This window comes from Juglans microcarpa x Juglans regia, chromosome 4S (genome assembly GCF_004785595.1).
Source record: "Juglans microcarpa x Juglans regia isolate MS1-56 chromosome 4S, Jm3101_v1.0, whole genome shotgun sequence".
Taxonomy (NCBI): Eukaryota; Viridiplantae; Streptophyta; class Magnoliopsida; order Fagales; family Juglandaceae; genus Juglans; species Juglans microcarpa x Juglans regia.
Window position 1 is genome coordinate 2,501,853 of NC_054601.1, and position 144,179 is coordinate 2,646,031.

Consider the following 144,179-nt stretch of genomic DNA (forward strand, 5'->3'; position numbering starts at 1 on the left):
TGAATCTTCCAGATTTTTGTTGATAATTTTTCCGCAACGCTTTTAATATATGGTTGATGTTCCTACAAAAAAAAAAAAAAAATTGAATAGATTTACATAATTAATTAAAACCCAATTTCGCTTTTAATTAACTCATTATAACCAAACTCAATTTTTGAATAAAATTTTTAAAAGATACCTCTCCAGAATGTTCTATCAACTCAACTGCTGAATAACCAAATGCCTCTTCTGCTACTTCACCAAACATAATAGCAGCTATCTTCCCAGTATTATCGTCCAGTTCAACATATGCCCTAACACTTTAAATGCATTGAATATATTATTTTAAATTTGAATATTGTTAAATTCTAAATTAAATTAGATATTGATTGTAAATTTAAATTGTAAGATACATACCGTGGTTTGCAAACCCCTTGGCTTTTGCAATATATACAAACGAAGCTTTCATTATACTTATATCCAGTTCCTTTATTACAACCAACACATGACATGTAACAAAATACTTGGTCCAAGTCAATCACTTTTATCTTCGCCTCTATCCAGAATTTTAATTTCTACATTAAATCATAATCAATTTTTAGAATGAATGTTTGTGTAAATATTTTAATTTATTACTAATAAAATAATATTTACCTCCATAGGTTGCAAACCCTTCATCAACTTTGCAATATCGCAATTCTTCACACTTTCTCGAATACCAACAGATGACAGAGGGGGATATGGGTATGTCAAGTTTCTTGCAATGATACTCTTAATGATCAAATCATTATCATCCGACCTTAACATACAGAAATGAAGAATAATATAAGCAAATGAAATATTTAGATAAATTACATAAATCGCATAATTAACTCTAATATAAATGCATTAATATGTAATATTTAATTTTTGAGAATTACCATTTCTTCATTGTAGCTGCCTCAGGAAGAAGAGAATTGATTGTAAAGGTACTTGACGGACGTGATGATAGAGACAATCCTTTGTTGAAATTGAGATCAACATTAATGCAGACATATATAATATGGAAAAATAACTAAGCTGCTTAATTATTACAAATACCATTTTTTGATCGAACAGATATTTTTATTCCAAGTATTATTGGTTTATCTTCAATAATTTCTGATATTTTCTGACATTCGTCTTGGACAAATCGACCCCACATAGTCAAACATATGGGATCAAGCTACAAAATTGAAATAATTAAAAGAATTAATAGAATTTTTCAAAATTAATATTGGAATTCAATTTTAAAAGAAATGAGAAGTTATAAGAATTTTTTACCTTTCATCAATAACATATATCTCTTGGATTGTTGCTGGTCCAAATGTTGTCGTTACCTCTTTAGTTGGCTTAATTTTGATTGAAACAACTAAAATATCTAAATATTCAAATAGAAATGTTAATTTATTGGTTATTATTTATAATAAAATTAAAATTAAATTACTTATTTCTCCATTCGTCTCTTTGTAGGCCTTTATGTCCTTGAATGAGACGATCTCATATTTTGGTGTCTCTATTTGCTCTTCATTTTGTAGAACATCTTCTATTATTGTTCTTGAGTTCAGAGTCCATTGATATTGATATTCTCCAATTTTGTACTTCGGATCTACTGGTTTGACATGTGCATTGCTGATATAATATAACTGAAAAATATTTAAAGTCTCGTCCCTGTGGTCAATATCAGTTCCAAACATTACTGTCTGCACTCGATTTCTCTAGAACAACAATTGAAATAATTGTGATTAATAGTGTATTATATAAAATTATGAGGATTATTTTACTAAAATATTTTCTTTAATAACTTTTGTATTTTATATTTCTTTTAAACAAAATATGTTGTAAAAAGATAAATAAATAAGTGCAACATCATTAATATTTTTATATAATATATGATAGAATTTAAGAACCTCCAATTTCAAATAATATTAAAAATTTGAAACGTAATATATGCTAAGAAATATTATACCTCTTCATCAAATAATGTCAGATTTTGATACTTCACAGTTGTGCGTTGGCTTATTCACTTAGGTGACTTCTCTGCAACGATCATCTTAATTTTTCAATTTCTTGTATTTGGAGTGATATCATTTATTGATATATACACCGTCCGCATTTTTTTCCCTTTTTAGATACAAAAATTTCAGACGTATAAGTATAACAAGTGTTGATTTAAATTCATGACCTACCAGAGTAATTGACGAAGACATTTAATTAATTGATTGAATATTAGTCATATAGAGATTAATATTATAATAGACAGTAAATCGAAACTATACAATTTAATCTAGTTACCTGTATAACATTAATTTGAACATGATAATGTTAGTAATTCCGTGAACACAATATTTTTTGTGCAGTTATTTTCACGTTATTCAGTGGACACTGATCCTATTAGAATCCTCACTGTAGATGCTGTATTCGCCCTTGATAAAACCATATATAATTAACCATGTGAAAAAACTGGTTGAGGTAAATAAATCCCAACATAATCCAATGTCTAGCCTTGTGACTTATTTATAGTCATTGCGAAACTTAATCTTATAAGGAACTGAGTTCTTTTAAATGGAAAATCACTATTTTCATCAACATTTGGTAAGAATGGTATCCTTGGAATGGACACCCTTTTTTCCGATATGGTGTCCAACTGCAATTTCTCCATCTATGATATTTCGATCGAAAGCTCGACAAATTAAACGGGTTCCATTGCATAGCCCTTCTGAAGGATTAATGTTTCTAAGCAACATGATGAGACAGTTTTTCTTGAGTAATAATCCATGAGGTGGAAGTCCATTCGGAGTTAGAGTATTTAAGAAATCTTCCATAATTGATTGTTCAGATGCATCTATTGTCTCATCAAAACTGTAATATCGCTGAACTTCACCTGGGAACCTATGAATTAACAATGCATTTATTTCATCAACAGAACCGTTCTTTGATGTTAATATGGCCCGATTCCTCATAGTTGAAATATTTGCTGAATATTCTTGAATATTGTGAAAAACATCTTCTATTAAATGATCTAAATAAGTGTTGTCATCATCATTGGGAACAAGCATCCCATTCAGAATTTTTATGGTTTCATCAATTATGTTCGGTGGCATTCCGTTGCCTACTTCTAACACATAATCTGAAAAAACTGGATCCAATCTTGCTCCCATATTTTCAGTTAAAAGGAACTTGGTCAGTGTAGGCCACAAATAGAAATAAACCAAACTGGAATTGACATGTTCTTGTTTCGTTCCTTTACGAACCACGAGTAAAACCTGTCGAAAATCTCCGCCGAAAACAACAACCTTTCCACTGAATGTTACATCCGAATCATTGATATCTCGTAGCATTTTATCTAATGCTTCTATGTGTTGTTTTCTTGTCATTGGAGCCTCATCTCATATTATTAATTTTGCTGCACGACGTAGGTTTGCCAGGGCACTTTGTTTGCTGACAAAACACGTGCTTCTTTTGTCAGTATCAAGTGGAAGATTGAAACGTGAGCGTGCCATTCGACCTCCCGGAAGAATAGAGGCGGCAACGCCTGATGAAGCAGTTGCAAGTGCAACCAATTTTCTTGATCGTACTGTTGCGAGAAGTGCCTTGTATAAGAATGTTTTCCCTGTCCCACCCAGGCCATCTACAAAGAATGCAGCATTTTGGTTGGCAAATATTTTTTCCAGCACTGCATTATAGATATGTTTTTGTTCACTGTTAAGAGATTCTGATGCGGCAATATCTTCTTCTGGAATTTCAACAGCCAATTCATCATCGATTTCTCTAGATTGAAATTCTTCTTCATCAAAACAGATGTCATCATCAAGAAGATTGTAGGAATTAATGTCTTTACCCATTGATTCAATTGTGAAAGAGATTGACTTCAATACTTAGGTTCTTACATTTGATATAGAATCTTCTGTTGATTTGAAATCAACTGACATGTCTTGCTCAAAACGTTCCCATAGTTCCCTCGGATTGGTTGGATTACAATAAACTAATATTGTTGCAAATAATCGTCTTAAACTGGACGACATTTGATATAGAGATGCTTCTTGTAAACAATCTTCTAGGCTATTGTCTCTCTGTAGCAAACTATGCATCGTTGCAGCTTCGCGAAATGTAAGGAACACAACACCATCAACTGTTCTAAGATTTTCAAAGGACAAAGGTCCTCTTGCATGGTTTAGTAATATCCGCAGATAATACCTCTCGCCTTCAAATGGATTTGCTGTAACAATACGGCCTAAATGGTTTTCTTTTTCCGAGGAGTCCACTCTTTGTATTGTTGGCTCCAAACATAATATTCTGTAAATCTTTAAACAGTAATCTCTTTGCATTATCATCTACTCAATCTACTGCAAAGAATTATGTTAACATTGATTTTCTGGAACGACCTAAACTGACAACGTTAATTAGATCGTCATTTGCTCAGAAAGTCACTAGGTGTGGATCCTCCAGATGTAAATGTAAACTATACACTGCTGGATACATTTCATTAATAACAAATCCATATATTCTCCACAAAGCTTCGGGGGGAGCAATCCATCGGGCCGATTGGAATTATTGGATTTCATCAACTTGTTGATTGTTTTGTTCAGAAACCAGGTTGAAAGCAACACGATCATGCCCTTTATAAATATACTTATAAAGATATTTGACTGCTTATATTGTAGAACAAATCATGACATTAATGTGATAGTCAAATGTTGCAAGCAGATATGGATTATATGGCACAACCCAACGATTGTCTAAATTTTTGCCTCTGACTTTGACATTTATTCCATTGTTCTTACGTCTATATATTGAGAAGGAATCATTTCCAACAGTCGTAGCAGCTGCATAATTCTTTAGATAATTACTTTTGTAATAACCATTTCTTTTCATGCAAACATTTGATGGGTTCAAGGCTCCACATGGGCCGTGCATCATATGCTTGACAACAACGTTATGCAAGTGCAGGTTTGTATTTTTATCAGGTATCTCTGCTGATACACGATCTCATCAAAAGATTCAGGCGCATAGACTTTTCAATCCTTCTGTAAGATAATTAAAAAATGCGCATGTGGAAGACCTCTTTTTTGGTGCTCGATAAAGTAGACATATGCTGAGACTTTACCAAAAATCTGTCTCTTGAATAATTGATCCTTTAATTCTTCTAATTTTGCATGAAAAACCCGAGCAACCAAATCAGGTCGATTCTGACTTTCCTCATGCAAACTTAATTCGTTTGTAATTTCTTGCCAGCTTGAATTGCACCTCATTGTTAAAAAAAATGTCTGGTTTGCCATAACGCTGAACTAAAGCCATTGCTTCCATATATCTTTTCCTCATGTCTCTTGGACCTCCAATAAATGACAAAGATAGTATAATCCGTTTCCCGACATTAGAAGCGTTTGTTTCCCCAAGCGTAATGGTATCAACAATACCTTGATATACCTCTGATCGAATATGTTGTTGGTTATTTCTAAAATAATCTAATCTTGACGTCTCGATTTTAACATACATATCTACTACAAATTGTTGCAGTAGTCGACCAGAAAGTAGCAAAATTGATCTGACATTTTCTATTATTTGCAATTTGTAGCAATAATATTCACGGCATGAAATAATTGGATCATTCCTTTCTCTGTTTAACGTTACAAAAGTAGAATGTGAATGAAATGTTATTAAATTGGACGTACATACTAAATGAAATTTTTGAATATTAATATCGCAATCTAACCTCGATATTCTCTTGCAAGTAATTCTTCTGCAGTCCCTAATTGTTAAGGATTTATTGATCGGCTTGTTTCGTTATATGTAGATCTTCTTCCTCTACTGACCCTTTCAATTCCTTGATGCCAACCAATATCGCCAAAAGGAAATAATAATGGATATTGCAGCGGATCATAACATCCAAAATAGTACTGAACTATATGACTTCCACCAGAATGATTAAAGACAAAAATGTCGCGTCCTTTTAGTTGACCTCTATCATCATTTTCTACCCATATTGCTGCAACTTGTGAGGATGTAGGGGCATTGAATACACGTTGATCTAGGCCAGCATCTGATTTTATACGAATTTTTTGATTTTCCAACTCTGGCAAATCACCAAAAGAATGGAAAAAATGGAATATGGATTGATGTGAAGAATATCGATGAGTTGAACTACAATTGATGGATTCATTCTATTTGAATCAGAAATGCGATTTTCTAATTCATGCTCTGTATCATAGAAATACAACTGGAGATAAAAAGGACGGCCATTGGAAGGAAGCAAATTGTTGATATAGTGATAGATCTGTCCCTAAGTTCTAAAAGTATAAATTCTCCTATTTCTCCTACATAAATCTTTATCAAATTTCACTCCGAATGATGTAAAAGTGAACTTGTTGTTATAAGTTTGAATGTATGTCCTAAAATGTGTAGATTCATCCGTGTTGGAGGTGAACAATGCATAAAGCTGATTAGGAACATCATTTGTGGCTAAAGAAATTTTTCCATCAGCACAGCAAAAGCCAGTTGTTTCATGGCAGAATCGCTTTACTTTATAATGTATGCAGCTGGGTACTAATGGCAGAGAATATGCTTCAGATGGTACTACATTCAACAATTGTCTAAATCCAATAGAACTGTGATGCGACTAACCTATTTTGTTGAAAAATGAAAATAAGACAACAGACGCGAACTCGTCATATTGATTTAATGACTGAATTAAAATAATCAACTAATTTTATATAAGTTTCTTACCCCTATAAGGTGTCGATATATTTGTTTCGTAGCTTGACTCCTTTCGAATAACATATGGATCCTATTCGTATAATATATTTCGAAATCTCAGAGAAAAAGAACAGAATGATGGCTGAATAAGAAATTTCAAAAAATGATTAGAGGAGAACCTGTTGGATAAAGAGTTGATTAGAAGATTCGGAGACATTGTTTATAGATGAATGTGTCTCTGAATTAATGACACAGACATCAACACCAGGAAGTACACATGATTCATGAGACGAATCATCTTCAGTGATATCAATATGAATATCAAAATTTCGTTGTCTCTTTGATACTCTTTGAACAAGACTAAAGTCCTGAATGTTGTCTGTATATTGGACATCATTGTTTGAATATCGAGCAATCGACGTAGTCATTTGATCATCAACAGATCTATTAGAATCATCATCACCAAATGAGGTCGAATCATTTATACGAATCGAGTTGCTTCTGGATGCTCTTTGTTTAGCATATCTTTCTCTTTGTTTACTACGGATCTCTTCCTTTTTCCCTTCTGGTAAATCTTTATACAAGATTCTTTTTGTAGGTTGTTTTCTATGATCTTCAAGAAATCGTTTACAGACTTAAATTTTACACAAATTTATAATTTCGTTGTTAATTTTTTTTAAAAAAAATTATTTACAGAATCTTACCATTTCTCATTATGTTAATGAAGAAAATGATTATTTCAACTGTTCGATACTATTTTACACAAGCAAGATGAAAGAAATAAATAACAATTATTTCCAATGCTCAATTAAATAAATAATCAAATGATAAAATACTATGAAACTGAAATCTAACAAAAGCATATTTCAATATCACATATAAAAAATGTTTTAGAAAATATTTGTCAAACTTAATTCCCTATTCCAAGCAACTACCAACTATTTCTCTAATAATTATTTAAAATATTTCTCTATTAATTTCTTATTTTGGAAGTTATGACTTTTTATTTATTTTAATTGATTGAAATATTTTAATACATATAATTTATCCTAAAATTTTTAAAACTAAAAAAATTCGTAGGTTAAAAGTCTTTCTTCCTTCTATTTCTCGGTTTCAAGAGGTCAATTTACTCTTTATAACTTGATGTTGTGGGAGGGATATTTTCCCTAAATCAGTTTTTTGCCACACAAATCCCTCTCTTCTCTTCGATGCTCCTTTCATTTTTTTGTCTCTGTGTCTCAACGTTTGTCTCTCGATCTGTCTCTCAATCCTCTGTTATTCTCCCCTTCAGACATACTCTCTCTCAGCTCTTTCTGTTTTTCGTCAATTCTCTCTAACCCTCGACCTTCATCTGCTTCTCTAAGTCTCACACCCTCAGACCTACTCTCTCTCACTCTCGACCCTCCTCAAACTCACTCTCTCACACCTACCTATTTTGTAATCTATTTTTTGTGAAAAACCACAGGTCTCTCTCTCTCTGTACTCACGATTCTTCAATTGTGTCTCTCAAATCTCCTCTCTATTGACGTTTCACGTGTTTGGTCTCAAAGAAAATGAAGATTATGATTATGTAAAGATTTAGATTTATTACTAAGAATCAAATTATCTATAATTTAAATAAAAAAGGAAACGAACATAACAAAATAACATATCAAATAAAAAAATACCAGGGAAAGAAAAACTATAAAAGAATAGATCAATATCACAAATGAGAATTCTTAAATAAAATATTTACCAAAATTTATTTGTTCTTCAAATCAAGTAGTAAACCAAAATTATAAGCAGGGACAAGCATATTATATTTTTTAGCATATTTTTTAATATTTTTTAGCAATTACAATAACAATACTTATTGTAATATTAGAGTAGCTGACATTTCTGAATTTTAGAGTTATGCTAATAATTAACTAATTTTTATTTAAATATTCTCAGGTACTGTATGAGCTTTTTTATTGGATAAAGACTTTTATGAAATCATATTCTTATCATTCTGAAATCAGTTTGGTTATTTCATTCTCATCATTTTTTCCTAGATGTTTGTTTTCTTTTTCTTTCTTATGTTTTTTTTTTTTTTTTTTTTTTTTTGCATGTTTGTTTTTTGGGAAAAATGTATGGGTTTTTTTTGAATGTACATATCAAATAAAAAAATACCAAGAAAAGAAAAACTATAAAAGAATAGATCAATATCACATATGAAAATTCTTAAATAAAACATTTACCAAAATTTCTTTGTTCTTCAAATCAAGTAGTGAATAAAAATTATAAGAAGGGACCAGCTTATTATATTGTTAGCATATTTTTTAATATTTTTTTAGCAATTACAATAACAATACTTATTGTAATATTTGATTAGCTGACATTTCTGAATTTTAAAGTTATGCTAATAATTAACTAATTTTTATTTAAGTATTCACAGGTACTGCATGAGCTTTTTTGGATAAAGACTTTTATGAAATCATATTCTCCTCATTCTGAAATCAGTTTGGTTCTTTAATTCTCATCATTTTTTCTTGGATGTTTGTTTTCTATTTTTTTTTATTGTTTGTTTTCTTGGAAAAATGTATGGGTTTATTTTTGGATGTTTGTTTTCAAGTTTTTTTTTTATTTTTATTTTTTTTTTACATGCAGTCATTGTTCTTTTACTTTATTCATTTCTAGTTACTATCTTTATTCAAATGCTTTTCCTGGACACAAACTTTTGTTGAGTAAAAATGACTTACAAAACTTTATTTTTTTAATACATGGTAGTGCTTGGAAACTAAAGTGTGTTTCTTTTTCTGAAGGTTCTTATAGAGAATCCTCACTGAAAGGGCGAATGTTTTTTTTTTCCTTTCTTTTTCTCTTTTTTTTCAATCATTTTTTTAAACATTTTAAATATTTTTAAAAAATATATAAAATTCATAAATTCATTTAAAAACACTTACTTAATCATTAAGTAAAAAAAAATTTAAAAATGCAATTCGGTGGAAATTTTTGGTAAGAAATTCATGTAGGAATAGTATTTTACTTTTTTTTTTTAAAAAAAAATAATCATTAAGTAAACACTTACTTAATCATTAAGTAAAAAAAATTTAAAAAAAAAATACAATTCGGTGGAAATATTCAGTAAGAAAATTATTTTTTAATATTGTTAGAATATTATTTTTTAATATTATTAATATTTTAAAATTTGAAAATATTGAATTGTTTATTATATTTTGTGTTGAAATTTCAAAAAATTGTAATGATGAATTGAGATGAGTAGAGTTGCGTTTACGTTCCATCACGATCCGCGTCACCACTCGACAATCACATCCTGGTCATTCACTCCAACCGAGAAAACACAACTTATGGCCGCATCCACCGTTCGGTTTCCCACAGAGAAAACACACGGATAGTGAATTCTATCCGTCCGATACTCTACTCGCAACATATGTATAAAAGCTGACCTCTCTCTCTCTCTCTCTCTCTCTCTCTCTCTCTCTCTTTAGATTTCTCATCCCTCCCGATCTCCTCAGCCACGGCAACACCTCCCAAGCCTCACGACTAGCCGCGCCGTTGCAAGCCACCTCCTCACCCACAACCACACCCATAGAACCCAGAGTCGAGAACCACCGTAACCCTCCTCCAAATAGCTGCTGCTCAGCCCAGCTCAGCCACCGTGAGGCCATCCCCTTGTCAGCACCACCTCTTCCAGCACCGCTAGATGAAACTCCAAACCACCTCTTACAATGAAGAACACGGATGTTCTTCACGGGAAAGGTGGAGTTTTTTTTTTTTTATTTTCTTCTTCTAATCTTTTTTCTTTTTTTTTTTTCAGTTTTTGCTTCTTTAAATCTGAATGTATGATTCTTTGAGATCTAAATTTTTTATTTTTTATTTTTTTAAGGCAGCCAATTCCTCATGCTTATAGAAAAGCAAAACCCATTACTTTCAATCTGTACAATAGATCAGGGTATTATTTTGTTTAGAAATAATATCCACTTTCTAAATAAGCCTTTACCTCATTGATATGAACCATCTTGGGGAAGAATTATTCGCACACATGTGAAGCAGAATGAAATTAATTTTGGGCGTCTTCCCTCTTCCCCACTCTCTCTCCACGTTTATGTATTTATGTATTATTTTGTTTATGTATTTATGTATTATTTTGTTTATGGATTTGTTTGTGTATTTATGTATTATTTTGTTTATGGATTTGTACGTGGCTATGGTGTCTCGAGGGTCACGGTGGTGGCAGTGAGGTTTTGGCTGGGTGGATTGGACTTTCGTGGAGTGACTCTCGATGGAGAGAAATCCTCTGGTTTTAGGAACATGAAGCCTCATCTTTCAGATGTAAGATTTTTTTATTTATTTATTTTTTGCCTGATGGGTGTTGGTTTGTCTTTTTTCCTTATCAGTGAAATTCAACAACTCTGTTTTTTTATTTTATATTTTTCTGATTTTCTAAAAGGAATTTTTAAATCTAACAAATCTGAAGGCTCATCCTTCAGATATGTTTTTCATTTTCCAGCGAATGCATGTTTTTTTATCTTCTTTGGTTTTAGAAAACTCATTTTTCAAATATGTTTTTTTTCCCCGCCTCATGTATGTTGGTTTGCGATTCTTTGTAAATTATTTTTTTTGTCAATACATACAGATTATATTTATGACATATGGCATTGGTTAAACCATAGCTTAGGGTATGTGTCGGAACATTAATACCTTTGTATTAGGACATGTATTATGTGTTGTTTTACTATGAATATTGATTACCTCTGTGTGCTCGTTTCAAAATATTTTATGACATTACACACAAATCTAAGATCTGTTGCAGGACCTTGTGGTTGAGAGTTTTGACCCAAAACAATGAGTATGGATTGTGGATACTTTTACGGAATGATCTTCTCATTCTATAATGATGGTGTTTAATCCTATGGTTAGTTAGCACTTTATGATCATTCAAAATTTTAAATTAGAAGCGGCATATTATATGTAAATAACTCTAGAATTGTTTGTTACAATTAAATAATTATAGAATTTTGAATCTTGTGCTGTTAGAATTTTCGATAAATTTATTTGTCTATTTGTCTATACAGATCCCGCATTTATATACTTGTCAACAACAAAAAACACAAGTTATGTCTTACAGAGAACATATCTGGGTCGTGTTTGTTGTGATTTTCTTTTCTTAAATGTCTTTGAAATCACAAGCATACTACTCACGGTATGCACATGATTTTCCTCTTTTCTGGGTTCATATCTGGTTGTCGGTATACTTTATATGAATTATAAACACAAAATATAGCTAGACTATAGATATACTATAAACACAAAAGCTAGTTAGACTGAAACTATAAACGTAAAACATAGATAGACTATAGATATACTATAAACACACAAAAGGTGGTTAGACTGACCTTTTCAATGTTTCCTTCAAACTTTAGCACCACTGCACTTCTTTCAAACACCTGATTTGAGAGAAACAGAGCATAGAAGAAAGATAAACTGAATATGCAGTTGTAGATCTTGAGGTCAGAACATGATTTTTTTCTTTCAAATAGTTGACATAAGATTGATAAAGATACGGAAGATTACCTCAAATCCAGCAAAATTTGAATATATAAATCTCTAGTATCTTCCAACAGCACAAAGATGAATACAAACTCAAAGAGAAACAGGGGGAATTTCTTTGGCTGAGGAGTATTTTATACGTTGTGTTATTCTTTAAATTTTATGTATTTGTATTTTTTTTAATATGTAATTATTAATTAGAGATTTGTATCGGCAGATGTAAATACAATGAATCTCAGAATGATGTGCATGCAGATGTAACGTCACGACCTGATAAATAAAGATAATTTCAATGAGTGAGTGAAAAAACAACTGTTTAATATTCTCATTTCTCATTATTTAACAATTAATAAATGGGCGTAAAAGATCCAATAAATGGGCATCATCAAATTTGAAATACGGATGGCATAAAAGACCCAATAAATGGGTATCAAATTGAAAATACAGCAATTTAACGGATGAGAATAACTTTTAACGGGAAAACAATGAAAACCGTTAAAATAAGAATTGACATTGAGGCCATTATACATACACACACAGATATATATATATATATATATATATATATATATCTGTGTGTGTATGTATAATGGCCTCAATGTCAATTATGCAGTTGGAATTTCTGCGGATGGATCGAATTTCTAAGACCGAATAAGGTACTAATTACAACTGCTCTTGATCGGCACGAGCCGCAAAAAGGCCCAAACACCTAACTGCTCATTATATCTGGGCTGTAAACCCCAAGTGGCAACCCTGGGCCTCCTTGGTTAAGTACCCGGTCCCACACTATTCAAATGGACTAGGCCTTTGTGCTTAATGAACTCTAATCAAAATTAAGAGGAATTTAAACCCAATTAGACCCATCCCAAATACAAGTTAAGCAGAAGCTGATCACCCTTTTCACTGCCTAATTAAACCAAAGTTTATGAAAGGAGAGAAATTAAAAGGTAGACCTTTTATGTTTTATCTCTGAAATAAATTGTCATGAGGTTCACCAGGCCACACTTTTCTAACATACTAAGAAACATGTCGACAATGCCTAGCTAGCTTAATTCGTACATGCATGCACACACTTTACACTTCCAATCTGCGTACTCTAGAGGTATAAACATTTTACACTTTGCCACTGCATGCATGCAAACCAATTGCGTAGTCTCTAACCTAAATTCTTTGTCAAAATTAAAAAAAAAAAAAAGAAAAAAAAAAAAACACACACACACACACACATTATGTCTCACTAGGCTACATATAAATAATCAAAAGGCTCGCTCAAATACTTGTGTGTAAATTAATTGGTTCTAGGCTAATAGATCTATGATCGAGTCCGCCTCAGGTGACCACCGTGATTGCTCTGTTTAGTATTTTCTAATAACTGATTGATAAAGCTTAAATTACATATCATGTAGCTAGGGGAAGTACGTACTGTATATGATCGATAAACTACTACGTACTTTCCTCGATCATGTTCCTTTGATATTCGTGATGTTACCCTTTATCACGTATATTATCTATATATTAAAAAAAAGTAACGTAACTAATCACATAAGTGTTCAAAAAATACATAAAAATGATCGCATATAAAATTTTTATATATATATATAAGACAAATCAAAAGAATTACAAAATTGCCATCACAATGGCTTAGGCGATTGTCCTCACATGGAGAGACCCACCACATCACTATTCAACTGAGACTCTCAGAAGAAATTGATATTTCATAGTTTGTGAGCTTTACTGTGAACTTAGCAATTCTCTGTTTTAAATGGAACTTGAAAAAATATTAACTTATCACATGTTTACTGAATATAGCTTAAAACTGATCTGTCCATTACGAAATTGATGTAAAGGGAAAGCACATGCAATATTGCACGGAGCTACTAAATTGATTGCACCCGGCCATGATCTTAACGCCATTCCTTAATTAAGGACAAACCAGTGGGCACAAGAATACTCGAGGCTATCGTAGCTATCATAATTATCGAGTCCATAAAATTTCAACAAGGAAAATACTTGAATGCGTGAAAGATTAGGTTTTGTTTGGATTCAGAAAGTGTTTTATTTCATCTTTTCATTACAAATTTTTTAAATTTTTATATAAAATATAATAAACAATTTAATTTTTTCAAATTTCAATTTAACTTTTTCAAATCTCAAAATAATAAAAATATTAAAAAATAATATTTTAATAATATTTTTTTTAACTTTTATCTTTTATTTAAAACTATCTAATCATCTCATCCCTAAATCCAAACCAGGCCTTGAGAGTAGAAAATTAGGATCCTTCTTGCTTTGATTCCATGATAGCATATATCGACACGTTATAAGAAAGTACCGTCCAAACCCACATCACTTTTGGCTTAGAACTTGGAGTGAACTCCTTCCACTTAATTAATATATTGGATCAAAAGATCAGCAACTGGAGCAAGTTGTTTTTATTGACTTGAAATAGCTTGAAAATAGCACCTTATCAATTAGTAAATACCAAACATGCAATCATCTCATTACAACTTATCAAATTGGGCATCGGCACCGGATAACCACATTTCAACCAAAACTTAATTTGGACCCTCCACTAATTAATTTAATTAAGTGTCACACATTTCACGCTTATGCTTATGACATGCATGACTTGTCTTGAACTCTCTTACTTATCTTATTGACCAACATACTTCACCATATATGCAAGATTGTGCACCAGCCCAACACAACTTGTGGCAACAACAAGAACTGCTAATTGTATAATAAGATACTATGGTGGATTACACTTAGGTTTATGACTTACAAATCTACCCATAAATTGCGTTGGTACCATACATCTGAACGACCGTTTTATTAAATTAATCTTCTTACACTTAATCATAAGTATCTTGTGTGTCCTATACAATGTGCGATGCATTACATAGATGATAACATAACTAAATGTAAAATGTGAAATTGAAACATGATGCAGAATTAATATGATCATATGATGGATGACATGCATGCATATATTATGACATGTATGGTACATAAAATTTGACTATAAAAGAATTGACTTTAATAATAATCTATCTAAACTAACTAATGTATATTAATCCATATTTATGATCAATTTACTTATCTCGTTGCACTGCTTCTTAAATCTACTTCATAGCTCGTTATATATATAAAATATTAAATGTTACAAACGTTTCTAGAAAAATGTGTTCTAACTTTCTATTTAATTAATACAGAAAACTAAAAATCGTACAACAGGCCGAAATGGAGGAAAAAGTCATTTTCGACCCACAGAGGTAGTCCAAGACTCAATGAGGCGGTCTAAAGCCTACGATGGTGGTCCTGAGCGGTAGGGTGAAAACCGAAGTACTCGGTGCAATTTAGGTCCAAAATCGAAACTGCACCGATATATTGAAAAAATGGATATCTTGACCGAAACCGGCTGGTGAAGGGGTCTCGGTTTTCTTCCAGTCAATTCACCAACGTCGTCGGGAGAGAGAGAGAGAGAGAGAGAGAGAGAGAGAGAGAGAGAGAGAGAGGAATGAGAAACACGAAAACAGTTCACAAAGTTACACGTAAACGCGAACTCTATCATCACAGATTCACAAACTTACAAGATTTACAACAAATATCATACTATCACAACCCTATCGATACCCTCTCTAGGAAAAATAAAAGAACCCCGGTCCCTATTAACAAACCTCAACGAATCAGAGATGGTAGCTTGAAACGGCGCAAATGGATGGAGGGAGAGAGGGACGGCATCGGAGAGAGAGAGATGACAGGGAGATGAGAGAATCTGAGAGTGAGAGTTGAGACTGAGAGAACAACGCAGAGAATTGAGAATGAAAAGGGAGAAGGGAGTTCTTAACCTAATCATGAAGCGACGTCGTTTTGGTTGAGACCAAACGACGCCGTGTGCTTTATTTATTTATTTTTTCAACTAAGGGGCTTAAAACGATGTCGTTTCACACATTTAAGTGAAATGGCATCGTTTTCATATGGGTATAAAATGAAAAAAAAAATGGTAGAACTGGTCGGCCGGTTCGTCGGTTTTTCACTAGGTCGAACCGAGAACGAACCAGCAGACTTCGGTTTGAGCAAATATCTGCCGCACGCCGGCCGATTCTTCACTGGTTCCGGCCGTTTCCTAACTTTGGTGACTGGTTCTAGTTGATTGCGGCCGGTTTGGTTGGTTCCTGTACACCCCTACTGAGCGGTGGTACGGTGCTCATACATACATCCATAGAAGTGAATAGAAAATAAATACAGAAAATATAAATACGGAGAGAGACACACATACTTAGATGGTTTGTCATTGGGCCTACGTCTACAGGTCATTGGAGGGAAAATATTTTATAGTATGAGTATTTTACAGTTTTTCATGGTCTCTCATTTCTCTCATTACATTGGAGGTCAGAAACCCCTTTTACTGGAGAGGATAAAATTTCTGGAGCTCTCGTTCTCAAATTTAAGATAATCTGCATGTTCACATAATCCTCGCTCAAAAGTTTGGAAACCCCCTTCCCTCATATCTCAAATACCTTTTATTGTGGCACTGTGAATGGTAGGTAAAGAAATCAATTTTATGTCACTTATTCCTTCCGTGTCTAACTTGTTTTCCTCTTCTTTCTCATTTTTTTCTCTTTTTTATTTGATACTCTGTTTTTCCTTTTTATCTTATCCCCTTCCTCCATTTTCCAACTTGCCTCCCGACAATGGTCATTTGATTGGCTGGCCTGGTATTTTTACCCATCAACACATACCATGAAAAATAAAAAAATAAATATTACGTTTGATACAAAAATCAAAGAATACTAATATCATATTATTACTTAAATACTAATAAGACATTTTTATTTTCAATTTATAATCTAGTAGCGTAATTAGACTTTATTCTATCAAATTAAGTCGCAGAAATCTCAATTCATAAGGCAAGTTAAATTTTTATGATTAACATAATTATTCAATTTTACAATAAATCTAGTAAATACTAATATCTTTTAAATATTCTTAACACATTTATTTATTTCCTATTTATAACTATTATAGAATAATTTTATTAAATTTGACAAAATAAACAGCAAAAATTCGATTTGATGATTAAACTTAATCATATTTAAAGTGTTAAATATAAAATTAATCACTTATTATTTACTACTTAAATTTTTTTATAAAAAAATAATACTTAATAATAAAGTTTCAGTTAAATACTATCTGTATAAAATTATAAATTTCTGACTAAAAATTACCCATGTAAAACATTCCAAATAAAATTGATCCCGATATAAAATAAGAAAAACTCTACTCATCAATTTTATATCACACACCTATTTTTATTTTTTATTTTTATTTTTATTTTTTTCCTTAATAGATATGTGGTATAGGGATGATGTCTAAAATAAATCATAAAATAAACGTGAAAACCGGCGGGAAAGCATATTGCCTTGACTTATAAACTAGGGGTAGTAATTTATTTACACTTTATAAGAATGAAAAGTCTACTCCCATCGAGGATACCCATTGAATTTTTGTACTGAATTTTTTTTTTTAACATGGTAATTAAGGAATTGTTTTTTAATGAGTCAGTCAATTTTTCTTTTTTATTTTTAAAAATATTTCAAGGGGTTTTAAAACGTTTGAAGGAAAATAAAATTTACACTAATCGGTAGACAATTTCAATTGACTCTTTGGTTGCCTTAGAACCACTCTTCAAGTGAATCTTCGAGATGCATTATAGGAAAACTACATAGCAATGGAATAAAATGCATCTTTAAGATAAGAGTAAAGGCTTGTTTGCGATTGCGGTAGGAGTTTTAAAAAGTATGAGTACTGCTACCCGCAAATACGGAGGCGAGGTCGACCCTTTCTAGCACCCCGCCCCCGCATATGCAGGGGGTAGTGTTTCCAACCTTGTGGGGGCGAACATCTCATCCACCCTTCCCCCGACCACTCCAATGGTACTTATGGTCCATTGGGCCAAAAAATTATTTTTGGGTCTAAAAAAATATTTTTAGACCCAAAGTATTATATAATTTAAATTGTAAATATAATTATAATTTAAAAACTAATAACATAATTTTTAATTTTTTTAGACTTGTGAGTCTTACATTGCTCAAGTAAAATTCTTATGCCTTTTATATAAAAGTTGGCCTAGATAGGTCAAAGCAATACATACAATCTTGTGAATGCAAGTCTAACAAATTGTAGTATATACAATTTGTATAATATATATATATACATATATATAACCGGCGGGCGGAGCAGGAAAAATGCAGATCAAGATAAGGCCCAACTTGCTTCCCACCCCACTAGGCTGTCAGATGTCGAGCGAGTGGCCTTACCACCCGCATCTAGCGAACGGGGGTCCGCCCTGAACATGTGGGGGCGAGGAAGCTTGGTGCGGGGCCCTACTGTCCACCCATATTAAAAAGTCCTTAAAGAGCATTAAAAACTCTTTAATGGAAAATTTAAGTTGTTATGGTATTACATATTAAAGCACTTTTAATCTCAAATAAGTTAAAAGTATGTTTGAGGAAAAGCATGTTTTTCTGAATAATGTGGAACATAATTCGAATTTTAAAAATACTATTAATGGATGAAAATACTAATACAACTTTCAAACTTTTAAGAATATAGTCATAATTTTTAAATATTTAAATAATCATCATTTCTATATCAAAAAATATTTTTTTAATTTGTTTCCAAACTAACATAACATCTTTGAAAGTGTTTTAAAAATATAAATATCAAAATGTAAATAACTTTTTAACAGTTGAAATATTACTTAAGTTAAACGCAACAAGCCCTAAAATCATTAACTATATTTTCCACCGCAATCCTTGAACATGCGCTAAGTCAGTATGTTCTTTTGTTGACTACAAACAACAACATTTAGTTCATGTTTGAGATTACGATGATAAATATAACTTACAACTTAAATTATAAGTTCTATTATTAAAAAGTTATTTACTATTTGAGATCATATGTTTAAAATACTTTCAAATATATTACGTTTGTTTGGAAATAAATTTAAAAAATATTTTATGAGGTAGAAATGACTATTATTTAAATTTTTAAAAATTATGATTATATTTTTAAAAAATTAAAAATTATAATTATCTTAAAATTATATAGATATTTTCGTCTGACCCTTTTTTTAAAATTTGAATCGCGTTCTGCCTTATCCTTATCCTGAAAAGCACGTGTCATGCATCAAAATGTCAATTTTCTATTTTTTAACTTATTTATGATTAAAAGTGTTTAACAACCAAATAACCTAATTTTTTATTGAAGAGCTCTTAAAGTCATTTAAATATTTTTCAGGACTCTAGTTCTACCGCAGTCACGAGAGCCCTTGATCGAATATCGAAAACCGGCCGCCTGTCTTGGAAAAGAAAACGATCGAAAGCTAAATGAGAGTTCGGTGCCAAGAGAAAGAAAGTAATTCAGAGAGCATACCGAGAGAAGAGGCACCGTGCGACATCGAGAGAGGAAGGCAGGGACGATGGAGCTGGTGGCTGGCCGGGGACGACGACGGAAAAAGCTTCGAGAGGTAGCAGAGAAAATTTCAGGCTTCGTTAGGCTGAGAGGGCTGAGGAGAAAAGAGAGAGAGAAAGAAAGAAAGAAAGATACCGAGAGTTTACGCATAGATATATAGAGAGAGCTTCACAAAGCTATGGGCGCTGCTTGGCCTGGCACGGGGAGGGAGGTGGCTGTCCAAGGCGGCAAGACGTATGGGAACAAGTGGTTCAATGGTGGTGGACGGTTGTGCAGGGCGGATCTGGGCTGAGGAGCACGAATTTGCTCTGTTTTCGGCATTGTAGAACAGGGGTCGTGGCGGCAACGTGGAGGCTGTTGGTCGTGGCAGTGGGTGGGGTTGGGTCGCGTCGTAGTTGAGGTGGGTGTTTGGTGGTGGACGTAGGGTGCGACGTTGCTCTGTTTCGAGGTGTGAAAACAGGGGTGTGCTTTCTGTATAGGTCGCGGCGTTGCGGTGGGGTGCATCGGTGGTGTAGGCGACCGATAGAAGGGTGCAAGCGGGTGTGTTGCATTGACCATGAGGGTGAGGGGCCTGGTGGCTTCGACCGTGCAGGAGAGAGCTCGGTAAGGTTCGGTGGTGGTTCACGATCTTAACAACCAAGCTAGAGCTCTGTTTGTTTCGTTTTGCGTTGGAGAAACAGAGGAGGGTGGCAGCGGATTGGTGGCTCTCGATTTGGTTTGGCTTTGATGTTGGTGGTTGTTGCTGGCGTGGATTAACGCAGGCTAAGGGGATGACTGCACAGTGCATGGCTTGAAGCTCTGGTGCGGCCACCCTAGTTTTTTATCAAGGGAATGAACGCACATTGCATGGGTCTATATGTGTGCGCGCGCGCGTACACGCACAGTGGCTTGCTGTTTGGGAGGGAACGCACATTTCATGACAGTCCCATGTTGCATGGTCTACCAGTAGGGGGAGGACGTGCGACGTGGGGCTATTATGAAAAATGAAAACCCTAGATTATGATCGAGGCGGAGATGATGAGTGTACGTGCATGATTTTATACACAGGTCTGGGTCATTGGGTTTTGGGTTGGGTTCATATTTTGGACCCTAAAAAAAGAATCGGCCTGTTTAAGGGTCCAGTTAAATTTTAGGATTTGTATATAATTTTAAGGGCTAAATCCACAGGCTAACGGGCCATGTTAAATTTTGAAATAAGTCTAACTTATCCAATAAAAATTTTGGGCTTATAAAATAATTTCTGGGTATAATAGAGATTTAAATGGAGTTCACATGATCCAGAAGTATTAAATGGACTTCAACCTAATTATTAAGCCCCAATGGAAGGATTGGATTATGAGTTAAGATAAAAATTAAAATTAAAATAAAATATTATTATAATATTTTTATTTTAGAATTTGAAAAAAGAGAATTATTTAATATATTTTGTTTAAGAATTTAAAAAATTTATAATAGTTAAATGAGATAAAATGAGTTAAGATGATCTTGGCATTCAAACCTCCCCTTAAAGTTTGTAAGGAAATGGAAAGAAAGGAGAAAGCACTATTGTGCAGAGAGCAGTGTGCACGGTAGGGGCTGAATGTTCAGTACTGTGTTATTACCATACCAAATGAATGTACAGCAGGCCTACAAATACACGATTTCTCTAACAACCTAACAGAATGTTGTTTTCCTAAAATAGAATCCAGCTAATTATTTAAATATATTTACAAAGAATGAAAGTAAAAATAAGTAAGGGATACAAAAGTAATTACAATCATCCCATCTCATTCTTGTGCAAACCATCTGGGCGACTTCCAGTGGTTATAAGTTGAAGGCTAGTTGCAGCTTGAATATGGGCTTTGGTTTCTTGAATCTGGGCTTTTAGAGTTGACGATTGGGCTTTATATGTACTGTCTAATAGTCCCCCGCAAGATGGAGAGTAGAGATTAACTACTCCCATCTTGGACAGGTGCAACTGAAGGATATGAGCAGGCAATGCTTTTGTGAAGATATCTGCCAATTGAGCTTGTGAGGGAACATGAGAGGTGATTATATTGCCATCTTGAATTTTGTCTCGGATGAGATGGCAATCCAACTTTATGTGCTTCGTTCTTTCATGAAATACGGGATTAGCGGCGATGTGTAAAGCCGCTTGATTGTCACAGTACAGCAAAGCACCTTGTGGATGTGAGACCTACAAATTAGTTAGTAAAAATCTGATCCAAGTAAGTTCAGAACAAGTGGATGCCATGGAACGATACTCAGCTTCAGCTGAGGAGCGAGAGACCACTGTTTGTTTCTTTGTTTTCCAAGAAACAAGGGAGTGTCCAAGGAAAATACAATAGCATGTAACGGATCTTCGTGTGTTAGGGCATGAGGCCCAATCGGAATCACAATAGGCTTTAAGCTATAACTGAGAAGTGGAAGGCAGCAATATTCCCTGACCAGGAGCTAATTTGAGATATCGAAGAAGTTTGTGAGCTGTGGACAGGTGTACAGATGTAGGGTGATCCATAAATTGGCTCAAAAGCTAGACAGTGAAGCTTATATCAGGTCTTGTGATTGTGAGATACAACAAACGTCCAATAAGTCTTCGATATGGACTTGGGTCTGAAAGAGGCTGCCCAGAATCTTTACCCAACTTAAAATTTTGTTCAAGGGGCAGTTTGAGTGGCTTACATCCAAGAGAACCCGAATCTGAAAGTATGTCCAATGCATACTTTCGTTGACACAAATGTTTGCCTTTAGAGGATCGTGCAACCTCTAAACCAAGAAAGTAACGCAAGCAACCAAGATCTTTTATTTTAAACTCAGTGTGCAGAAAATTTTTGAGAGAAGCAATGGAATTTGGACAGTGTCCAGCAACAATAATATCATCAACATACACCAATAATGCAGTAAAAGAGGTACTATCAGCTTTAGTGAAGAGACTATAGTCGGCTCTAGATTGCTTGAACCCAAAAGCAATAAGAGAAGAAGAAAACTTTGAATGCCATTGCCTCGAAGCCTGTTTAAGGCCATAAAGGCTCTTAACTAGCTTGCACACTTGTTGAGGTTCACCTTTAGTGTAACCCGGGAGTTTTCTCATGTAAATCTCTTTGTCTAAATCACCATGGAGAAATGCATTATGTACATCAAATTGATGTAAGGACCAGCCTTGGATTGCTGCCACAGAAAGTAGAACCTGGACAGTGACTAGTTTGGCAACGGGAGAGAAAGTTTCTGTCTAGTCTATGCCTTCTTGTTGCGTGAACCCTTTGGCAACAAGTCTAGCTTTTAGCCTCTCAATTGATCCATCAGAGTTGAATTTAATCTTGTATACATACTTGCAATCAATGGTTTGTTTTCTAAGAGGTAAATTAGTGAGAATCCAAGTATGGTTTTGTTCTAAGGCATGTAATTCAGCTTCCATAGCCTGGCACCAGCCAGGGTGTCTTAGTGCTTGTTTGTAAGTGGATGGTTCAGAAATAGTAGAAATGGAGGTGGAAAAAGCACTAAAAGAAGGACTAAATTTCTGATAAGAGAGATATTGAGCTAAAGGGTGAGATGTACCAGTTGTATCTATGCATGAATTGGACAATGATTGATCTGGTTTGTGGAGGGTGGTCTGCTTGCAATGAAAGTCTAGCAAGTATTGAGGTACTCTCCTTTGTCTAGTTGACCTGCAAAGAGGAAGAGTAGGAGTGAAACCAGAATTTTGAGGGGTGGGAAGACGAGGTTGGGCAGTGGATGAGGGAGAGGGATCATGATCTAGATGTAGTGAAGAGTCAGAAAAATTCTGACCTGCATGTGGTGAAGGTTCAAGTGCAATGGATGAGGAATGGAGATCATGATTTGAATGTGGTATAAGATCAGAAACATTGTGACCTGGGTGTGGTGTAGGGTCAGAAATATTGTGACCTGCATGTGGTGAGTGGTTAAGTGAAACTGGAAAATCGAGAGAGTCAGGTAAAGGTTTGGTAAAAACCAAATTTGAAGGGTTAGTGGTGATAGAAGTGAGTGAAGGCATTGAGTGAAAAGGGAAGATGGATTCATGAAACAAAACATCCCTAGAGATAAAAATAGTTTTGGTATCAAGATCGAGAAGTTTATAGCCTTTAATACCAAATGGATACCCAAGAAAAATACATATGCGACCACGCGGATCAAACTTTTTTCTACCATGAGAAAGGGTAGAAGCAAAACATAAGGATCCAAAAATTTTCATATGAGCATAAGTTGGTGGGGAGTTAAATAAAAGCTCATATGGTGTTTTGTTTTGAAGAAGTGGGCTAGGTGTTCTATTTATCAAATAAGTGGCTGTTAAAACACAATCAATCCAATATTCAAGTGGAAGGCCAGCTTGAAGTTTCAAAGCGCGAGCCACATTTAACAAGTGTTGATGTTTCCTTTCTACAATCCCATTTTGTTGGGAGGTGGCAACACAACTTTTCTGGTGGATGAAGCCATTTTTATTAAAAACTTCAGTCATTTGAAATTCACCCCCATTGTCACTTCTTAAAATTTTAATTTTAAGATTAAATTGAGTTTTAACAAGATTGTAGAAAGTCTCAATGCATTTTCTTGTTTCGGATTTATTTTGGAGAAGGTAAAGCCATGTGCATCGAGTATAGTCATCGACTATAGTTAAAAAATATTTGGACCCATCATATGCAGTTTTTGAACAAGGGCCCCATAAATCGCAATGTATTATTTCAAAGGCATGAGATGTTTTATAATGGCTAGAGGGAAAAGAAAGACGATGCATTTTAGCCATTGGACAAATGTAACAAGGTTTACTATTGATGGAAGAGGTACTGTTCTTTACAATAGGATCAGCAATCAAACTAAGACAATGGGAAGATAGATGGCCTAGGCGACAATGCCAAAGGTCAGAGACATCAACATTATTTAAAACAGATGCTGAAACAGTAAAGGCAGTGTTGGAAAGCTGTGAAAGTGTGGTGACTAGACTTGAAGGAGAGACTTCAGTTAGTAGCAAGTGGTATAGGCCATCCCTCACTTCACCCTTCCCAATCGTTGCCCAAGAGAGAAGGTCCTGAATAAAACATAGATCAGAAAAAAAAAAAAAAAAAAAAAAAAAAAAAAAAAAAAGGTAGCAAGTGAGAGAAGTGGCAAGTTTCTTAGCTGAGAGAAGATTAAAAGTGAATGAAGGGATGCATAAAACCTCAGTGAGGCAAATGGATCCTGTGAGCTGAACATTGCCAATGTGTGAGATAGGAACTTCAGTCCCATTTGGTAATTTGACAGATTGGGAAACAAGTGGTGTGGCAGAAGTGAGTAAGAAGGGGCAGCAGACCATGTGGTCTGTTGCACCCGTGTTGATTATCCAAGGAAAAATGTTGGATGACAGTGTACTGTGTGTGTGTGTTGATAAGGAAAGAGATATACCAGAGAAGTTGGAATGAGAAGGTAACTTGGACTAAATCTGGTTAGCCAAATGCTGAGCAGCAATGGGAGACTCCTTTGGCTAAAGCAAGGCCATTAGTTGCTAAAATTGTGCCTTAGTTAAACCTACTTTGTCATCACTGGTTTCCTCATGTTGGGATAGGTTGGATATAGAGGATTGGGTAGCAAAAACTGCATTATTGGTGGGTTTGTTGAAAAATTTATGACCCGGTGGGTAGCCATGCAATTTATAGCATTTTTCTGAAGTATGTCCAGACAAATGACAGTGAGAACACAGAGGTGATTCGGCATTGCCAGCTTTAAAACAAGTATCAAGTGTATGGCCTGTAATTTTGCAGTGAGTGCAAAATGGTCTCTCTCTCTTTTGGTTAGGTCGTGGTTGGGAAGAGAATTTCTGAGGGGAAAAAGGCTTCTTAATGGCTAGGGCCATTGAATCAGGTGATGGAACATGGTGGGTAATTTGGCATTGTCGTTCTTGTTGTTGTATCAGTGAGAAAACCTTAGTAACAGGGGGTATGGGGTCTAAAAGCATGATTTGATCACACACATTAGAATAACTATCATGCAAACCCATTAAGAACTGGAAAACACAGTCACATTGGTAACAATCTAAAAGAGTAGACATAGTACCACAGTTGCAAACGGGAAGAGGGTCATAAATAGAAAGCTCATCCCATAATGTTTTGAGCTTACCATAGTAAACACTTACAGATTCTTGTTCTTGTAGGAGACCAGCAAGAGTTTTCTTGAGTTGAAAGATGCGTGGCCCGTTCTGTTGAGAGAGTCGATCCTGGAGGTCAAGCCATATATCCCGTGCGTCATCAACAAATACAACACTTGATTTAATTGAAGAGCTGATCGAGTTTTGGATCCAAGAAACGACCATGTCATTGCAGCGCTCCCAAAGTTCAAGCAAGGGGTCATCGGGTTCATTGGGTCGTGGTATATCACCAATGATGAAGCCGACCTTATTTTTGGCACGCAAGGCACGACGCATGGCACGCGACCAGGTGGCGTAGTTGTCGGTGGTCAACAGGTCAGTGACGAGAATGACGGCAGGGTTATCGCCGTTGTCAAGGCGGAAGGGGTTGCAAGGTAAAAATAAGTAAGGGATACAAAAGTAATTACAATCAACCCACCTCATTCTTGTGCAAACCATCTGGGTGACTTCCAGTGGTTATAAGTTGAAGGCTAGTTGCAGATTGAACATGGGCTTTGGTTTCTTGAATCTGGGCTTTTAGAGTTGACGATTGGGCTTTATATATATGTCTAATAAAGTTATTCAATAAATTTCAAATTAACCTTGTCTAAGAGAACCATGCCGAGTCGCCGACATTGTGAAATAGAGGTGGCAAGCTAGCTAGCTTTATGTTGCAAACTGCCTCGTGACACCGTCCGTGCTCATATCCTAGTGTCATAGAAAAGAATTTCTTATATTATAAATAAATGTTGGGGTGGGAAATTAAATTAATAGCGGGCAGAATGAAGTTTAATTCGGGAATGGTAGTGATCATAGAAAATAAAATAATATATGCAGAGAGTTAATTTTTGTAAAAAAAAAAGTGTTATCGTTCATGCATGACAATATATATTGCTTATATATGACTTAAAAACGATGAAGCCCCATGATACAGTGACCCTCCCTTCCTCTTCATTGATCAGTCTCTTCATATATAAAGGAGAAATTCTATTTATAAGCCTCATACACCACACATCATCCTTTTTGTAATTTTTTAAAATTTTTTTTTCTTATCAAAAGTATGGTATATGGATGATGAGTATACAAATTCAATTGTTTTAAGAAAAATAAAATAAAAAAGAATTAAAAAAGATAAAAAAAAATTGTGCTGTGTGGTGTGTGGAACTTATGAATAACAATGTTCTATATAAATACACCCACGTACGTGTACTGGACAATGAAGATGGCTATGCAGTCAGATGGTTGTCAATAATTAATGCAATATGATCAAAACGATATCTTACAGTTTGTTGAATAAAAGCTAGGCCAGGGTCAAACTCATGGTCCTGCGATGCCCCGGCCTCCTCACTTAAGTCCCACATTGGGTGTGGAGGAGAATGATAGGCCGTCAGGTGAATATTAATGAATATGATCAAAGTATATCGAGTAAGTCCCACATTAATTTCTTATTTGGCGACGTTGAGTTTTATTATTACGAACCTATAACTAACATAATGTGTGAATTATTGTGTATGTTGTGTATGAGAGAGAGAGAGAGAGACAGATTTAGAGAGAGATTAGGTTTTATAGTGAAGAAATTCAAAATAATTTATAAGGCAATTTATTGGATAAAACAATATAAAGGTTTAAATGGTGCTTTTGGGTGAAGACTTGAATTGATTTATATCTTTATATATAAGAAAATAAATGAAACTTAAAAGTTACAACAGTTCCTAATGAAATATTGTTTTTATAAAGATTACCGCTCTATAAACATAACACTTCAAATTTAATGGGTCGAATGCCTAGTTTTATAGATAGAATGTCACATCGAAGTCATATGACTCCGCTTAAAATACAAAACAATATAAATGTTAAATTAGTATTTTTGGGCAGAATTTTGAATCGGCTTATATATTTATATGTAAGAAAAAAAATGAAACTTAAAAGTCACAATGGTTTATAATGAAAACATTGCTTTTAAAAGATTTACCACTTCATAAATATAACATTTCAAATTTAATGGATAGAATGCATATTTTTATGGGTAGAATGCAACGTCGAAATTATATGACTCTACTTTTATATATAGTAATAGATAACCATTCTAAGAAACCCAAATATAGTCGACTAATCCTTTTGAAGTATGCATCCATCCATACATGATTTTAGCATATCTTAAATAGATGAAACCTAACTTGTTTCATGAGATTAATGTTGATACATACCTTTCAATGTGTAGCTAGGGATGGTAGTCGATGATAAGTTTACTCTAGATTGTGCTGAATGATGTAAGCTAAATGCATATTTTCTACACTTTTAAGGTGGATTTGTATTTTGACATGGTGGCAAAGTCGATGCTGTCCAATATTATTATAAAATAAATTTAATATATTATATAAAATTATATCAATTTACAAATTTATTTTTATAAAATTTATTTGTGATTGTAACAATACTTTAATATATATATATATATATATATGTATCGTAGGCTTCTTGACTATATATTTTTTTGAACTCAATTATGTATAGAAACAATTTTTTTGTTTCCCGAAACATGCAAAACAATGTACATGAATATGATGGTGATTCAGAAACACTTGCATTTACTACATCTAAAACAGTATGTGTTTGAGGTACGTACATATGCATGTAAGGTCCCAGGGATCTAACAGGCTTGAAAACCAGACCAAGTCAGCAGCCGCCAGGCAAGGAATTTCATGACCTTGTCCTGATTGTCCGACAAGTACAGACTTATTCAGTTATTGGGTTTCCAGATTAGGCCTCTCGTTACAGTAAGCCCAGATTAGGATCCTATCTGGGCTAGTTTTTCTCAATTACTTCCATTCAAACACAATATACGTGGACTTATTTGGTAAGAAAATCTTACACCATATATATTTACTTAATTAATATATAATTTATTATTTTTATTATTATATTTGAAATACATATTTAACTATTAAAATAAAAAGATAAAAACGACAAATAACATATTGATTAATTAGGTGAAGTGGTGTAGCGTAAGGCTTTCATTTAGATTAAAAATAGTTAAATCTTCTATTAATACATAAGCTACGCCACATGCTGTATAGTACAACCACATTTTACTCGCACGGTCCGTGTTGATGTGATACTGTTCATGGACTATTGGATCAGCTTTATTTTTAAGATAGTAAATTCAAAAAGTTTATGAAATATAGCACCAAGTCATCATTGTGAAATAGAGGTGGGCAGCTGGCTAGCTAGCTTTCTGCATGTTGCAAACTGCCTCGTGACACCCTCCTTACGCATATCCTAGTGTGACAGTGTCATAGTAAAGAATTTCTTATATTAATAAATGTTGGGAGGGGAAATCAAATTAATAACATGCACAAAGATCTTTCAGTCGGGAATGGCTGTGATAGAAATTAGAAAATAAAATAATGCAATAACTTCGGTGTAAGGGTTTGGGTGTATCAGAAAGTCGCGTTGTTTTGATACTGACTATTTTCCTTTTTTTTTTTTTAAATCCCAAATACCGGGTTTTAAATTCAGACTGTGAGTTTAAAATCTAGTATCCAGCCCGTGTTTATCCGGGTTTCATTATGCGGTTATTGACCTGGATTTGTTATAGGCCAGAATTCATGATCTTAATTGAGTTCCGAATCAGGTTCAAAAAAAATATATAAAAATAAATCCAAATGAAAAGTCCTATAGTGGTGAATGAGGGAAAAAGACTTTAAAAGGTAAATCTTTACCATTATCAATTTTAATTAAATATAAAATATTGATCCTATTTATATGAAAATAACATGGAGATATATAACATAAAATAAACATCTTCATCCTAATCCTAATGAATATCAAATATTATAATTATGAAACTCAAATCATTCATAATTATAAAATCAAATTAGGGTAATAATATAATCAAATTATTTATTTGATATTATTTTAAATAATATTAGGAAAATAATCAAATTAATAATTTGATGTGATATTTTTAAACGGTATCAAGCGGCTTGGATGGTTTCTATCTGCAATGACCACAGAAGTTACATAATGATATGAGGAATCCAAACTTGTGGCCATGAATTTAGCTCATTTTCGGTACCCTTTTGTTTTGCAAGTCTGAAAGCGACAGATGGATTCATAAAACTCTTATAAATTTTGGACTTATCTAATTTGAGTATAGGTCCAAATTCACTTTTCAACAACAGCTCGTTTTTGCAGGTGCAATATCAACATCATCTACAAGTAGTAGTAGTACTACATTATCACTAAAATTAGAAGGTGAGAAAGACATATCCCGGGACTATTTCGTTTTCTGGGACATGAACAGTTACTAAAGAAAAACATGCTTGAGATAAGGCCGCCTAATTAGGATGCCTAGAAGTAGGGCTAAGACTCCCCCTCTAATTCTGCATTGACTCCACTTCGGCTCGGCTCGGCTCGATTCTGATTCCAATAAATCTAAGTCGGAGTCGGGATTTTTTTAAACGAAAAAGTAGGAGTTAGAGTTGGAGTTGAAAGTGGGATGTACCACCTGACTATATTGTATATGTTTCATAAAAATATATATATATTTTTATATAATAATCATATATATTTTATATAATTATAATTTATATAGTTAATTAAATTCAATAATATACTTGTATGAGTACATTATTACAAAATAATATGCTTATGCTATAATATAAATTGACTAATAATAGTTTAGTATATGTAAACATCATACTATTAGCTATTACTGCCATGTAACACTAATTAATAATAACAACTAATGTATAAACACTAATATATAAAAACTAATGTATAATAACGGATAATACTAATGTATTATAAACACATATATATAAATTTATAATAACATGTAATACCAATATATAATAACTAAAGTATAATAACATGTACTAGTAATGTATAATAATCAATGTATAATAACATGTAATACTAATATATAAACATTAACATATAATAACATATAATATTAATGTATAATAACATTAATTTGTACAATGATTTATTTTTTCAATTTTGGTTATGTTTTAATCAAATTGAAATTGATAAAATATTTTTTGAAAAAAAAAAACTGAAATCTAGAAGTCCAAATTCGAATAGTGAGAGTTCAAGATTGTCAAATTAAAATTTCAACTAGGTTAAGAAAAAAAACCCAATAAAAAAGCACAAATCCGACTCCGCTCAAACTCCACTTCTACAAGTTAGAGTCGAAGTCGGAGTCGGATCGGAGGTAATGCAAATTCAAGTCGGAGTTAGAGGTAGGATTTGACCTTTGACAAAGTCGAAGTCGAAGTCGGAGGTAGGTCACTCCACCTCCGACATTGTCGGTGCTCAGCCCTACCCAGAAGGCTTGGTTTTTTCCCCCTCTTGGCAAGAAGATTACAAGAAAGACGAATCTAGAAGTTGGCAAAACGTGAGACACTTTGGTCTCTAACCTAATCTCACAAGTCATGGATGCAAAGTTTCTTTTCATTTGGTTAAGCGCATTAGCATTAGATTGATTATCACATTAGATAAATTTTACCTAATATCACACTTTTTGTTTTTATCTATGATATTCAAAACTTAGGTGTCGTTTGGATTCGAAGATGAGTTGAGATGAGTTGTGAATAGTAGTGAGATTTGTGAGTTAAAGTTGATGAATAGTAATGAATAATAATGAGATGAGTTGAGATGGATTGAGATGGATTGCGAATACAAACAGGACTTTAATGATCTCTTCATTTTCCATCTTTTTTTATTGTAAATTAGTTTTCTATTATTATATATTTTTGTTGATTTAGAGCACAAACGAGAAAAAAAGAAGATAACTTAACCAAAACCAAACAAAAAGAAACTTAGAAAAATAAAAGTAAGTTAAATACATATCCTAAACTAATGATATACAGAGAATGCATGAACATGCACATGTTCCTATCAACCAATGTCACACACACCTACGACTTGTTGTACATCATCACAACTTTTTGTGGTTTTCACCTTGTTGCCAAGACAAAATTCAGATAACTCACCCAGCTTCAAGTTTATGGTGTTTATTTGTTGGATTAACTTTTGGACTTGGTTTCCAAGGGACTTTACCTTCTTCTTTAATTTCCTTTCAGCTATGTTTGGCAAGTGAGAGTACTTGAGGTACTCTCACTACTATTCTTTACTTTATTATAATTTTTTACCTACTTTTCTACTATTCATTACTTTTCACCTACTTTTTAATATTTTATTATTACTTTTTTATTACTTTTTTACTACTATTCACAAACATTCTCAACACTTCTCAGGTATTCTCACTATCCAAACGTAGCCTTAAATCTTTCAACATATTTATCAGATTCAAGTAATATGGTCTTATATGACCAAAAATACCACAATAATGACAAATAAGCACAAACATATCTTTGTTCGACTTCTTTGAAATTGATCTTACATTGGGCTTGTCAGGTTGGTTTGACTTTGGAAAAGCTTCAATCAGAGCATCTACAACTGGACTTCCTTTGACAAAAATAATATTCTTTGAGTTGGTGGCTGCGGATGATGAGGTTTTAGAATCTGTGTCTTGGGAAATTGTATACCCTAAGGCCCTAACCCGGTACGATCACTGTTGAGATTTTGAATGCTTTGCATCTGTTTAAGCTTTTGAGTTGCAGATTTTTGTTGGTTCTCTTAAGAGCTCTTCAACTCCTTTTCTAAGGCATCATTTTGAGTCTTTAATCTTGACATCTCGGCTTCAGAGATTCTTAATGTGTCCGAAAGATTATTTTTTTTGTGTTCCACTATTGTGAATTTGTTGCATAGCTTATTTTTGAGCTTTTTCATATTGACAACTTCTTCACACAAATTATTATAAGCGTCATGTATGCTTAGCACATAATCAGCATCTACAACAACTATGTCCAAGTCATCATTATCAGTTTCACTTTCAGATTCAGCTATCACAACCTCAGGGAATTCTTCAACAATAGTAGTGATGGCCATAAACGAACTTTCTTCATCAGACAATGAAGCAGAATTTTCAGATTTTGAACTATAACAAAATGTGACGTTCAATACTTTTCTCTTATTTTTCTTAAAGTTTAGGCACTTCACTCTAATGTGACCATAGCTAAAGCACTCATAATACTTTACTTTGTCCCTCTTATCTGAGTTTTCTTTATTCTTCTTTTCTGCTTCACCTTTGTTTGTTGAAAATTCAGTCACTTGCTTTTGTTTTCCATTTGATTTCTTAGGAAACAAAAATCTTCTAAACTTCCCAACAATGAAGTCTAGGTCATTATAATTCATATTTTCTTCATCAAAATGGTCATCTTGATCTTCTTTCAAAGTTTTCAGTGCAATGGACTTCCCCTTCTTTGTTAGAGGAAATGAGGACTCGTAAGTTTGTAATGAGCCGACCAGTTTTTCAACTTTGATTGCATCCAAGTCTATGCTTTCCTCGTTTGCTGTGACTTTAGGGCGAAATCTTTTAGGTAAGGATCTTAAGATCTCTCTCCCAACCCTTGAATCTTCTACCTTCTCGTTAAGATTAAACATGAAATTTACAATATCATTAAGTTTAGCATAAAAATCATTAAAGACCTCATCTTTCAGCATTTTAATATCTTCAGATTTCAAGGTTAGTATTTGTAATTTTGAAATTTTGACAATCCTTGTGCCTTTGTACGTAACCTCCAAAATATCTCACGCTTCTTTGGTAATTTCACACTGCATGAAAATTCTTTTAAACTCTTCGGGAGAGACAACCACGAAAATGATATTAAAGTCTTTTGCTATTTTAGTTATAGTTGTTGGTCTCATCTCTATCATCTTAGACATCCAACACTAGCCAAACTCTTAAAATTCACATTTTCACATTTATTTGAATAATGCACCGCGTGCGACATAGCTCGTGGTTGGGACCCAGAAAGAAGGGGGGGGGGGGGGGGGGGGGGGGGGGGGGGGGGGGGGGGGGGGGGGGGGGGGGGGGGGGGGGGGGGGGGGGGGGGTGTAGGTCATGAGGTGCATGCATCGCTGACATGTTGAAATTAAGGAGTCGAGAACAATGCAACCGCTACCAGTCTACTCTATCTATGGAAACCAATATTGTATAAGACGATCAGTCCAACGTGCACTGGACACCAGCAATTTAAAGAAACATCTATTCTTCAAACTGGCTTTCTTATTATCTTGATTAGCTGTATTTCTGCCCTATCTTGTTTTGTTTTGTTTTGTTTTGTTGTAAGATCTCATAATCATTCACGTCATGACATTTATTTCCCGCATGATGATAAAACATTATATACCCTCGGGTCAAGACATCATGCATGACAAATCTTTCTAATTAACCATAATTTAACAATCCATAAAATTATTAAAGTCATTAATTAGTCACATTTGTCAATCACCCATCATTTTTTGTGCCCAAAGCTTTATAATTTCCATTTAGCCCATCACATTTTTAATTTAATTACCTCTCAAACCCCCAATATTACAGTCTAATGAAGGCAAATTATATGATTTCTTTTTTCAATCACGTCCGTACAAGAGACCAAAAAGAGTTTGCGCATCCAATCTTTCTGGTATCTGATTTTTAGTTCTTGGTTTTCTAATTTTATTATTTTGACCCACCTGTTTAATTATAATTTCTTTTTTTTTTTAATTCCACTATGTTAAGATCTTCTTAACAAAAATGTTTGAGAATCTAACATGACATCATGTTACTTGGTTAGAAATCCAAAAAATTGTAACAAATAATTGGGCAATTTTTTACAACCCAAGGTTGCCAATGCTGCAAAACTTAGGCGGTGCATCTATATGTTTTAGCCAGTATTTTTTATGTTAAACTTTTTTGTTTGTTACTTTTACTAATTTGTGTATATTTTGGAAGACGCAAATTACTCCAAAGTGCGGTTAACCCCCCCTAAGTAACAAAATTTTTTTGTGCAGTCATTTTTTTGTACTCCTTGCATACACTATTAATATGATTAGTTGCATCATTTTTTTTAATATAAAATAATTATTTTGACCTATCACATCAATTGAATGCATAAAAAATAATTAAAAATAATTATATGTAACGTAACTCTTAAAGTAAACGCTTAAACCACTCGGTAGAATTAGAGATAAGGACATCTATCATTTTAGGGTTTTTAAATTACTCTCAAGTTTTGATGTTTTTTAGCCACGTGATATGGCATGTCAAATTCTCATTGATTAATTTGCTAGATGGGTTTTGTTGATGCAATTATTTGACGTGGCTAGAGCTGATCAACAATACTGTCGAATGGTTCCTAATGATAGCTGGGGTCCAAAAAACAACTTGTGAACGGGTAAATCGTTTGGTCCGGTATCAGGTTCGGTGTAGTGCATTTGGATATTGATTTAAATTGCATTTAGATAGTGAGGTAATCTTAAATAATATGTGAATAATAGTGAAAATAATAATAATAAAATATAAAATTATAGTGAATAGTAATAAAAATTAGTAAAAATTAATGATAAAATATTAAATAATAGTGAATTAATTTGAATATGAATAACGTACACAACCTTAATAACTCGATGGTCAAATTTAAATACGGAAAATCTACATGATAACCCTTAATTATTATTTTTATAGCATAATAGATAACTTAGTCACTTAGTCAAATTCGTAAGCCCATATGAAATTCAACATTCCCACAAACAAAAAAAGTTCGTAATTAAACCTGTGAGGGGTGTAATCTTTCGAGCCGGGCTAGGAAGTAGGCTCGGTCTGCAAGGCCCGAAGAGTCCCAGGGCTCGAGGACCAAGCCTGGGCTGGACCAGGTCGGGCCATGGGGCCCAGGAAGGGAAGTAGTCGAGCAACGCACGCTAACTAGAGGACGGACGGCAGGACTGTTTGACACCATTACTGGCCAACATTTAGGGACACCCCCTGTCCCTGAACCTTAGCGTCCGGACAGGTCAAAGAGATGGACGTACTTGATCGAAATCACGCAGCTTTTAGTATGACAGAAACGGGCACACCACGACAGTGAGCCACATCGCATTTAATGCGTCTCGGGGCTCGGCTTGGCTCTGGGCTCGACATGCCACGATGTGCCTCTTGGGGTGTTAGTGGTAGCCGGAATCAAGTCTGGTGAGTCTATTGCGTAGCAGAGAGTTGGTAGGGATACCCGACCCAAGTACGGAGCGCCACACCCACCACCTCCACCTTGGGGATCACCCCGGCCAGGTATAAATAGGGGTGTCAAATCGTGTTAACAGGTCGTGTTCTTGTCGTGTCAAGACATGTATATTATACTATATAAGTCAACCCTAACCCGACTCGTTAAGCTTATCGTGTCAAAATCTCAAACCCTAACACGACCCATTAATATAACGGGTCGTGTTGTGTCAACCCATTTATGTTAATGGGTTGAACAAACCCAAAAACAACTCGTTTGATCTAGTTAAGTTTACCATAATTTTATCTAAATATTAAAATCACAATATCTATAAAAAAAATATAAAACTAACTACAAGTTCAAAATTACAATCCAAATAATAAAAATATCGAAATTAAAATCCCAATAATTTTATTTTTTAGGTATAAGGGTATAATTTTAATTTTAACTTTCTTAACAAATAATAATGAGTTATAACGGGTCAAAACAGATTGACACGTTATCAACCCTTTAAGCTATCGTGTCTTAACGGGTTAACCCGAACCCATTAAGGCTAAACACTAACCCACTTTTATCATATCGTATTTCTGTTGAGTTAACAGGTCGTGTCACATATTGCCACCCCTAGGTATAAATACCCTCTCCCTCAACCAAGGGAGGGATTCATACATTTTTACACTTCAGCTCATTATTCTTTCAAAGAACTCACACTGACTTTAGCTTCGGAGGAATCCCCTACCACGTTGGAGTCCTCATTTCTCTGTTGCAGGTAGATGGACTGGGCCTCGTGGAGTTGCTCGGGCTACGTAACACAACATCAATAGTGGCGCCGTTTGTGGGATGTTTGTCTTTCCTAAAGTAGCGTGTTATTCGCATGCTGGAAACAACGCACTCCCAGGCCTCACATCATGAAAAAAAACAACCCGAAGCAATGGAAACAAGAGCCAACGAACAAGGTGAAACGTTACGGAAGCTGATGGAGGAGGTGACGGCACTCCACCAGGAGAATGCCTCCCTGCAGAGAGCCATCGAGGAATTAGAGGGAGGCGAGCTCAGCCACCACTTTGAGTCTCGTTATCTTGTCGAGTCCTTGAGGTAATGGCAACAAAAGAAGAGTGGCGTAGAATGCACCTCGAGCTTTGTGAATTCAGGAAAAATACGCTGAGATGGCCAAACAGATGGGCACGACATCCACGGTGGACCAGTTGATCATCAGCACGAACCTGTCGTATAATGTTGAGGTTATGGCGGTCCGTCTTTCCCCAAGATTCAAAGTTCCGCAGATAGATGCGAACGATGGGTCCAAGGACCCCCTGAAACATCTGGAAATATTCAAAGCCCATATGACCTTGCACGAGTTCCCAGGAGAAGTTGCGTGCAAGGCATTTCCTCTCACTTTAAGGGGGACGGCGAGAGCATGGTTCGGGTCCCTGCCGCTCGGTACCATCAACAGCTTCGCCGAACTGGCCTGTCTCTTCTTGACGTAGTTCATGGCAAGCAGGAAAATGAGTCTTGATGGTGAAGCGATGGGACGACAAAAGTCTGAAGTTATACCTCTCTCGGTTCAACAAGGGGCGCATGACAACGGATGACCAGGATGAAAAATCACTCTGGCAGTTCTGCTAGGGGTCTAGCCCTATAACCCCTTTATGATCGAGATCACACGAAAAACACCCACTTCGTTAAGGCAATTCATGGACCAAGTCGATGGTTTCAACAATGCTGAAGATACACCTTAGGCGTTGATGACTCCCTGGAAGACCGAGTTGGAACGGGCAGACAAGAGAGCCATTGTGCAGAGCAACAGTGCGAGCCAAGAATGTAACAAGAAGAAGGCACGTGGGACCAAGCATAAGGAAGAGTAGCCTGCACGCGGGCAGGTCAGACCACGCACACACTCCAGCATGGCCGTGGAGGCCGAGAGAAACCTAAACCCAAGGGAAGAACAGCAACAAGGCCCAACCCACCCTAAATACTGCACCTACCACCATTGCAAAACAAGACATCAACAAATCCCATAACTATTTTCAGAAATGGCCAGAAACAAGATGTACGTTTCTATTAGAAACTTGATTTTCCCGATGGGCATCGCTACAACCATTGAGATTCCTCAGAGAGAATTCTTTCAACAACGTAATTTTTTTATCATATATTTTTTTAATCTCTTTAAATATTTTAAAATCATAAAATTATTAAAAATGTACTTCATTAACTATTAAGTTAAAAAAAAAAAACAGCTCTTACATTTTTGCTTACAATATTCATTCTACTAGTTTTCTTTTAAAATTTAAATTTTGAATTTCAAATTTTATGATTTTCAACTTAATTGACATGTGGATAAGTAAATTTTTTAAAAACTTTTCTTAAATATATTTAAAAAAAAAAACTAGTTGAGACCTATTCTCGATAAGATGTTTAGATAAAAAGAATAATGATAGACTTACTACACTCTTATCACATTTTTATAACTCTATGGTCTAGTGTATTTCATTTTTTTTATTATTTTTTTAAAGTATTTTTTTAACATCTTTAGTCATTAAAAAAAATTAAAAAAGTATACAATTTCATTAATAGTGATTTTTTTAAACATTAAGTAAAAAAATAAAATAATAAATAATAAAATAATAAATAGATGATAAAAAGTAATAAACCTATTTATTGAGTAAAAATATAGTATTTTCCTTTCCCGACGGCCGACAGTTAAAAAATTAGGAGTTGTGAAATTGGAGAGAGGTAATTGATTCTCCTTTTGAGATATTATATGCGTCATTGGTGACGGCTCAAGAGGTGATCTGGTTCTGAGTCAGGACCAAATGAATATAGGCCTCACGTTCTTGACCATAGTGACGTTTTATTGTTCTGAACTTGACCAAGGTAACAATATTGCTAACCGTAGTTAAGTACCTCAAAATATCAACCATCATTAGAATATGAATCCTCAATAACGACAAAATGACGAAAAATAAAGGAATTTTCAATTGAATAATTCAGACTTAGGATTACATAAAAGGCATATAAAGTGGGCGCGACTGTGAAACCTAGTATTTATGTAGCCCCATCTCATCGTTACAATATTTTTGACTCTTTTAAATATTTTATCCTATATTATCTTATTATTATAATTTTTTTAAATTTTTACATAAAATATAAGAAATAATTCAACTTTTTTAAAATTTTAAAATATTAATAATAATATTAAAAATTAATATTATATCAATATTTTATTTAACTTTCATCTCAATTCATCTTATCTCAACTCAATATTCAAACGGTACCTAAACCAGAAGCACAATTGCAACAATCTATCTAACAAAAAAAAAAAAAGTGTTACGATTATAAAAAAAAAAAAAAAAAAAAAAAACTCACAATCGGATTTTATTTGATATCATATATTAGATCTATTTTACAAAAAAATACAGTCGAATGTATCATATCAAATAACAAAAGTTTTTAAATTTTATGGAACATCTTTGTAGATTTATCTTAAGAAAAACTGTCATAAGATACGTTAAATAATAATAAATATTAAAATGAAGTACATTTTATCTTATTGTTATTATATATTATTTATTTCTATACTTTTTACTCTTTATTCATTTCTTTATCTACTTTTTACTTTACTTGAAATGAATAAAATATATTAAAAAGTATAATATTTAAATGATATAAATAAAAAAATAGATAAGTTAATGTATGATATATTATAAAAGTCAGTATATAAAATAAAAAAAATGAATTTTAATGATATATTTTAAAAGATAAGATAAAAATCTATTAAGAGTAGTCTAAGTTATTACGAACACTGCTTTGTTCAACGATCATATATATGCAAATAAATATTTATTTCGTGTACTGCACGCGCCACAGCAACCTCATTGGAGCATTGTTCTTTCCTGCTTTTACTGTGTCTTCTTGTATTTATTTCGTGTCCACGACAAATCTCTTAGACTTAGGTCTTCAGAGATCTGCCGTCTAAACTAGACCTTGTCAGTCACGAAAATGTGTTGGGAAGTTTTTATCATCTGTAACTAACTTTTTTAAGTCATAGTTTTATGTCCTCTATTATGAATGAAATGCGGTCCGTTATCATAAATATATATATATATATATATATATGCAAAATGTTAAGTAGCCCCTTATTTAGCTCCTCAGTTTTAGCGTTTGTGTGCTTTACTTTTTAAAAAAAAAATAATAATAATAATTTTTTAATGACTACGAAAAGATTATTAGTGAATGTGTATTTTTTTTAAATGAAATTTAAATATATTTAAAAAATATTTTAAAAAATTAGAAATGCACTAAATAGTGGCACGCCCAACAGTACATTTTGGGGGTGACCCCTAGCATTGTCATATATATATATATATATATATATATATATATATATATATATACACACATAATCCAAGCTCAAGTACAACCAAACGTACTTCAAGAAGGCTTGTTTTGAACATCTCAACTCATTATTATAACTTTTTGAACTCATCTTAACTTTTTCATTTGGTTACTAAATCCATTTCAACTGATCGTTACAACTTTTTCAATTTTCAATACAAAATATAATAAAGAATTCAACTTTTTCAAATCTCAAAATAATAATAATATTAAAAAATAATATTCTAATAATATTTTATTATCTCAACACAACTCAGTTCAACATTTAAATGCAATCTTAGGTTGTGCTTGGCTGTTGAGATCATCTCATATTATTACATTATTATTTATAAACAATTCATTATTATTCACAAACTATTTATAAACATTTTACCACTATATATTTACAGACGATCTAAGATACTCTTAACATCTATAAATGTACCCTTAGAATATTTCATAATTATGTGAATGGTAGTAAAATATTTTGGGATTAATAGTAGTGAAATAAGGTTGTTTGGATACAATAAGGTTTCGTTTGGTTATCAAACTCACCTCAACTCATCATTACAACTTTTTCAAATCTCAATACAAAATATAATAAACAATTCAATTTTTTCAAATTTCAAAATAATAATAATATTAAAAAATAATATTCTAATAATATTTTATCATCACAACTCAACTCAACTCAACTCACTTCAACATCCACACACACCCTAAGTCTCTCAACTCATATCATATCATCTCATTATTATAATTTTTTCAGACTTCTACATAAAATACAATAAAAATTTAAATTTTTCAAATCTTAAAATAAAAATAATATTTTATTTAACTTTCAACTTTCATCTCATTTCAATCTACTATCCAAACTTTCTTAATTAAGATATTTTACTAGAGTTTAGAAAATAATATAGAAAAGGTTGAATAAAAATATTTTAAAATTTGAAAAAATTGTATTATTGTTTTATTTAGATGTTTGAGAAATTTATATTGAATTTAATATTTAGATAATAATTAAGTAATAATTAAATTAAAAATTATTTTATATGTAAGCAGAAGAAAATTATGACAAAATTTAACAATATCTCGTTATCCGAACAAGACTTAGGGTGCGTTTGGTTATCAAATTCATCTCAACTCATCATTATAACTTTTTCAAATCTCAATACAAAATATAATAAACAATTCAACTTTTTTAAATTTAAAAATAATAATAATATTAAAAAATAATATTCTAACAATATTTTATCATCACAACTTAATTCAACTTAACTCACTTCAACATCCACACATCCTTAATTACTACATCAGCGCCAAAGACGATGTCAGTGTTCGGAAATTTCCGAACAGTCCTAGATGTCACGATGCTCAAGAGCCTCGACAGCCAAGGCGACCTTCGATGTTTGGGGCGGGGAGGAGATCTTTGAGATATTGGGTATTATTGTAATTTAGAGCGTAAAAGTAATCATGACAACTGATTTGGGTGGTTTTATTTTGGAAACAGCTGGCGGGGTTGGGATCAGATTTTTTCCATTACTTATGTATAGTGTAGAATGGATGATCCATCCATGCATGGTGGTTGTTTGGCCACTGCGTACTAACATTGAGTGTTTTTTGAGTGAAATGTTGGGGTCTGGGGATGATGGCATGGGGACTCACAATGATGTCTGAAATGAGATGAAATTAATTGAAATTAAAATTAAAAATTAAATAAAATATTATTAGAATATATTTTTTAATATTATTTTATTTTAAAATTTAAATTATTTATTTTATTTTATATAAAAATTTAAAAAAATTATAATAATTAAATGAGATGATAAAAATAAACAGTCCGTAGAGACGGCGTGTCGTAATCTCACTTTCAACTGGCAATGTTTGCAAATACAGCCACGTGTGGTCGACTTCCTCGTTAACAACAGAACAGCATCTGGCATCACTCCAATCCCACAAATAAAAATATTGAAAAGAATGCCTATTTGAGAAGTTCTTTACACTGCACATATAAAAAAAATCTACAATTATAAATAAATTTTATAGAAATAAAATATTTAAAATTATTTTTATTATAAAATAAATCTAATATATAAAATCTAATTATATCAATTTATAAATTTATTTTTATATATTTTATTTCTCTGTGGCTATAGATTTCTTCACATATATAATAAGTTGAAATTGGAAAATATTTGTAAAAATGTTTCACTTCATTTTATTATTATAATATTATTAAATTCTCACAAAAAATATAATAAATAATTAAATTTTTAAAATTTTAAAATAATAATAATATTAAAAAATAATATTTTATTTAACTTTTATCTTATCTCAACTCACTGTTCAAGACTCCTATAATCAAAGACATAACAATATCCATCCAATTCAAAAAAACATAGATAAAAATGGGAAAATCTTACTTTACAGTGATTCTTATAACCTCCGGTGTTTATATGTTATTCAATTGAAGTTGCGTTTGGACAGTAAAGTATTTTTATATATTATGTGAATAGTAATAAAAAAATAATAAATAATAAAAAATAATAAGGTATTTTGAAAATCGGCGCTCACCCTAAATCTGCAACTCTAGTATTAAAAAAATATTAAATATCTATCCTTTTAAAATAGGAAAATGGTAACTTTACTCATTTACTTTGACCCTTTGTGTATTTAAATTTTTTTTTTATTTTTTAATTTAATAATTAAGAAAATAATTTTTTAATATATTTTTGTATTTTTTATTTTTTTAAAATATTAAAAAAAAGGACTAAAATGGCCAGCAGTCAAATGGAGCCCCGCTCTTTAAAATATTATTGTATAAACTGTTAGAAGAAATAATGTGTGTTTATCATCTTCTAATGAAGATGAAAAACAGGTAAAAGTGGTAAAGATAAAAAAGGTTGAGAAATTAATGGGGGTTGCGTGGTACCAGAGAAAGGGGACCCCATTGGCCATTCTTCCATAGGTCCTGCCAAGTGACCCACTTCGTTTGTGGACCCTTCTCTCTCTTTTTCTCTCTCGTCTCGAGTCCTTATAAGTACTAGTGTTGTGTGGCTTAAGAGAAATGAAGGATCGAAACGAAAGAGGAGTAGTAAACTGGAATGGTCAACCATAAGCTGCATGTTCTCCATTCTCTTCCTCATGAGCTAAGCTCTCTTCCTCTCTTTTCTGAGCAATATTAGTTGGTCTATTCGTTTATCGTTGTACATCTTTGTACAGAAGCCAAACTGGCCCTTGCCATTGACGGTTTTCTTAAAGCCTCCACTTCCAAACAACTAGTTTCTTTTAACTCACAGCAAAAGCAACGCTCAGCTGGCCCAATAAAAAAAAGACCATTATGGATCACTGGGTGACCAAAACAACGAGTAGTGAACCCCAGAACTCAGAAACTGAAAGCTCAAACTCTTTCTGTTCCAACCCTCCATCCCCATCCTCACCCCAAAGCTCCAAACCCCCATCGCCAGACTGCCGAAAAGACAAGCGAATCCGAAACTCCACCAAGAAAGCCCCCCTATACCGCGGCGTTCGCATGAGAAATTGGGGCAAATGGGTCTCCGAAATCCGCGAGCCCCGCAAGAAATCCCGAATATGGCTCGGTACTTACCCCACCCCGGAAATGGCCGCTAGAGCCCACGATGTCGCTGCGCTGAGCATCAAAGGAAACTCCGCCATACTAAATTTCCCGGAGCTCGCCCACTTACTGCCCCGCCCCGTCTCGCTTGCTCCACGTGACGTGCAAGCCGCGGCGGCTAAGGCAGCCCGGATGGATAACTTCGACTTGACGTCGCCATCGCTGTCGTCGCTGGTTTCGGCGATGGACTTGTCGAAAGAGTCAGAGGAGTTGAGTGAGCTCGTTGAGTTGCCGAGTTTGGGGACGAATTATGAGTCGGAGCGCTTGAGTAAGGAGTTTGTGTTTGTGGACTCGGTGGATTGCTGGGGGATGTACTCCCAGCCATGGCCTCAGTGCGTGGAGGATTGTGGGTATCCAGATGCTAGTGATCAATTGGCAGTGCTGGAGAATGAATCGAATAAATAGCTGTGAAGGTGTACTGCGGGAGTACAAGTACTATCAGCCAGAGCTCTGTTTTGCGAATGTGAGTGTCTACGACTATCCCAGCTTTTTCTTTTTTGTTTCTCAGTTTTAAGCCCTCTCACTTTTTTAAGAAGGGTTGATACTCTTCTTTTTTTTCCATTTCTCCGTACGTGTGTGTGTGTTTTTTTGTGTGTAAAACCTCTTCCTCATCTAATTGTACAGTGTTAGGTGGAAAAGAAGAATATACATTAATTTCGTCTTTCTTTATTTCCATTTCTCCGTGTGTTTTTTCTTCGTGTAAATCTCCTCCTCATCTGACCTATGTACAGAGTACAGTTTTGGGTTGAAACGAAGAATATGCATTAATTTCATTGCCCTGTTGTTGCGAAGTGCGAACAGATGAAAGCCTCTCTCTCTCTCTCTCTCTGTCTCTCTTAGTTCAAAGTTTCATCTGACCGAAGCTTGTCGTCGTTTTCGTACCAAAACAAGAAAACCCTGTGAAGATCCTTTCAGGGTTGCAGCGAATTAATTCTAACTAAAAACAAGAGGAAAGAAAAGTCCCCACATTTATTTTTATTTTTTATTTTTAAAAAAAAAGGACGCCGTGCCGAAAGTCCAGAATTAAACCCAGTAAAACCGTCCGTACTTCTTTCCCTGCAGAAGGGAGGGGGGGGGGGGGGAAGGTGGTTGTTTCTTGGTACAGGTGGCTTCCGACCACAAAATGGAAGTAGGGTTTAGCTTTTCATTGGAGGAAGGTGAGTGACGATGAAAGACTCTGACTAGGAAAAATGACCCTCGAATAATCCTAATCTTCCCAATGGGGTAGCTAGATAGCACAGTTTCTCTAGCTTTTCTTGCCAACTTTAAACCGCATCCGTACATGTAATAACGTGCCATGAAGAACAGGGGGCTGTCTTGTTCAGTTGGTTTTGGACTTTTTCTCTTTTACTGACTAAGAAAACGGTGGTTATCAAACCTGTTTGGCGTTCACTGTCCAAGATATTTCCAAGGGAGTACATGAGACAGATCATATAGAATCTCTCTCTCTCTCTCTCTCTGGGCTCTGGGTCATTTACCAAGGAAGACCTCATCCATGAGTGTTAGTTTTTCAAAATGTATGTGTGCCGATTAAAGTCAAGTACTTTAATTTGTGCATTTTGAAAATCTAGATTTAAATGCTCAATTTGGAATAATAACCCAAACGAATTATGATAAAATTTTCATACTCGATCCTAGTTTTGTTTAAATTCAAGCTCCAGGGTTGGTAGAATAGTTGCCACTTGCCAGATATAATTGTTTTTTAACAGAAAAAATTATATATTTGTAAGCATTCTTGATCAATATCCTATCGAATGGATGGGTCTAGTTATGTTTGACAAAAAAGTTTCAGTCATGGATTAGCAGAAGAAAATGACTCGGGTATAATAATATAATAAACTATAAACTTTATAAACAAAATAATTAAAAGGAGGATAAGCATCGATATTACTGGCGTTTATAAAAATGCCGGCGTTTATTGTCAAGTTGTCGGTATTTTTTTTTTATAGTTTCTGATTTGTATTGATTAACGGAACACCTTGTAATTTCCGAGACGTGACACGCCCAGGCAGGATCCTAGAAATTCAATATATAAGAGTAGTAAAATTTAAGTACTTCTTCTGAGATCAGGCAAAATTAATTTTTATTAATTATATATATATATATATATATATATAAAGTAGTCACATGTGCATCGACAATATATAATTCAGATCCCCACCTAATTTAATCCTCAGTAATCAATATTTTAGTTTGGCAGTACTTGACAAACTAGCAGGCAAAAGACGTAATTCTTATTGAAAAGGTCAAAAAGCATGCTTGCTTGCGGTGAAAAATCTAACACTGATCAGATTTCCTTAAAAATTGTCCAATGCATGATTACAAAACCTATATATTTCCATATTTGGAATCCCGGCTCAATATTTTAGGAAAGAAAAGATTGATCGGAATGAAAATAACAACATTAATATTAAATAATGAATTTCCATATTTAGAATCCGGCCTCCATATTTTAGGAAAGAAAAGGTCAAAGCCAAAATGAAGATCACAACATCAATAATATTAAATAATATGATCAAATGATGAATTTCCATATTTGGAATCCGGACTCCATATTTTAGGAAAGAAAAGATTGGATGAAAATATCAATTATTGTTAGATAGCTATGATCGAGTTCATGTTAGTTTATGTTGTTCTTCTTATTTGCCAATGATTTTTAGAGTACAAACTTTTAATTTATATATTTCGGTCGTCGCGTGTGTTCATGTGCCAATGGATAAAAGCCAATTTATTATTTTTGAATCTGTTACCTGCTTGATCTGGTGTTGGGCATTGGGCAGCTCTATTATTTTAATTCTTCCTACCCTAATGATCGTGCATGTAATGCTTTTATCCGACCAACGACAAAGCCAACCCAAAATACAAAAAACAAAGGATTATTTTAATGTAGATTAGTAGAATTTTGAATGGAATTTGATTCTTTGGTAAATTATGCATCCACGTACGTAGTACTGGTCTGTAAGTTATTCTCAGGGTTATAAGTGAAAATGCAATAATGATCCATGGATTGTCATCACTCGATCGTAAAATATGCAGACGGAGACGACGAAGGATGCTTTATTTTATTTTATTTTAATTTTTTTTTTATGGTTATTTAGTGCGAATGTCCCCACAAAAATTAATCGGACCTAATTTTGTATACACCAGGTAAAGTATACATGGGCATTAATACGCCTATTTATTTTTTAGAAAATACTAATTAGCCTTTTTAATGTTACTGCTTAAATTTACTGTTTGAATATTTTCATTTTTTTTTAATTTAGAAAGATATTATTACTAAATTTGTAAATTTTTTAAATAATTAAAAATATTTACAAAAAAATAAAAATAAAAAACAAACTACGTACACATTTACTCTACTGCCCACCACCCTTATTTAGTATCAGTTCAGTTGTCCCCTCTGACAATGATTTTCCGATCTGGGTCAGGAAAAACCAACCGCTGGACAAGAAAATGGTGTCAAATTTTAAAAGCCACCGGACAATTTGTAATACGACATCGGTTGTTCCTATCTTGATTCTAGTCGAATATTAACTCAGAACCTGCACTGATTTCAGAATATGTTTAATTATATGCTGCACTGATTTTTTGTTTTGTTTTTTAAGTCTCGATTTAAATTTAAAATTCAATTCAATTCATCTTTATCTCATAATTATAATTTAAAATCATCTAAAACTCCCGTTTCTCAATGCTAGCTGTTTCCGAAGCCAAAATCACCATTTCATGAAACCTAAGCAATTTCCTAGTATGTGGAACGCATGCAACCTATATGTGTTTGAACATATCTCTTCAGTACGTACTAATTCCATCAATCGAAGAGCTAGGCTACCAATATTCGTTCCAGGTCTTGTTTTGTTCGTTTCGTCGGAGACAATCCAGCTTTTTGACCGGCCATCCAAATAATTGAGAAATCTCTGACAAAAAAACTTAGGTATGATTTAGAGATAAGTTAATACGGGTTTTAAATGAATAAAATAAAATATTTTTAAAATATTATTTTTAAAATTATTATTATTTTAAAATTTTAAAAAAAATAAATTATTTATTATATTTTATATAAAATTTAAAAAATTATAATAATTAAATAAAATGAATTGAGATGAATCTTAAACCTAAATAAGACTCAATTAATTGATTTCTAACGAGTATGAAATAAATAATATATAAACTTCCAATCTGTTTATCTCACCATTCCAAAATGGGAAATGACCTCAATCCCACATCCCATGCATGGAATGCGGTTTCTCGGCCACCTGTCTCTAGATATTTATAATTTGTAGCAAATATCTCCAACACCCCCATTCCATTACGGCAGTGAAGAAGAGTCTTTTTGATGCTCTTTCAAAGGCAACAGAGTAAGTACCATCCGTCCGTCCGTCCATCCATCCATCCATCCGTCCATAACGTCCCTATCGTCTTTCACGACTTTTCTGTTTTGGCTTCTTTCGGAGAATTTGACGTGTTGCGGAAAGTCTCCATCCTTTTATATTTGTGGGGGAAATGGAACTAGTGGTGCTTGAATGACGTGCTTATTTTGTTTCTGTTTTTTAACTTTATTTCAAGTCACCCAAATGATGGTCGAATCTTATCACATCAGTACGGAAACTGCAACATCACATCAAATTCTTTTAAATGTTTCTTTTTTTTTCTAGGTACAACCAAAAATTCTCACACTCACAAGAAAGAGTTGCATGGCCGGGCCGGGCCCGGCCCGGCGCGGGGGGTGTGCTGCTCGCACTTATTTTTAGTAAGTGTGACAAGCGTGCACTGCCAATAAAAGAAAAAAAAGGTCTGACAAGCATATCCAAGATTATAAGTAGTAACTACTCCCTCGTTACCTGTGTCGTTTTCATGTAACGTTCCAGGGAGTAATCATTTTATTATCTGATCATGGCCAAATAAATACTCGTAACGATGGTTGACAACATATGCATGCAGTACTGCTGCATCTTCGGGAGGATTCTTATCTCCACTTATTATTACTTTTTGAGATTTTTATTTATGAAATAATCTTGACATCATCCAATCTCCAACGCACACCCCACATCCTATGTTGGAACCGGGTTCACTAATCCCATAAACCGGCTTCTCGATTCAATTCCCCTCAAAGGCTTGAGTCCCCAAGCGAGAAAGTCCTCAGTCGCAAGAATCAGCACGTCGTCTTCGACCTCAGGCCCTCAGCCCTAGACCCCAAGCACTACGTCATCTCTGTAATTTCTTCCCTATAATTTGAATGTCCCAAATTGATAATAGTCGACGGTTGGGTAATGCAGGAAAAACATAGTGGAAGCGCATGTACAAGTACAATCCTTGCTAAAAGCATAATATTCTGCTGCATAGATAGAAAGCATCATCAATATGGTGTCTAGACAGGATCTGCAAGCACAACTTGATAATCTGTTTGATGTCAAGAAGAAAGGTGTTCAGCAGAAGAAGAAAGGTGTCCAGCAGGGGGGGGAGAAGGACAACCACGTCAGGTGTGGTGTGTTTGATCTTATACCATGATCATCTCATCTCACAGCTTATAAGTTTATTTGAATATTATAACTTTTAAATCTTATATTTATTTTAAAATTTATAAAAATTATATCAACTTTAAATTTAATTTTTAAGTTTCTAAAGATTGTATTAATTTTTATGTTTGAATATTAATTATGTAACGATTGGATAAAAATATTAAAATTAAAAAAAAAATTTATGTTTTAAAAAATGATTGAGAATAAAATTATAAGAATTTTTGGATTGATGTGGCGGCTTGGAATATTTCTATCAAGAAATGAGGCTGTCCCTCAATTATCAACATAGAAGCGATTACAATATCGTATATCCATTATACTAACCCAAGAAGTAAACGAGCACTTAAGCACCACCTGAGTTATCTACTTGATTGCTTCTGCCCTATTAATTTATTTATTGTGCCCATGAAGCCTCCAAGTTGGCCAATATTTAATTATTTCATTCCCTATTGGGGAGCTTTCTAGCTAGATTCGTGTTTCCCAGCGTAGCATTCTCCACTCATTTATATATATATATATATATATATATATATGAGTTGAACATGAACCTTTTTTCTTCCCACGGATTTCCTTTATTTTAAAAGTGATCATCAGCAAGGGTTGTTAGTTTGAGTGATAAAACAATATTATTTGTAAATAATAAGAAAATAATTTAAAGTTGAATTTTTTTATACAAATTAAATAAGATCCACATCATGTGTTTACACACTCTAATTTTGTATATAATATTAATCAATTATCTTATATATAAACTTACGTGTTCGACTATGTGGTGAATATTGTCATTATAAATATAAGTAGTACTATCTTCTTGGATGCCAAATTGGACCGATTCAAATGGATTTCTAATTAATTAGGTTCCCTACTGGCTACTACAACATATAAGAGTAGTACTGCCTCGCTCGCATATTCATATATATATATATATATATTATATATATATATTACAAAAATATGCTAGCTAGCTTTTACTTTTTAACATCATCTCATCTTTCCATTAGAACCAGCCTAGCTAGCTTCTGATCCTGGGAAAGCCTAGTGGTTGGGATGATCATTTGATTCAACGTGATTATTGGCAAAGGTACTTACTATGGCCGGCAACATTTATTTCCAAGGATCGATTCTTGGCATGCATAGAGTCATGCTCACGTCCACGCATATATATATATATATCTTCCTAATACTTAAAAGCATGTATAAGATCTACAGTAATGAACAGTGTTTCATCCAATTTCTCGTTGTTCTTTCTCTGTTCTTTCTCGTTGCATTCGAAAATTTTGTTCCCTTCTTCGTTCAGTTAGCATGATCTGAACAATCAAAATATCTCAAATGATAAAATATCTAATCTACACACTTCAAATTCAGATTTACATAACAATTCTCAAACTCAACTACACAATTTACAGAACAATTCTCAAACTCAACTCGAGGAAGAAAAAAAAATTTCCGTGAGATTTCTTCTCACCGTTGGTACGCAATTCTCTTCTGATTTCACCTCTAACTTCTGCATCTTGTTTCTTTTTTTTTTCCTGTGTTTCTCGCATGTTTTTTTTCTTTCTAACTTCTCCATCGCACACTGTGAATCTCAGATTCACAGTGTGCGATGAAGAGGCAAACGGAACCTCGTGGTGGGTGGCTCTGCTAGAGGTTGTCGTCGGTGTCAACTGGTGGAGGTGCGGTGGCTTGGGTGGCTGCCTACGGCCGCAGAATCGGTGAACAAATGGGTGAAACCCATTTCGGTTCGGTTTCCGTGGGGGAGAGAGAGGGCTGCGCGTGGGGGACTTCGATGGTGGCTGGGATGGTCGCCGCCTTGAGGGAGACTCCTCGGTGGTGGTCGTGAGGTTCGGTGGCCACGTACGGCGGCGTAACATGACACAAATGGGTGAAACCCATTTTGGTTCGGTGTCCGTGGGGGAGATCGAGGGCTGCGCGTGGGGGACTTCGACGGTGGCTGGGTTGGTCGCCGCCTTGAGGGGGACTCCTCGATGGTGGTCGTCAGCTTCCGTGGCCGTGTACGGCGGCTGTAGCTCACATAAATGGGTGAAACCCATTTTGGTTCGGTGTCCGTGTGGGACATCGACGGTTGCGCGTGGGGGACTTCGACGGTGGCTGGGTTGGTCGCCGCCTTGAGGGGGACTCCTCGATGGTGGTCGTCAGCGTCGGTGGCCGCGTACGGCGGCGCTATCTCACACAAATGGGAGAAACCCATTTCGGTTCTCTTTCCACGGAGGAGAACCATGGCTGCGCGTGGGAAACATTGGTGGTGGCAGGGATGCTCGTCGGCGTGAGGGGAACACGCCGGTGGTGGCGGTGATCATGGCCGGGGCTCGGCGGCGCCGAGCTGCGCTGGAGGAGAAGAAGCCGCGCGGATAATCGCCTAGGAGAGAGAAAATTTGGGAAGAAAAATTTCTTCCTGCAAAATGAGTTAAAATCGATTTTATATGTTTTAATATTTTACAAGTTTTCATCTGAAAACATTAAATAACAGTAAATTCTTTTTTTTTTTTTCTTTACAACTTTGCTTTTGTCCTTACTAGAATATTATATTGTTGAATTTTTTATATAGGTTGAACTCTGTGAAGTTGAAAGTGGAAACAAGATATCCCAACAACTAGCTATTTATAAAAGTGTCAAAAGTATGAATCCTTTAACTTTTTAGTTTCATATTGTAAATTAATAACTGGAATAATCTATTTTTTTCTCTGACTCTACTCGCAACACGTTTAAAAGTCGGTTCATACAATGGTATATTACACAACTTATAATATCAACATTTATTAAAAATAGAATGTTATTATCTACTAACAAATTTTTTTTCTTTATAATATAGGTCTTTCTCTTTCATCTCAACCGACAAGCGTATTTACCTTAAATCCTGTCATCCCTGCTGCAACTCCATTATGTCAATGGTAATTCTTCAAAATATATATTCATCAACTAGCTCTAAAATTGTTTTTTCTTTTATATCTTTTCCTCCATGATTTCTCTCATTCATTTTAAATTATTCTAAAAATATTTAGGACGATGCTTAATCATGCACTGCTTGAAGAAACAGTAATAAGACATATGATGCATGGTCCCTGTGGAGTACTAAATCCGAGCAATGTGTGTATGAAAACAAATGGCAGTTGTAAAAACCACTTTTCAAAAGGCTTTGCATCTAACACAACTGTTGGAATCGATTGTTTCCCACAGTACAGACGTTGTGATAATGGAATAACTGTCAAAGTCAGAGGTAAAAATTTGGATAACCGTTGGGTTGTTCCACATAATCCATATCTCCTCGCAAAATTTGATTGTCACTTGAATGTAGAAATTTGCTCAACAATCAAAGCAGTCAAATACCTTTATAAGTACATTTATAAAGGTCATGATCGTGTTGCTTTCAACTTGATTCCTGGACAAAACATCCAAGATATAGATGAAATCCAACAATTTCAATCAGCTAGATGGATTGCTCCACCAGAAGCCATGTGGAGAATATATGGCTTTATTCTTAATGAAATGTATCCATCAGTTTACAGTTTACATCTACATCTTGAAGATCAACATCTGGTAGCTTTTCATGCACATAACGACCTTAACAATGTTCTGAGATCTGATTTTACGGCAAAATCAATGTTGACTGAATTTTTTTCAACAAATCAAACTAATGAAAATGCACGAAGACTACTGTACAAAGAATTTCCTGAAACTTTTGTTTGGAATCAACAACACAAAATATGGACTCCAAGAAAGAAGAAAACTGTTATAGGCCGCATTGTTACAGCAAGTCCATTCGAAGGTGAAAGGTATTACTTACGGATATTGTTAAATCATATAAGAGGCCCTTTATCATTTGACCACATCAAAACAGTTGGCAATGTCACTGCACCAACCTTTCGTGAAGCAGCTACATTACATGGTTTGTTACAAAGAGATACCAGTTTGCAAGATTGTATGCAAGAGGCTTCCTTATACCAAATACCACACAGTTTAAGACGGTTATTTGCAACAATTTTAGTATATTGTAACCCAACAAATCCTAGAGAACTTTGGGAATACTTTGAACAAGATATGTCAAGCGATTTCCAAACAAGTGTTGCAACATCAGCAGATATTAGGACAAAAGTCTTACGAAGCATCTCTTCTACACTTGAATCGATGGGAAAAGACATAAACATGTTCCATTTAATAGAACATGATGTTTCTTTTGATCAGAATGAAACTGAATCTAGGGAAATAAATGATGAATTTGCAGTTTTGATACCAGAAGAAGATCTTATGGCTTCGATGAGTCTTAATCCTGAACAACAACATGCATATGAATCAATTTTACAGAAAGTCCTTCTAAATGAATCTGCTGCATTCTTCATTGATGGTCCTGGTGGAACAGGGAAAACATTCTTATATAAAGCACTTCTCGCTACAGTGAGATCAAGAAACTTAATTGCTCTTGCAACTGCATCGTCTGGTGTTGCTGCATCTATTTTACCTGGGGGTCGAACAGCACATTCACGCTTCAAAATTCCATTAGATCTTGACAAAAATAGTACTTGTTGTGTAAGCAAACAAAGTGCTCTTGCCAAATTGTTACGTCTTGCAAAGTTAATCATATGGGATGAAGCACCTATGTCTAGAAAAGAATGTATGCAAGCATTGGATAAAATGTTACGAGACATAACTGATTCAAGATTACCATTTGGTGGAAAAATTATCGTATTCGGTGGAGATTTTCGTCAAGTCTTACCAGTGATTCGTAAAGGCACAAGACAAGAAGAAGTTAATGCCAGTTTAGCATCGTCATATTTGTGGTCCACTTTAACTAAGATTAGTTTAAGTGAAAATATGCGAGCAAGATTCGATCCAAACTTCTCAAATTATTTACTTCAGGTCGGAAATGGAACAACACCAATCACAATTGAGAATAAGATCAAAATTCCCAGTGAAATGCTCATTCCTTACAAAAATGATGTGGAGTCTTTAGATGATCTGATCGATGCAGTCTTCCAGGATATTGGCAGTTATTCAGAAAATTTATCCGAAATGACAAATCGAGCTATATTGACACCAAAGAACAACTCCGTCGATGAGATAAATACAATACTTATTCAAAGATTTCCTGGTACAGTTACACAATACTATAGCTTCGATGAAACGATTGATACATCAGAACAAGGCATCATGGAGGATTTCTTAAACACATTAACACCAAATGGACTTCCACCCCATGAATTATTACTAAAAAAAAATTGTCCTATCATGTTACTCAGAAATGTCAATCCTTCAGAAGGTTTATGCAATGGAACACGTCTTATTTGTCGCAACTTTGAACGAAATATCATTGATGCTGAAATTGCAGTTGGTCACCACACCGGAAAAAGAGTTTTCATACCAAGGATTCCTTTCTTGCCAAATGCAGACGATAATAGTGGTTTTCCATTCAAAAGAACACAATTTCCTATCAGATTAAGTTTTGCGATGACAATAAATAAAGCACAAGGGCAGACATTAGATTTTGTTGGTGTATACTTGCCTCAACCTGTATTTTGTCATGGCCAACTATATGTAGCACTGTCAAGAGCCAAAACTTCTGCTTCAGTAAAAGTTCTTATAAGACCAGTGTCAACTCATGATTGTGAAGAAGCTGAAACAAATAATATTGTTTATAGAGAATTACTAACACTAGCATATCCATCATAAACTTCTGTGAGTAATCAAATTTCAATATATACCTCTCAATTAAATACAATTTGTTTTTCCACTATGTAATTTTCACAACTTCTTATTATTCTTTTATTAAAATTGTTTTATTTAAATTCAATTGTTTGGACTAATATTTCTTTCTTTTAATTCATATGTAGGCTTCAACATGCGGACTGTCTATACATCAATCAAAAACATTACTCCAAGTACAAGAAATTGGAGCATCAAGATGATTGTGTCAGACAAATCACCCAAACGTACTGCACAACATTCACCAACAAAATATCAAAATCTGACATTGATAGACCCTGAGGTAACACATTGACATCAATATCATACTTGCAAGAACATACTTAATGTTTACATTGTATTCTTTCACATGATATATTCAAAATATATATGTTTTCCCCTTACAACATAGATTCATTCTAACTATATTTTTAAATTAAATCTTATATATATATTTAATAAGTACTATTTTCTAATCAATTGAATGCAAATAACTATTTACTTATGCAATATTATGCAGGGCAACCGACTACAAGCAACAATTTTCGGCAAAGATATAGACCTACGTAATGACATGTTACACATATTCCGGTCTTACTACATCAGTAATGCTTATGTTAAGCCTTTAGATCCCAAGCATAGAATTGAAGCACATGAATACCAGTGGATCTTAAATTCAAGAACAATCATCGAAAACATTCCAGATGACGAAGTGGAATTACAACCACCAGAATATGATATTATCCCATTCACCAATCTGCATGACTACAAAAACACTGGAACTGAAATAGGTAAATATCACATCAATATATTTAACATACTTCTTAATACTCTTATTCAGTTTTCACAAAAAAAAAAATTCAACATAATTGAACAGCTATTCTGGCGATCGCAATATACATGAAACCTCCCAGAGAAATTACCTCAATATATGGGCCAACAAAAATTCAAGAAATATATGTTATCGACCAGAGGTAAAGAAGATTTCTCAACTATATATGTGATATTAATAAATTCTTTAACTACCTTGTTTTCAATATTATTTCATCATACTACACTTTTAAATACTTTATCCTAAATTTTACAGCTTGATGCCGATATGGTTAACTATGTGGAGTCGATTTGTAGACGGTGAATGCCGAGCAATCTCTGATATTATTGAAGCTAAGCCAACTCTACTCGCAACACGTTTAAAAGTCGGTTCATACAATGGTATATTACACAACTTATAATATCAACATTTATTAAAAATAGAATGTTATTATCTACTAACAAATTTTTTTTCTTTATAATATAGGTCTTTCTCTTTCATCTCAACCGACAAGCGTATTTACCTTAAATCCTGTCATCCCTGCTGCAACTCCATTATGTCAATGGTAATTCTTCAAAATATATATTCATCAACTAGCTCTAAAATTGTTTTTTCTTTTATATCTTTTCCTCCATGATTTCTCTAATTCATTTTAAATTATTCTAAAAATATTTAGGACGATGCTTAATCATGCACTGCTTGAAGAAATCGTCGAAAAAAATCTACATCATACAACGGCATCAGCATCAGCATCGACATCAAATGTTGACATGAAAGACATAATTAAGCTTGATGATCTTGCTGGTTTTCTTAAATCACTACAACCAATGACGGTACAATTCTACGGTCTTCTTAAACTTTTTTTTCTTTATATATATTGCCTTCTAAAAATTTTACACATGCCTTTTCAAAATAAATATAACCTTATCTTAAGGCTACATACTATTTACAACCATTAAAAACATATATCTGTTCCAAAATTAATGCAGAAAGCAAAATTTTGGATTAAAGCAACTATTTGTGTGGTTGATCTCCATCAAATATTCTTCTACATGTCCTGCATTGGGTGTAAGAAGGGGACTGGATATGAGCAAAATGAAAAATTTCAATGTTATCATTGCAAATACATGAGCAATGCACAACCACGGTATATATGTTATATTCATATTTTACGTCGTAAATGTTTCTTTAATCAATTTTATGTTATATTTAAATTATTACTTAATCATTCAGACTAAAAAATATAGTTTGTTTATATAGCTGTCGAGCTTACATCGAAGTTGACGATGGTAATGGACGACTTGGGGCTGTCATGTTCGGTCAAATTGCAGAAGAAGCTCTGGGTTGCACAGCAATCGAACTAATGGAACATACAGGAAAGGTAACCAACTTATTCATATTCCAATTTGTATTTTAAAAACATTTAATCTTAGATATTCAAATAGAAAGTTATCAAAAATATCTTTTACATTATATTTATTCACCATACAGGAACATTTACCGTATATCCAAAATATTGCAAAATTATGTTCAACCAAAAAATGGATCATACAATTGGGTGCAGATTTGGATCAACTCCAAAAACAACGTCACAAAAACTTCAATGTTCTCTCCATAAATGCTGTAAATGACGAGAACACACCACTTTGAATCCATAACCAACAAACTTTACTTTCAATAACGAAAGAAACAATTATGTAATATTTAGCAGTTTCAGACTTTACTTTCAGTAACGAAAGAAACAATTATGTAATATTTAGTCGTTTTAGACTTTACTTTCAGTAACGAAAGAAACAATTATGTAATATTTAGCAGTTTCAGACTTTACTTTCAGTAACAAAAAAACAATTATGTAATATTTAGTCCTTTTAGACTCTTTTCTTCTACACTAGATGTTTATATTTTAGAATAATTTAATACAGGGCAAACGTGCATCGCACGTAAATTCACTGCTAGTATATATATATACACGATCGAAACTTGGATTGAGGAACAAGCTGCCAGCAGACTCTTTTATGGTTTAATTTTGACACGTGCCCTGACTGGCTGATGATGCTAATTATTAAAGAACCACGCACATCTATGATATTCATTACAAAGCATATATACATAGTACAAGCTAGCTAGCTAGCTGGTATGAGAAATTGTAACAAAGAAGCATGCACCAAAAGCATTAATTATTCTCCAATATTGGTTCGAGGGCGACTCTATTGCTAAAAATGAATTAAAACTGAATAATATTAATTATTAATTATGCAACTATTTATTATCAATTTTCCACTTATTTATATATATATATATATATATGACATGCAGGTTGCATTCATGCATGGCCGATATATATTATCATGCCCACCAAAGAGGAACAATCGAGAAATACAAAACCACCAAAACTTTAGTACTACTTTTCACATATTAATTCCTTTTCCTGCTATGTGCGCTTAAACTTTAGTACTACTTTTGTCCATTCGTTTTTCCACCTTTGTCAATATGCTCTGGCCTCTCTCTTCCATGAGGGGAGAAAAAGTGATCTCTTTTAGCAATTTATCAAGGAATTATAATGAAAAAGAATTGCCCAATTAAAAGGCAGAAGTCTGTTTATCAAAATCACCTTTGGCAAATAGAATTGATGATCTATTTAAGATATTTATGACGGCTCGCAACCCTATATGAAAAATGCGCTTTTCATGAAGTTTAGTACAGTGAATTAATTTGTTTTGGTCTAGGGTTAATATAAGCGAACTTAATTAGTAGAGTTAGATGGCGAATGTTGAGAGCAGGTTGATTGGCTAACATTTGTCGCGGCTCAAGCTCGATCCATTCGAGCTTAAGGATCTTATTTGTACATAATTAGCTTCATTATTATTAACTTTTAAGCTGAGACTGATCAATTTTGAGTTGAGCTTGAGTCTCGGCTACGTTTGGATGTTAAGTTTAATTAAATTGAGTTGAATTCTTTATGAATAATAATAAGTTGAGATAATTGAATAAGTTTTATGTAATCCACTTAAAATGAATTTAAAATTATATTTAATTCCCTAACTCAGCTGAGTTCTCTCCTCTTTAAACTCTTTCAACCATCCAAACAACAAAATGAACTGCTTTCATCTATGAATTCGGTGAGTTTTGTTCTTGTAGATAAACTGACAAAAGCTGATCTCGCAGCTTTTTTTTTTTTTTTTTTCGTATCTCTTTCTCATCAATTCTATCTCTCTCTGCTGACAAGCATCATCTCTCTCTTTTTCACTCTCTCTCTCTCTGACAAGGCATCAACTCTCTCTCTCATTTCTTTCTTTCGGGTAGCACAAGTCTTTTTTTTTTTTTTCAAAAATATCACTTTAGGTTGGTGCGATGGGGGACAAGCACTGCTAGTAAACAGTTATGGTTCCACCAACTTTATAAATTCTTCTGAATATATCTAAATATATTTAGAAATTAAGATGAGTTTAAATATATTTATAAAAAATTTAAAAATATTTTACATCTCATATATAAAGAAGTATTGAATTAAAAAAGATTATGAATCCCATGTGTAAAAAGGTTTTAAGTTGACATAAATTTAATAATTTAAAAGTTAGATATTTAAATATTAAATTCAATTTAAAATTATATTAAATTAATATTATCTCAATTGAGTCTATCAACTAAACGGTACCTCAATCAAACCTGTACATGCTAGTAGGACTTTTCTCGAGCAAAATTGATCCAGACAGTTTAGTCAAACTTTTAATAATTTAACATTTCAATCAAAGTTACTGTTTATGAACAATTCATTCGTTGAATAAATCCAAGTTCAAATAGAACTCGATTTGTTTTTGAACAATTACGTTCATTTCAATTTAACTATTATATATAGCCAATGTGGGATAATGAGAGTTAGGGGTTGTTTGAAAAATATAAATCATTTCAATTCATCTCATAATTTCATATAATTTTCTTTATAAACATCACTAAAACACACTTTTTTTTAAATTTTAAATCTTCAATTTTTTATCTAATCATTATCTAAACATTATAACTTTTCTAAATTTTTAAACAAAATATAAAAAATAATTTAACTTTTTCAAATAAAAAAATTATATTCTAATAATATTTTAATTTATAATATTTTTTATTCAACTTTCTCTCTCATTTTCTAAAATTCAATAAAATCTCATATAAAATTTTATTTTATCTCATTATCCAAACATCTTCTTAAAGCATTGACTTTTAATTAAAAGAACTGCTACAGACCAGGATTGAAATTGGTCACAGAAGTAGTGTTTGGTAAAATCTGCTCTTTTTTTTCTAAATTAAAAAAAATAAAAATCAAAGTAGAACATGACATCATATATTCAATATGACTGTAGAAGATTTGCATGGAGAAAAGGGAGAAAAAGGTTGTTTGAAACTCTCGCATATGTAGGAATTAGGATGATGTCGCTAATTGATATAAATATCTCAACTTTGGAGTTCATTCGTATACATAGAAATGACAAAGACACAATACTTATGTCTCGTTTGACTATACAGTTTTGATGAATGAGATAGAATATTTTATTAAAAATTAAATAAAATATTATTATAATATAATTTTTTTTATTTTTTTTTATTTTGAAACTTAAAAATATTTATTTATTTATTATATTTTGTGTAAGAATTAAAAAAAATAATTATATAATATTAGATAATTTAATTTTATATAACCGAACCAGTCGTTAATAACTAGAGTGAGTACGTACTGCCACGTCAACCTTTTTGTGATCTTAGTCTTACTCACAATGACAAGGTAAATGTATGTATGTGCATATATGGCTAAGATTATAAAGATTTTTCGAAGGATAGTGGGTCCTTGATATAATTGCATATATAGCATTGATGAAGACTTCCAAAGTTTCTACTTTGTAAGTTTGCGTAATTGATAAATCTGAAATTTAATAAAAAAAACTTATCCACTTTAGATTTAGAGATGATTTTAGGTGAGTTGAATAAAATATTATTAAAATAATATTTTTTTAATATTATTATTATTTTAAAATTTAAAAAAGTTAAATTCTTTATTATATTTTATATCAAAATTTTAAAATAATAATAATAATAATAAAATAAGTTTTCAATATAAACCGTGACTAAAACTATATTTAATTATAATATATAGAATATAGATATCCTAGTGTGGCTGGATTGGCCAGGGGGTAGATAAGATAATAGGTGGGAATTGGGATCCATCAATGTCGCAGCATATATCCCACCCAAGCCCTGGCGGCCTGCAACAAGATAAGATCATTATTAGTAGCTAGCTAGCTAATATTCTTTAATAATCAGTGGCTATAAATATATATATATATATATATATATATATATATATAGATACTAAAATTATATCGAGAGAAAAAAAAAATTAAATTATATAATGGATGAGAGCGGAAGTCATCTAGAGTGATTTAAAAATATGTAATTATAATTAAAATGTAAAATAAATAATAAAATTTATATATTCTTATCAGTTTAAATATTTTAGATAAATAATAATTTCATATGATGAATATGAAATATAAATATACGTTTACTTTTTACAACCCTTTATAGTTTATACAAACATATTCTGAAATAAATAATATTTTGTAAAAATAATTTATAAAATTAATATCATTTTATAAGAATATACTCATTTTAAAATATATATTATGAAATTTATTATAAAATGGGTTGCGTCATGACTCATTACTTGAACAAACTAGAGAAACCCTCCCCCAAAAAAGTTAAAAAAAAAAAAAAAATTATGTCTATAACTGACAGCGATAACGACTGTCCACATAGAATAACGCCACATTTGTCTAGAAACAGTTCAATTACTTCTATTATTGTGCGACGACGTCAGCGTGTGTGTCTCTCCCGAACGTGCAAAGTTTAGGATAAGGAATCTCCACTTTTTGGATAGGAAAACGCTTGGCTTACACTTACCGAGGATGTCCCCGATTTTATTATTATTATTTTTAATAGTTTTATTTAATAGTTAAAAAAGTATTTTTTTAATAAATTTATGATATTTATTTTTTAAATGTTTAAAAATTTTAAAAAAATGTTAAAAAAAAATTGGCCTTTCTCAGTGACCCTTTCAGTAGGTGTAGCAGCACCCATGTGCACTATTTATATATATACAATCTATTCCCTTCTTTTCTCATTCAATGGGATCCTTAATTCGGTTGGACATTAAATTTTCAAAATTTTTTTTAATTTTATTTCTAAATATTATTAAAACATAAAAAAATTTCAATTTCAAATTTTCATATAATCATTATCTTATCATCATTTAAACATAAAATAGTACAATTTTTGAAACCTTAAAAATAAAACACAAAAATCAATACAACATTTATAAACTTTAAATAAAAGAATGATATTAAAATGATTTTATAATTTTTTTATTTTTTAAAATTTAATAAAATATTTTAACTCAAACCATTTCATAATTATTTACAAAATTTTGAGGTATTCCAAGTGTCCAAACCAATATTATGACTCGTGACCAACAAATTTTAGCCAATTTGCTTTTAGATTAAAGTCTGTGTTCTAAATTATAAAAATTTCATGTCATCTTCGATGATAACCATGTCAGCTAAAATATTGGATAGACGGATTTGACCAAGAAAAGATAATAATACATTTACAATGCTGTTGTAATTATCTATAACAATTTTATCACCACCAGTAGGGGTGCAAGGAGTTCGGTCTAGGTCGGAAAAATCAATCGGACCAAACCATTCAGTCTGGATCGAAAAGGACCAAACAATTCGGTCTGGACCGAATTAGACTGAATTTCAGATCAGTCGGTCTCGATTCTATAAATTGTGGATCGAAAATATTCGGTCCGGTTCCATGGTCTATAAATTTTGGACCGGACCGAACTCTTATATATATTTTAAAAAATATTTTTAATAATTTAATATACTATTTGATTATTTTTGGACTATAAATATTGACAAAAATTGAGAGATCTCATGTAATATATTTTAAAGCAATATTATTAAAGGTGGCATGAGTCATGACTCCATTGTAACAAAAATGAACATTGGGGATAGATACGTGCATTATAATCATCTTGGAACACTCTAGTTTTAATCCATGTCCAAAAATTGGCCAGTCGCCCCATCCATCATTGTCAATTTTTGTTTCTTGTGCGTCGAATGTTAAAAACCTGCTGTCCAACTAAAGAAAACGACGCCGGGTACAGAACAGAGGGACCATATGTTTCCTTAAAGCCAATAGTATACGCTAAAAATCGCCTATAATTATAAGCGTAATTAGTTCACATCATTAACTGTAAAATCATGTTCCCTGTCCTGAAAATGTCAAACAACGTCGAGGATTGTCTGATTTGGGCTTACAAACCTGTTTAGAAAGGAATTGGGCTTTAATTCTTGGGCTTTACGGGCGCATGCATATGATAATGAAAAAAAAAAAAAAAACACATGAGACAAGAACCTGATTTTGTCGGCGTTGAAAATACCCAAAATTCTTCTTGAACCCCACAACCATTGCACAGTCGTTTCTTCTTTTCAAAAACAAAAAATGTTTGTTTGAAAATTTGTATCACTTTGATTCATAACCAAACGACGACGAAGTGAGCTCTATTATTTGCGACAGCGCTCCCCCATCTTGTGGGCTCCCTTTGCTTTCGGGGGCCCAACAGGATATTGCTCCTGAGATAAATATCTTTGATTTGACGGTCCGTGCTGGTCGACATCTTTTCGCCACGTGTACTGTCGTACTATTGCCTGTCACTTGCGTTGTAGAACGTTGAGGTGTCCATGTTGTCTGTGAATCCTGCTGGGTTCGGTTTGTAAATCGTACGGAAAATGCCCAAAAGAAGAAGGAAAATGGCCAAAAGAAGAAGGAGGCCAGGGCTGTGACTTTGCGGCGTTCGGCGCTGGTGTATGGCTGCCTGAGTCTTGTCGACAGTAGCACGTGATTTTCAAAACCGAGTCCAACGCCACCCCTCGCAAATGCACGACTCCAGTCTCATTAATTTTTGAGGGAAAGGTTTTAGCATTATTATGAAAATTTCAAAATTTTATATATAATTAGATATTGTACGATTATAAAATTATTTAAAAATAATATAATTTATCATATAAAATCATATCATATTATAAATTTATTTATGACTCGTCATGATGAAAACAATAATAAATAACAATATTATAATCTATATTTTTTTTATTCTCATTTTATTTTGTTTAGATAATTTTAATTATTAATATTTTATAATTTTTTATTATAAAAAATAAAAATTAATTTAATGATTGACGGATGATATCTGATGAACATAATACAATAAAAATAATATTATGAGAATATAATTTATAATAACATAAACATTTTTTATACGGACAGAAATGAAAGGATGCATGATGCATATGACGTACCATAGTTGATGACTAAGGATATTTTAAGAAAGAAAAGAGAGAGAGATTAAGGATTAAAAATTTTATGTACAGTTATTTTTATGTATATTTTATATATTTTATTAATGTGATTGACTGTATAATTTTTTTAAATATAAAATAATTATTTTAACCAAATATATTAGTGTATTATATAAAAAATACACAAAAATAACTATATATATAGCATAACTTAATTATCTTCAATAAAGCCGTTAGCTAGAGCATGCGCGCACCATCATATGCATGAAGAAATTTGATCAATGGAAAGACCTAACATTTGTTGGGAAGGATTTAGTAAAAGAAAATAATTGAATATTTGGATTGTTGGAGATAATTATCTTCTTAATTTGATTGTCTTGAACATGGATTTGACGTTCGCTTGTTTTGCTTTAGGCCAGGGGGGGGCCCTTGAAAGGTTAATTTCATGGGATATTTCTCATCTTTCTTTGGCATCGCACATAAGTGTACTGTGTTTGGTAGGTGGAAACAAAATAGAGTAGTTGAAGTTGAACTAAGAGTCGTTGAGTTAGGTACGTAGGTTGAACTTCTAGCTACCTTTAATTATATATAGTCGACGAAAATGATCCATTCCCGATTTTACTCCATTCATTATACGTCACAATTTAGCACTATCCATTGGCTTCAGGAACAGTACGTAGTAACATCGATCTTATTTTATATATACTGAGTTAGTCAAGTAATTTGTTAATAAGTTTATACTCAATCAAGTAATGAATGAATTCGGGAACATTAAATGTCTGTTTGGCAATACGATCGTTTTTAGATATTCTCATATATAAATATATATATATATATATATATTATATTTCAAACATCATTTAAATATAAAATAATTTTTAATTTTAAATCTTAAACTTTTTAATCTAATCAATACTTAACCATTACAAATTTCTTAAATTCTCAAACAAAATATAAAAAATAATATTAAATAATTTTTAAAATTTTAAAACAAAAGTTATATTAAAAAATTACTTTATAATATTTTTATCAAATTTTTCTTTCATTTTTCAAGATTTAATAACATTCTTTAACTCAAATTATTTCATTACTATTTACAGATATACTGAGATAAATCTATAGTAATGATAAATTAGTTTAATGATATATAATATATACTTGTACTTACCTCGGTTCTGATGTATTAAAATTTCAGTTCTAATGTATTAAAACCTTAGTTCCAGACAAAAGCAGCCAAACAGTGGACTTCGAGACAAACTAATAGTCCATTTAGATAATGAAAGTATTTTATCTTATCTCATATCTTATTATTGTTATAATTTATCTAAATTTTTACACAAATACAATAAACAAATCAAAATTTTTAAATCTCAAAACAATAATAATATTAAAAAATTAATATTATAATAATATTTTATTCAACTTTTATCTTTCATCTTAACTCACTATCCAAACAGTCCCTCGAGAGTCATAAATTAAAATGTGGTTCTAATTAACGCAAAGTAAACTTCACGGCCGGCGATCAATCTTGAGATTCATTTTTTTCACCGGAGACACGAAAGGATAAAAGATAAAAAAATATTAGCCAAGACAACTGACACATGAAACATCCTGCATGGGATGGATAAGAAGTGAGAACACAAAGGAAGAAATTGCAAGAAAGACAAATAACCAACTCATTGAAAAAGAGCGCAGTGCTCATGAATTACTGACCCGTTCCACAGAAATTAATTGTCCAAATCGAACTGATCAAAGACATGCAGACAGCTGAACTTGCTGGCCTGGTTAAAGATGCTGCAGCAGCTCTGACATTGCGTTCGTGTTAAATTTCATCTGGAAGGGAAAAACTATGCATAGTATTATGAAAGCAATGGGAGATGAGCAATGGACAAAAACACACGACTGGTAAGTTTATGGCGTTTTCAGCGAGTTTTTTTTGGTTTTTTCTCTCATAAGTCTACGTTCGTATATAAAATCTCTTGCTAGATTGGCCGACACATGGTTCAACGGGCATGTGAGTGCCAATAACGACACCAAGCCTGACCGTCTGAGACCGTATATGCTTGGTTCCAGGGCGAATGCAGCCATGACTTACAATTAAACTAGCTATAGTACATGTCAGGACAGCATGAGGCTTGTGTACGTCAGACCTCCAAACACATAAAGGTGGTGGTATTGTTCATTCAAATTTTGTTTTTCTTGTCCTTCCAAAAAGTTGTGGGATATGGAGATTGCCCTAAACATTTGGGTGAGATTGACACATATAATATATATAAATAGAGTGATACGACTTTTGTAACAACCCAATGCTCTATTTTGAATTAGGCATGGAGCATTTATTTTTTGAATGAATTATGCATAATCGGATAATGGGTGGTTATTTGGAGGACATTTTGGACCTTTACGTCGTCCCCGATAGACTTGGATAATGATATGACCGTTTCCAAGGGCGGCCTCTTGACTCTGGGTTCGTTGCTGTTGCTGATGTGCCTATTGGTGCATTCCTCCAGGTTAATGTTGGTTGGTGGGCTTTGTTGGGCCTTGGACCTTTATGGTATGAGGATGGCCTGTTAGTGAGGGGAGACCTTTGTCCCTCCAGGGTATGTTTAGAATTTTTGCGGATGCATCGAATTTCCAAAGACCAAATAAGGTACTAATTACGTACTGCTCGTAATCGGCACGACCCGCAAAAAGGCCCAAACACCTAACTGCTCATTATATAGGGGCTGTAAACCCCAAGTGGAAACCCTGGGCCTCCTTGGTTAAGTACCCGGGACCCATACTATTCAAATGGACTAGGCCTTCGTGCTTAGCCCAAAACTCGAATCAAAATTAAGAGGAATTTAAACTCAATTAGACCCATCCCAAATACAAGTTAAGCGGAAGCTGATCACCCTTTTCAATGCCTAATTAAACCAAAGTTTATGAAATGAGACAAATTAAAAGGTCGACCTTTTATGTTTTATCTCTGAAATAAATTGTCATAAGGTTCACCAGGCCACACTTTTCTAACATATTAAGAAACATGTCGACAATGCCTAGCTAGCTTAATTCGTAAAAACATGCACACATTTTACACTTTCAATCTGCATACTCTAGAGGTATAAACATGCACCAAATGCATGCCACTCAAAATCCTGTGGGCGAATGTAACAAGCCGACCAGCTGAGAGGATCACACGAGAGAGAAGGGCATGGCGGCGTGAAGATTGGAAGTGAACCCTAAGCTAGTGAAGTTACCGACAGAAGAAGAAGTGTGTGTGTGTTCTGTGTTTGTTTGAGTCAGAGTGCACGAACTCAACTAGTTGTCTTCGGCAATGGGCTGGGTTGTGTATTACTGGGTGTGTTAGTGTTAGTTGAGTCGTGGGCTGCAATTAGCCAGCGTGGGCTGAGTGCTATTAGGCCCTTTATGTTATTGCTTATGTGTATTTAATTATTCTGAGTCTGTGTAAAAGGCCTGGGTGCATGGGTCTGTTTATTTCAGCTTTAGTCCGTATGTAAGGCCCCCGTGGCCCACTAGAGAGTCCTTTTATGTCTGGAACCTGAACCTGATAGAGCATGAAAAATTCCTCAAATTGAATTTTTATGGAACCGTATTTAACACTTCCGGATTTCTCAAAGACGTTTACTATTGAGTGCGATGCCTCGGGCAACGCAATTGGAGCTATTTTGACGCAGCAGGGTAAAACCTTAGCTTTTTTCAGCCAAGCATTAAAAGGGAGGGCCCTTATGATGTCCACCTATGAGAAGGAGCGTTTGCCCTTGTCTCATCCGTGCTTAAGTGGCGACATTATCTAGTGGGGCAAGCCTTTGTGGTGCGCACTGACCAGCAGAGTCTCAAGCACCTTTTGGACTAAAAGGTGGGCACCCCAATGCAACAAAGGTGGATTACCAAGCTGTTGGGTTATGACTTCGTGGTGGAGTATAAAAAGGGGGTGGAAAATAGAGTGGCCGATGCCCTATCAAGACTAGGGTTGTAAATTTAAACCGGAAAACTGGTCCGGTCCGGAACCGGTTTTTGAATTATGCAAACTGGCCGGAGCTGGTCCAGTTCCAGTTCTACGATTTCCGGAACCGGACCGGACCTGTTGGGAAAAAAAATATAAAAATTAATATTTTATATATAAGTTTTATATATAATATATAATTATATGTAAATTTTTTATATCATATATGAAATAATTTCATATTATAATTTATAAATTATAACATAAAATGTTAATCTTAAATATAAACATTTGTAATTTGTTTGATTATATGTTATTAATATAATTATATATAAGATGATGTTATTATAATTTATAAAATAAAAGTTTAATCTTGAAGATGAAAATTTAATTGATCATATGCTTTAAACATAAAATATATATTAAATTATATTATATATAGTCTAATATATTATATAGCTATACTAATATGTAAGTTTATGACTAATACTAATATATAACTATACTAATAGTATAATATTTATACTATTATATAGTCTAATATATTATATAGCTATACTAATATATAAGTTTATAACTAATACTAATTTTTTTTTACTAAAACAGATTTTTTTAGTAGTGTAGATTTTGTAATAGGAACAGATTTTTAGAATAGAGTTTTAGAAGCAGTTTTTTTTTTTTTACTATTATTATTATTATTAACAGATTTTTATTTTTTAATGATAAAATTACATTTTAAAAAATCAGAAAACCGGACCGGACTGGAAACCGGTAAAACTGGAGATATTGGTTTAGGAGGGTAACCGGTGCGTAATCGGTTTTGGAAAATACAAAACCGGTACATACCGGTTCGGTCCTAAATTTTGTCCAAAACTGTACCGGACCGGACCGGTTACACCTCTATCAAGAAAGGATATGGAAGGAAAGGCTGAACTAATACTGATTTCATTCCCTAATGTGTAGTGGATTGATGATTTGAAGGCAGCGTGTGTAGGGGTTGCACAAGTCCAGAACCTGATGCAATCTCTTTCGAAGGGCAAGTTGGGCCCTAAGTACACCATGAGGGAGGGTTTCTTGCTGTACAAGAACATGTTGTATATCCCCAAGCATGAGGAATTCAAAAATAGGCTGCTAGAACTGTCGCACAGTAGCCCTTGGGGGGGTCATTCGGGTTATGATAAGACCATCCATCGAATGCGGAAGGATTTCTATTGGGAAGGCCTTAAGAAGGATGTTAAGGCGTTTATACAAAACTATGACGTGTGCCAACGAGTGAAGGTGGACAATACCCTACCTAGTGGACTATTACAGCCACTACCAGTGCCGACTCAGTCATGGTCTCATATAACCATAGATTTTGTGGAGGGTTTGCCTAACTCCCAAGGATTCAACGCTTTGTGAGTAGTGGTCGACAGGCTGACCAAATACGGCCATTTTATCCTTATCAAACACCCATATACAGCTAGGGATATCACCCATCTCTTTTTTAAGCATATTTTCAAACTTCATGGGCTACCACAGTCCATTGTTTCTGACCGTGACAGCACCTTTATAAGTTAGTTCTGGCAAGAAATTTTCTCATTGCAGGGTGTTCAACTCTCTCTAAGCACGGCTTACCACCCTCAAATGGATGGACAGATGGAGGCCGTAAACAAAACAGTGGAGAATTGCCTCCGTTGTTTCTATGGGGACAGGCCCAAAGACTGGGCGAGGTGGATCCCCCTCGCGGAATGGTGGTACAACTTAACCCAACATTCATCCACTAGAACAACTCCCTATGAGGCTCTATACGGACAACCACCTCCTCGACTACTAAATTATGTGCCGGGTACAGCACGTGCAGAAGCTGTAGACACTGATCTCAAAACTCGAGACCAGATTTCACAGATGCTTAAGCACAACATCATCAATGCACAAAACCGAATGAAAAAGTACTCAGATCTCAGACGCAAGGAACAACAGTTTAATGTGGGTGAAGAAGTATACCTGCGACTCCAACCTTATAGGCAGAGTACGATGGCTCAGCGGCGCAGCCTTAAGTTAGCCCCTCGGTTTTTTGGGCCTTTTCGCATCACACAAAAAATAAGTCAAGTGGCTTACAAGTTAGATCTACCATCATCTTCAAGAATCCACCCCACATTCCATGTATCCCAATTAAAAAAGAAGCTAGGAAATCGATTTATGGCCTTACCCACGTTACCACCGGTAGACGGAGAAGGAGTGGTCATGGCTGAACTGGAGGAGATCTTGAACCGGCGCATGGCTAAGATCGGCAACCAAGCTCGGGCGGAGCTCTTGGTTCGGTGGCAGGGGTAGACCGTGGCGGACGCGACATGGGAAGGGTACTCCAAGCTCAAAGAAGATTTCCCCCACCTTGCGGGCAAGGTGTTCTAAACAGGGGAGATCTGTAACAAGCTAACCAGCTGAGAGGATCACACGGGGGAGAAGGGCACGGTGGCATGAAGATTGGAAGTGAACCCTAAGCTAGTGAAGTTACCGACAGAAGAAGAAGTGTGTGTGTTCTGTGTTTGTTTGAGTCAGAGTGCACGAACTCAACTAGTTGTCTTCGGCAATGGGCTGGGTTGTGTATTACTGGGTGTGTTAGTGTTAGTTGAGTTGTGGGCTGCAATTAGCCAGCGTGGGCTGAGTGCTATTAGGCCCTTTATGTTATTGCTTATGTGTCTTTAATTATTCTGAGTCTGTGTAAAAGGCCCGGGTGCATGAGTCTGTTTATTTCAACTTAAGTCCGTATGTAAGGCCCCCATGGCCAACTAGAGAGTCCTTTTATGTTTGGAATCTGAACCTGATAGAGCATGAAAAATCTTTAATCAAAAAACCCTATTTCTAATCTCTAAGTCTGGAGGCGCTTTCCCTCGAAGGAAGCACTACAATTTTCCCCCATCTATTCCACTACTCACTACATCCATTATCAGCATTGTTACAGCGAAACAGACACTTTCCTAAAGTCCAAAAAATAATGTCAAGGATGAAACTAAGATAATCCAAGACGTAGAAATTTTTGTTTCTTTTGATAAGAATAAGCATTAATTTAGATATAAAAAGATATTATAACGATGCATTGTTTGACTTTGAATTAATCGGTACAAGAAAGAAAAAAAAAAGATATTTTTGAAGGTCCAATAATGTTATGATAAGGGGAAAAATAGCTGTATAATATATAGACTAATGAACAAATCTAATATCTATATTATTGCTAAAAAATGTGTCGAAAGTTACTTCTTAATATATAGTATGTCCTTGACAGTTTGCTCTTGTCTCTTGGCCGCGTGCAAACCAATTGTGTAGTCTCTAACCTAAATTCTTAGTCAAAAAAAGAAAAAAGAAAAAACACATTACGTCTCTGCAGGTTACATATAAATAATCAAAAGGCTCGAATACTAATGTGTAAATTAATTGGTTCTTAGGCCAATAGATCTATGATCGAGGTTGCCTCAGGTGACCCGTGATTACTCTGTTCTGTTTTTTTCTAATAACTGATTAATAAAGCTTAAATATATCGTCCTATAGGGGAAGTACCTTATATAATATATGATCGATAAACTACTACTACTACTTTGTTCAAGTTTTTTTTTTTTATATATATTGGTGATGTTGCGCGCCCTTCATCGTGTGTGTGTATAAAATATATGATCTATATATATTAATGGCTCCAGTACTCAAGACGGTAGTTTTGTACGAACGAGACAAAACGACATGCATGGAAATTACAATAGGAGGACAATTTGATGTTCATGGGACAAACAAATGTGTTAAAGGATTTTTTGTCCCCTAAATTTATATGGGATTTTATGATAAAGATTTAGAAATAGGGCACTTCGGGGATGGAATATATCAACCGCTGAGAATCATAATCCAAAAATCAAACTAGTTGATCATCACGATACAAATTATATAAATCAATTATTCAAGCGATCGAGACCTTAAAAAAAATCTATATTTCATCAGTTTGTTTGTTTAATTTAGTGTTGTGAAATTTATTTGTGAACTTAATAACTCCTCATTTTAAATTAACCTTAATAAATATATATGTGGTTATCACGCATGTTTAATGGATACTTAAAACTCTGTCCATTACAAAATCGATTGCAGCCCATCTTAACATGCATGATCATTCCTTAATTAAGGTCAAACCAATGGCACAAAATTAAATGCTTGAGGCCATTGCAGCTATCATAATTATCGAGTCCATAAAGTTTCAACAACAAAAATCTATACTTGAAAGCATAATTGAAGACTATGGCTGTGTTTGGATATTGAGCTGAGCTTAACCGAGTTCAGTTCTTTATGAATAGTAGTGAGTTGAGTAGTAGAGCGAGTTCTGCAGGATTCATCTAAACTTTGTTTAAAGTGTGTTTGGATGTTAAGATGAGTTTAATATTTTTTATGGAAAGTTGAAAAAGGTTGTGGGTCCACGTGTAAGGAGGTTTTGAGTTGAGATGGGTTTAGTAATTTGAGAGTTGGGTGTTTAGATGTTAAACTCAACTTAAAATTAGACTAAACTCAGCTGAGCTCATCTGAGTCTTGCAACCAAACACAGCTTAAATTGAGAGGAGAAAATAAAGATCCTTCTTGCTTTGATTCCATGATAGCACATATATATATATATAAATATATATATATATATATATATATATATATATATATATATGTACACGTTAGAAACTGTCCAAAACCACATCACTTTTGGCTTAGAATTTGGAGTGATCTCCTTCCACTTAATTAATATATTGAATCAAAGATGTGCTAGCTATCGGAACAAGTTGTTTTTATTGACCTGATCATCAAATAGCTTGAAAATTGCAAACAAATCTTCCAAGTACAGCTAGCTTATATATCAAAGTAATATCAAACAAGCAATGATCTCATGATCACAACTTATTAACCGCGTACAAATTATGAATATTTTGATAAGTTAGTGGGCATTGGCACCGGACCACATTCGAACCAAAACTTATTAATTTGGACCGTCCACTAATTAATAATTTAATTAAGTGTCACACTAAACTAAGGGGTCTATGGCTGTGGGGCAAACCCTATTATTTTTGTCTGCCACTCTCTCAACATTTTTGTCACCTTTGATTGAGTTTTGTGGGAATCAACGAGGACATGAATAGATACAAGCAATTACAAGGGTATTGCCTTCGATCTCTATGCAATATGCAAGGTCATAACATAAAATATACCCACCCAATTGCAAACACTGGACTTCAAACTTTAAATGAAGGCACTTACGGCAAGTGGATCATTGCAAAACTTAACACTAATTAATGCCAAAGCAAATTCCAATTAAACCAAATTAAGTGGAATTTGATTTTTTATTGTACCTGCAGATAGGTGTGTCGACCATATATAGTACGGCTCTAGATCTTTCAATTTAAAAAGAATATATATTGTGGGTTGCAATGTCGAATTGCTCTTAGCTAGGTGTCTTTTATCTCCGAAACCAATTGATTTCAGGTGAATTAATGTCAGCTCATGGTTACATGAGTGGTGTTAAAGCTAGATCAGGTTATGACTTCAAATCACGTGATCAGCATCATCGATCGTACTGTGTACGTGACGAATTATATATTGGCCGTGTGTATCCACAATATTACTTCTTGCGACTGTTCTAAAATCAAGTCTACAAGGTGCAATGTCGAATATAATGAACAAGTGGCTCTAGTGGGTATATATAAGTACTACGAATATGATAAGACGATCGAGCTGTGACTGCTCTCTCCATCAAGAAGATGAGAGAGATCTTTGTTCAACCTACGATTCAGGATATATGGAAAAGACTACACCACTAACAGTACTCCATTACTCTCTCTGATCTTTCTCTCTCTCTCTCTCTCTCTCTATATATATATATATATATATATATAGCATTTTAGATTTTTAGACATTTTTCAACATGATTTTTTTAAGATGATCGAGTGTTTTATATATTGTCTTAATATATATTTAGCACGATCTAGTGATATGATGGTTATGTGGAGGCAGAAATTAAATCAGGTGGCAAACACATGGACCCTGATCATAGGTACCAGCTACCTTAAAGGTCCTGAAATTATAATAAAATTTTTGATAAAGGTTGGTAATTTGGGGCTTCCCACTTTCCGAAAGGGGTATAAACTAATTAGTGGGAAAATTAAATTCGAATCATGAGGGAATTGGCCGGTTGTATTCTTCATGGAAAACATCATTATTTGCTTAGGAATTGAAATTTTCCCCCAACAAGCTAAGCTTGCCTTTTTCATCAGTTAGCTAGCTAGCTAGCTCCACTTTGGACGGCCAAACAATATTCCAGGTTAACATGATCATTCCGATTGTTCAGTTTCTACACAATTTAATTTGGAGTAAACCGATTCCAACTTCTTGGTTCGATTCTCATCTTTCTAAACATTAATATTAATGCTGGATTTTTGCCAAATCTGCTTTTAATTTTTTATAATGATTATTCTATTTTTAAATCGATGTATAGAACATATCATCCATATAACTTAAATATTAAAATTTGATTTATCAAATTTAAATTTTAAAATTTATCTTTTAAATCAAATTATATATGTCATGTATTAAATATTCTCTCCACGTAATATAATTTATTTCTTTAATGTTTAATTTCGTGATTCCGTATAATATATACCGATGTTATAATTTTCTCCGACGGCACAAATGCCCACCATTTATGTGGATGGTCTTGTGTTCGTTAGAGGAATTTATTAAAGAGTCGTGCGCGCGCGCGAGTGGTCACCAATAAGGTTAAATGGTGTTTTTTTAATTATTTTTTTCATAAATTTTTTTATACTCTTAAATATTTTTTAAAAAAATTCACAAACTAATTTAAAAATACTTTCTTAACAGTTAAGTAAAAAAATAAAATATCAATCGGTGACTTTTGTAGTGTTGCATCCTCGGTAGACGCAGCATTTTCTTTTATTAAACGATATTCGAGTACATGACATGCAGTCTAGAAATGTTTCATTCTCCCAAAAAATAGGTTTACTTAGGGCTTGTTAGGAAATAGATCTTATTTCAAAATTTTTATCTCATCTCATTCTATCTCATTTTCAAACATAATTCAAATACAAACATTTTCAAACTAATCATTACAAAATTTTCAAACTTTCAAACAAATACAAAAAACCAATTCAACTTTTTCAAATACCCAAACAAAAATAATATTATAAAATTATATTATAACAATATTTTAGCTTTATAATATTTTTATTTAATTTTTTCTCTCTCATTTTCTAAAATTTAAAAAATATTCAACTCAAATTGTCTCATTACTATTTATAAATTATCTTATTACTATTTATAAAATTTTCATCTCATCTCACTTTCCAAACGAGACTTATATTCAAACCGGTGTTTTAAAGGTTGTTGGTCTGTTCTAGCTAGCTGGAATTTGTCGTACCCATATATGGCGCACCATTTTATAATTTCGATTAATCTCCAAATGAATGATCACATGTTATTTTTCTTTCTCAATTAATTTTTCCTTTCAAATATCAATTAATGTAATTAAACTGCTTCATCACTTAGTTTTTTCCTATCAAATTGTAGAATACAATTTTTTTATTTTTATTTTCTCCCCTTCTATATATTAATTTTCAATTTATGTTATGTATGATTTATTTAAAGGCTCTAATATACTTGAACCCCAATTAATTTAATTTTTCAAATCTTGGTTCTTTTTTCTTTCTTTTTTTTTTTTTTTGGGTTAGTTGATATTGTAATATGCTTGAACTATAAATTAATCGCGAGGGTCAATTTTTATAATCTCTCTATTTATCATGATGATGTTGTTTAAGAACTTATTCATTTATATTCTCTTTAACAAAAAATTCTAACAATGAGTTATCAGTACTCGTAGTATATATTGATGCAACTAATTAGTAGAAATAATATAATGAAACTAATTGATGGACATGCAAAAATGAATGCCTTTCAGTTAATATTCCAGAGATATTTTCTTTCTCATAGATAATAATAAGTTTTTGTTTCAATTTTGTACTGTAGACCGCCATCAAAAGGTTTTGAAATTAAAAACTTTAGTTGAAATCCAACGAAATAAATACGAATATTCGACCTAACTTTCCACAAAACAAACAGGTAATTAATTAATTAAGATGCTAAATTTTCATTGGTTTTCGTGTCTAACTTTGGCATAAAACGCGTGTAATAGCATGATCCTATTCCCGAATCTTCATACGACTATGATCACGTAAGCTACGTACGTCCGCTAGTGGAAAGGAATTCTACCATTTGAGAATTTGAGATTCCATAATTTATATATTTCCTCTGTGAACGCCCTTCGGTCTTCACTGATCTCCAGGCAAGCTTCCTAGTTATAAACGTCATAATATCAGTACTCACACTCCTAGATCAATCCTAGCTAGCTAGTTGGCTTAAGTACTTGTCCATCCTGGACACATCGAAAACCCTTAAAACATCTTTATACCTACACTTTCATGGCTTCCATGAGCTACTCGGCCATCGGAAACTCCAGTTTTCTGGCCATAGTGTCGGCCGTTCCGGATAAGTCCGGGGGTGTAAACGATGGGTTTTCTTTCAGGACTGGCAAGTACGTTACGAGGAAGTGCACTGCTCGGGGCTTGACAGTGAAGAACGTCGCAACTCCGGTGACAGTGCCACTGCCGGCAGCTGCTCCGTCATGGGAAACAGAAAAAAGTTCCAGCTCCTGGAATCACGTTGCATGGACAAGTGTTAGGCAGGAGAGATGGGAAGGAGAGCTGATCGTAGAAGGAGATATACCATTATGGCTGGTATATATGTAAATAATATTGATGATTTATTATTTCTTTATAATTATAATCTCATGTTGCATGCATGTATAAGTATGGTCTCGGGTATTGAAATAGAATAGAACTTTTCACTAATTCCGATTAGTGCCATCGACATTTCTTAAGTATATATGGTGTTTGAACAAATAAATATAAGAATCTTTATATTTCTAAAAGTTAACTTCTATTCATTCATTTTGTTAGTGTTAATGTCTTTTGTGTTCTGATTTTAAGGCCAGGCAGAATTATTATTTATATAAAACGTCAAAAAGTGGCCGAGGAAAATAAATAATAGTATATTTGAGAGTGCCATATATTTATATATAATAATACTAATAATAATAATAATAATAAATATATAAATAATACTATGTTTATATATAGTATAAATCTACACTCATGTATGCTAAAATCTATTTCATAAGTCAAATACCATGCATACAACAATCATCCCCCTTTTTTTTCCAGTTATTAGATCGATCATTATGACCATCCATTAATTATTATTACAATATATGCAGAGTGGAACGTACCTACGAAATGGTCCTGGCCTATGGCGCATCGGGGACCACGACTTCCGCCACCTCTTTGATGGCTACGCCACCCTGGTCAAGCTTCACTTTGAGAACGGCCGCTTGATTGCCGGCCACCGGCAAGTCGAATCGGAAGCCTACATGGCCGCAAAGAAGAACAAAAAACTATGTTACCGTGAATTCTCAGAAGTCCCTAAGCCTGATAATTTCCTATCATATGTTGGTGAGCTTGCAAACTTGTTCTCCGGTGCATCATTGACCGATAATGCTAATACCGGCGTCGTCAAACTCGGCGATGGCCGAGTAGTTTGCCTGACGGAGACACAGAAAGGCTCCATAGTGATCGATCCGGACACATTGGACACGTTAGGGAGGTTTGAGTACACTGACACATTAGGTGGTTTAATACACTCGGCTCACCCCATTGTGACAGACAAAGAGTTTTTAACTTTGTTACCGGATTTGGTGCATCCGGGGTACTTGGTGGCGAGGATGGAGCCGGGTTCCAATGAGCGGAAGGTGATCGGAAGGGTGAACTGCCGGCACGGCCCGGCACCTGGGTGGGTCCACTCTTTCCCGGTGACTGAGCACTATGTTGTTGTGCCTGAGATGCCACTGAGGTATTGTGCCCAAAATTTGCTCAAGGCTGAGCCCACACCCTTGTACAAGTTTGAATGGCACCCTGATTCCAAAGCGTTTGTTCATATCATGTGTAAAGCTAGCGGCAAAGTAGTGAGTTTCACCGCTCTCTTCCATTATTAAAACTAACAAAATTTCAGTAACACTAACATATAATGCTTATGTATGCATGTGTTAATATTTGGGACAATTTTAAAATGTGTGGGCATGTGATTTTGAAGGTGGCCAGCGTGGAGGTGCCACTATTTGTTACTTTCCACTTCATTAATGCCTACGAAGAGGTGGACGAAGATGGGAGAGTGACAGCCATTATTGCCGATTGTTGTGAACACAACGCTGACACAACAATTCTGGAGAAGCTCAGGCTGAAAAATCTCCGATCATTCAACGGGGAAGATGTCCTACCAGATGCTAGGTAAATGACATACATATATATGAACATATGTGTATCTTTGCTATTCTACATGAGAGAACATACCTTTGAAGTTACGGCTGAATGCATGATGATGATAGGGTTGGACGGTTCACTATACCTTTGAACGGGAATCCAAATGGGAAGTTAGAGGCAGCAGTGGAGGCAGATGAACACGGGCGAGGCATTGATATGTGCAGCATCAACCCTAACTATCTTGGTCTAAAATACAGATTTGCTTACGCTTGCGGGGCCCAACGCCCCTGCAATTTCCCCAACACTCTTATCAAGGTACGTAAATATGATTATTAAGTACCTACACTTTCCTTGAATTAATATAGCATTTAATCACGGCTTTTATAATTTATTTTATAATAAAAGTAATATCACGTTAAATCACGTTAATTTATAAATTTATAATTATTATAAAATCTCTTCATAATTAATGTGTTTTCTTATATATAATAAAGCTCTTAATTTCTGTACTTGGATGTGGGTTGAAATTAATAAGATTTGAAAATTCTTGGCAGATTGATTTAGTCGAAAAGAAGGCGAAGAACTGGTACGAGGAGGGTGCTGTGCCCTCAGAGCCATTCTTCGTGCCTCGGCCAGGGGCTACAGAGGAAGACGACGGTAAGTCCTCCATGCACGTATACCTTACGTACGTTCCGTACGTTGTTACAATTCTTCGATCTACATGATGATTTTCATGCCGATCGAAGTATCTGATCATCCCATATTTTTTATTCGAAATGGTGTGTAATTAATTGCAGGAGTTGTAATCTCCATGATTAGTCAGAAAAGTGGAGGTGGATATGCATTGTTGCTTGATGGATCCTCCTTCGAAGAGATTGCAAGAGCAAAGTTCCCATATGGTCTTCCATACGGGTTGCATGGATGCTGGGTTCCCAAAAAATAAAAAATATGTTGAATTATTATATGGTCATTTTATCATAAGACATATATTACATTAAAAATTTGTGATTCTTAGTCATGTAATATATGATCATATTATCTTGTGATCCCTTCCGAATATACAAAAATCCCATTTGAAATGCTCAAATGCTCCAAAAATGCATTTCCATGGCTGATTGTGTAATGTCATGGATTCCCAATGTATTCAAAATCCATGTTATCATGTCTCGATTGTATGTTTTCTAGTGAGTATCAGCTAGGTTGGTGGTGCCTCGTGATATAATAGTGCTAGGTTGAACGAAATGCCAGGCCTGGACCAGAGCTTCTATTTATAAGTTCAATCATGTAAATCCTATTTGTTCATTAATGAAATCTTATTTCCAGTTTTATATCTTTTCTGATGTATAAGACCATGAATGGAATGGTGCAAGTCACCCTTTTCAGTTCAATTTGATCTTTTTTTTCCTTTTTTTTTATTGGTTTGTCATCCGTTGATGTACAAGGGGGCTAGTTTTATGAAAACATTGAGCTGCAAAAGCATGAACAGAAATGCAAGGAATCTTGAAGGAGAAATATATGGCCCAAACTGAGAAGCATAGTACACCCCTCAATTTAACCTTATAAAGCCTGGTTGTAGTTACTATGACAACCATCAAAACAGAGAGAGATGCATGCATGCATGCACACGCTCAGAGATTGCCATCCCCCACCCTCGTAGAAAATGCTAAAAAGGGCTTCTCTGGAGGATTATCTATTCTGGATATCAAAAACTAATCTCATACTTCTTTCTATTGCAGCAAAAATAAAAATGTTCTTCAGAAAGAAATATCATTGGCGCTTTCTGTTCCTCCATATAATAACCAAGCTGTAATATATTCTCTCCCTGGTAAAGGAGAATATAAGCAACAAGGCCATCAAACCCCGCCTCCCCAAGCATCCCCCTCCCCAAAAATACCCCCAAAACCGACCTGCTCATATGAGCAATGTCTGTTATCCATCGAGTAAAAGAAACCAGTTAATGTTGTACACGAATCAGATGTACCAACAACTTTCCAGCACCACCAAAACCTGGGTTCAATTTCTTTAGATGACAACTACAAATAAATTAACGGTTTTTCTAGGGACAAGCGGGTTGGCGGATGAAGTTCATGTGGAACTGTTGCTGTCAGAGTTATTTTAAAAGAAAAATAAAAGGAAAGAAAGAAAACGAAGAGAAGAAGACTACCGGATCCCCTTCGTCCATCTCCCCTTTGTCGATTGCCACTCTCCATGTGCGCCACAACCATTTGCCAATCCCAAACCGGCCTTCTATTTTTTTTTTCTCTTTTCCCCATCCCCATTTCTCACCTCCACCACACTTTCGGTTTACTCTATTCTTCCATGGACACTTTCTTTCTCGAGCCCATACGAAACTGATTTGTTTGGTTGTCCGGAAAGTTACCGGGATAAAAAAGAAAGTAAAGTTTCCGGTCTTTTTGGTGTTCTTTTAACCATCTGGAAATCCCCCTCAAATGATTGCAATCCACCGTACATTATCCTTAGCACTACAACCAGCATTGTACTTGAGCAATGTATTGACAGTCGAGCAATCTTCAGCTCGAAGTGAGTACCAAACAGTATGATTTAATGGTGTAATTCCATTCTGCATTAATAAGACAGCATAGAGTTTACCATCAGAAATCCAAATCCCACTTTTAATTTGAACTCTTCAAAAATGGATCATAAGGTGATAAGAAAAAGCACATTTTCTTTGGCTTCAATAATGGCACCATGACCAAAGCAACTGTGCAGAATCATTGCATCCATTCTTTGCTGCCATGTGCAAATGAGTTTCTCCATACTGCAAAGCACAGCAATTTGACACTCAGGAATCAATAACAAGATCAATAAGTTGTGAGCATAGGCTTAATAAATCCCAAGCATCATTGTAATGTACGCATTTTTTCCAAAAAAACCAATTATATTAATACTTACCATGTTCTTGGCATCCAACTCAACCTTATCTGTCCCTTGCCGATTAAGAAGAAATTTGACTATCTCGACCCTGTTATAACCAACAGAAACGTGAAGTGGCGTCAGTGCCATCAAATTGAAAGTACACAAAAGAATTATGAGTTTGGGTCAAAGGAAAAAACCCAGCTCGTATAAAGAGAGAGAATGAGATCTTAAGACAGGTTGATAAGAGATGGGTTGTCTCGAAGTAGCCATTGAAATCCAAGAAGGTCACCGGACTGAGCGTAGCCATGAATAGTGGTTGGTTTGGCAAATCTTGACAGTTGGTTCTTTGGCCTCTACATGCCTATGAATCGGTACTATGTCTCTCGCTAAAAGAACAAAACAACAGAGATAAAGGCAATGAGAGAGAGATAGAGAAGAGAATGGAAGAGAGAGAGAATCAACCGCCTGAAGAAAAGAGAATGGAGAGAATGCAAAACTGTGTGTTTCAGTAACTTCATTTCAGATCCCGTCCAAAACTCATTTACTGAAAGTAAAATCAAAACGAGCCGTTTCATTAAATCTTCCAATTCAGCTTTGGTCGGTGCACTTCAGTGCGCAAAAATGCTTGAAAGAAGAGTTTTCCATAAATTAATCATTGCTAGTCTGTATACACGGCATCAACATTGTCAACTTCAATTAATTTGCTCATCATTAGTTTTGATAGGAGACATTTGAAACAGTTCAGTCATTATGACTAAGAAAAGGAAGCAAACAAACAAGATGAAACAACCAAAAAAAACCATCTTCTCCACAATAATACTAGAAATGAAAGCAGTAAAGAGAGTGTTTGATCCCAAAAGCCACCCCCTCCCGATTGATCCCAACCCCACCCTTTTCTCCTTTTTTCCCCTTGGGAATTATCCTTAAATACGTGTGAGAAATAGAGAGAGGAGTCCAAACAGTAGGACATGATGAGGCATCAATTATCATGACTGTGGTGTTGACATGTAGGAACTCATGAGGCAGGGGATGACACATTATTTGAATAGAATTAGGCCTATAGAAATAAGACACAAAAGCTTGCAATTACTTGCCATATCAAGAGGCAGGGGATGACACAAACTTTCACTAGCCTTGATATAATCCTACCGCCTAAATAAAATGTGTTGGTTTATCAAATCACCTCCAATATAAAACACAGAATCTGCCAATGTTCTCTTGCACCATTTTAGGTATCCACGTTTCTAGACCTTTATCTAGCACAGTGCACCTCAATGAGAGACATCCAAGCACCATATGCTCCAAATCATAAACATCAATGTTGTAACAAGAAGTCAACACAGGAGTTTCCAAACAGGCATGATTTGAAAAGGCACGAATTCTGACTCCCGTTATTAACTCGCAAACTGTCAAATCAACAACGACCAGCTTCCAGCAATTCTTAACGAGCGCAAAAAGTGTAGGATCCGATACATTAATCAACCATGACAACTTTAGTCTCTTGAGAGTTTGTATTGCAGCAATTGTCACACGTCCAATATCCATGACTTTTCGCCGCATTCTGCCAGATTTTGCTCCTCCAAGCAACACATTTGCAACAGAAGTAAAACCCCGTTAGCGGCAATTTGATCACATTCTGCCAGAACCAATTTTTTCAAAGACCTTGACAAAAGCATTGTTGCCAAAGAAGCCAGTCCACCATCGGTAATTAAAGAACATCCTTGCAAATTCAAAATTCTGATAGAACCTGCCCTCCCAACCGCTGCAAGAGCTTTATCCGTAATCAAATTGCACCAACTCAAATCCAAATTAGTCAAAGCTGGAGCCAAGTTAATAAGCGAAACAACTCCAACATCCCCAATATTCTTCCTCCTCCGTAGTAAAACTTATGACAATTTCCGGCAGCCAAGTGCTAAAGCACATAAACCAACGTCACCAACATCATCACAACCCAACACTTGATCAACCTCGTTGGAATCTCTACGTGGGGGTTTTAAATTAAGGTTGAGGGCCTCGGTTTTGGCACATGTTTGGGTTAAGAATTTAAGGTCATCATTGGCTATCGGTCTTGAGCATTCAAATGTGACTAAATTTGGGAACTAGCTTGGTAAGAGACCACGGAGGGAATCGGGTTCGACAACCCGTAAGGATAACAGGGCAAGACCCTCCACACTCGGCCATTGCTTGCAGACTAGAGAGAGCGATTTTCTGTCATATGGGTCATAGACCCAGTTGAGAATCAAGCCCAGATCATCATCGCCTAGTGCTGACATAACCGAGTCAGTGTTGTTCTTCGTGCTCGGAATCAAAGGTTTAAAAGAAATTACGAATACAGAATGAATAAAACTAAAAATCGACAACAATGTTTGCGGAGAGCGTAAACTCAAAGAAAGAGGTTCTGAAATTGTTGCCTTCAGTGGTAACTTTACCGGAATTGTCGGCTGAATTACAGAGAAGCTTGCATTGGTCTGTCCCAATTGTTTATAGTCGGTCTGCGGAGTCTCAAATCGCATGGTACGGAGCGCCCGTGGTTCTCCATTTGTGGGTGCTTGTTAGCTTTGCATCTGGCGATTTGAGCCCCGTTTTTCTCTTTAAGAGAAGTACTTGGAAGCAGGAAATGAAATCGGATTGGAGTCGAGAATCGACAACTTCAATCTCTTCTGCAGCTAAATAGGGGTGATCCGCGTATGCGGGGACGGGGTCACCCTTTCCCCGCACCCAGGCCCCGTGCCGGGGGGCGGGCGGACATTTCCAGCGTACTGATGTTCAATAACTTCTATTGGGTTTAAAAATTATTTATTGGACTTAAATTATTATATAATTAAAATTTATATATATAACAGTATTTTTTATATTATTAGTTTTTAAATTTTTTAGACTTATTCACAAGATTGAATTGCATTAACCTCTTATATAGGCCTATTTTATATAGGAGGTTAAGATAATATAAAGTCTTATTTGAGTAATGTAGGACTCATTATAATTTTATAAATAAGTCTAATAAATTGTAATGTATATATTTATATATATACAATTTGTGTGTATATATATATATAAGTGGGGCGGGCGGGGTTCGGCCTAATCTGTCCTCACTAGGAGGCCAAATGTTGGTTGGGTGGCCCCGCCACCAACATTTGGCTAATGTGGGTTCGCCCCGCTCATGTGGGGGTAGGGCAGCAGAGTGTAAGGTCTTGCTATCTACCCTACTTTTGTTGTTATTAATTAATGAATAATGTTATATACAATCGTGAAGTACGTACATGTTAGACAATCATTTTGAAAAAAAAAAAATGAGGTCTATTTATTCATTTTTTTTAAAGGAATTACACTATACTTGTGCACTCCACGATTGTAAACATCATTTTTATTTTAAATATAAATATTTGATGATAAGATAATGAAAAAAAAATATCTTTTTATTTAAAATGCCACCCGAATCCCAACTCATATTTCAATTAAATAATACAGGTTTCTCATACCATACGTACCTAATTTCGTGAAGAAACATAGGAAAGTTCAACAAAATCTGAACAATCGAATATCCCCAAGTTTAGAGTTTAATGGTTGAAGAACATTTGTGGTTGCGTGTTTTGGACACATCATCATTAATCTTTGATTATTTACGGTTGGCACATTGCATGATCAATTTCGATGCATGTGACCTCTTGCCTTTTTGTTAACATTTTTAATAATGTCTCCAACTGTCTAAATTATTTGATCAACAACCATTGCATGAGCATTCAAATGTGGCATTGCTCTCCATATATATATATATATATATATACATATATTTATTGTCTCGATCCCCCTAATTTTAGCATTACACTTTAGTTAAATGGAGAGAGATGATCAACAAACTAGCCACATTCAAGCTAGACATCTAGCAGCCCTGCTCCTCCTTACACGTGCCACACAAGAACAAAACAAGGAGCTAGCTAGGCTCTAGCGAAGCTCATACATACCACTTCCTTGTCGTTCGACTCCATATATAGTAATAAAGTGACAAATTATTATATAATTTGACAATATTCTCCACAAAGAATATTGGAACTTAAAAGACATTTCAAGTTAAGTAATTTCATGTAGAAACCATCTCTTAGATATCCATTAAAACAATTAAACTATATATTTGTCTCTATTTTCACTTAATAATTCAATTAAAAGTAGTATGGCTACAACAATAATTATAAAATAATTGCTTATAAATTATCATATTTTAATTTAATATGTTAAATGTAACTTATAATAAATAAAAAATAATTGTATATGTAATACAGCGCATCAGAATATATAATTAATTTATAAAATAACCTTTTTTTCTCTAAAGAATTGGCCCACATCAGTAGTAAAATAATAATAAATGGTGACAAAATTGAATAGCACACCACATGCAGAAACTCTTTCGATCCCTACAGCTAGCAACATGCCTTGTTATTTGTCATTTTCTTCTAATTTTTAGTTGACCACGTTGGAAATTATAGTATATATTGAATTCACCTCATACTCATAATCTCTCTCGTCCAAGTATTCTTGAGAAGCCACAAAAAAAAAAAAAAAAAAAAAAAAAAAAAAAAATCCCACCACCAATTTTCATTTATTATTTTTTTATTTTTATAAGATGATCTACGTTCGAACTATTATTTTCACTCGATTATTCTCACTTTGAGAAACAGTTTATTATTGGTTAATTCTCATAATTTCCAAAAATAACGTTAAAATCTTTGGTATGGATAATTTCAAAACAGTGTATGAAGTGGGTCGTATCAATGAAGGTCTCATCGCTCTTGATTTTACAAACAACATGAAGAAGAGTTGAGACTGATTATTAGACCCACATGCTTTCTCGTTTTCAATATATTTTTTTTAATAAATGTATTAGAAAAAGAAAAATCCCTCATTATCCATATTAATATAGAATCATCACATGCCACGTAGTGTACTTAAAAAATATGGGTTTTTGTTCCACTTTAGTCACGTCAATCCGAAATCAAACGAAACACTAGAGACCTTTTTTTATTTTTTATTTTTGTCTTGTTTTATCTGTTTACCTATTCTAATTCAAGATATTTATCATCATCGGTTTTAAAATTAAATAATGAAAGTACAAAAAAATCATAGATTAAATTGGAAGATATATAATATTTTATTTCCAGAGATTTAATAAATTTAGCTCTAATATATATTTTATACAACAAATACCCAAAATTTGAAATATAATCACATTCAAAATCCCAAAATCCAACGTAATTAAGGATTGGTTTGGTTATTAAAAATTAAACCATCTCATCTCATTTTATGTAATTATTATCTATATAAAATATAATAAATAATTTAATTTTTTAAATTTTAAAATAAAAATAATATTACAATAAAATTTTATTTAATTTTTAATAAAATATCTTATTTAATCTCATTTCATCTAATAAACGAGTCAAGTTGTTGTTCACTAAAAATTAAAATAGGTGTAAAATTGAAAGACTACAGGGTGCCTGGAAATTATTGAAGCACAAAAAGTCAACATCCTCGTAGGAAAAAAAAAAAAAAAAGTAAAATTCAAGGGCTATGGTTGTATATGAATGTACTTTGCAACCAACCCAAATAATGGGGCTACATGTTGAAGGATTCTCATGCCCCTGCAGGATTAGCCGTGTTGACTGTTGAAAGAATAGCGATACGTTTTTATTTTCTTCTTTATTATTATTTTTTAATTTAATTTAAATAAATAATTTCTTATGTCTATTTAATCAAATAATTAGAAACAATAAACAAATAATGGTAGTAATTATTATGATTAAAATAATATATGTACGTACATGATCCCATCAAGGAATATAAAAATTAAAAAAAATATATTTTAATTATAAAAAGTATTTTAAAAATAAATTTATAAATTGAAGTATTAGATTATAAATTTATTTTTATTATAAAATAAATTTAAAATATTATATAAAATTATCTCAATTTAAAATTTTATTTTTTTAAAGATATGTTTACTTTACTTCTCAAAAATCAATCTTCCAGCTTACGTTTGCCACTTTTTCTATGCATGCTTCACAGATTTTCACGCGCAAGTGACGCGTGATTGTATTATGAAAAAGAAATATTAATAAGTGGCTATCATATTAATTATTGACCGTATTTGATTTTTTAATGATGTTTTATCGTATAGACATTTTCAACTTCAACCGACGTTTTTAAATTAAATTAAATTAAATGATGAAGGTTTGCTCATTGTATCGATGTGTTTATCGTATTAATTAATTAGGTAAGAAAATAAATAAATATGTTCAAGTAATTTTTAGTTGCTTAAAATAAATAAATATATGTATAATGTTTGTTTGTTTCCAGGGAAAAAACAACAGATCCTGTTTTTTCTCTTTATACTATGGAGTAGTCTACATTTATTTTACTGTCATTCTGGAGTCGATATCTCAACTCTCTCTCTCTCTCTCTCTCTCTCTCTCTGAAGTCTGAACAATGGCTCACCTCTTCAGAGAGCTGTCTCTGGGCCATTCCAAGAGGGAGACAACGCCCCCACCGCCGCCATTAACAGTAATGCCTACCACAAATGAAGCAGCCACCGATCTCCCTTCCCCGCTTGGGGAACTCGCCTCCCAACTCTCCCTTTCTGACCTTCGTCTCACCGCCTACGAGATCTTCGTCGCCGCCTGTCGCACTTCATCCGGCAAGCCCCTCACCTTCATCCCCAATTCCGACTCCCCTGGCCACCACCACTCCCCCGCCTCCCCTGGGTTGCAGCGATCCCTCACCTCCACTGCTGCCAGCAAGGTCAAGAAGGCTTTCGGCCTCAAATCGCCCTCCGGGTCGGCCTCCAAGAAGAGTCCCGGTTCGGGCTCTGGTTCCGGTCCGGGGAAGCCGAGGAGACCGCTTACGGTTGGGGAGCTGATGAGGACTCAAATGGGGGTCTCGGAGGCCATGGATTCCAGGGTCAGGAGAGCTCTTCTGAGGATCGCTGCTGGCCAGGTTTGCTCAATTCGAGGGTTCCCATTCTATTTACTTCTCTAGTCCTCACACCATACACACACACGCATTATGGTGTTAGCGTTTTCATTTGCAATTGAGTGCGTCCAATGTGATTTTGCGTGCTAAAATCTCCCATTCGTTATCTGGTTTTGGTGCGTCTGCTTTATTCAAGTTTGGGCTTCTTCTTCTTTTTCAATTCTTTGATAATTTTAAATGGAATTTACGGTGATGGTGGATGGAGCTCATTTTCTGTTTTTCTTAATTTTTCTTAATTATTTTTTGGTTGATCGGTGCTAGTGTTTTAATCTGTAACTATTTCTTTCCTAATGTTTTTGTGCTGTACCAGTTTTTGTTTGATCTTATCGAGGTTAATACTTAAAAGATTATGTATTCATGGATCATAATTAAAGTTACTGAATTCGCAGAGACAATATTCTCTTTCTTTTTTTCTGTTCTCCGTATATCCACAGCTCCAATTGGCCAAGGAGCACACCTTATTTTTAGACAGGTAACTGGCCAAAGCGTAAACGTTTTGTATTTGTGAAAAAGTTCCCTAGGGATAAAATTATGCTAGATTAATGTGGAATGAATAAGCAATTCTTTTTCATAACGTGCATTAATTGTCCTAATCTCGCTTCTGGGTCTGTCTCTTGTGGTTGCCAATATGAAGTTTCCGAGTTTTGGTCAATTTAATTTTGGATCTATAGCTGATATTTTACTACAAGGGATTTTTGTTGGTTACCGGATTATCGAGGATTTGTATTTATGTTCTCATGACAGGTTGGAAGGCGAATCGAGTCGGTGGTAGTCCCACTTGAATTGTTACAGCAGCTCAAGCTTTCAGACTTCACTGATCAACAAGAATATGATGCGTGGCAAAAGAGAACCCTGAAAGTTCTTGAGGCTGGTCTCCTCTTGCATCCCCGCTTGCCACTAGATAAGTCATATTCTACTGCACAGCGGCTGCGGCAAATTATTCAAGGTGCATTGGATAGACCCATTGAAACTGGGAAGAACAATGAATCTATGCAAGTGCTTCGTAGTGCTGTTATGGCTCTTGCCAGCAGATCTTCTGATGGGTCTCTCCACGAGTCATGCCACTGGGCAGATGGGTTTCCATTGAATCTCCGGCTCTATGAAATGCTTCTAGAAGCGTGCTTTGATGCTAATGATGAAACAGCTATTATCGAAGAAGTTGACGAGCTTATGGAACACATTAAGAAGACATGGGAATTCTTGGAATGAACCAGATGCTCCATAACATTTGCTTCACGTGGGTTTTATTTCACCATTTTGTCGCAACTGGCCAAGTTGAGATGGATCTTCTGTACTCAGCCGATAGTCAGCTTGCAGAAGTTGCAAAAGATGCAAAAACAACAAAGGATACAGAGTACTCCAAGATCTTGAGTTCTGCATTAAGTTCAATCTTGGGTTGGGCAGAGAAAAGGCTACTTGCATATCATGACACTTTTGATGGTGGAAATATTGATACCATGCAGGGCATTGTTTCTCTAGGTGTATCAGCTGCCAAGATTTTGGTTGAAGATCTATCCAATGAGTATCGCAGAAGGAGGAAAGGTGAAGTTGATGTGGCTCGCAACAGGATTGACACTTACATCAGGTCATCACTTCGCACGGCTTTTGCTCAGGCAAGTCCATGTTATCTGCATATGGATATCCTTTTAGTAAGACGATCTAAATCAATGGGGTTTTTGCATCATTAGCGTATCCATGTGTTATCTTCTCTGAATTGATAAAGATTTGGAACCTGTTTGCAAGGCAGTTACCATTTAAAAGATGCTTTATGTATAGCTCAAAAAAATTTTATTTTTGTCAAAGTGGGGCATGCATTATTTCATCTTTAGATCAACATGTAAATTGCTAAAAAAGAATGCAATTGGGTGATTATTAGAGGTGTCCAAAAAAATTAAAATATTTTGCATGATATTTTTTTTTTTGATAATTAAAAAAAAAAAGATATCTTGCAAAAATATCTTGGGTTGTTAAAAATATCTTGGGATGTCAAAAAAAAATATCTTGCAAAAATGTCTTGCTGATTCTGAACATTTTTATTTGTCACTTTTTTCAGTAGATCCACTAAGTTTTTTCCTTCATTGGGTTGTGTGTATCACCTGAAATATGTTTGACTTATGATTATGCAGCGAATGGAAAAGGCAGACTCAAGCAGAAGAGCATCCAAAAACCAGCCAAATCCTCTTCCTGTTCTTGCCATCCTTGCAATGGATGTTGGTGATCTGGCAATTAATGAGAAGGAGGTGGTCAGTCCAATACTGAAGCAATGGCATCCTTTTGCAGCTGGTGTGGCTGTGGCCACCCTTCATGCCTGCTATGGGAATGAGCTCAAACAATCCATATCAGGTATAATGGAGTTGACACCAGATGCTGTACTAGTGTTGCGAGCTGCAGATAAGCTGGAGAAAGATCTTGTACAGATAGCTGTGGAAGATTCAGTGGACAGTGATGATGGTGGGAAGGCAATAATCCGTGAGATGCCTCCTTATGAAGCTGAAGCTGCAATTGCCAATCTGGTGAAAGGTTGGATCAAAACAAGATTAGACAGACTGAAGGAGTGGGTCGATAGGAATCTGCAACAAGAGGTGTGCACTCATTATGCATCTGAGGATTCGTACACTCTGTAAATGCAACTCTACATGAGGTTTGCTATCAGGCTAATTTAAATGGATCCTTTTGTGGGCTCATGGGCAAATTTATTGCAGGCGGATAGCAAGTGTCTCTAACAACCCCCCTCCTTCCCCACAAAAAAAAAAAAAAATGCAAAGAATATAAGTACAGTTAGAGGTTTTTTTTTTCAGTGCAGAATAAGTTTATGTTGGACTCTCATGTAGAAAAATAAAAGGATAAGTTCTTTTTTAAAGGGAGTGCGTAAGTCTTGCACACTCTAGGACTGTATGTAGCATCATTACTCATACAATTATTGTAAAAATGGACATGGCTCTATAGATACAGCTCAAACACCCATTCGGGATTAAATCCTTGATCTCACCCTCCACCACTTGTAGGGTGTTGGGATTCCATTTGGTCTAAGGACCATCAGCCAATGAACAAATATCTTTATCATCCTTCCTTGACCTAACCCTGTTCATTGTGATATTTAGGTCTGGAACCCATTGGGAAACCAAGAAGGATATGCTCCATCTGCTGTCGAAGTTTTGCGTATTCTGGATGAAACTTTGGATGCATACTTTCAGTTGCCAATACCAATGCATCCTGCATTGCTTCCTGACTTGATGGTTGGTCTTGACAGATGTCTTCAATATTACATAACCAAGGCAAAATCTGGCTGTGGTAAGTGCTTTCAGGAACTGCTGATTATGAACACATGGTTTGGGTATGTTGTGTATTTGTTATGATCAATCTTTGCTTGGAAACACAGGATCACGGAATACATTTATTCCCACCTTGCCAGCTTTGACCAGATGTACCATGGGATCAAAGTTCCAAGGCTTTGGGAAGAAGAAAGAAAAATCACCAAATTCTCAGAAGAGGAATCCTCAGATTGCAACAATGAATGGGGATAACTCTTTTGGGATATCACAGCTGTGCGTTCGTATAAACACTCTGCAAAGAATCTGGAGTGAGTTGGATGTTATGGAGAAGAGGATAATTACTCGTCTCAGAAACTCTGAGTCTGCTCATGCAGAGGACTTCTCAAACGGTTTAGTGAAGAAGTTTGAGCTTTCTCCAGCTGCTTGTGTGGAAGGAATTCAGCAGCTCTCCGAATCAGTGGCTTATAGAGTCGTTTTTCGTGATCTAAGTCATGTTCTATGGGATGGCTTATATGTTGGAGAGCCATCATCTTCAAGGATTGATCCCTTTCTTCAGGAGCTTGAGAGGAACTTGCTGATCATTTCAGACACTCTGCACGAAAGAGTTCGTACACGGATTATAACAGACATAATGAAAGCCTCCTTTGATGGGTTCTTGCTGGTATTGCTTGCTGGAGGCCCCTCCCGTGCTTTCTCTCGGCAAGATTCTCAGATAATTGAGGATGATTTCAAATCCCTGAAAGATCTATTCTGGGCAAATGGGGATGGGCTGCCTTCTGAGTTGATAGACAAGTTTTCTACCGCAGTGAGAGGTGTACTTCCACTATTCCGAACTGATACTGAGAGCCTTATCGAGCGGTTCAGACGTGTGACCTTGGAGACGTATGGCTCTTCTGCCAAGTCCAGACTTCCATTACCTCCAACTTCTGGACAATGGAACCCAACAGAACCGAACACACTTCTACGTGTTTTATGCTACCGGAATGACGAAGCGGCTTCGAAGTTTCTAAAGAAAACTTATAATTTGCCCAAAAAACTGTAAAAAACTTGAGGCATGGAGCATGGGCAGGCAGGCTGCTCTTGCATTGATACTGAATGTGCAGATCGTCTTGTATTCTGCTTGTATTTAGTAAAGATGGCCCAAGTAAGAGGCTCTTTCATTTTACGCACTTTGGCGAGCATCAGGTGCTTTGAGAAGTAGTAGTGATTTTGTTTATTATATTGCAAGTGCCTCATTAGATCAACCACTGCTCACGACAATCTGAAGTCCCAGTGGAGACAAAAAAGGATGCAGGACTCCAGTGGCATGCCTGTGCAAGGAAGGTGGATGGTATTCTTTGATATTCATTTTCATCATATAAAGTCGTGAGATTCGATTGATGTTATTCTTGTCCATTCTACGCTGCATGGTACGGCATATGTTTTCTTCCCACGTTTCCTTCGCTCTCAGCTAAATCTTTTGCATTCCTTGTTATTTTTTACCCTTTCTGGTTGAGTTCCTTTGTAGTGGTTGATCAGCCTTTCTGGTACAAGGCATAGTATAGGCAGCATTATTGTGCTTATTCAATTACTGAAATTTGTTATTAGCCTGTTGTTGTATGAGCAGGCTGTTGTTCATTGCAGTCATATTTATTTTGTACGTATGAAATGGAGAAGCTGCACTTGTCCAAAAGATTATGATATGAAGTGGAATCGTACTTTTGTTAATTCCGGCTTCTTCCACATAACGAGATATGTCTAGGTCTAGAGCTACAGAGGTTAGAGCATTGATTTCGAGAATCGGCATCACCTTGACATATCTCGTGGAAGATGGCAACCAATGGATTAGAATTCACATGGTATTACGAACAAAGTTGGCTGTGTTGGTTGTAAATTTTATTAGTCTACCGAGTTATATTTTAAAATAATATCATTAATGCAGATTATATTTTAAAAATTACATCTTGTTCCTAGGATTATACAATATGCTGATTACCAATGCAATAGACATTCGATTAACTAATTAATTTGCCTATGTTTCAGGTGAATCAAACAATTAAACTTAATTAACCACCACAGCCTCCACTGCCCTCAGCAGTTGGTGGATCGTCCTGGCTTGCATAAGCAGCCAAGTTCAAGTACTTTGCCTGATCTGCCCTATCTCTCCACCTTGCCCGACATATCACGCAAGTCGCAGACCTTCTTCCCCTACTCCTCTTCCATCTCAATAAGCATTCTTCATGTATCGGATTCTGACAAGTTCCACATGTCACCACGTTTTCACATTTTCCCATCTCGTCCAGGCAAATTGGGCAAGTTGTACCATCTTCTATCTCAACAATTGGTTGTGAAGAGCCCTGCCTAGATTGAAAGAATATTTGATGGAATCTCTCGCGAACTCTGGCTCCTGCAAGTGCTTCGGATAATATAGGCGCACCAAGTAGACGATTGAGTTGGAATGGCCGAAGAGTCTTCCTACGAAGACAAGCATCATCTAGAGAAACACCCAATACTCGAATGAAGACGAGCAAGATGTGTTTGCATGGAGATGTGCGGTCAGGACACGTGCATGAAGGGGTAGCAGACAATGTCACAATATACACATTTCCGGTGGCACCCAAGACAAAAAACTTGGATTGGTCTGAGCGGTGGAGGAGACGGAGGTGGTGTCGGAGGGCTCTCGCTATTCGGTCTGCAATAGGTTGGATAGGTCTGAACCGCAAGGGAGGCCGGTGGTTGTCCGGTGATGGTGAATTGGAGGCAACCGACTCCATTGGAATGGTTTGTAGTTGGTTTGTAGTTGAAATGCTCTTAATATTTAGAATATCATATATGTAGGTGGGAAGGGAGGAGGAAGGACTTTGTAGATCAATAAGATTCTTGGTGTGGTTTTGAAGGACACGTGAGGGATAGCGGGAGGATGTGGTATTATAGTATATCATCATGTTTGGAGAATTCCAAACCTCGACTTGGTGAATAGTAATGGCCGTAGACCATAAGGCACGTTTTGGGCATTGATATAATAATTTAAAAGCATGCATGGGAGAGGGAGACATCATCTCTTTTTTGTGATAGATTAACTACTACCCAATTGACAAAGAAAACAAAACTAATATTGGGCAGGTCGTCTATTTTATAAATTTTATCAAACAATTTACTTTCTTAAATCTAATCATTCTGTTTAAACGTATTACATAGGACTGTTAATTTGACAATATTTCTGTAAAATGATGTTATTTTTATAAATTATTTTATAAAAATATTCTTTATTTAAAATAATTTTGTAAAAATAGTTATATGTGTATTTTATTTTTTTAATAAGTCATAATAAATTAATAATAATAATAATAGAATGACATAAAAAGTCGTTTCAAGAATTAAACCACTATCACAAAGACCAGGATAGGTCACCCACCCTCGTGGGCCACATCTTGTGGGCTGAATGGGGCCGTCACACAGAGATGACTCGCCTCAGGTTGAGGGTAGGTTCCTACTTTGGCGGGGAACAACCTCCCTTTCTACTGTCGCCTCGCCACCACTTCCAGTATGGAGACAATGCGTGGCACGTGTCCGTCCCATTATTTCTAATCGTGCGGTCAAAAGCCGCCCAAAAAGGCAGAACGTCTACTATCCCCGAGACGACGTAGTTTTCCTCCACATCCAAAAATTAAAATATAAGTCCTACGGCAACGACAGCGTTTCCAAGTTCATCGGTCTCTCTAGCATAAACAGTTCCAGAGGCCACTTATCGCCAGACATCGCTGCTCACTCGGGTCTGCCCCCTCACAGTTCAGAGCCTCTCTTCGATCTAAAGTCGCCCAGAAACATGCTGGGGTCATCTCGAATCCCTTCCCACTCTCCCAAGAAGGTATTCAGCTCCCCTTATCTCTTCTGTTTCTTCTGTTTCTTTATTTTTTGTCGTATTTCCTCGCTTACTTCTGTTTGGTTTCCGAGAAATACGACTTAATTCTGAAGCTCTTGTCTTCTCTTGCTTTGCTTTGGTTTCAGATATCATGAGATTTCATCTGAAATAATCCTTATTTAGTATTATAATCTCCCCTTTCAGTGCAGTTTCTTTGTTGATTATCGGGACCCAAAATAGTATAATTTCTAACATGTCAAATTTCATGTTTAATTTTTTTCTACATTTTCCCGGGCACAAAACATATGATAAACATTAATTTATTTTTCGCGCTACCAATTGAAACAGCAACCGAAGCAAGAAAGAGAATGGTTAGCATTAAGCTTCAAGCCAGAGAACTTCATCCCAGGCCTTGTCATTGGTTTTATATTTGGGTTGTTGTTGGATCTATCCAAACCCTCCAAGAATCATGTAAAGAAGAAAAATTTCTCTCCAGGAAATCTCCAACAGAAATATGCGGTCTCAAATAATGGTGACCAAGAGCTCAAACTGGTTTGTCCTTAGGTGCCTTGGTTCTCATTACCGGTGGTTTCTTATTTTATTTGTAGCTTCACTGTCGTACGAATATGATGATTATAACTTTGTTATTCTGGATGAAAAAAAATGAAATGGTAGACAAATATTTCTTGGATGTATTGAATCAACGTACACCAGTGTGTGTGTATGCAGATGAGACTTATAGAATATACATGAAAAGGAAATCAGAAAATAATATTTTAACGTTTAAACATCAATCGTTTAGTTCATTTGTTGATCAAGTTGGCTGCTAAGTTATCGCTTATCCTATTGCTATATTTTATTTGTTACGGTAATGGCTTTTTAAGATGGTTTATTACTCGGAGGATAAAAGGTGGCAGGTGCTGATGTTTCTGGTCATTAAAAATGTGGAACTTGACAAAGTATTTTGTTTAATTGTATCAGTTTGACTGTTTCTGTGGGACTTGTTAGGATTCACATATTAATTTAAGTGTCCAGTCACGTTTGCTCATCATTGTAGATATTGAAACATAGCGGAAACAGAGGGGACTTATTTGGTTTCCTTGACTTGATCTAGTAAGAAGATGCAAATTATGTGTATAGGTTGTAATTTCCCTTAAATTTGTTTGAATTTTTGAGAAACGGACATAGTTTCTAGTTCTTGAAGAATTTCTCTGAATTCAAGTTGTGATCTGCTCGTGTCAGGTTCTTGTAGTTAGACAAGATCTGAAGATGAAATCAGGAAAGATTGCGTCTCAATGTGCTCGTAAGATACCTAAGTTCCTATTAGTTACGTTCTCATTTTCAAATTTTCACTGCTCCAGGACATCTCTTCTCTTTTCTTTACTCAAAATCCTGGATATATTTTGTTAAATCGATGACTGAAAATTTCTTTTACACATGATCAGATGCTGCCACTGGCATGTATGCGGAACTAATGCAAAGGTATCCTTGCGCAGATTATGAGTCTCCTCCTTGTGCGGAGGAACCTGCAATCTCGTTCCTCATAGTATTTTTTCATGTGCCTGAAATTTTTACACTTCATGCTTTCGTCCTTTCTGCTATTCAACATTTTTCAACCTTGAAAAGTGAATTTCTACCTACAACTGATATATATTTTGTCTTTCACCCTATTTAGCCATATGCCTGATATAAAATTTAGTTGCTTTGTAGAATTGTTTAGAATATGTAAAAAACGGTGTGACTTGGGACATATAAGAAGAATTAGTGCCTTTTCAACTCGTGGAAACCTTGCACATAATTTTCAGGTTTCTGGTCATGAATACAAGTATGCCAAGACTACAATTTCTGTATCCTCTTATTAGCTATATGGTTATGCATTAAGAAAAGAAGTGCACTTGGACAAGCTCTCGTTTATTTACTTATAAAAAAAATATGCTACAATTCAAATTTACGTTGTCCTTTTTTTATTGCAGTCACCGGTCCCTTTTGAGAGAATGGGAACAATGTGGTCAACCTAAAATAGTTGTCACATGCAAGAATCAACAAGAAATGTGAGCAGCTTATTTCATTGTAAACAATTGTCTTCCCTTAAATATAGCAACATGTCTTTTGTTTGAATCATCAGTTTCTCATTTTTTTTATTAGCATGGACAAATCTCTTCTTGATTGCTGATTTCTGGAGCTAAGCTTACACTTGTTATCAGGAATAAGCTGAAGGATGCAGCTGAGAGCATTGGCCTTCCAACTTTTGTAGTTGCTGATGCTGGACGAACACAGGTATGGTTGGTTATTTATGGCGAGAATTGATAGCATCGCCTTGAAGTAACTTGAATGAAAACAACAACTAGTCATGACATTGTGTCATAATTTCAAAGAATATCAGCTTCTTGGACATGGGAACTTTATGAGGAGTTGTAGCTTCATGTGTAGAATTTTATTTTATGACTGGAGTTCCTTAGGAAATTCAAAGGCTTCATTGAGTCTGCATTAAGCACTTAATCACTGGGATTGGTCTCACAACTTCAACTTATAGGCTGTTTTTTTCTAAGTGCAGACCTGAGCTCCCTAAGAAACACAATAAATGTTATAGCTTTACTATGCGAAATTGCATAGAATTCAGTATTTTTATTAAACTACTGCAACGTTGTATCTGAAATGACATATTTTACTCAGGTTATGGCTGGATCCAAGACGGTTCTCGCAGTCGGACCTGGTATGCTTTTCTCTTTGCTGTTAAAGTACCTTATCTTGCTTGCTTTTCTTTCAACTCTTTGGCAACTCCCCAGGATTGCTCTTCTGCTCAATTATTAAAGTCCCGTTGTCACGAACCAAAAATGCCTTCTAATTGTGTATATTCTCATTCCTTTTTTTGGAGCAGGATCGAAAGTATCAGTGGATTCGGTGACAGGAAAACTGCCCTTGCTATGACATTGTTGAAGCAGCAACTAACAAGGCCTATTTGACGGAGACTTATAAGTTACTGTGTTTATTTGCTGGGCAGCAATTATTTCATCGTTTCTGATAGGAGAGAATTTTCTTCATTATTGTTCTATTAGGACACGATCAAGGTGGTGAAGAATATATAGTATGCGTCGCAATCTTTTTTGCAAATACAGTAAATATTCTTATATGAAATAATTTAGAATTTTAGAAAATCATGGAGAAAAATATTACTATCTCAAGTATTTATTTTAAATTTAGCGAATGATTTTTAAATTAAGCCAAGTGTTTGAAAATCTTCCAAATATTTGAAAAGTCCAAACTAAATGAGATGTTTGTAGTGTTAATGAACCAATCGTCTTTTTGAAGGACTCTTTAAATTTTAGAACCCGAAAATAATATAGTTTTAAAAGTTTATTTTGTTTAAATGATTTTATTTTATTTTATTCTTGTTAAATTAATTGAGTTGTTTTATTTATTATCTATACATCACATATTTGTTATGAGAAAAATGAAACAAAATTAAAAGAGATAAGGTGTTTATAAAACTGTTAACTTTCAATGAATCCTTCGAAACTTTGATCATTACTTCATGAGTCGTGTAGCACGAGACATCTGATCGATAAGGCCAAATGAACTTTTATTTTTAATAATTTTTTTTATACATTTTTTAAGAGTTGTTTTATTCATTATCTATACATCACATATATTTGTTATGAGAAAAAGGAAACAAAATTAAAAGAGACGTGGTGTTTATAAAACTGTTAACTTTCGATGTATCCTTTAGAACTTGGATCATTATTCCATGAGACGTGTAGCACAAGACATCTGATCGATAAGGCCAAATGAACTTTCTTTTTCATATTTTTTTTATACTCTCAGACATTTTTTTAAGAATCGTTTTATTCATTATCTATACATCACATATATTTGTTATAAGAAAAGGGAAACAAAATTAAAAGAGATGTGATGTTTATAAAACTGTTAGCTTTCGATGTATTCTTCGAAACTTTGATCATTACTTCATGAGTCGTGTAGCACGAGACATCTAATTGATAAGACCAAATGAACTTTTCTTTTTCATAATTTTTTTTATACATTTTTTTATACTCTTAAATATTTTTTTAAAAAATTACAACATCATTAAAAAATACTTACTTAATCATTATTAAAAAAATAACAAAAAAAAAATTAATCGGTAGAAATGCTCGGATCCAACATGGGTACCCTGAGCATTTCTCTTACTTCATAGCTCGAAGAGAGCACACGTGGACAGTTGCAAACTAGTTTTTTTTTTTTTTTCCTACTTTCCCTTTCTCTCTCCTTCCCCTCCCACACCAAAACTCTCTCTTTCCTTTGTGAGTCGCCACCGTGTATGTCTTCAAACTTAAGTTTTTCCCCCTCTCTCTCTCTCTCCCCTTCCCCTTCTTCCCCACCACCACAACTCATCGCATTCTCCACCATCGTCGACAACTTTGCAAGAATACAGAGTAAACATTTTCCTTTATCTGCTCTCCCATTTTTTTCTCCACAAAATTTCATCTATTTTCTTCTTTTTCTCTCTATGTTTTCAGATACAGGCCATGTGAGAAAATCTCCAGAAAAATTGTGCATCTTGGGTTGGATGTTTGGAAGGAGATATTTCGAACCGAACACAAAAAATGAGAAGTTTGAAAAGTTTGCATTTTTCTACCATTTATGAGAAAGTTTATATTTTTCTATTAGTCTATTAGTCTTTAATGGTGTTTTTAGGTCCATCTGAAAATCAAACGAATGGCATATTCTTCTGTCCTATCTGAAAATCACACAAAATAGTGTGTACTCTCAATAGAAATGACGTAAGATGCCTACGATTATAGCCCACCGACATGGTTTCTGTTGTTGATCCCTCATATCTCCCCACCCGCTTGTTTGTTCTACAACTTTTTACTGAGATAGAATTTTAGGTTTTTTTGAGTTAATTGGCTGTCCAATTTAAGTGTCGTTTCATTAGTTTAGGAGTTGATTCTTTTGTATAAGACTTGTGTACAATGGGGTTGCCAAGATTTCTATTAGGAAAGTTCTTATTAAAAAAATGGAGGTGGTCAAGTTGATGTAAAACAAACCAAAGTCAAAAATTACGAAAAAAAATTCCCGACATGAGAGAGAGACAAAACTTTCAGACTAATCCGTGAAAAAGGTGACATCGCATGAGGGACAAAATTGAAAAACAAAGAGATAAGTCAGTGAAATGAAGAAAAAACACAAAAAGGGAAATAGGGCAGAAAACCGATGGGTTCGGCGCGATTTCGGTGCCAAAACAACGCCACACTAACTTCTACCATAAGCTCAGAATTGACTGAAACTGGTCGATTGGGATAGAGAAAATCGATATTGTTGGTCTCGATGCGGTGTGGTGCGGTGCAATTCTGTTCTTTGGTCTACCATTGGCGTCTCTGTGATAAAGGAGGGATGCCGCGTCGTCTACCACGAGAGAGTACAAGAAAGTTGTAGATGAGGAAACTGCGTATTGAGGAAGAAGAAGATGCGAGGAAGAAGAAGAAGATGGGCCAATGGGTTTATTAATCCATTTTGAAATGGCCAAACGACGTCGTTCCATATGTTTTTTTTTTTTAACTTCTGGGGCAAAAGGACGTCGTTTCACTTAAATAAGTGAAACAACACCGTTTTATATACATATATTTAATATATATATAGGGTCGGCCGGTTCAACGGTTTTTCAAGGGTTCAAACTGGCTCTGTATTGGCCGATATTAGTTTTCATCAATTCCTGCTGCCTGTCGACTGGTTCTTTGCTTTGACGGCCGGTTTGATCAGTTTTTAGTTGGTTTACGTGGTTTCTGTACACCCCTAAAGGGAAGGGAATTTCTTGAGAAAACACAAGACAAAATTGAGAAAAAAAAAATAGTGGTCGGAAAAATACTATTCATCAATCAGGGGTAAAAACGTAATAATATTCAGTCAAATAAGAGCATAAGCAGAACAGAAAAATCAAATAACACATAAACCAGGGGCAAAATTGTAATAAAGATCACTCACAAAATGGCACAAGCGGAAAATAAAATAAAAGAGCCAATGACAAAACTATAATAATAACCAGCTACACAGGAGCATAAATGGAAAATAAAGTAACAAAAATTACTGTTTATTCACGTTTACTTACGGACAGCCACTTTTTAGCATAAGAGATGTTTTAAAATGAACGTATTTATATAAAGTAGCATTCATCCATAATTAACGTTTAATCAAACACGACCGAAGTCTCGTATTTTATTAATTTGTATTTAGATTTTTACATAAATTTAATTTAAATGGTTAACCTATGCTGATTAGCGGTAAGTAACTTACTCAATGTTAAGTTGTTAACAACAAAATTAGACTGCGAGTCTAGAGTAAAAAAGATGCCATGAATCGTGATCAGTATCACATGGTATGCTAGAACCTCGCTAAATCCCTCTCTCTCCAAACCCTAAAATCCTAACATTTATCATTCGTCTCCTCCAATGGCCTCTCGCTGTAGATCTATTTCGCAACCAACTCTTTCTTTCCTCAAATCCACATTCGCCAAACCTAACCTTAAACCCAAATCCGCGACGTCTCATCACACAGCTACGCCGCGCTCTTCGCTCTCGACTCCAAGGCAAATGACATTTAAATGCTTCCTCCTTGTCCATTTTGCCAAAATTTACCCTTCTTATTTCTTTTTTCAAGGATTCAGATCGAGTTCTTTAATTTTTTTTTCTGAGAAATCCCTAACAAACCGCAGATTTTGAGTTTCAGGTCGATTCCTCAATTGGGTGCTCTTCAGTCTCTGATTCCTCTCCACACAGCGGTCTCTTCGGCTCGGCTCACCTCGTGCCTCGGAGTTGATTCGAGCGGCTCGAGGTCGTTGTCTCAGGGTATGCTTTGCAGTGCAAATCCAGGAGTTTGATATTCTCCACTGTTTTAGATTTAGTATCTGTAAGCAACTTTTTACTCTTATGATTTTGTTGATATTGGATTTTGATGTTTCTCTTGTTTGTTATTTGTTTTTCTTTTTTTCTTTTTTTTTTTTAATTTAACCATAGTCTATAATTAGAAAATGTCACAGTTTAATATTTTTTTGTGATTAATTTCTCTGACCGTATGTTTCAATACTGACTTACTGAGGAGAATGATGTTGAGAAAGTAGAAACCCAATTCAAGATACCACAAATGTTCTAGTGGTGGACATTTCATTATTTTCTTGACTGAGAACGCAATTTCCCGGAACGATTCAAAATGCCATGCACAAGGAAGGTGTGCGTGTATGTGTCATACTTGTATAAATACACGCATTATGTATATACATACTTATTGGTCTGTGATTATGTATATATAAAAAGAAACCCCTTGTTTCTGTTCTGCATTTCATGCAACACATAAGTATAATTTTATTGTTCTTTTCTTTTCCTGAACTCGTAGGCGCATTGGAATTTAATCAAACTGTCCAAGAACTGTTAGTTTTAAAACTATTGTTAGTACCGTGCTTGTTGTAATGGTTGTATACCGATTGCAGAACATCCAAATGGATTGCTCAAAATGGGGTATTAAACTCTCTCTACATTGAGTTTCGAATTTTGATTTCATTTTGTGGTGTCTCTTCTTCAATACTTTGTTCATTTGGGCATTATTCATTTGACTTTATGAACCTGTTCATTTAGTATTCATTTTCTAGTGCTGGGTCGGCTAATATATTGTTTCTTTTTTTTCAGAACTAGGTCTCAGTGTGCCGCGATAAGAGCTTAAATTTTAAAGATAGTGAGTGATGGATGGATTAGAGTCATACTACTCTTCTCGGGTTGTCTTTTCTCACACATCTGTACGGAATAATTTTTTACTGTTCTGTATTATGGGAATGGTGCATTTCTTCAATTCTCTGGCATTTTTGCTGTTAGAATCCTTGAAAACTTCATGTTGAATTTTTACTTACGCCTTGATATGGGGACTTTTCATTCGTATTTCTCTTTTTGAAACCTTTGCATCAAGTGCAACTTATTCGGCTATGTTGATTTCAAAACCGTAGGCATGCTAATGTTGTACCTCTGTATGTAAGCATGTACACGAAGGTCAAAGGGTGAAAGGTAACTAGGAGGGTAGAGTCCTGCTCGTCCTTGCATCTGCAAACTCCACCGAGCAATTTATGGCCTGAAACATGCCCCCCTGCCAGGTTCCATCGTTTTTCTTCACAGCTCTTACAACATGACCGACTCAAACACTGTGTCCGCACCTCTACGTCGGGCATTATTGTTCTTCTCTTTTATGTCGATGACTTAATGATTGCTGGAAGCAATGTAGCTGGTATCCTTATTAATTCTCTGTCACGATGCTTTGAGATGAAGGTCACCAAGGTCCTTCATTATATCCTGGGTATGGAGGTCTCGCGTTCGCCTGATCGCTTGGTTCTGAGTCAAACCAAGTATACTATAGATTTACTCCAGCGTGCCAACATGCTCATGGCCTAGCCCATTTCTACACCAGTTTCATTTGGCTCCAAGCTCTTTGCCTTTCAGGGTGATTTGGCTACAACATACTTTAGATTTATATCGCAGCTTGGTGGGAGCTCTTAAGTACTTACTGTTGCTGGCCCTGATATTACATATGTTAGAAAGAAAAATGTTATTTGTCTTGTCTTGAACTATTATCTCTTCATCATCTTTTGATGTAGCATCAAATAATTGACAGAACAGTGAAAAGAATAATTTTCTCGTTTATTTTTCAACCATTTGATGATATATCAGGAGATGAAAAATGATAATAGTTAAAAAGATGATGGACAGGATCACTGGTATATAAATATTGGATAATGATTTACACAATATTTTTTATAACACTTTACATAACTATACTTTAAATGAGGGGTATTTTTGTAAAATATTTTATAAAAGTATAATTATTTTACAAAAATACTCTTATTTTGTAACATTATTGTGTAATATATTGTGTTATGTGTTGTGTATATATCATTATTCGTAAATATTTTCTTAGGCGACACGAGGTAGTATTGGAGTTGAGGAAGTGGGGAGATAATGTCCCAAGGATACTGCTAGCGGGCCGCCCTAGCATTACCGCTCGCGTGCCCGCAAATGTATTTAAAATTTTTCTTTTTTCTTCTCTTTTCTTTTTAATATTTTTTAAACATATTTAATCATTAAAAAAAATTAAAAAAATATACAGTTTTATTTAGTCACTTTTTTAATTATTAAATAAAATAAATAAATAAAATTAAAACAATCAAGCGACAACTTCATTGAAGGACTTCTTGAAATGGGTCTTGGCCACCGTGCCCATGTCTCCAAGGTAAAAACACTTTCGTGTGGGGCTCAGGCTGCCATCTCTCACCCTCACCCACTCGTTGAATGCTCTCTGCATCTCCACACCTGCCCCATTCCCACATGTAAGAACTGAATATCACATCTTCTATGCGCATAAACTACATGATACCTTCACACTAGCTCTGTTCATCCGGGTTAGGTTTTTTTCCGGCCCGGATCATAATGGATCTGGAATCTAGATTGCAAAACCTGGACCAACACGATCCGAGTACGGGTTGGGGACCCGGGTATTGGGTTTAAACCGGTACCTGAGTCTTTTTAAATAGAATCCCGTGTGAATCCCCACCCCCCCCCCCAACTCACCTCTCCCTCTCTCTCTAGTCTCTGGTTGTCTCTCTCGTCGGCAGAAGCAGAAACCCTAGGTGCCTAGCCGCCGCCATCCTCGTTGTTCCGGTACTCTCTCTCTCTCTCTCTCTCTCTCTCGCTCAATCCGAAGAAACCCTAGCCTACCTCCCTAAATGCCGACGCTTCCCCCTCAGTGCCGATCGAATAAACCCCGTCATCCTCGAGACCCAAGGTTTGTTCTTTACAATTTGGGTCCGTTTTATTCCGATGTGGGTCTGTTTTATTACCTTGGAATGACGACGATGAAATGCTACGGCTTGTGTAGCTTTTGTTCAGGAAAGATCTGGGTTTTTTTTTTTTTTTTTGGTTAAACATGAGTATAAAGTATATGATGTAAGTTTGATAGATCTGGGTTTTTTTTGTTATTTTGCTAGTAAACAATATCATGAAGCAGTTGTGGATAATGTCTCTCCATCAACCATATATGGTGCTGAGCATCTTTTACGGCTCTTTGGTATGTTTGTCTATAATAAGTACTGATACTTTTGAATAGGCATTGGATCATCTGTAAGAACCTTTTTTCATGCGACCAATATGTCAGAATGCCTTTGGTTTGATGAAACTGATGTGGCATGCTTAGAGTATTACTCTCTCCTTGAGCTTCTATTCTTTTGATCTCTCAAGTCAATTTCTATATTTTCTGGTGCTGGTAATTCTTGGACTACATGGCATACACAAATTCCTATTAAGCCTGCAAGCAAGTTGTTTATAAAATGGAATCACAATTTTTTCTTTGCATTTATGCACCAAAGAATCTCATAATCTCCATACACTTGTCCATATCGTCATTTATAAGAGTTTATTTGTCTTAATGTTGTTTGGAAGCAAACTTTTGTTTTTAATTTATCTGTCTTTTAGGCTTCTGCTAATGGTGATATTGTTTTGGTGTTTGCAGTTAAGTTGCCTGAGCTTTTGGCATATGTGAATATTGAAGAGGAAATGCTGACACGCTTGCAGCAGAAATTATTTGATTTTCTCAAGTATCAACTCAATCCTTACTCTATTGCATTGAAATATAGTATTTGACTGATATAAGTTGATGTAATGTATTATTTATAAAATTTTGAATTTTTTCATGATTCGCTGAAGTTTAAAAATAGTTGGGTGGGGTTGTCGGTGTCATGGGATTGAATTGTGACATTTTCCCTTCCATGATTTGTCACTGTTTTTCAGCTAACATTAGCTTCTTCGTTTTTTCTTACAGAATGTGCAGGATCTCTCTGTCAGATCACTTGAAGTTCTACTTGCTGGAATTATTTTGTAATTCGTATCTTGTAGTTTTGTATTTTGCAATGTAATGTAATGTGTAAATAACAAAATAGTGTAATATGTAGTGGATTGCATGCATTTTAGTTTTTCATTTTTATATATTTTTATTATTTTGGAAAATGTTAGTATTATGCTTTTTAATGATGACTCAGAAATTGTTTTCATAAAATATCATGCTTTTATAAAAAATTATGATTTTCAACACTTTTTAAAATTTTTTTTAATAAGTATAAGAAGAATTATGGTTTTCAACATTTTAATTATAGGCTTTTATAAAATAAAATAAAAATGCTTCTAAACGCTTTACATGAAAAAAAAAAAAACCGGGTACAATCCGGAACCCGTATTTTCGGGTTTTAAAAACTTAGATTCACTCGGGTTCTGGCTCGGGTCTGACCGGAACCAATCCGGTCCGAGTTTCGGCCTGGGTTTGGAATCCGGGTTTCGGTCCGGGTATACCCAGATTCCCAGGTCGGAACCCGGATGAACACCCCTACTTCACACTCCATTAGTTTATTCATGCCTGCAATACTACTGATATGGGAAATACAAATGATAATGGGAAATACAAATAAAATTGATGTCACATTTTTTTCAGTGGCCTTGATTTGTTTTTGTCCTAGATAAATACTTCAGTGATCAACTCCTGGATTGAACTGATGATGTTTAAAACATATGTGAGTATTAGTACTATATTAATATATCGATTACAATATTAATTATTGCTAGTGCGTTAACTAAAATGTCCCTCTGGGAACATTAGATAAAAATATTGGAACAGAAGATGAGCATGGCCATGCAGGCGCCTGCATAAAGATGAATGGCACGCACAGATCATCAAGAAATGTGTTCATTTTTTTTATTTATTAAAAAAAAAGGCGATAACTAGACTATGAATAAGGAGACAGACCCTTTGGAAAGAACGTGGATGACATCCCCATGCATGAAAGGACATCTTTGCATTCCAAAGGTTATGGTGTTGAGCGTTTACTTATTTCTATAATCGTCGTTATATTTAATAAATGAGCATGGAACCCTTATTGCGGGCATTGGTAGCGGATTTGTTTAATAAATTTTACTAGATACAGTTATGCATTATGTAAGTATCGTTGCGCACTTTTTTTGAAAAAGAACGTGATCCATCATTAAAAAAGTAGTTTGTTTATGTAGATTCTGTATTTACTCTTTTTTTTAAAATACGTGAATAGCACATGTACACTATGAATACAAATATAATTTCTCTAACAATACTAAATTATCGAAAAACAATTGATTCTTTGCCATTTATTTATCAAATTATTACATATTACGTACGTCGTAGGGCAATGAAATTAAGAATTATGTTGGAAGAGCTTATGGATATTGTTTTTCAAAAGGTAATACTGGGATTCTTTAAATGAAGTACTTACTTGGATTGACATTAAACTAATTAATACAGCTAGCTAGCTAGATCAGCTAGGAAGATGGTAATTAAGTAAAAGCCTAGCTAAAAGGTAGACCATTGATTATCGCTCCCCTAGAAAGACCTATGCACGTGTGTACTATTACAAACAAGACGAAAAACTATGATAAGTAATTAAAGGTAAAATAATAATAATAATAATAATAATAATAATAATAATAATAATAATATATAGTGGGTTAGACAATAATTGAATAAACTAGGAAGAGGATGCATCCACAAGTCTTAAATAATAGAACCTATCATGGATTAGTGTTGCCTAGAATCGCTAGCACTTATAATTAACTGCTATTTCTCAACTCTAACTAACAACTTCTTGAATATCCATATATATATATATATAACAGTATCTCAAGATCAGATTCAACAACACGATGATGAAGAAGAAGAGGAGGATCTTATGATAAAATTGCATGCCTAGTTAGCTTGCAGATTTCAAGATTTTTTGTGGAAATCTGCGGCATGCTGACGAATGAATCTGCAATATTATTTACTTTTTAAATTTCAAGGTCACATACTAACATTTAAAATTCACTTCAACTCATTATTACAATTTTTTTAAATTTACATATAAAATATAATAAATAATTTAATTTTTTTATATTTCATAACAAATTTTTCAAATTCACACATAAAATATAATAAATAATTTAACTTTTAAATTTGTTTTTTAAAAAGCACGTATATAAGATTCTCTTACCAGCTACAGCCAGTTCTCACTGAAATTCACGTGCATCTAATTATATAGATATATATATATATATATATATATATATATATATATATAGATATAATCCTGATGATGATCTGCTCACGCACCTCGATGCTTCAATTTTGAAGCCCCCACATGGTTTTCGCCCAAACATCATAAATTAATACAAGCTAGCGCATATAATATGCATGCATGCCTTTAAATATATATGAAGCTGTGAGAAATTAACCGCGCGCATGCATCTTATCATCTGGCTATTTTGAGGACAGATCATATTAATTCTTCTTTCCAGCTAATTTTGGTATTCTAAATTAACGTAAAAATATTCTGTTACATGCAAATTAAACTCCAAGCTGGTTATAATTAATTATGCGGCGTTTTTAATATTAGGATAATTTTAATCCTAAGACTAATTTGATCTTGTCTAGAAAACGAAGTGTAAATACTGCTTCGGAACGTAAGTTACAAGAAATACGTACCTCTGTCAACAATTTCCCTTTACTTTATTTCCATATATACGCGCGTGTTTGGCATATGGGAAAAGAAAAGAAAAAAAAAAAAAGAAAAATCATGAATATCCCTTACGTTTGGATGAGCTTAATTAATTAATAATTTGAGTAATTACCAACAATAATATCCCCTCTTTAATTGGACATTCTATTCTCATGCATGCCTATTTAAAATATTATGTGTAATTAAATCACCAATTATCTAAAATATACAAATTCGTTGAAAGACATGAATTATAATCATGCATGAGTTTTATATTTTGAAAAATAAATAAATTAAAGAAAAAGAAGAACGTACCTGAATTTTACGCAAAATCTTTAATTTGTTTAAGTTATATATAGGTAAAAGAACTAAATTAAGAAAAGAAAAACATCGCGACAGCCTACGAATTAAATAAACAAAAAAGGAAAATTACGTAACCCTAGCTAGAGAAATTAGCAAAAAACTTGGAAATTCTCTAATGGATGTTACGTACGTACGTACATGTCCAGTACTAAAATTAAGCTCTCAAAATTCTCGTATACGAGAATTCGATATCCTAATTAAACTCTTGTAGATATCCATGTCCGCTAGATCAGATGCCTGAAACTGGGGCCTACGTGTTGGTTGATCAAGTAATCTTTACCGTTGTTTACATCGAACGCCATGTTCTGCTGATGACGAAGGAATTGCGCATGCTGGTGCTCTTGCTGCTGTTGCGCCATCTCCAACTCCTTCTGACGCCGAAGCTCCAGCACCTTCCGGTGCGAATTCGAGTGCTTCGTCAGCACAAATGTTGGGCTCGCAGCAGGCCTGTACTCCGGCACTAACCGGCCGGACTTATACCGGACACCGCAGGCATTGCAAAGCGTTTTCGGGCCCATGGGCCCTGCCCGCCACTGCGGCGTCTTATCCGTGGCGCAATGCAGGCACCTCCGCCCGTCGTTGGCTTCCCCTTCGGAGCAGTCCTTCCTCGGTGACTCCTTTATAGTTGTCTTGCCCGAGTTCACGGGTGCCTGAACCCTGACTTCAGGCTCCGGCGAGGCTGTGTTTTGAGAGAGTACGAGGAGACGGGACGTCCAGTTGCATGGGGCTGCACGGGACCGCTTGCTCCGGGCCTTGGCTGGGACCGACATTTCGTGGTGAAAACTGGGGCTGTTTTGGGTGGGCTCGGGTTGGAATTCGCGGCTTGTCTCGGACGCTTCGTAGGTCCTAGCTTTCATGCCGGATATTAGCTGGAGCTTCTGCAAGTCCTCGCTGGAGAACGAGTCCTCCGCGAAATTGGAAAGCCATTCGAGCTCAGCTAAATCGTCATTCTGTAAACATAATTTACAAAAAAAAAAAAAATTACCAAAACGATTTTATTTCCTTTTTTTTCTCAAGCTTTTGAAAAAAAAAAAAAAAAAAACACAACACATGAAAAGAAAGAAGTAATAATTAACTTCTTTGATAAAGAGAGTGAAGCCGTTTTAGAAGCTCCATAATGCAAATAATCAAGCGCAGAAGATTTAACTCTCGGTTCGGTTTCAGAGAAAATTGGGTAAAAGAAAAGAGACTCTGAGAATTATGTACAGAAACGGGCTTGTTTAGTTCTAGTTGGAAGCTAGTATACATGATTCAACTTTAATTGTCAGCCAAACTGCTATACGACTAAAGAAAGCGTAAATTTTCGAAATGTGACATCTTTTAACATTTGCTTTCCCCGGCAACCGGACAGAAATTTTTATTTTTTATTTTGTTGTTTCTTTTAAAAAGGAAGCTAACATTGTTAGCCTAACAATTCACGGAAGCAGTAAATTAAGGTTGATGATGTTGTTGTTTAATGATCAGCTAGCTAGCGAATATTACCGGTACACAAAGCTGGTCGCTGGAGAAATGACCGTCGGAGAAATTCCGGCACCCAAAACTGCCCACAAAATTCTGGTCACCACCAGAAAACGAGGAATTGCAGCTATCGACGACAGTGACAGTAGACGAATCGATGGAGTTTCCAGCGGCAGTGTCGAAGGTACCGTCGGTAACCACTGCATCGTCGTTGGAAAAGTCGAGGAGGTCCTCCACAATGAAATGGTCTCCGGCGGCCGTAGCTTTATTATCGGTCTTCTCGTAAACGTATTCTGGGCAAAACCCGCCATGGAAAAACTCACGTGCCTCCATAGGTCTCTGGACAAAACAAGGGATACGGATGAAGAAAGTAACGAGCAGTGCTGAGTGTGCAGATCAGAGAGAGTGCGCGAGAAACTGAGAGTTTTGTAGAGAGAGAGAGAGAGAGAGAGAGTTTATTTGCGTTAGAAGGGAACAGGCGGACAGTTAAAATGGTAGATAGATTTTGATAAGAAAAATAGAAGGCAAGTTCTAAAATCTTTTCTTTTATAAAATAGAAAACAAAAAAGTGATAAATTTATTAAATTAGGATATATAATTCAAATAGAAATTACATTAAGACACATATTTTATGTTTGATTATGAAAATTTTATTTATAAATACACATTAAATATATTTATTTGGTTTTGCAAAATTATAGTAATAATAATAATATTAATAATAATAATAATAATATATTTACAGACCGAAATTACTGGTGGGGGCGTTGAATTTGTAGGAGTATAGGTCCGTGTTTTCATGGCCAATGGCAACAGCATTTAATGGAAAGTTCGAAACCCTTAAATGAGCTTCTTCCCTAGTTACTAACCGAAATAATGAAACCCAAGACCAACCTGACGTGGCACATTATGATTTGTCAGAAACGTAACTAGCTGCTAATAGCTTGGGGAGTATTAATTAAGTGATAAATAAACACGAATCAGCTACGTACCGTGTGGACAGGACATGTCAGTCAGTCAGAACTGGAGGGAATTCCTCCTTTTTTTACTAAAAGCGACAGCTGTTTTTTTTTTTTTTTTTTTTTAAGTTTTGAAGGTCAGGAATGTAAATGCATACTTTATGGCAAGGAATAATGAAGAACAGTAAGGATAAGAACGATGAAATTCAAAAAACCGAAATGTTTCCTTGTGAACCGATCAAAACGGATGAAATGTTCAAATCAGTTAATAATGTTTCTCGTTTCTTTGCTTGCTTGCATGTGTCTCTAAATATCGTATTGTCTGAACCGTAAAACTCTACCGCACGACGCACGTGCATGAGGCTGCTGACCCAGCTGCACTACATGATCGCGCAGGTGTCGTACCGCACCTAATGATCATTATACTTTGCTTTCAAAACCAGCCATTGATATGGGCAACGACGGAAACATCAATATTATTTTTGTTTACAAATAGGATGGTACAATTAATTAATGGATTCCACGATTTTAAGTGTTTTTAGTACGAAATATGGATCCTATGTTAATCTGTATATATATATATATATTTTTTTTATTTATAAAGAATATATTGGATTAAAAAATTATAAAAAATCTCGATTCCTTTTTAGTCATGTTGAGAAGATATTTTTCCTTTTTCTTTTTCTCTCTGATATTTAATTAATATTAAATTTAATATAATATTTGAAAGCCCTCCGTTTACTATTATTTGCAAAACCCCATTTGCTAGCACGATGAGTACAGCTCACTTGTAGAGAACTAGAGATTCCGGTCGGCATCCTACCCATCACGTGTTCCCCCCCCCCCCCCCCCCCCCCCCCCCCCCCCCCCCCATACCCCGCCCCCTTTTCCTCGGACCTACTAATTAGCCTTTTTTTTTTCTTTTTTTTTTTAAATTCTTATACACTGGCCAAGTTGCCACGTCGGAGTACGAACCAGTCTGCTATCAATTTAATTAGATTGTAATTACATTTAGAAACATAATTTTGAAAACAAATAGAATAATTCTAGACTCACGATCCATCTTGAGAATGGATCCCGACGAATTGTTTTTAAAATTTTTTTCGTTTAGTAATTAAGAAATTGTTTTTTAAATAATATTGTGATTTTTTTAATATATAAGGATATGAAAATAATAATAAAAACAAATCATAAAAAGTTAAAAATAAAATTATTACTCCTCGGTAGCCCTCCTCGTGCTGCACCCACTCCAAACTCTCACACATGCAACTGTTCTGAAAAAGAATGTTGTTACGTCTACAGAGAAATTCTCTAACGAACATTTAACACTTTTTTTTATTTTTTCTTTCACCATTTTTTAAACTATTTAGATATTTTTTAAAAATAATAAAAAAAATATTTATTTAAAAATACTTACTTAATCATTAAATTAAAAAATTTCGATAGAGAATTTCGATATAAATCTTCTAACAACTGCTTTTGGTTTTCAAATTCAATTGAGCTCAACTGAGTTCAGTCTAATTTTAAATTGAATATAATATCTAAACACTCAATTCTTAAATTATTAAACTCATTCTAACTCAAAATTTTCTTACATGTAAGACTCATAATATTTTTTAACTTAAAACATCTTTACGTCTGAGACTTACAATATTTTTCAATTTTTCGTAAAAAATACTAAATTTACATTAACATTTAAATATATTTTAAATTTAATTTAGATAAATCCCATATAATTTCTTCCACTACTTAATTTATTATCATTTATAAAGAACTTAATTCAGTTCAAGTCAACTTCTAAGCGTAACTTATATTTTCCATACCTATTGACTTTCACTTTTTAAAAGGCTAAAATGGTTAGAATGATGCAAATTTAATTGCAAGAGAATATTGACAATGTCACCACGTGGCAGACATCGAGAAGGACAAGAAATGGAGGTTTGATGGCAGCAATCCCAATACGAGTCTCCTTCGGTAAACAGATAAGGTGTTATTAGAACACTCTCAATGAATTAGTTGAAATTAAAATATTTTTTTTATAAATAGAAAATAAATTTAATTTTTGACTATTATATTCATATAAATTTCTGTATTGAAATAATATTTTTTTATTATATGACAATAAAATAATATAAGATAAATTTGATTTTAACTATTCACATCAAATTTTCATATTGAATTATCTATTTATTTATTATATAATAATGAGTAATTAATAATTTTAAAAATATTTTAATTTTTTTAATTATGAATTTATTTTATTTTATTATATTTTACTATTCATAATGTTATATATTAATTAATAATCATATTCTAATTATATTTTTTTAATTGTTATTAAAAGGGAGAAAAAAATAATTAATATAAAATATATTTGATGTATGAAAAATTACTTTTAAATTTAGAAATTCTTTTAAAAGTAATTGTAGCTAAATTCTAATTATCTAATCTACTGTGATGACATTTTATGTTCTAATAACTAAATTTTTAATAGATTTAACTTTTATTAATTTATTGAGATGCTCTTGCTACGGTAATGAAAAAAAATTTCAGCTTTTTCCTTGAATTAAAAGGAAAGCCTGTAGAAGAGAGGATACCTGGCTGGGACGTTGCTTGGCGTGGGGGTTTTGAATTTTTTAGAGGTCCCCGTATTATTATTACTTATCTTTTGTTTTTTTTTTTATATACTAAAATTATTTTTTTTACACGAATGGGCCCAATTTGCACAGTCGCACGTGATTTGGTAGGGGGTGGTGTCAGCGACCCATGTGAGTGCTTTACTTCGTGTCAAAAAACTAAAACAGACGGTAGTCAATGCCACGTGGCGAGAATCTAGTGTTGCTTATATTTACCAGGACGCTTCGTCCGGCGGAGTAATGGATTAGATACGTTGGACTTTCTTTTTTTAATTTTTTTATTTGGCTACATAACGTGAGAGCACGTGCCCGACGGTCACGTGAGTTATGGGCGAAGCACCTGCGATTTTATCCCCCTGTTGGCAAATAACAAGAGAGGCGGGATTCATCCATTAGTGCCTTGGCAATGCATTCAAGAGCCGTTGCTGTTGTACTTGTACCATTTATTCCAATTTCCATCCCATTCCTACTCAAATTGCTGTTGATTATAATTTATTATTTTCACTCGTAAGGTTGCTAGTATTTGAAGTAGTCTTCTATTCGAGTATAAAGGCACAATATCAGAGCATCATCTCCAAAATATATTATTTTGTGAATTTTATATTTTCTGATAAATCATTCGTTTGTTTTATATTAATGGAAAATGTAATATATTAGATTATTATATTGTATTTATATATTAAAATCAATGAAAAAAGTATGGGAATTTTTGTATGCGTTGGGCGGGCTTTAAATCTTGAAGCAAATGGGTTTAATCGACAAAGCTTCCCCGTCCATCAAGAATCGTCTCAGCTTGGGCCGGGCTATTTCCCCCCCAGCCTTTAGGCCTTAGGCCTGCCCCTGATTTTGTTATACCAAAACGACTTGTAGTATAGATATGAAAAGAACGAAGATGACTAATAACTGTTGGAGATACAAAAGCAGTAGCATTTTTAATTTTTATTAAAAACAGGCGACCTTTTGGGCCAACAACAAGATCGAAAGAAGCCCTTATTAACTAAATTTAAGCTGGGCTTGTGGTCTATTTGTAACTATACTCAGTCTCTTAAAATACCTTTTAGACCTGGTTACGAGATCCGGTCCATTTCTACATTAGTAACGAGCCACAAGCTTAGTCACGCTCCTGAAGCAGGCGCGTAAGCCTATCAAGTTTCAAACTGCCACGTCAGACACGCATGTTCAGTTAAAAAATAAAATAAAAACGAGAGAGAGATTTTACGTTTGCGTCACACATCACACAGTGGCGCCGCCGAATAATCTGATTTGAATAAATAAATATTAAACGACAGCTCATACTATGAGGGTGACCGTACCAAATGATGAACACCCCAGCTAAGGGCTTATGTGGGCCCGTTCTCTATTACCTCGCCGCTTGTGGGGCCCCTCCCTATTTTCCTTGTCGGCCCACGCTCACCGGCAACCTTTTTGTATCGACTCCCCCACATTAACTTTGTGCTTGGCGATGTAGGGCTAAAGTAGAATTTCACTTTTGGTCGCTGGCGTGCCTTCTCGAGTCCACGACTACAACGTGTACCAGTACTCACGCATCAGCCTCTGTTTCTGTATGGCAGTTGTATATATACATTATCCCCGTGACCACATACAAGGTGAAAAATTATCATTATACTACTTACCTTCTCGTTTTATTTTCTGATATTGAATTATTTATTAATTAATAACAGAATTTATCTTTTAAAAATAACTCTTATTTTTTTAAAAATAAATATTTTAATTATAAAATTATCATAGATTTAAGAAATCACGTACGTCAGTATATCTCGTTGAATTCAATGTGGAAAGAGCAGGAATAAACGGGGGGAAATAATGGAATGAAAGATGGGTTATTCGAATAGGCAGAGGGAAAAGGACAATGAGGGGAGCAAAGGACAAAAGAATAAGGGCGCGTCGGTGGCACACAGAAAAGGATGAGAGAGGAGAGGGTTGGGAGTTGGGAGTGAGTGTGGGAGAGAGGTTAAAAAGTGCGTAACGTTGACGAAGCCACAACTTCACGCTTTCCAAAGGCGTGGAGGGAATGTCCGGTCGGGTGCCGGTACTCTCTGACACGCCGAAAGATTATGCCACGCGTTCCTCCTCTAGTGGTCCCCATCTACATTCACCCATGTTCCGCCGAACCACCTTAGTGGTCCCTCCGTATATGCTTTCTGAATTGACAATAATAAAATACTCTTAAACAAAAATAGAAAATAAATAAAAGAATAATCAGTCGCATCTATTTAACTGGACTGGACAAAAGGCCGTCACGTCGATTCAACCTAATTTGGTAAAACAGTATAATCTCTAACAAAGAAATAGGTTTCATTCATCCTTTATGCAAATTCTGATGAGAATAAAGACAAAGTTATATGGAAAATGTTATTTTGTTCTTGTAATTTTTTCCTTTTTAAGGTTAAGTTTAAATGTTGAATTTTATTGAGTTGAAATGATAAAATATTATTTTTTTAATATTATTATTATTTTGTTATTTAAAAAAGTTAAATTATTTATTATATTTTATGTTGAGATTTAAAAAAATTATAATGATTAATTGAGATGAATTTAGATTCCAAACGAAACAATGTTTTAAAAAAATTATCATCAATATATAATTATATTTGTGTATTTTTATTTTTATTTTTAGGGATTCTTTTGATTGTTAGTTTACATTCAGTTGAGTTGAGTTGAGTTCGATTTAGACCTCTTCTAATATCTAAATACTCAATTTTCAAGTTAAAAAATTCATTTCAACTCAAAACCTCTTTACACGTGAGACCCACAATATTTTTTAACTCAACACTTCTTTATACATAAAATCCACAATCTTTTTTAACTTTTCATAAATACATTTAAACTCATCTTAACATCTAAACACATCTTAGATAGACTCTATAAAACTCACTCCACCATCTCAACTTATTATTTTTCATAGATAACTTAATTCAATTCGACATCTAAACACTGCCTAAAAATTACAATTGTACCAAAGACACACCTAACTATAAGAGTTAGGCGTCATAGTAAAAAGACCCAAATTATATTAGGGGCAGGTATATATTGGGTGTATGGGTCTATTTTGTAATAATAAAAAATTATAATTTAATATATCTCGATAAGCTATATTAATTCGTAAATTTTATTTTTATAAAAAAATTTTGTAAATAAAATATTTTTCTTTTATTTGGTCCCATAAATTCATAATGGATGATGTCATTTATAGACTATTGGCAAGATGTCTCTACTCATTTTGCAAAAGAAAAAAATTTAAGGAAACGCTTACTCCACCGTAGCATATATATACATATATAAGTTGTTATTTTTTTAATTTATTATTCTTGTCATCCATATTCATATATATTATGTAGCACATTTTAAGTAATTACTATTTGACACATGAAAATATAAAATATGAACGTCAACAAATATGATTAAGAGTTAACAACGTTTTATACATAAAGTAACACTAGTAATTTGATCATAACTAAATATCTATATTACCAGAGAAGTGTCTTTTTTTTTTCTTTATCAACCCGTAATCCCATGCAGTGGCATCCATTACAAAAGATACAATATATTAACAATAAAATTAATTGCACAATTAATACTTGATTTTTTACAAATCAAGAATGTAATAATAAAAGAAAAATCAAGAAAGTGGAATATATAAAAGAGTTTTATTACTCACTTTTACACTCTTTATATATTTTATTAATATGATTTATTAGAATAATTATTTTATATTTAAAAAAATACTTAACTAATCATATTAATAAAGTATATAAAAAATATATAAAAATAAGTACATGTAAAATTTATATATATAAAAATGGTAGGGGATAGTGGGGAGCTAAATTGTAACCTCGCGCGTGAGAGAGAGAGGGCGGTGTTTACAAAATGAAATATGGGTCCATCCTCGAGGATATGGTCTGCTGGTGGTGGCGTTGAACTCACGCAACACATATGGGTACGACACCTGTCATCCTCTCACCAGCTTAAACCCTCACCAGCACAACACAACACAAATATATGCAAAGGTGGTATCTTTTTTGTTAAGCTTTTATAAATTCTATGGTACTGGCGTGAGTGGCGGGGAATGTTACCTCTTTTACCAGCCCACATCCTTTTGCCACCGCTGTTGACATCTTTTGTTGTTTATAAACAAAACATGTACACCACTCACATAATACATAGCCTTTTTCTTTTGAGTTAGGCCATTATGTATTCATGTTCCCACCTTATCTTTTAACCCCAAATCACGACACTTTTATTGGCCATTTCTGACTAAACCAATTGGGTTTGCCCAAAAACAAACAATTTATATATATATATATATATTCAAAGATTTTAAACGTTTATTTTGGGGGGGAGGGGTCTATATACATATATATATATATATATATATATATATATATCTTTGGATGCCATCACCCGGCCCCAAGAATCAAAAGTCCCCACCTAAGTTGGTCTGCCATTTTCTATGTTTTTTAAGCAATTATTTGCACTTTCCTTTTCATGGTGCCCAATTTTGAATAAAACTCAAAGGGAGGCCGGTTTGGAATTTTTATTTTACTTCTGGTTCAGACGACCTAATTTCATTGGCATATTATAATCTTAGCTAGCATATATAATAAATAAGGAATCAATCATGCATGAATCGACCCATGATCGATCTTCCAAACTTGTTTGAAAGGTCGTACTGTAACTGATCTTTACCATGGTCTTGAATATGATCAGTTATAATTAGGCTTATAACATTAGTACCTTTTAAGATCAACTATATTATTAAATTGTATTCAAACTCGTTCGTTTGAAGTTATTTTCAAGGGTTTTCAAATTTTAAGGCCGGGAGATATTATATATATATATTATTGTGGTTCAAGTAAAAGACCACACATTAGTTTGTTAATATCAGGCCCTTGTATTGACCATTTCACTTTTTAATTCAATCATTAATTCTTAGAAATGTAATGATCATTGTATTTGATTGATTCTATTCACTTTATATGAAATGATCGAATTGAGTTTTAATTCATTCCCACCTTGGATCGAGTAGTACTACATACGACCTCTTAGCTAGCTTGTATATATCTTAAACACCATAAATGATAAAACCCTATCTTTAAAAGTTATAAGATAAATCATGCAAGTAAATACTCTTTTAAGATTAAATAATTTCCTTGGACTTACTTATTTACTATATGATCAACATTAATTTGTTTTATATATGAGCGAAATGTCTTGAAGTTAGTTAACGTTGGTGACAAGTTTGGTAAGATATTTTTGACTAAAAATCGAGTGCTTAAATTTTCTTTCAACTGAAGATCATGTCGTTTTGAACTTTGATCAAGTGAATAGGAGCGAGCTAGTTTAGACTTATTTTCATTTAGTTCTGATGTTTTAACAATAATGGGCCGATGCAATATGTCATGATCAGATAGGGTATATTATATATAATTGATATATAGGAAGAAGAAAAAAATACACACGTCGATAAACTTATAATACATTAATATACTCTCCCTCCCTTTAAATGGATTGGAAAAATTATTATTGGGCGTTTCACAATTTGCCTTTGAAAAATTAATTATATATTCTTCTTCTTAGATCTTGAATATATATATATATATATATATATATATATATATGTATATTAAGAAGAGTATGTACTATATTCAATACAGATTCATGAAGAGATCAGCACATCATCATGTAGACGGTACGTTAATGAGTCGTTGATATCTAATATTATATTTAAACAATCTAACTCGATTGTGTATTTGGAGAATTCTTCATGTGAATGGAAGAACTGATACTAGCCTAATCAGCAAAGTGAGGAAAGAGAAGGATAAGAAAAAAGGAGCTAATTTTCATGCTGATCATCACCCGAAGTGGAGAGGTGGCGTTGCCGTCCAAACATGCTCACATAACGCACGCGTTGCGAAGTTGGAGTTTGGGTCGTATTGCTTTATTCAATCACAAGTCACACACTACACACTACACAGGGAGGGAGAGAGAGAAGGGGGGGGAGGCCGAGGGAGGTGGAGATTTAAGTATGTTGGACAGTGCGAAACAAACAAAGGAGTTTGAAAGGAAACAACAGCAGCTAGCAGCAAAAGCAACAGGCAAACGCTAAACAGAGCAAGAGAAAGCGGAGCAAAGATTGATGTGAAAATAAAACAGAAAAAAATAAAATGGTCTCTCTCATTTATTTTCTTTCTGTCTGGTATTTGGGGTTTCTCCTGTAAGATTCCCAAATCCCAATATTCCTGCTCCTATAAGTCCTCAAACTCGAAATATACTGCCCACAACTCTTTTTCTTTTCTCTGATAAAAACATACGAAAGCACAAACTCCTGAACTGGTGCCAGGTCTGTCTCTTCGGTATTATAACCTCCATGGCTCCACAAACCTTGTCTTGATCCCTTCGCTTTTCTCGCTTATTCTCGTAAGCGAAATCACAGACGGTAATCCTATTCTTTGCGCTGTATTATCTTAATTAAGATCTGAACTTTCTTTTTCCTTTTCTTCTCTGAGTAGTTTTGTATTCTGATTTGTTCTTTCTTTCTTTGTGGGTGAAAGTGAAGTGGCCGGGGATGATGGCGGTGAGTTCGGCCTGCAAAGATGGCAATAAGGACGGGTTGGATAACGGCAAGTATGTTCGGTACACACCTGAGCAAGTTGAGGCGCTCGAAAGACTCTACCACGACTGCCCCAAACCCAGCTCCATGCGCCGTCAACAGCTTATAAGGGAATGTCCTATTCTCTCCAACATCGAGCCCAAGCAGATCAAAGTTTGGTTCCAAAACCGAAGGTATCGTATTTTCGTCTACTTGTAGTAGTGTTCAGAATTGCAACGGGTTGTTGGTGTTGATATCTGAATTTTGGATGGTTCCACAAAGCTTTAATTTACATTTAGCAAAGGACATGGGAGATAAGTAAAAACAGCAAAAACTGGGGATGCGCTGCTTCGTTATGGTCTTCTGCATCTGTTTTGCTATGAGATGCAAAATTCAATCCGAATCAGAAAATTAGTTTATTCGTGTCAAAAAGAATTTTTGTTTGGTTGTTAGAAATTGGAAGCAGTCAATTAGCACCTAAAAGGAAATCATGTTTTCAACTTTACTTGTGTTCCTCATGTGTTTTATTTTGGTTCACCCTGAACTATCATAATTTTTTCTCAATATGAGGTGGGCGATATGCACTGGATGTGTCGATCGAGGTTTTATTTTTTATTTTTTTGGGTCTTCCAAGCCAAGAAATATATATTATATTTCTCTTTTCAGCTATATGAAGTAATCAATTTTTTAGTGAGGGAGTGAATTTGCGGGCTGACCTATGTGTTATATGTTTCTCTGCTGGAACAGATGTAGAGAGAAGCAGCGAAAAGAGGCATCACGCCTACAAGCTGTGAATAGGAAGTTATCTGCGATGAATAAGCTTCTGATGGAGGAAAATGATCGGTTGCAGAAGCAGGTGTCACAGCTCGTGTACGAGAACAGTTATTTCCGCCAACATACACAAAATGTAGGGAATTCTAGATCATCCACTTATTATCGTTTGCCGGTCTGTTTGGTTGCTTTTTTGGTTAGAAAATGAAGGAAGAGTGAAAAAACCAATTTTAATGTTTCAAGTCCTTCTCGTTTTGGCTCATAAGGAAATGAAATTAACCACTTAACCTGAGGCTGAGTCTTATAGTTTCAGTGATTCTATTAATGTTTCTTATAAAATTTTCTTTTGTCTATTGTTACGAAGTTTTCCCATTTTGATTTTTGACTTACGTTTCCGTGCTTTAATTTGCAGGCAACCTTAGCCACCACAGACACGAGTTGTGAGTCGGTGGTGACCAGTGGTCAACACCAATTGACTTCTCAGCATCCACCAAGGGATGCAAGCCCTGCAGGGTTAGTGGGAATGCTACTTCTTGTTGCGTGAATTCCTGTTCTTGTGCTCGACAATTTTCTCTTGTTCCTGTGGCTTATGAGATTTTTTTTGTATGTTTTCTAGACTCATGTCCCTTGCAGAGGAGACTTTAACAGAGTTTCTTTCAAAGGCCACCGGAACTGCTGTGGAGTGGGTCCAAATGCCTGGGATGAAGGTAACTGGTCTCTTTCCTATCATTATTCAGAGCGTTGAACCTTATTCCAGCTAATTTTTGTCATAGTCGACTAAGGTAAATTAACAGAACCCTTGATGACCCTCTAAGCAACGTCTTGCATATACAAATCGTCGATCTATTCTTTAAAATCTCCCCCTTTACCCCAATCTACTCCTTTTTTTATATGTCTTCTTAAGGAATGCAATCAAGTAATCAGTACTGCTACTTGTTTTATTTTCTTCTACACGATGGTCTATAATTTGAAAAGATATAGGCTTTCAAAGTAATCATGTAGAAAACCTTTCCTCCCCCTAATCTTTCCTTCCTTGACCTCCTAATTTTTGAAATTAAGATCATGTAGATAAAGAGAGGAAGTAATCATCCTAGCTTTCTTTTGAAATCATCCAAACTGGATAATTTGTTCCTTGGTAGACCAAAACTCCCTCTATCTTGATATCTTATCTTCTATGATTTCCTTCTGTCTCTTCACGAAGACAATGGAACTTGATTTACATTTTTATCTTAATGCACCAATTTAGACGGTTTCTGAAACTCTTCTAAGTAACAAGTATTCCCGAATTCCTAGCCCTTGATGTAATTTTCTAATCTGTGCAGCCTGGTCCGGATTCCATTGGAATCATTGCTATTTCTCATGGTTGCCCTGGAGTGGCAGCACGTGCATGTGGCCTTGTTGGTCTAGAACCTTCGAGAGTATGTTCTGCTGATCGATTGTTAAAACATTTTCCGGTTGGAGATTTATGGAATGTTTGACTCATGACTACGTTTTATGTAGGTCGCCGAAATCCTCAAAGATCGGCATTCATGGTTCCGTGGTTGCCGAGCTGTGGATGTCTTAAATGCGTTGTCCACTGGAAATGGTGGAACCATTGAACTTCTTTACATGCAGGTAGCTGCTAGTATTTTATCGGCCGTCGTTTCCGATTTAGTAGTAATTATATATAGACCTGTTTAACAAATTAGGATTTCACTGTCTTCATTTAGCTATATGCACCTACAACTTTGGCACCGGCTCGTGACTTCTGGTTGCTGCGCTACACATCTGTTTTAGAGGATGGTAGTCTTGTGGTATGCAACAAACTCAATAACAATGGTGTTTTCATGTTTTTGCCATGCCTTGCTGCCTGAAACTTGCTAAGAATCTTTATGATTGTATGGTGTGTATTAGGTCTGTGAAAGATCACTTAACAACACTCAGAATGGCCCGAGCATGCCAGCTGTGCAACAATTTGTGAGAGCAGAAATGCTACCCAGTGGGTATCTGATTAGACCTTGTGAAGGGGGTGGATCAATTATTCATATAGTAGATCATATGGATTTAGAGGTGCGCAGATTTTCTTGGTTTGTATGCTGAAGCAAACTCATTCCTTTGCATGACACTCATAATCGTTTTGACTTGATGTTTTCTTAAACTAGCCTTGGAGTGTACCTGAAGTGTTGCGCCCGCTTTACGAATCTTCAACACTACTTGCTCAGAAGACAACGATGGCGGTAAGACTTCTTCCCCTCAGAGCCATCTAATCATCTTAGATTTTACATGCTCGTACTGTTTCAATGAACTGGAACTACAACATGTTGAGATTTTTTAGCTGAATAAGATATTTTTTTTTTTTTGGGTTGGGGGGAGGGGATCAGAACTGTAACTGCAAATTATCTCATGCTCTGAATAACATTGTCATTTCACTCAGGCCTTGCGCCATTTGAGGCAGATCTCTCAAGAAGTTTCTCAGCAACCAAATGTCACTGGTTGGGGGAGGAGACCTGCAGCTTTACGTGCTCTTAGCCAGAGATTGAGCAAGTACACTCAATTTTTTCTTCAAATTATTCCTCTAAATAATCGATTGACTTTGATATTTGGGAATCTAACACACTACTGTACAGGGGGTTTAACGAAGCAGTTAATGGGTTTACAGTTGAGGGATGGTCTATGTTAGAAAGTGATGGCATTGATGATGTTACCGTTCTTGTGAACTCATCTCCTGCAAAGATGATGGGTGGAGATATTTCTTATGCTAATGGATTTCCGTCTATGAGCAATGCGGTGCTATGTGCAAAAGCTTCCATGTTATTACAAGTAAGGATAAAATATCAACAATGACACCAAGGAATTTGCTGAACTCAAAATTAAAAATCAAGTTTTTCTTCTGCAATGGCATGACCTTAAATAATAAAAAGAATACAACAATATATCTATTTCTTGGTGAATATGGTTTCACGAGTGTCAAGTTGCGTCAGAAGTGTAAAGTATGTCAAACAAACTAGTATGATTTTGGGTATTAGGGAAATGATGGAGAATGATCACTCAATGACTTTTGTGATTCATGTCTCTCTGGGCCAACTGTGTGAGCTGTATGTGAATTTGGATCCAAGCTCTCAACGAAAGGAACTCATGACGGCCCTGGTTAAACACTTCTGATATGCTATAGGTAGAGCAGTTTAAGTGGCAAATATAATTGTTAAAACCCCTACATATCAATGACCCGAAAAATCAAGTATATATCTAGTCTGCATCAGGTTAACAAATATGGGGAAATTCCAACGACAATTTAAAGGACATTCTTGCTAAAACATCAGTTAAATTATCTTTATTGTATTTAGTCTTGACTCATACTTTCTTTCTATTCTTGTAGAATGTGCCTCCTGCAGTACTTCTTAGATTTCTGCGAGAACACCGGTCGGAGTGGGCAGACAGCAGTATTGATGCGTATTCAGCTGCTGCCATTAAGGCTGGTCCTTCTAGCTTACTAGGAGTTCGAACTGCAAGTTTTGGAAGTCAGGTCATTCTTCCGCTGGCTCACACAATTGAGCATGAAGAGGCAAGTGATTCAGTGCCAAACTATAGTCACCAGTATAATCAGCCTTCAACCCCTTTCCCCACAAACTCTAAAAAAAAGTGTCTGTTTTTCTGTTTTGCTGCCATTTTTGTGAATCATCATGATTTGGTACTATCCAATGCCTTCCCCCCAATTTGATAAAATTTGGTTTTTTGAAAACAGTTTATGGAGGTCATTAAGCTTGAAAGTATGGGCCACTATCGAGAGGACATGATAATGGCTGGTGACATCTTCCTTTTGCAAGTAAGTAATAGTTTTCTTCCGTATGGTTGGGATTATCAGGATATCATCATTATTTAAACTGTTTACTATCTGCAGAATAGCCCTAGAATAGGCCTCTGCTTTAAATTTTCTTCTTTCCTTTTTACTTCTAGAGCAAGGCACTGCACAATTGAATCTTAGGCTTTGAACTCGATTTACTGTTAAGATCCATCGGCCACTAGCATTGGTTGATGATTGATGATAAGATCCATCATCCACTCGATTTATTGTTTTCACTTTGAACATTGGTTGATGATAAGATCCATCAGCCACTAGCACTAGGAAGTTAGACCTCATTCTCTTCGGGAAATGTATGATTGAACGGGGTTAATTCTATGTTTGTTTAGTTATTGTGACTAAGTAGTTAGCTTAGCAAATACCTCTGAACTACATTGATTTACTGATTAAAACTTTTTGTGGTTGCATTTATCTGCAGCTTTGTAGTGGAGTGGATGAGAATGCTGCTGGGACCTGTGCCGAGCTCATCTTTGCTCCCATCGATTCCTCTTTTTCTGATGATGCACCAATTATACCCTCCGGTTTTCGTATTATTCCTATTGACTCTGGAATTGTATGTGTTTAATCTTATATGACATAGCTTTCCATCTGCTCTTTTCTTTCCCCCATCATGTTTGAGTTTCTGGATTTTATTCTTAATTTTATATCATTTGAATATAACCCAGGACTCCTCCAGCCCAAACCGCACACTTGATCTTGCCTCTGCTCTTGAAGTTGGACCCACTGGAAACAAAGCATCTGGTGAAAATTCTGGCCACTGTGGGAGCACCAAATCTGTGATGACAATAGCATTCCAGTTCGCAATTGAAGTCCACCTTCAAGACAATGTAGCAGCCATGGCACGACAGTATGTCCGGAGTATTATAGCATCTGTACAGAGGGTGGCACTGGCGCTTTCTCCTTCTTGTTTTAGTTCACATGCTGGTTTTCGGTCACCACCTGGCACTCCTGAAGCTCACACGCTTGCTCAATGGATCTGTCACAGCTACAGGTGTGCCAATTTATTTATTTTATAATGCATTTATATGTCTTTCGAGTTCTGTAATAACAATTAAAGAGACTTAGCATATACCACTCTCGCTGGACATGCATTCTGGTCGCATTTACTGGAAAGAGACTGATTTTGGATATCCAAAATCAAGAACTATACCTTTACTCCCTTGCTTTAAAAGCTGAAGACTTGCCATTTAATACGGAAAGGCTAATGAGATGAAAGTTGATATATATTTGGTATTTCCGAGACTTTTTCATACAAGAAAATAGTCATTGAGTATACTCAACTGGGACTTGTTTTGTCTTCAGAGTGATTGGCTTTATTTACCATTTTATAACAATTTCTATAAGAATATTATTATTTGGAGTCGGATCTAGCGCAAGTTCCCACTTAGCATGGCCTTATGCTCCACTACCAATAATGGGAAAAAGGACATCTGTATCTTATGTTTTGATATGCTTTGCAGGTGCTATCTAGGGGTTGAACTACTAAGCGAAGGAAGTGAATCGAATCTCAAAACTCTTTGGCATCATTCAGATGCTGTCATGTGTTGCTCTTTAAAGGTATTCTTTAACTTGAATCCAGAAAACCTTTAAGTACTCTGCCTGTACTCAAGGTCTGCATTATATTCTTTAGAACAATTTTTGTGCTCTTTCTTTCATAAAAGGTCAATCACTTTTCAATTATTATTAAACCCTTTTTTATGAGTGAGAATGTTGCAAACCTTCAACGGTGCAAAATTCCACAGGAATTTGGCCTTGAGGTTTGCATTATATACAATAATATCCTCTTCCCACCAGCTCATATGCTTATTCAGCTGCCAAAGTGGAAAGTACCAAAATTGATATCTACTACCTTAAGTATTTCAGAGTTGTTTCATTAATCTTTTTCCTCTTTTATTATGTTATATAATGCTAATAATAGAAACGTAGATATGTTATAATGTTTTCGCTAATATTTCTCTTCTTCTTTCACATGGTGATAGATGGGAATTGCTATCTGTTGAAATGCACAGTAATTGTATTCTGCGTAATTTATGCAGGCACTGCCGACTTTTACATTTGCAAATCAGGCTGGTCTTGACATGCTTGAGACAACCTTGGTTGCGCTTCAAGATATTACTCTGGAAAAGATTTTTGATGACAATGGAAGGAAAATCCTGTGTTCAGAGTTCCCACAGATAATGCAGCAGGTAGAGTGCTTTGAAATACACCAGAAAAGCTCGAATTTTTTTTACCAACAGAAAAACCCACTCAAAGGAAGAATGATATCAAAAGAAAAGAAAAGATGACCATATATACCTGCAAGAAATTTACTCTGCGTTATCATATATGTACAGAAGTTTCAAGGGCAATGGCATCCCATTAAACAAGGCCTCTCAGGGAAAAATGTATAATGACCTATATTAATAAATAAAAGTGCTAAAGGGCCAATGATATTAGTATTAATAACCATTTAGAAGAAAACTGATAATACGGGCATATGGCTGTAAACCCTGAAGAAAACTAATAATATGGACCTATCTGGCATGATGGCATCACTGTGGAACTCAATCTACCTAAAATAAAAATATTCACTTGTTTGTTAAGAGAAACAGTAGAAAAAACAATCTACTTAAATATTTTATTTTTATTTTTTATGGGTAGTTTCTCAAAATTCTAAAAAGGAGAACGTGAATTCTTTGATTTTGTTTGTGAACAGTAAATTAATGTCTCTCTCTCTCTTCTTTTTCCTTTGTGCATGGGAGCAGGGTTTTATGTGTCTTCAAGGTGGAATTTGCTTGTCTAGCATGGGGAGGCCAATTTCCTATGAGAGAGCAGTGGCATGGAAGGTGTTGAATGAAGAGGAGAATGCTCATTGTATCTGCTTCATGTTCATCAACTGGTCTTTCGTCTGAAAACATTGGGGACAGAACATCCTAGGATGAAGGGGAAAAAGGAAAAAAAAGAAAAGATCGATTGAAAGACAAATATCTTCTCTTATCCTTTTGGTATATATGGAGATACCCTAGATTAATGCCTTTTTGTACTGTTATGAACATGCTGCACCGAAAGGCATCTGGGGTCCTCCACCCCCACCATTTTTGGTTCTCCTATATTCTGCTTTTATGCTATATTCATGAATCCTAGTGTTCTGTCTTTCCTTTTTATCCTTAAGTTCTTTTTTCACATACCCCTATTATTTTTTCCCCACTCATCCTTTTTGTTGATTGTTTAAGAATCATCACCTGTTTAAGAATCAAAGTTGCACAGCCTACTTAAAATTTCCCCCATAGGAACCACTGTATATAAAACTGATTTGCCTTCCTTTGACGAGCTGCATATTGCTTCTGGTTTATCATGTGCATTTTTTTTAAAAGGAAATTAATATGGGGGCTGAGAAAAAAGAGGCTTATTAAATCAGATGGAGGGCACTGAAAGTCTATAGGAGTTCTCTACAGGCTTAGAACAGGAAGTTACACCAAGAAAAATAAGACTGTTGACGATGGAAAGTGCCATTTTATGCGAAATTCAGCGAACTCTCTCAGACATAAGTTTCCGATCTTACTGTTTTAGCCAAAGGCCTATACTTCCAGAAATTTCCAATCCTTGATAGTTGAACCTAGTTCTATTCCTCACATGATGAATCAGCCACCGAAGAGTGATAATTGGCATCATGTCGCTAGCTGCACTATAGAGTATAGATATACTTTCTGTGTCTTTGAACTTGAATAACCAAGTCATCATCGTTATTCTATTCTCAACCTCCATCCATATCACTTAAATGGTAAGGTTTTATTCCTTTTAACAGTCCTTGTCAAGCTTTTTAACAGATAATAATTTGAGAGCGATGTTTCATTAGAGCACTTATATAAGACATCCATCAATTGTTTCTATCTAGATTCTACTCGATCCACCCAAGTTCCACTTTTCAATTTCAGTCACAACCCACTTCTTAAGCAATTATATCCGAATCCAGTGTCATTTCTAGTGATTTGGAACTTACCCATTTCCATCCACCTAAGTTGCATTAACCATCTCGTCCGATTACCCATTTATATCCACATAAGTTGCATTAACCATCTCGTCCGATTATCTAGTACTCCAATTATTTGTATATGATTACTTAACCATCTCAACCCACTTTCTCTGTTTCTAAAAACAAATTAGCCCTATCTCAATTTGATTATGCAGCTAAATCCGTTTAATGTACGATCAGTGGCATTCCCATACTGTTATGGGGGAAAACAGTAACTTGACATACTAAAGTTACGTACTCACAATCCCTCTATGGCTCTATGTAAGCTCATCAATGGCCATGTCAATACAGTGAGTTGAGAAGCCATTTTTTAGAGTTTTGTATGTGGATATGTGTTACTCCATATGATAAAGATAATACTAGATAGTGTATAAGATCTCACATTGCTTGAGAATGTGAAGTTTTTGCTCTTTATAAAGTTCTAATGAGACTCCAATTGTATCATTGAGTAGTCATTTTGGAGTATAGATCATGTGATTTGGATTTTCTATTAGGGCATTACAAATGATATCAAAATTTATCCCAACCAAAATTGTGGAACTTGAGTCGTGCCACCTACAATAGAATATTGGCCCGATAAGTACATCGGAAATTTAAGAATGAGAGATTGTGGTACTCCATATGATAAGGATAAGGGTAGGTGGTGTATGAGATCCTACATTACTTGAGAATGAGAAGTTCTTACTCTTTATAAGATTTTAATGGGGCTCCAAATATATCATTGACTAGTTCTTTTAAAGTATAGACCATGTGATTTGGTTTTATCGGGGCCTTCCAATATATAAGGCCACTTCAAGCGTGTTAGACTAGTTTATTATATTATTTTTTCCTCTTTTCTTTTTTCCATCTCAATTTATCTAAGGTGTTGAAACATGCATGCTTAACCCCGGCAACCCCTCCAAAAAAACCAATGTAGCTGGCCGGATCGTTACTGCAGTAATGATGACTTTAAAAATCGAAACACAAGCAATTATTTAGTTGTCTTGGATGAAACAAAATAACAGACATGACAAACTTTTGTTATATGATCTAAAAAGTAAAGCAAAAGGAAGGGGAAATTGTAGCTTTCTTGAGTAAAAAAGATGGAGTGGAAGAGGCATTTGCATGGTCTCCAAGAAATATGATTAAAAATCTTGAGGCTTTTGACAGCCAGCCATTTCAAATATGAATTCTGTGCACAGGAATTGAAAGCAAAACCAGGCTGGTTTGCCCTTTATAATGTCATCATATTATTTATATTATATGCTTAAATTGCTCTTTAGTGATTGAATATTCTTTGTCGAGGATCTTAATCTGTTCACTTTGAGTTGATTCCGTAGTACCCCTCATTTTGTTCAGTTGATCAAAACTTAAACATCCTGCCATTTTATATCAAACCAAATTATGTTATGGGTTTACAATTTTACAATTAAATATATCTTTAAGTACTCATCAAGGAATTAATTGATCAGTAATTTCTTAATTTCTCCATTGACGAGATATTTTTTCATAATGTACTATGAAAAGTACTGTATATAGAGTGCTATATATATATATATATATATATATATTAATACGAGATGAAATTCTAAAGTAAGCCATTGACAACAAAAGGTATAAATCTTTTGAGTCTTTGAGATCATGTGAGCCTAATGCACATAAAGCCATTCTATCACTTCGTGAAAAGCCTTTTACATGCAGCTTTGTGCTCGTGTTACTCGGCCCAAAAAAAAAAAAAAAAAAGACATCCATCCAAAAGACTGCATGCCCGACAAGTACGGGACAGACAATAGTACTATCAACCCCTCGAATAGTAAAATACTGGTGCCGGCCTGTAAATTGACTGTGCTGTTGTAAGGATCACTAAGTACAAGCTGCTGGCATATATGTGATAAGTAATTAGGATGCCCAGAGTTGGGATAAACAAAAAAGTTCCAAGCTGTTAGGATATTAGAGCATAAGCTCTATTAACACAAATCATGGTGGTGATTTTGGGTTTTAAAGAACTACCAAAACGTGCATAAAAGGCTCTATTATTTCATATTATAATGGCATTTAGTTTATTAGCTACATGATGTTTATAAATTACAGTACTACTCACTAGTACGTACTCAAACATACCACCATTAGGCATTAACAAAAGCATTTCAGCAGTAATATCCATATTTCAAGTCCACATATATATATATATATATATATATATATATATTGCATGAGAATTAAACAAAAGCTAATAATTATTTGTTAAAAAGGAAAACAAATAAAAATCGTAGGGCCGGGCCAAATCTGAAAATCTATTTATAAGTTAATGAAAGGTTTAGGGCAGAAACGCAAGACCTTGGTGTAAAAACAGACTCCAGGGTTTTCAAGACATCGCTCGCGCATGGTCTAGCCATGGGGTCAGTGGCGGAACAGTGGAGGGCTAGGTTCATGGTTTCGACGATCTCCTTCTCATTATTCCTTGCAATATGTGGCCTTATCATCCCATCGATCCAAGCATCGAGATGACAGTCTGAGTAGCAATACCTGGCCCACTCCACCATGTTCTCATGCACGCCAAAATCCCGGTCGGCGGGGCTTTTTCCCGTTAGCAGTTCGATCAAGATGAGACCAAATCCATAGATATCACTCTGCTCTGAGATATCTTTTATCTGTCTGGTTTCTGCAATCAAAAGAAAAACTCTAGGTCATACATCCCATATATGTATATATATAGCCTTAAGTATATGCATGCATGGTGAGTGCTAAGTACATACGTATTTGTAGATCTCCAAATTAACTATATATGCATGTATGTATGTATATATAAAAGAGAAATGTTTAGTTTATAAACATTATACAAATGTAAAATTATAAAATGATATTATTTAACATATTATTTAACATATTACGTCAAATTGTAAACTATTATTATTAATAATGTATTACATCAAATTATATCATCTAATAAATTACACGTCATCTTATAAGTTGTCGATTTCAAAGCACTTCTTAAGTTTTAGGCACAACACTAGTTTAGTCCGTTATTAGCAACTACCAAAAGTATCATTCTTATTAGTGAGTAATGTTAGGTATAATTTCTAAGTTTTAAATAGATCGACAAGTTTCATATTAGTCATTTGTAAAAAAAATAGATCTCACTTATAAAGAATAATATTTTTTACATTTTTTTTATATGTGATATATTTTTTTACAAAAAATTGTATGAAACTTAATTATCTATTTGAAACTTTACAAATGATTTATCGTTATTAATATATATTCTTATAAGTTTTTAACGCGCTTATTATAAAGGGTAAATTATACACGCACCTGGGGCTACGTAGGCGGGAGAAAGGAAGGACTTGGTGTCCGTACAAACCAATCCAGGGAGGCCCAAACTCAGGCGAGCTTCATCTTTCCCGTCGACCAGAACTTTCTCCGGCGACAGCAGACCGACCAGAACACTCGGCGAACCATAGCCATGCAAAAACTGTAGCGCTCTCGCAATCCCGATGGCAATTTTACGTCGTCTCTCCCAACTCAAGTCACGAAGAATCTCACTTAAAATTTTCCCTTCCACGTACTCGTAAACCAAAAACCCACCCTTCTGGGACCGGCACACTCCGATCAACCTTATGATGTTTGGATGCCATAGCTTACCGAAATTAGCGATAAAAGAACAAAAGCCCGGTTGAATTAAATTGTCATCATTGATTTCCTTCACGACGAACTGCATGTTGTTCATGAAAGACTTCCCTCTGTATGAAATCTCTTTCCTCCCACTCGTAATGGCATTTTCTTGTTTCGTCGATGACAAGATATCGTCGATTGTTATGGATCTTGACGCCTTGGAGTCAAAGAACTGCATTTCCCACATTCCATCTTCGTTTTCCACTCTTTTCAACTCCAATTCCTTTCGTCGCCTAATGAAAACAGTGACAAGTGTAGCAAGAGCAAAGATTGCCAACGCAGCTAAAAAGCAAGCGAGAACATACCACCACATGGGACTTTTTATGCCTTTGCATGGCGGTAAACCGCTGGAAGTATCGCCACCACAAAGATCGTTGCCAGCAACCGCGCTGGCATTTATGGCAAGAAAGGCTCCGGTGGACGGTAAGCTTCCATGAAAGCGATTTTGAGAGATATTCACTTCCACAAGGGATTCAACTCTTCCTAAATTTGGTGGAATTTCTCCGGACAAATGGTTTGCAGACAAATCAAGCAGGCCGAGAACTGGCAGTTCAGCGAGATTGACTGGAATTTTGCCACTTAGCTGATTGTGACTGAGGTCTAAACTCACAAGCTTCTTGCATGAAGACAATTCTTCTGGAATATTACCAGAGAGCATGTTTTCACTTAGCTCTAGTAGCCTTAGCTCTGATAATCTTCCAAAGCTTTGGGGGATCTCACCTGAAAACTGATTTTCTGATAAGTCCAAGTTCTGGAGCTTGTCACTACCGAATGAACCCGGCAACTCCCCGAAAAGCTTGTTTTTCGCCAAATTCAGCATTTCCAGTGACGGCATATCCCACCTTTGCCCGTCGATCCTGCCAGAAAGATTGTTTCCTGAGACATCCAAGAAGTATACTAGCGGCAGTTTTGTGAATTCAGAAGATAAATCACCGGAGAGACGGTTGTTTTGGATACGAACTCGCCGTAAGCTTTTGCAAGAACTTAAACTCTTGGGAATTTCGCCTTGGAGAGAATTCGAGAAGAGGATGAGCTTAAAAAGTCGACCCGAGTTGCACACGCTTTTGGGTATTTTTCCGACGAGAGAATTGGAGGAAAGGTCTAGCATAGTGAGATTGTTCCACCTTCCTAGGTCTTCAGGGATCTTGCCGGATAACTTGTTCGACCATAGTTGGAGAACTTGAAGCCTAGGCAGAGAGGATAAAGCAGCTGGAATCTTTCCGGTAAAGTTATTGGAGAAAAGATGAAGAATCTCCAAGTTTTGCAACTGAACAATAACTTCCGGGATCTCACCCGAAAGAGAATTGTCGCTAAGATCAAGCGAGACCAGCTTTCTGAGGTCGAAAAGTGATCTTGGAATAGGACCCGTGAGCTTGTTATTGTAGAGGAAGAGATACTGAAGATTGCTGAGATTCCCGAGAGATGGTGGAATTTGTCCACTCAGATTGTTGTAGACAAGATCAAGATGATATATAGAAGCCAGGTCTCCAATCTCATCTGGAATTTTGCCCGAAAGATTGTTGTAGCCGATGTAAATCCATTTCAAGCTCTTCATAAGGCCTATTTCACGAGGGATTTCACCTTCTAGCTGGTTAGAATCCAAAGTAAAGACTTGCAAGCTTGTGATATTCGAGATGGAATTTGGAATTTTTCCCACCAAACAATTTCCACCCAGATCAAGATATCTTAGGCTCGAAAGTAATCCGATGTTGTCTGGAATTGTACCCGAAAGCATGTTGTTGGACAGATCTAATGTTTCAAGGTGGGAACCGGAAATGCTGGGCAACGATCCCGTTAAGTTATTGTTACTAAGATTGAGATAACGAAGAGAAGCGCAAGAAAATAAACCACGTGGGATTTCTCCGGAGAGCTGATTGTTGGAGAGATCAAGAACTTCGACATAATGCAACTGGAAAATTGAGGCAGAAATTTTGCCAGAGATGTTTTTTCCGGAGAGCTCGATTGAGTTAACGCGGGAAGAGTTGTCGCAGGCGATGCCGTGCCAATTGCAAAAATTGGTAGAGGAGCTCCAGTTGGAAAGAAAGCCTAAAGGGTCCTTGATCGAACCTTTGAACGAAAAGAGAGCCTCTAATTCCTCGCCATACACCTCCGGGAGAGTGAAGAACAAGATGATCAAGAACACGATCAACAATGTCCATGGCCGACATGTTTTAGCTCCGTTCTTTGCCATCATGTCTAGCTTAGTTTATGTAACATCTACGTAAAAGAAGGTTCAAATCAGAGAAAAATCACAGCTTTAGACTGAGAAAGATGAGTTTTTCAGTTACTAAAATAACATATATATAACAGCATTCTCTCCACCAAAGAAGATGTTGATCATAATTTCTAGTATCCCAGGCTGTTAAAAAAGGCAAGGAGACAATAAAATAACCAAATATTAACAAGAAGCTTCGATATAAAATTGGTTCTAATCTGGGATATAAAATAAAATACTTACCAGCACATTCATGGCATATTATAATCGAACCAAGCACTATTAAACCTGCAATGAACAACAAAAAGCAGAATCAAACGACGTGTAATATATAGTTTCAGGCATTAACACGAACGAGAAGACTAACATGCAATAAATTCATCTCAAATAATATGTGCACGATCGAGTGTGTGTCGGGTAAAACTTCAATTAATATTACAGTACTACCAAAGAAAAGAGAATTACCAGCACATGCACGTATAATGATTTAAACTCTTTTGGACATAATATTTATGCAAAGGAGAGAAAGAAGATTAGGGATTAGAATGATATCATATCGAAGGCAGAAGATTTCATGTAATAATTAAGAAACGTGGATTGAAGTATTGAAGACTAGGGCAGATAGCTAGCTAGGGTGAGAGACGGTAAGATATGAGTGCTTAAATAGGAGGGTGAAAGCAGTAGATCAATTTAAGGAGCAGCATGCACGATTCAGGGGGAATAATTGCGAAAGAACACCTTGACTTTCTTTAGAATTAATGATCGATGTTTGAACACGAACAGTTGAAAGGTAAATAAGGGACAGATGTTTGGAAAAAGGCTCTGATTTTGTCGGATTATATATTCACCAAAACGCTCTTTAATTTGATCAGTATATACTGATCATGAGTAATGACTTGGGATAGTAAAAAGAATTTTGATCTGTAACCGTTGAAAAGTTGGAAAGTTTTATGGGCATGTGGATCTGAAACTATAAGCCTTTCAATATTTCATGTTGTGCTTATATTTACACTTGCAGCTAGCTAGCTTTTGAATAAGTTTTCAAATCGGTATATACATTAATTAATTTGTGGTCAGTTATTTGTAATAAAAGTCATATATATTTTTATCGTAAAAAATTCATATATATATATATATAGCTGATGGTGGACGTTGTAGTAATGGCGTACGTTCGTATGTGGTGCCTTAATTATAACCTTTTTTGGCTGTACCATTATTAATAAGGGTACCCATGCCAGTGAAGCTGCTATATATATAGCTAGCTAGTGGTAATGACAACCATTAATGCTGCAAAACAAGCTTAGAGTAGTAGTGTTGGATAATTTATAAGCTTAAATCATCCAAAACAAGCTTGACCTAATTATTACTTTCAATACATATATTATATATTCTTCAGAAATCTAAACTTTGGACATCGTCTCTTTTGCGTAATTAGTCCAAATCGATCGACCTGATTAGCCTTCTCGCGATGCATGTCAGATCGACATCATTATTTTTTTCTTCAGCTTCCATTTTCTGGTTCATGACTCGGATCGACTTCGATCCAGTAATCATTAAAGCATCAATGATCTATATATATATATATACCAATTAATTCACGTGTCTTCATTGGTTGTTTAACTAATTAGTACGTAGAAGTACTGTCAAATTACAAAATTATGAAATTAAAACGACTAATCTTCGAACTCTGATCTCTTGTTAACTATATACGTACATTTATGCTGGACCACATAAATATGATCAATTCGATGTAATTTCAAGGATCGAAGAAAAGGACAACTAGCTAGACAGAAGAAAAGCAATATTCTTTAAGCTGTACGCTGGCCTGTTGTTTGGAATGTTTATATTATTATCTTGGATTCTCTCTTCGATCGTAGTAGAGAGAGAGAGAGAGATTAAAAAGAAGAAAAAGAAAAGAACTTTTAGCCAAGATCAGAAAGAGCACAAGCATGTCATATATATATATATAGGATCGGGTTACAGTCTTAGGCAAAGAGAACTGAGAATAAGATCAGTACTAGTACTACTGGGCGGGGACGTTGTAAAGCAGACTGCAGAGAAGGAAGCAGATCATGAATGAAAAGAATCGAAGAATAAAAAAAAAAAAAAAAGTGAGTTGTCTTTAATCTTTATGTTACATACACTAGTGCTCGTGCGCACCCGAGTTAGCTTCTTTCTCTGGAGCTCTACTTTTGGGACCCGGAGTCTCTTTCTCGAAGGAATATGCAGTACTGTGTATGGTCTTTGTCGCATCCGGCAGGCATGCTGCATGTTGCTTATCTCCATTTTCTAGGGTTTTACACCCTTGCTATCCCCACCCACAGCCTTTGATCTCCACTTCCTCTTTTTTTGGCCATTTTAAAGCCCTAGAAAAGTGTTGTAATAATTAAAACAACAATAAATAGTGGACAATCATGTATTGATCTCATGTATAGACTAAAAATTCTTGCTAAGTTTCCTTGTGGAGCACTACTTTTGATATAATATATGCATGTTGCTCATGTACATGTCAACAACCAAAATATTAATGAAGTATATCTATCAATATATAGGTTATATGATCTCATGCATCGCGGTGTCACGCATATATACACGGCGTGGTTATTGATCCACTGACTTCGATCCTAATCATATAATAAATTAACTAAGATTAAGCCTTTTGGAATATTATGTAAATACATACATATATATATAACCTATCACTAATTAATTAGTTGGGGAGGCAGAAAGAATATTAGAGATCGTGGGTTAGGCAAACAAAAAGCAAAGTATTTTAAAAACCAAGAGAAAATATTGCTCCCAACCTATCTAGCTATATATATATTTAAATTTGGGTCCACGTACGGTAAAGGCTATATACTTCGAGAATAATTGGCTCGATCGAGTTGTACCAACTCTAGCTCCATCCTAGTCTTCTTTACTAATTAATGACCAATTTAATCAACACTCAATTATTCAAATATAGATTTTTTTTTTTTTGTTGCAATTTTGACGGTCTTAATTATAAGAAACATGCATTAGCGTATGTGATTATAATTTAGGAATAAAGGAAGATGTCGAAATCTCAATTTTATTGATAACCCTTACTTATGTCGAAGAAATACTGTATACAAAGGGAGCATGGGGTTACAATCAAATCCGAAAACCAAGCTCCTAAAGAAAATGAAATAAGAAAATTAATAAAAGAAGATTACAAAGGATCCGTAAAAAAATAAAGAACTAGAGTCAATGCCGAAAGCTAGGAGCACCTGCACGATCCAGAGCATGCAAACCAAGCATATATATGCTTAGGCAATTGAACTAGAGAAGAGAAACTTAACGTGTTGCCCAGGTTACAGATGAGGCGAAACTATCCGCAAAAACGTCAGTGCCGGCCTCTCTGTAAACATGTTTGAGACTAAAAAGAAAATGTTGCTTGAACTATAAAATATCATCCCAAATATCAAAATATTACCAGGGTTAGGATTCAGTATTAAACTACTTTACAACAAGGAGAGAATCTGATTCAATAATTAAACCATGCTTTAGAAGTATGTTGCATGCAAGGGATCATGATAAAATATCAAATTTACAATAAGCGTTTAAACTTTAAACCACTGATTTGACTATTTTTGCCAGTTCGCCTGCCTGGTTTCGAGCAATTCCCTTAATTAATTCTTATTTTGTCTATAAGATGCATGCAAAGATAATTTAAATCGCTCCTTTTCTTCTTTCTTATGTATATTGTATCTAAGATGTGATCAATTAAAGTTTGATTGTTAATCATGTTTTGGGACTTATATATATATACAACAAGAAAATGAGTATTTATGACAATTTATTTGCGACAATAATGATAATTAAATATGAAGAGAATAGATTCGTTTTGACAAAAAATAATCATTTTAACTGAAAAGAACTGACTATAAATAAACAATTTTCACAGAGTAATATATATATATATAGCGATATATTTGATCAACAGCTGATCACTCAGTACAGCTATGGCTATTCATTTCTACTAGATAACATTAGAAGTTGATATGTACATGCATGCCAATAATTAATATAGCCAGGCTGTAAAGAGCTAAACGAGGATTAGTAGTGCTTCATTTGTACTCGTACTAATCAATGTCGCACTTTTCATTCTGAACATGTTATATACAATTTTTTTATTATTATTTTTTTATTTAAGACCCTTTTTCATCCCTTAAATTGTTTGAATCATGACTTTGTATATTCCCTCGATTAATTATATACGTATGCATGACGTGTAGCCGACCAGTTTCCCTTAAAGAAGGGTTGCCTGTCTCTTTTGAAATCTGTAGGGCTTAATGTTCTAATTAATTAGTTAGTGGTCCAGTACTTCAATCACTTAGCCAAAAAGTACTTTAATAATGCTTAAATTAATTAAGTACTGTTAATGGGAACGAGGGTAAGCATGAATGTATTTTTATTTTTCAAAAGAATAAATTTCCAATATATATGCATCCGATCGAATCTATAAATGTCGGGCGCAAGGGTCCACTAAGATTGCACTAATGCATCAAATTGCTATGTACGATTTAATTAAGGAATTTATTATGCATCAGTTATTATTTACTCTCACACGGTCACATCTAATATTTATAATATTTTTATAAAATGTGAGGTATTTTTTATAAAATATAAAAATATTTTTTATAAAATATAGAGTATAGAGTATTAAATAGTGACTGATTTCTTCGATTAAATCCTCCAAAATCTTTCAAGTTCAATCTCTAGGTTCGGTATATAATGCAACTATGATGATCATCAAGATTTAAGGGCCGTCCTGATTGATCTTTGGTGATGCAAGTTCAACATGGATTATCAATCAATCAAAAGGTTGAGGCCGAGCCACAGTTCAGTCCATACCCTTGTCATTTTCATCTTGGGCCCCGATTTGAATGGGATTGCAATTATCCAATGAAATGACTTGAACATTCACACGCACTTTTGACAAATTAATTAAGGTGGTCCGGTCCATATATATCCAAAGCTTTCGAACCCCAAAGTTAGGGGAGGCATTCCACGTGTGAAACTCACGTGCAAAAGTGAGATTTTGATGCGATCCCAGGTTTGGTTGAGATGCTCAAAGTCTATGGGGATTGGGGAATTGGGACCAAACTCTATGGGGATTGGGGAATTGGGACCAAACACAATCATGACAGTCAAAATTATGAACATGACCTACATGTCACGTTGCACATTTAGACCGAGGACCAGCTTTATAAAGCCGAAGGTTATGGCTATCCACAGGTCTCGCTAAGGCGGATTTGGATTCATAGTGTAGATGAGATGGTTAGATATTTTAAATAATAACGATATATTTTGAGTTAAGATAAGATAAGATAATTTGTAAAAGAATTATATATTTAGGTAGTAAGATGAGATAATATAGTTTTACTTTTTTAAGATTTGATAAAGGAAAATACAAAAATCACAACTAGATATTCTTAACTGGGATCCCGATTGGTTTTTTTTTACTTAATGATTAAGTAAGTATTTTTTATTGATGATGTGAATTTTTTGTTTAAATATATTTAAAAATGATAAAAAAAATGCATGAAGAAAAAGCAAAAAAAAAAAAAAAAAAAAAAGGCACTGGGCGGATCGAGATCCCCCATGTGTGGGTATAGAAGCACTCTTTGATAAGGGTAGGCAGCGGGGCCCCGCCCCCGCTGCCCCGACCCGCTTCCGCCCCGCCTCCGTTAGGCGGGCGGATCACCCCGCCCGTCAGATGCGGGCGGCGGGGCCACCCGCCCGCATCTGGGGCAACATCTGGGGGGGGGCGGGCTGGGGTGACCCCCGCCCCGGATATAACCTGCCCCGCCCCGCCGGATATTATTATATATATATAATTATAATTATATATAATTATATTATATATTATACGTTATTTACATATATATTAAAAAAAAAAAAAAAAACCCAGGCATGAAACGACGTCGTTTCATGCCTGGGTTTAAAATTAAAACTGAAACCCTTAGTCCTTACCCACTACCCAGCCCCCCCTTCTTGCCTCTGCCGAGCCCCGAGTTGGCGAGTTCTCAGTTCTCACTCTCGCAGTCGCAGCCTCGCTCTCGCCTCTCTCTCTCTCTGAGTTACTTCTCGCAGCCGTGAGCCGCCGCTCGGTCCCTTGTTCAAGCATCGCCATCCCCGTCGCACGACTCGGACTCGCACCCGGTTCCTCTCTCAGCATCTCCGAAGGTAATAAACCCAAATTCAACACTTCAATTTTTTTTTTATTTACATATTTAATGGAGATTGGAGGAAGGATGGGGTTTATCGGAGATGGAGGATGGGATTTTGTGAATTGTGTGCTGTGGAGTTTAGATGGTGCATGTGGTTTGATCTTTGAAATTTTGAATGGCTCCCGTGAGTCCGTGACCCGTGAATTGTGTGCTGTGATTTTTTTTTTTTTTTTGCATTATATAATGTGTGTAAATCACTGAATTTCAATATTATTGTGTATAGGGCTCCAATTCGAAACCCTAATTTAATTTAGGGGTTTTAATCTTTGAAACCCCTAAATTAATTTAGGGTTTCGAAATACCCTAAAGAGCCCAATCCGAAACCCTAAATAAATTTAGGGGTTTTAATCTTTGAAACCCCTAAATTAATTTAGGGTTTCGAAATACCCTAAAGAGCCCAATCCGAAACCCTAAATTAATTTAGGGGTTTCAATCTTTGAAACCCCTAAATTAATTTAGGGTTTCGAAATACCCTAAATTAATTTAGGGGTTTTAATCTTTGAAACCCCTAAATTAATTTAGGGGTTTAATCTTTAAAATTGCTATGCACTAGGGGTTTAAAAAATTAATTTAGGGGTTTAAAAACAGAATTTGATGTTCCCTACCAAATTGAACAAAAAAAAAAAAAAAAAAAAAAGAATGCACTAGGGTATTTCGAAATTCAATATAATGAATTAAGATGAAATATATATATATATATATATATATATATATATATATGAAATTATGAATGTCAAGTGGAACTTTTTTTTATTCTACTTTTTTTTTTATGTTCATTATAATTTATATAGTTGCTATGCTTATGCCTTATAGTCTTTCAAGTTATAAATATATATATATATATATATATATATATATTATGAATGTCAAATTCATTTGAACACAAAAGAGAATTTGCATAAACATGTTGTTTTAGTAAAAAGAAAGCATTTAGGGTGACAAGACAAAGTCCTCAACAAATTTGGAACATTCATACTAACACAATAAAAATAACTAAAACCACTATAAGTCTTTTTATAACTTGAATAATTAATGTGTCTTTTTAATGCCTAAAATTTATGACTTTAAATTTTTTACAATTGTTTGATGAATTATATGGTCTAATTTTTTATTCTAATTTTTTTTTTATGTTCATTATATATTTGCTATGTTTTCTATAATTTCAGATTTGTTGTTTGCTTGAGTTCATGGATATGCCAGCAGATTCTAGTGCGAGCTCTCCTTTCCAGGCCGAGGGCACCCCTACCCCTACCCCTACACCTACACCTACCCCTCCTAGTCAAACCCCTACCCCTAGCCCTACGGCACCTTGCCCCGCCCCAAGCCCAACAAGAAACCTGCTTCAATAGTTTGGAGTCATTTCACCAAACTAGAGGGTGGTGACTCAAGTAACCCCCAAGCCAAGTGTAACTATTGTGGAAAAATTTATGGATGTCACTATAGGAAACATGGCACCTCACAATTAAAGGTGCACTTAGAAGAGCAATGCAAAAAAAGTCCAATATTAAGATCATTACAAGACAAAAGCCAATCTAGGCTAGAAATTAGACTTAAAAAAATGGCGGATGAGACTAGTGGGGGTGCAACTTTGAAGGGGTATACTAAGTATGATCCCGATGAGTGTAGAAGACACCTAGCTCGTATGGTCATAATGGACGAGCTACCTTTTCAAATTGTTGATGGGAAAGGGTTCCAAGCGTATTCTCGCTACTTGGAACCAAGGTTTAACATTCCTTCTCGCCACACGGTGGCAAAGGATGTAAAAAAACATTATTACATTGAAAAGGAGAAGTTGAGGGGTCAATTGGCGGATCAATTTGTTTGTCTCACCACTGACACTTGGACATCGATCCAAAATTTTAATTATATGTCTTTGACTGTGCATTTTATTGATTGTCATTGGACATTGCAAAAGAAAATTATAAAATTTTGTAAAATCACCGATCATAAGGGTGAGACAATTGGAAAGGCCTTGGAGGCCGCAATAAAGGAGTGGGGGTTGACCCGAGTGGTTACAGTCACAGTCGATAATGCCTCGTCTAACGATGTTGCATTGGGACATCTAAAGACCTATCTTAGAGAGGCAAATAAGACACTCATGGGTGGTGAGTGTCTGCATGTGAGATGTGCGGCACATATTCTGAATCTGATTGTCACTGATGGTTTGAGAGATCT

General features: G+C 34.8%; 13 protein-coding genes across 18 annotated transcripts; 7 read left to right on the plus strand and 6 right to left on the minus strand.

Moving 5' to 3' along the window:
* Positions 1-2,582: 2,582 nt before the first annotated feature.
* Positions 2,583-3,374, minus strand: LOC121262708. Its single transcript, XM_041165297.1, has one exon. The coding sequence runs from the start codon at positions 3,372-3,374 to the stop codon at positions 2,583-2,585; it is 792 nt and encodes a 263-aa protein (XP_041021231.1).
* A 12-nt stretch (positions 3,375-3,386) lies between these two features.
* Positions 3,387-3,842, minus strand: LOC121262709. The gene has a single exon (XM_041165298.1). It carries the CDS (start codon positions 3,840-3,842, stop codon positions 3,387-3,389), a length of 456 nt encoding a protein of 151 aa, XP_041021232.1.
* Positions 3,843-43,325: 39,483 nt separating this feature from the next.
* Positions 43,326-44,660, plus strand: LOC121261842 (dehydration-responsive element-binding protein 3-like). The gene has a single exon (XM_041164242.1). The coding sequence runs from the start codon at positions 43,610-43,612 to the stop codon at positions 44,306-44,308; it is 699 nt and encodes a 232-aa protein (XP_041020176.1). The 5' UTR covers positions 43,326-43,609; the 3' UTR covers positions 44,309-44,660.
* A 6,637-nt stretch (positions 44,661-51,297) lies between these two features.
* LOC121262710 lies at positions 51,298-55,101 on the plus strand. Its single transcript, XM_041165299.1, has 4 exons — positions 51,298-51,532; positions 52,250-52,328; positions 52,440-54,832; positions 54,971-55,101. Exons 1-4 carry the CDS (start codon positions 51,298-51,300, stop codon positions 55,099-55,101), a joined length of 2,838 nt encoding a protein of 945 aa, XP_041021233.1.
* A 21,585-nt stretch (positions 55,102-76,686) lies between these two features.
* LOC121263287 (carotenoid cleavage dioxygenase 8 homolog B, chloroplastic-like) lies at positions 76,687-79,971 on the plus strand. Its single transcript, XM_041166090.1, has 6 exons — positions 76,687-77,076; positions 77,616-78,359; positions 78,488-78,681; positions 78,780-78,969; positions 79,209-79,311; positions 79,452-79,971. The coding sequence occupies exons 1-6, from the start codon at positions 76,762-76,764 to the stop codon at positions 79,595-79,597; spliced, it is 1,692 nt and encodes a 563-aa protein (XP_041022024.1). The 5' UTR covers positions 76,687-76,761; the 3' UTR covers positions 79,598-79,971.
* An 865-nt stretch (positions 79,972-80,836) lies between these two features.
* On the minus strand, positions 80,837-81,717 carry LOC121263482 (poly [ADP-ribose] polymerase tankyrase-2-like). Of its 2 annotated transcripts, none has more exons than XM_041166393.1 (2): positions 81,568-81,717; positions 80,837-81,235 (listed from the first exon to the last, which is right to left on the minus strand). In XM_041166393.1, the coding sequence occupies exons 1-2, from the start codon at positions 81,676-81,678 to the stop codon at positions 81,101-81,103; spliced, it is 246 nt and encodes an 81-aa protein (XP_041022327.1). In that variant the 5' UTR covers positions 81,679-81,717; the 3' UTR covers positions 80,837-81,100. The 2 variants fall into 2 exon arrangements, 1 of the variants encoding a protein (XP_041022327.1); XR_005940270.1 differs by lacking the exon at positions 80,837-81,235 and adding an exon at positions 81,267-81,433.
* A 6,193-nt stretch (positions 81,718-87,910) lies between these two features.
* LOC121262329 (protein unc-13 homolog) lies at positions 87,911-93,505 on the plus strand. The gene is given in 6 exon segments (XM_041164764.1): positions 87,911-88,515; positions 89,296-89,743; positions 89,746-90,164; positions 90,678-91,133; positions 91,653-91,842; positions 91,931-93,505. Coding segments are annotated over 6 exon segments (2,955 nt in total). The 5' UTR covers positions 87,911-88,008; the 3' UTR covers positions 92,866-93,505.
* Positions 93,506-93,719: 214 nt separating this feature from the next.
* LOC121262331 lies at positions 93,720-94,805 on the minus strand. Its single transcript, XM_041164767.1, has one exon. It carries the CDS (start codon positions 94,745-94,747, stop codon positions 93,869-93,871), a length of 879 nt encoding a protein of 292 aa, XP_041020701.1. The 5' UTR covers positions 94,748-94,805; the 3' UTR covers positions 93,720-93,868.
* A 424-nt stretch (positions 94,806-95,229) lies between these two features.
* Positions 95,230-98,742, plus strand: LOC121262330. Of its 4 annotated transcripts, none has more exons than XM_041164765.1 (8): positions 95,230-95,670; positions 96,010-96,216; positions 96,907-96,967; positions 97,110-97,146; positions 97,638-97,715; positions 97,869-97,941; positions 98,338-98,377; positions 98,543-98,742. In XM_041164765.1, the coding sequence occupies exons 1-8, from the start codon at positions 95,245-95,247 to the stop codon at positions 98,590-98,592; spliced, it is 972 nt and encodes a 323-aa protein (XP_041020699.1). In that variant the 5' UTR covers positions 95,230-95,244; the 3' UTR covers positions 98,593-98,742. The 4 variants fall into 4 exon arrangements, 2 of the variants coding, with proteins under 2 accessions (XP_041020699.1, XP_041020700.1); XM_041164766.1 differs by having other exon boundaries at positions 96,013-96,216; XR_005940085.1 differs by lacking the exon at positions 98,543-98,742 and having other exon boundaries at positions 97,110-97,210.
* Positions 98,743-102,003: 3,261 nt separating this feature from the next.
* LOC121263813 (protein NONRESPONDING TO OXYLIPINS 2, mitochondrial-like) lies at positions 102,004-104,336 on the plus strand. The gene is made up of 3 exons (XM_041166895.1): positions 102,004-102,244; positions 102,385-102,564; positions 103,338-104,336. The coding sequence occupies exons 1-2, from the start codon at positions 102,108-102,110 to the stop codon at positions 102,533-102,535; spliced, it is 288 nt and encodes a 95-aa protein (XP_041022829.1). The 5' UTR covers positions 102,004-102,107; the 3' UTR covers positions 102,536-102,564; positions 103,338-104,336.
* Positions 104,337-109,689: 5,353 nt separating this feature from the next.
* On the minus strand, positions 109,690-111,563 carry LOC121261859 (GATA transcription factor 9-like). The gene is made up of 2 exons (XM_041164261.1): positions 111,083-111,563; positions 109,690-110,550 (listed from the first exon to the last, which is right to left on the minus strand). The coding sequence occupies exons 1-2, from the start codon at positions 111,389-111,391 to the stop codon at positions 109,825-109,827; spliced, it is 1,035 nt and encodes a 344-aa protein (XP_041020195.1). The 5' UTR covers positions 111,392-111,563; the 3' UTR covers positions 109,690-109,824.
* Positions 111,564-120,663: 9,100 nt separating this feature from the next.
* Positions 120,664-129,015, plus strand: LOC121262756 (homeobox-leucine zipper protein ATHB-15-like). Of its 2 annotated transcripts, none has more exons than XM_041165350.1 (19): positions 120,664-121,110; positions 121,226-121,457; positions 122,011-122,170; positions 122,447-122,547; positions 122,651-122,741; positions 123,357-123,452; positions 123,535-123,648; positions 123,744-123,827; positions 123,928-124,083; positions 124,176-124,250; positions 124,448-124,557; positions 124,641-124,833; positions 125,390-125,575; positions 125,756-125,836; positions 126,291-126,425; positions 126,538-126,863; positions 127,333-127,429; positions 127,909-128,058; positions 128,617-129,015. In XM_041165350.1, exons 2-19 carry the CDS (start codon positions 121,240-121,242, stop codon positions 128,761-128,763), a joined length of 2,520 nt encoding a protein of 839 aa, XP_041021284.1. In that variant the 5' UTR covers positions 120,664-121,110; positions 121,226-121,239; the 3' UTR covers positions 128,764-129,015. The 2 variants fall into 2 exon arrangements, with proteins under 2 accessions (XP_041021284.1, XP_041021283.1); XM_041165349.1 differs by having other exon boundaries at positions 121,231-121,457.
* Positions 129,016-131,888: 2,873 nt separating this feature from the next.
* On the minus strand, positions 131,889-136,398 carry LOC121263669 (leucine-rich repeat receptor-like serine/threonine-protein kinase SKM1). The gene is made up of 4 exons (XM_041166700.1): positions 136,216-136,398; positions 135,994-136,038; positions 133,176-135,752; positions 131,889-132,525 (listed from the first exon to the last, which is right to left on the minus strand). The coding sequence occupies exons 3-4, from the start codon at positions 135,727-135,729 to the stop codon at positions 132,158-132,160; spliced, it is 2,922 nt and encodes a 973-aa protein (XP_041022634.1). The 5' UTR covers positions 135,730-135,752; positions 135,994-136,038; positions 136,216-136,398; the 3' UTR covers positions 131,889-132,157.
* Positions 136,399-144,179: the final 7,781 nt, after the last annotated feature.

Coding starts and splice junctions, on each gene's coding strand:
- LOC121262708 (XM_041165297.1), bottom strand. CDS start 3,374: ATGACAAGAAAACAACACATAGAAGCATTAGATAAAATGCTACGAGAT.
- LOC121262709 (XM_041165298.1), bottom strand. CDS start 3,842: ATGGGTAAAGACATTAATTCCTACAATCTTCTTGATGATGACATCTGT.
- LOC121261842 (XM_041164242.1), top strand. CDS start 43,610: ATGGATCACTGGGTGACCAAAACAACGAGTAGTGAACCCCAGAACTCA.
- LOC121262710 (XM_041165299.1), top strand. CDS start 51,298: ATGGGTGAAACCCATTTTGGTTCGGTGTCCGTGGGGGAGATCGAGGGC. Junction 52,329..52,439: donor GCAACTCCATTATGTCAATG/GTAATTCTTCAA, acceptor AAAAATATTTAG/GACGATGCTTAATCATGCAC. Junction 54,833..54,970: donor AAATGCAGACGATAATAGTG/GTTTTCCATTCA, acceptor AACTATATGTAG/CACTGTCAAGAGCCAAAACT.
- LOC121263287 (XM_041166090.1), top strand. CDS start 76,762: ATGGCTTCCATGAGCTACTCGGCCATCGGAAACTCCAGTTTTCTGGCC. Junction 77,077..77,615: donor GAGATATACCATTATGGCTG/GTATATATGTAA, acceptor CAATATATGCAG/AGTGGAACGTACCTACGAAA. Junction 78,360..78,487: donor GTAAAGCTAGCGGCAAAGTA/GTGAGTTTCACC, acceptor GTGATTTTGAAG/GTGGCCAGCGTGGAGGTGCC.
- LOC121263482 (XM_041166393.1), bottom strand. CDS start 81,678: ATGGCACTGACGCCACTTCACGTTTCTGTTGGTTATAACAGGGTCGAG. Junction 81,236..81,567: donor AGTTGGATGCCAAGAACATG/GTAAGTATTAAT, acceptor TTATTAATGCAG/AATGGAATTACACCATTAAA.
- LOC121262331 (XM_041164767.1), bottom strand. CDS start 94,747: ATGATGATATACTATAATACCACATCCTCCCGCTATCCCTCACGTGTC.
- LOC121262330 (XM_041164765.1), top strand. CDS start 95,245: ATGGGGCCGTCACACAGAGATGACTCGCCTCAGGTTGAGGGTAGGTTC. Junction 97,147..97,637: donor TATGCGGAACTAATGCAAAG/GTATCCTTGCGC, acceptor TTTTTATTGCAG/TCACCGGTCCCTTTTGAGAG. Junction 97,942..98,337: donor CTGATGCTGGACGAACACAG/GTATGGTTGGTT, acceptor TATTTTACTCAG/GTTATGGCTGGATCCAAGAC.
- LOC121263813 (XM_041166895.1), top strand. CDS start 102,108: ATGGCCTCTCGCTGTAGATCTATTTCGCAACCAACTCTTTCTTTCCTC. Junction 102,245..102,384: donor TCTTCGCTCTCGACTCCAAG/GCAAATGACATT, acceptor TTTGAGTTTCAG/GTCGATTCCTCAATTGGGTG.
- LOC121261859 (XM_041164261.1), bottom strand. CDS start 111,391: ATGGAGGCACGTGAGTTTTTCCATGGCGGGTTTTGCCCAGAATACGTT. Junction 110,551..111,082: donor GCGACCAGCTTTGTGTACCG/GTAATATTCGCT, acceptor TTATGTTTACAG/AATGACGATTTAGCTGAGCT.
- LOC121262756 (XM_041165350.1), top strand. CDS start 121,240: ATGATGGCGGTGAGTTCGGCCTGCAAAGATGGCAATAAGGACGGGTTG. Junction 124,084..124,175: donor TAGATCATATGGATTTAGAG/GTGCGCAGATTT, acceptor TTCTTAAACTAG/CCTTGGAGTGTACCTGAAGT. Junction 125,576..125,755: donor ACACAATTGAGCATGAAGAG/GCAAGTGATTCA, acceptor TTTTGAAAACAG/TTTATGGAGGTCATTAAGCT.
- LOC121263669 (XM_041166700.1), bottom strand. CDS start 135,729: ATGATGGCAAAGAACGGAGCTAAAACATGTCGGCCATGGACATTGTTG. Junction 132,526..133,175: donor TCCCGCCTACGTAGCCCCAG/GTGCGTGTATAA, acceptor TTTTGATTGCAG/AAACCAGACAGATAAAAGAT.